Source organism: Colius striatus, chromosome 1, assembly GCF_028858725.1.
Source record: "Colius striatus isolate bColStr4 chromosome 1, bColStr4.1.hap1, whole genome shotgun sequence".
Classification (NCBI taxonomy): domain Eukaryota; kingdom Metazoa; phylum Chordata; class Aves; order Coliiformes; family Coliidae; genus Colius; species Colius striatus.
In genome coordinates this window covers 108,332,128-108,476,306 of record NC_084759.1, presented here as the reverse complement: position 1 = coordinate 108,476,306, position 144,179 = coordinate 108,332,128, and the positions used below count along the sequence as shown (strand labels likewise).

The 144,179-nt window shown below is 37.8% G+C and overlaps 2 protein-coding genes and 1 long non-coding RNA gene across 4 annotated transcripts; 2 read left to right on the top strand and 1 right to left on the bottom strand.

Moving 5' to 3' along the window:
• The first annotated feature begins 53,098 nt into the window (after positions 1-53,098).
• LOC133624685 (uncharacterized) lies at positions 53,099-71,350 on the top strand. The gene is made up of 4 exons (XR_009818047.1): positions 53,099-53,224; positions 65,148-65,267; positions 69,807-69,958; positions 71,256-71,350. It is a non-coding gene; the product is annotated as an uncharacterized LOC133624685 (long non-coding RNA).
• A 16,639-nt stretch (positions 71,351-87,989) lies between these two features.
• Positions 87,990-100,860, top strand: POU1F1 (POU class 1 homeobox 1). Of its 2 annotated transcripts, none has more exons than XM_061988673.1 (7): positions 87,990-88,131; positions 90,857-90,922; positions 91,800-91,917; positions 92,831-93,072; positions 94,888-95,052; positions 96,480-96,540; positions 100,647-100,860. In XM_061988673.1, exons 1-7 carry the CDS (start codon positions 87,990-87,992, stop codon positions 100,858-100,860), a joined length of 1,008 nt encoding a protein of 335 aa, XP_061844657.1. The 2 variants fall into 2 exon arrangements, with proteins under 2 accessions (XP_061844657.1, XP_010199385.1); XM_010201083.2 differs by lacking the exon at positions 91,800-91,917 and adding an exon at positions 90,400-90,402 and having other exon boundaries at positions 90,854-90,922; positions 92,827-93,072.
• Positions 100,861-105,128: 4,268 nt separating this feature from the next.
• Positions 105,129-117,014, bottom strand: CHMP2B (charged multivesicular body protein 2B). The gene is made up of 6 exons (XM_061988672.1): positions 116,872-117,014; positions 113,534-113,625; positions 110,468-110,662; positions 107,953-108,055; positions 107,128-107,234; positions 105,129-106,978 (listed from the first exon to the last, which is right to left on the bottom strand). The coding sequence occupies exons 1-6, from the start codon at positions 116,903-116,905 to the stop codon at positions 106,865-106,867; spliced, it is 645 nt and encodes a 214-aa protein (XP_061844656.1). The 5' UTR covers positions 116,906-117,014; the 3' UTR covers positions 105,129-106,864.
• Positions 117,015-144,179: the final 27,165 nt, after the last annotated feature.

Genomic DNA, 144,179 nt, shown 5'->3' with positions numbered 1-144,179 from the left:
GGAAAATACATTAACTTCAGATAAAAAATTACAACACTACAGAAGTGCTGTGCATGAAGAAAGATCATTAAAAGTAAGTTGTGCAGTTATAAGACCAGAGATGGTATGGAGCTCCATGAGATAAACATAGCACACACGTGAAAGTTTATTAAATTGTTAACTGTACTGACAAAGTTTTTAGAAGGGGGTAATGAAGGTTAGTTTTGTGGGATATTTTTGCTTCCTAAATAACAGGTAAGATGAATAACCTTCAGGAAAAATGCTGAACACTCAGTGACTACCACTGTGCAACTTTGTCACTTTGATCACTGAGAGCAGAAGCCTGTACTTGAAGTAACCCACTGTGTTTTCAGGGGGCCACATTCCCAGTGTGAAGTTCAAGTATCAATACTGGCAGTTTTTCATTCTCCTCTTAATGGAGAGAGAGTAACAAATTCAGCTTCTCTGTGCAAGGAAGCTAGCATCTGCCCTGCCTTGGAATGATTCTATAGCTTTCTATTTAAAGGACTTTGTCATGAGTTTAACCTGGTATTTAATTATTAAAATAAGAGGTTGTTTCCTACTGTTGCACAGATAAATTGAGACATAGATTATCTGCTGGGTAGAAATATCAGACCAATGTTTACACGTAGTAAAAACTGATGTCACTGGCCTAAATCTGGAGATGTCCTGACAATTTCCTACGTTCAGGGTGCTAGGTATGGATTCTCATAAGTGTGATTTTTGGACTGCCTTTAAGTCTTCTTATTCCCTGTTCTTATTTTAAAATGGTGGAGGATTGTGCCTGGTAAACTTATGTAGGTACTACATTGTTATCATTATTATCATTAGCATCCCTTTTAATGTGAATGTTTGCAGACAGATAAGAGTTAGCCTGTCTGCTGACGTCATTTTATAAAGATGTCTTAAAGTACTTGGAGGCAAAGATGTAACCAGCCCAGCCCTAAATGTGTGATGACATGCTGTAAGAAAGAAACTTGCAGTATAATGCTTGGCTGCTTCTCACTTCTCATCAGTCAGATCAAAAAAGGTTCCATTTAAATGACTTTCATGTGTGATGATGCAATTACAAAGACTGGTTTGATGCAGGTGGAATATATCTGTATAACATATATAGAGATTGAAGTGTGATGATATACATCCAGTACCTAGTGCTTCTCATCCAAGTGTCTTTCCTGTGCCTGTCCTCGGATGATTGCTTGTAAAGTATGGATGTATTTTCCTAGGATATTTCCATAGGCCATGTGGAGCTGTGCTTTCTTCCTCTCTGCAGGATGTTGAGATTTGCAATATAAGGTCGAAAGGTGAATGAAGGGAAAGGGAAGATGGGGTAGAGGAAGGTGAGACTGAGAGTTAACAAGGCTAAGGGATCCAGGCAGCACGGTGACCAGTCAATAAACTCCTGCAATGGAAGGAGATTCAGAGGAGATGGACAAGAGTAATGTGCTCAAGGACAAAACTAAAGAGTGATTGATCATAGCTGTTGGCAAAAAAACCCTGTCAACCAAACCCTAAACCACTCTCTCCCCCAAAACAGAAAACAAAAACACCACCACCACCCCCAACCTCACACTGAATTTATTTCAAAACAAAGGACAGAGGGTGGTCTTTGTTTTAGAATAACAAGTTTTATTATTTAAGTGGATAGTCTGATTGAAATTAATTGAAAGAGCATGAGTGTCCTCCTAAACCATCCAGACCAGCATGGAGACAGTCTGTGCTTGGCTCAGTTCAATAGTGTGTAAAACCTGAGTAACTAACAAAGTAAGTCCAGTGCCATGATGGTTAGCATATAGAGGCTGGTAATAAGAATCACACTTGTGTCATGATTTCAGTATGCTGCTGTATCACTCTGCTAAATCAAAATTCCATGTAACATCAAACATCTGCAAATAAGTACATTTGGTGTTAAACATTAAACTGTCCTCGTGGAATATTTAAAATAACCTAGCCAAACTGCATTGGAGTGAAGCAGGCATAGAGACTGTTTTATACACAAAGGAAGATAACTTCTGTTCAGTTTTGCTGTAACCAGATATTTCCACAAATCACTTTTGTACTTTTGAGGATTATCAGCTCATCAGTCACATTTGCTCCATTTACTCTTACTTTCCCTTAAATTATATTGCTTTTTACTTATTTTCATTCTAGATCAAATGCAAAAGATTTTATGTTTACAGAGAGTTGTTCTGAAATCTCATGTTGAGCTAGGTTAGGTTGCAGGGTAATCCTCCTCTGAAACACGCTGATCACTAGTTAAATATCAGTGGAAAAAAAATCAGACTTGCCATGCCTGATCAATATTTAGGAATTCCTGAAACCTTTTATAAGTAAACTGATGTTTCTTTTAAAATCCACTAAATAGAGCAAATAAATGCTCCATTTATTTTAGATTTTCCCTGGACTGAGTTAGCTTCTCGCTTTCTCTGTAAGCTTCCTGTATTCTTTCCTTTCTTTGTGGTCCAGGAAGCACTAAATCAATTTTGACTAATGACAAAATCATGAAACTAATGTTTATACAAACTAATCTGTTTTCAGAGAGATGGAAGCTGAAGTGTATTCAATAGCTTCAGATGATGAGCCCCCTCCACTGGAAATAATTGCTGTTTCACTGCAAGATGAAAGAGAAATTGCATTGAAGTACTGGGTAGTTGTTTGAAAAACAGCATATGCTCTGTTATTTATATCTTAAGTGATTATGCAAGATGTTTTTCTGTCATTAAAACAAGGCAAGCCCAATAGAAGTGTATACTGCGGTTTTGTTTAAATGTACTCTAAATGTGCTCTTAGAGTGAAGTATGTGTTTACATGTGTTCAGGAGTGGTTATTTTCTGAAGTTATTTTCACTACAGTTTACACTGAAGAGTAATGTATGTAAACCATTGAGAGTTGGCCACCTCTCTTGCTACCAGGCATGAGTTTAACAACTCTTTAGTCATTGTCTCATGTTCTTATGACAAATTTTGCCACGTTATTTCAATGGGAGGTTTTGTTGGAGTCTTTACAAAAGTTTTTTGGGGAAAAAAATGAGGACATTCTTGGCATGTAAGTAGCCATTAACAGTGGTTATTAGTGGTATTAGTTTCCTTTAGATACCATTGCCTGTGAACCAGAGCCCCTAGGTTATACTCAAAGTTTTTTACATTTGGAATGGTTTTTTTCTTCTGTCATCCTGAGACATATGGGGGGAAACTTTGACAACATGCATGTTGTCATTTCTGTTCTTGCAAAAAAATCAATGGCAGCATAGGATGAACTTCAATAGATTAAATTTCTAATTTTAGATACATGAGCTACAGTTCTTTTGCATCAGACGTACTTTTTCTCTCCTTTTTAAGAGACTTCATTTCCTTTTGTGGCATTCCTTATAGCAGCTAATATGTCAATGAGTTATTCTTTTTATGTATTTCCTTCACGAGAATAATAGTGGTTATTGTCTGAGAACAATTTTGAATAGAATAGTGCTGAACTGTAAAATCTTCTCTTCTTCCCTGGTACAACAATTTAATTTTCTATCAGACTCCTGTAATAATGAATGTATGCCATTAAAGTCCTGAGGTGCTGCTTCTAAATGTGAAGGGGTAATTGAAGCTCAGCAAGATCTCTCTAGTCTCAGAGCACTATCTTTTCTCTACCAGCAGCAGTGATAATTAATGAGACTCCTAATAGTTCATGTTTGATGTATGGATGCCAGTCTTCTTGGATAGTCAGAATCCAGATTTCATGTTTGCAGAAGAGACAGGAAATTACATGGAATTCAATTGCTTCCCAGCCATTTTCAAGTGGCAAAACACTATGTTTTGTCATATATTATTTTAACCACTGGTGTCTAATGAGTAGTCTTATTTTGGTGAGATGTTTACTTAAGTTCATTTCAGCATGTTTCTGGGACTCTGGTTTTACTGATTAACTGGTAAGGGAGAAGTTTAGAAAGTGAAAAACTCTTTATAATGTGTTTGAACTAATGTTATGCCTGCTTTTTTCCAAGTGAGTACAAGAATATGACAGCACAGCAGTTTTTCTTTGCATGCTGGTGGTATAATAGAAAGAAAAAACTCCTCTTAATTTCTGAATAATTCAGACTGTGGATGTAAACTAAATCTGTGAAGGATGTAATTTTACTTGTGTTGTCTAATGCCTTCTGACTGTGGAACAAGTCATAAAATAAATTTTTATGGGTTATTTTGTATTCTTTGAGTGATGTAGCACTCCAAATGCATAACTTTCAAGACTCTCTCTGTGCTGCTTCACATGATCAGTCAACTGCTTTCAAATTACAGCAGTAAATTATTGCTACGTTTTTGTGATATACTCTAAAGGGGTGTATTATGGAAAGGGACAGAATAAAGAACAGGTTGTTAGAAACATGAGGGCGCTTCCTTATTGACAAAATTGATGAAACCATTACTCCAGCCTTTGGAAACTGCCATTTATAGTATTTGAAATGTGAGCTGAAATAGAACAAAAGTTTTTTCTCCAGAATCAAGTTGAACTGTCTTACTGATGTATGGGGAGAATTTCATAACCTGAGCTGGGAATTGGGTTAAAGACAGTTCGTGCAGTTCATATTCAGCCTGAGAATGGTTGCTCGTCTATGACTAAAATACTGTCTAGAGCCTGTCTATGAAGGTCTCTAGAAGTCGTATGGCAAATCCCTATCAGGACTGTTTCCTACTGTTTGTCATGACAAATAGTTAATACTCAGTGACTAATTCCTTTTACTTGCAGTGCTTTGAAGTGACCTCTTATTGATTCTTGAAGGACTATATAAAAACGTTAGTGTAAATCAGTAACATAATAGAGTTACAGCATCACAAATTGTACTTAACTGAGAGCAGATCCAAGACTTTTATTCTGGGAGACTAGAATAATGATGTGAACAATTAGAAGGCCCTGTGTTGTAAAACTAATAGAGTACACATTGTGCAGATGGCTGTTTCTCATCATTAAATGACCTCTTTGATTGGCTTACAGTTATTGTCTATTTTTAAACTGAGATAACATTCACCAGATGTTGCTCCAGATGAATAGGAAGGAAAGGAAGATTATGCCTGAATACCAAATGTTACCGAAGTTCCCTTACCAGCCCATGACTAATTTAATAAGAACTAGGCTAAGAGTAAAAATGCTGATTCTGAACTTTCTCAAGGTGCTACATCTATTCTTTTCCTATTTTGACCTCCGTTGTCCACTTTGTGTTTAACAGAGCAGTATGTGTCATAATGGTGCAACAGAGGAGTTTTGTGATGAGCCAAGCTGCATGCATTGTAACCTTGCTCTCTTTAGAGAACGGCCATATAGCTGAAGTTACTGGGACAAGAAGGTAACGCATCTAAATCTCTTTCAAAAAGGCTTAACATGATGAAATTAAGCCTGCTGGATACTCTCTGAGCACTTACTCTCACTGGTAGAACAGAAAGATTTTTTCCATAGAGTTTTTGGAGTAAAGTTACTTTGGGTTTTGATTTTCAAAATCTAATATGCAGAGTACTATCTCAGAATTCTGTGACATTTTACCGAGTAAAGATGTGTTGCTGTGAGATTTCATGAAAAATTGTAGTTTTGCTGCTTAAGTATGATTAGATTGGGAGATTAGATCATCGATTGTTTTTTTTTGCCTTGGACGCCATTGTCTATGTGTTTAATGTACTCTCTGAAGAAGTGTAAGATAAAAGCTTTCTATTATCTATAACTATTTAAATTAGAACATAACATGAGTCATGGAATAAATGAACAGTGAGAGAAAAAGATTTATTCAAAGCTAAGAGGAGATTGGAAACTTTCTGTGGCACTATGTACCCACTGTCAGCATAATATGAGATTGCAGTTTTGCTGCACAAATTGTGCAAACAAATTGTGACAAGGAAAAAAAGAAGAGTCAAATAGCTCAAGTGCTGGGACATGAGATGATATAGATCTGTGCTCCATCGCCAATTTGATCACTAATCTTCAAGAGCATGCTTAACTTCGTGATACTTTGATACCTTTCCAACCTTGATGATTAATAATCATCAATAAATTGTATGGACTAGTATGGACCAGACATACGCTTAAATCACTGAATGCAACTTAGCTTGTACTAGTTTGTTCTGGAATTGTTTATGTTAGAAATAACTTCTTTTTTTTCTAGTCTTCTATGGTCATCTTATGCCATATTGAGGATATGTATAGATACAAGGCAAGAACCTTGAAGCAGTGGATGCTATTGTGACCCTGAGCTGTCAAGACACATATTTGGTTTTGAGAGAAGATCAGGAGCAATAAGGAGCCAAGAGGGCTTTGAAAAGCTTCCATTTGGGGAAGACAATTTCTGGATCTAATCTAGGGGAAATACTGTAATTTTCTGCCAATCCTCAACACATGAGCAGCTTGGGAAAGGGAATAGTACTTGGACTGGTGCTTCTACTGACACAGGCCATCTTCTGTTCACAGCCTTTCACTGTCGATGTTTTTGCCCTATTTCGTAGTGTCTGAAGTCCTAAAATATAAAAATTATGCTATGCCCCTTTCCTCAGCACATAGAGAGGATATTTAATGCCATGTTTGACCATGTCATCTGACAGCAACACACAAGAACTGACTGTTCTAAATTTGGTCTATTTGCACTGAGAACAAAATAATGGTTACGTTTAACTGGATGATAATAATTATGTGATATTTTAAAGCAAATCAAAATTACAGTGCTTTCTCAAATTTTTTTGTGAGACATTAGAAAGTGAGACTTTATATCCAGTATTATTGCTTAGCTGAGTTTCATATATTGTGTGAAATATTCTACACTGCCAGCATTAGGATTTTAATTAAGTTAAATTAATTTAATTAAATGTGAGTGTCCTTAAAGTTAACAGGTACATACTCCAATCTCTGAAGGCAAAATCCTTTCATCTATGTTGTGATGCTTTGGCTTGCTCAACCTTTGAAAATGTGTAAGTATAAAATTTATATTTTTTATGGATTTTAGCTTAAGGCCACAAACAAGTAAGCAAGTCACATCCATATTTTCAAGATAGAATTATCTGGCTAAGACCAGTTTTGCCTGGTCTTAGCCAACAAGCAAGAAGCATGTTACTGAGACTCTGGAGAAGCTTTACAGGATGTTGTCAATTAACAGGCACCTAGTTTGTTCTGAGTCATTTTAGGCTGAATGAAGTGTCTTGTTTGTCTGTGTTATGCTTACAGAGGTGCTATTTTTCAAAGGGGCTATAAAATTGCAGTCTTCAGTACCTGTGATTTATCAAAGCTATCTTAACACTATCAAGAGAAGTAAGACTTGACTGTATTAAAACATCTTTGTGGTTTGCACAGCTGCTTTCTACCTTTCTGTTTCTTGTTTTGAAACATTTTACATATTTTTATTTTCTGGGCTAAAATTTGGTTGTAGTAATGTTGATATGTGTTTTACAATAACCTCATTATGACATTAATTATTAGTACTTCATAGCAATCATGTTTCTCAGAATAGAAGTTTAATTCTTGTTTTTTTCTTCCTCCCAACCTAAATGACAAATTGTGTGTAAGATAAGAACAAGGAACAAAAACTGCAATGAAAATAAATAATTTTTAAATAACTGATGTTAGACTCCAGAATTAATTTGATGTATAGTGTATTTTTCTTTGTAATAATTGCCCTGTGTATTAAATTGACATTTGTTTCTATTGCTTTGTCCAATTTTTATGTATAAATTCCAGTAGGGGCTTTTTTTTTTTTTTTACAGAAAGGCTTACTCCTTTAAAAAATTCTGAAACTAAAGTTCTGAGTTTTTAGAGTATACTCTAATAGAAGAGTGTCATGATGTCTCTGAAGTCAATAGAAATAAACGGGGCTTTGTGTTAACTCTGGTGCTTCTTGGGTAATGCAAGAACAATTGCATTGTGAGAACAATTATGTACTTAGTACAATATGTTGTTTGGTCTCACACCGACAAAGTGCAGTGGAACTTCTGGCTCCTAGTTCAATACAATCTTTGGAAACAACTTCTGATGAGGCTCAATAGCTTTCTGTGTAACCCAACAAATACAAGATTTCTGCAATAATGATCTTTTTAAGGACAGAAAGAAATAAGAGCACTGAAAAGTCAACCTTGAGAAAAGTACAACAGAACAAAGTATTAGCGAGAAAATCTCAGAAGTATGAATAGATTCTGTAGAATAAAGATTTGGTTGGATTTTTCTCTTCCAAAACTTTAATAATAAACATTATTTCCTAAAGCTTCATTTTCATTTGGTATCTGAAGAAGTCTCCCTTTGCATTTATCTTTTGATTATTTGATTGCCATCTTAACCACTACTCTGTGGGAACAGTCCCAACAAGATAATATAATTGTGGTCTGGTTTGCACTGTTGCTGCCGAACGGCAGAGTCTATTTTTGTAATCGATTTCATGAAGTTGCATTTCTATAGGGAATTCTTAACCCAAAACCAAAATTTTTCTTGTGTTCGAGTCTCATTAACTTCAAGGCTACCACCTGATTTCTGTTGTTAGAAATATAATTGCAGGTAATTTCTTTACTAGGAGGAGAGAATAGAGGGTGACTTACAGTGTTACTACACTGTTGCTACAATGGGGAGGATAGAGGTGAGCATTGGGAAATTCCAGTCATTAGTGTTCAGACAGTGTGTTGATATGCTGTGTTGGAACTCTGTCTCTTATCAAGTAAAAGTCTGAGCACAAGAAATGAGGAAATAGGTAATTGCAGACTTGAAATGATAGACTTTGGGGAGGTATCTCTTTCACTGGGATTTGCTGGTCATTTTTAACATATTAGCTCACATGAGAGTGTTTTCTTGCAGCAGGGGAACCTGTATAGGGTCTTCAGACACTATGTGACTAATCACTTTCCTGAAACTTGAATTATGCTTGCTACCCCTGCATTTCTTTTGGGATGAACAGAGATAAACCTAGTAAGAATAAAAAGTGAATATAAGGGTGAAAAGACATAAATATTTGAAGGAAACAGAGATCAAACATAACCCTTATACACAAGGAAACTGCCTGTAAACAGAACACTTAATAATACGTTCTTGGCACTGATTCCTTTGTGTTATTTCCTCTCACCTATTGTGCTGCCCTATTTACCGCAGGGAGATATAGGCTTGTGCTTTGGAAGTTCAGGTAAATATCAGTTGGAATGAGCCATCTCTGCTGTCTTGTGTGCTCCTGCTGTTGTCAAGTAAGCAGCAAGGCAACACAGCAGAATGTGTTCACACATCTCAGTGGTGTATTGTGTACTTGCTTCTGGACAGATTGTGTACTTGCACCTAGGCAGCAGCAGCTCAAAGGAAAGTAGGAATGTAGGGCTCATCTTGGCTTCTCTCTGAGGCAACAAGCCAATAAAATCCTTTGTTGTCTAGTAGGCTGGATTTGCACTGATTCTGTTACCCAGACTAGTCCTAGAGGAAATCTGTGCTTCTTGGGATGAAGTGTTTAAAAAATGCTGAAAAGTTTCTGCAAGCCACCCAGTGCAAGGCAAACTGTGCCCTGGGATATATTTCATTCTGATACAATAGGAATTAGTCTCTGATTTTATTATTATTTTTTTAATCGGGGTTACACTATTAATCCTTTGGTGAATATTTTTTATTCATGACAATGACACTTTAAAATTAGGACTTAATGACTGTAAATTATGCTGGAAGCAGTTGTTTTTTTGAAAGTTTCACTATTTCTTTCCCCTACATTATGTATGTTTTAGTTTATAATAAAATATGTAGGTAGCCATGTTCTTTCCTTTGCTAATGTGCAAAGATAAGCTTTTGAATGGTAAGCCATCTTGTAAAGTTTTTACTACAAACAGTATTGAATTAAAAAGATGGAAAGATAATCCTTCCAAAAATACCTTTGCACACTTGCTACTCTTTGCACTTTTCTGGTGTTCTCTGTAATATTTTCATGCTGTGCCACTGTCCCCCATTGGTAATGATGCTGAGGTTTGACTTTCACATGGCTCAAACAGCTTGATTCTCCTCATACCAGAAGGAAGTAATTTTGTTACACAGAGTTTGTTTTTGAAGACATTAAAAATGGTATATTGTTCAGAAGTGCTTGCTGGGCAGGCTAATTAGCTGCTGCCTTCTCTTTAGGTCAAAATCGACCATTCAAGACATTCTTCTGGCCCAGAATACAGTCTTTCCAAAGCAAAATGCAGTTCTAGGGGTCAGGTTAGAAAAGCTGTGTCCATCCCTTGTATATTTATTTTGTTCTGCAAGATAGACTACTATAGCACTATTTCATGCCAATGCTAGCTGTGTGAAATTATATGGTATATCAAGGTCATTTGTTGTGCAGTCTGATCTTGTGGACTCCCTTTCCTCTGCCACCTGACTATAACTTCTGGAACCCGCAAATTTTAAGTGGATTTATGCTTCAGCTATTTTCCTTGAGTCTGGCTGTTTTTCCAATACTTTTCTGGTGCTCCTATATGAGACTGTTCCTCATGCCTTTTAATCAGTATCTCTGTTATGCATGCCATCTCTATTTTTGGAAAGTGACATGGTAAAAAAAGAAGTCCTGTATATACAACGAGACTTAAATTCCACTGTTTCATGAAGGAATGTAACTTACTGGATAGTAAGCCTAACCATAGCATTCATTTTAACGCATTCAAAAATCCCCTATTGCATTTCTTCAAGCTTTCTGAAAAAGCGTAAGTAGCATCACTAGTTGTTACCAAATGATATAGTATTTCAGGAAAGCTCTGGAAAATTATTCCTTCTCCCTCTCCTTCCAGAAAAGAATGATCACTCTTTCACTTATTCATTGAAGTTTTTATTATTGACAAGGAAAAAATGCCTTAGATTTTGTTGCTTCTGTTGGTGTCTTACTAATGTGTGACCTCAGTAACCCTATATGTTTCCTTTGTTTGTTAGTCTCTGCTCTGCCTTAAAATTCTGTCCTAATTGGGTGTCCTCTTTTTACTGACATTTCCCTCTGTAAAATTATCTATAGGTATGTCTTGAGGGGAAAATAAACTGTGACAGACTGCCTGTTATTTGACAAATGGACAGTTAGGAATGTGTCTTCAGTAGTACATTATCGTACTCTGATCACTGAGATGAAAGGCTTGTGCACAAGGTTATACAAATATCCTAATGATATAGGACATCTATTATGCTCCCAGAGAAGACAAATGAAGTTGTTAAAAAATCAGTACTTATCCACCAATAGCCTGCAATGTATTTTTTTTGTGTGTATAATGTCCATGTTCAGGTACTTGCATAAATATTCATTTGTATTTCTGCTTGTACTTTGTTATGAACTGTCTGAAATGTACTTATGTCATTAAAATACAGTATTGCCAGACATAACAATTATAGATTTTAAGCTTTCAAAATCTTTCTTTTAAGGAAAGAAGTCTAAAATGAAATGAAATATGAAATGGGGACTACAGACCATATTAAAATCTATAGATTTTTTTTGTTCCAACTTTGTAGGAACGTTTCTTTATGTTCCTTAATATCAAGTAAGACAGTAATTTTATTTTCTTTAATAGCATCAGAGGTCTTAAAGATGTAAGAGGAAAAAAGGCAAGTTGAAATACAGTCATACTTCAAACACTACCTGCAAACGTTTTATTCTTCAGAGATGTATTCGAAATCTATGAAGTTAAAACAGGGCTGACCTTAGCTTTCTCTGTCTTGTCCAATTTATACTTGCCATCCTGGCATTTAAAGTTTGTTATCTTGTGAATTATGTTTGTAGTATGTTACCTGGATCCCATTCTTAATTACTTATGCAATGTCTGACTACCCTGTAGAATATTAGGACTTCAATTTGGTGGAAGTAGGGAAAATAGTTTGCTTTCTTGGAGTCATAGGCTCTTTCTATTAAGGCAACTGAGTTTTGTTTTGCTGAGATAGTAATTGAGCTTTGTCCTGTTTAAAATAGCTGAGTGGTCTATTATTAGCTGTGTATTTCTTGATGTTGCAAATTATTCTGTTACCAGACAGCTTGGGCTATAGCCCAAAAGCATCTCTTCATTTATGAGTAGTTAATATGGCAAAGTAGGATAAAGTATGTATTTTATAACAAAGATTCTTGCCTGTACTTGAAAGCAATCAGTGCTTTATATGTGTCTGCAAAGAGATTCACTCTGATTTTTTCAAACTTCCCTCTGCCTCTCTTCCATATCTGTTCCTGCAGCTCCTGGTATTGGAGTGCCAAGACCAATATGCTTACACTGAATGCATGGAAAATTGGAATTCAACAGTTTCCAGTTTTTAACAAAAAAGGAGATTTCCCTCATTTGTTGAGTTTCAATTAATGGAATTACTCAAAAAAGCCCTTGAGCTTTCATTATAAAAACTGTATGCATTCTATAAAGATTTATACACAAAATATTTTTACACTTGTCTAGAAAAGAACCCCTTTAACAATCAGACTCAGAGAACTACTCAAGGTCTTCACTCTATCTAGGGCTTCTACATGGAGGATTTACCATTTTGGAATGAAAATGTCTCTAAGCTACTCTAAGCAAGTCTAAAATTGTAAGATGAAACCAAAATGTGCAGCATGTTCTCAGAGGGTGAACTTCCAACAAGTTTCGACTTCAATTGAAAAAAAAAAACCCACAAGTGAAGCTTCAGAGTTAGGTTGTTGCCTGTGGTGTACATGATGGTTATTTCATGACGTTATTTGTGATTACAGACAAGAGTCTACACCAAAACATGCTGTGCAATAGAAAATAGAGAGGAAGATTGCAGATGGGAGAGTGAAACTTTGAAGCATGGATTGAGTCAGATCTTGGCTTAGTTCTCTACTTCAAACATTCTGTGTAGCGCAGAAGCAATCTGTTAGTGTTTGACATTACAACTAGAACCGTTTCCCTGGAACCTTGTGGGAACAGCTGATAAATACAATTTATTTCCTCCTATTATTAAAAACAACAACAAACAAACCCTTCCCAACCCATTTTTCCTAGTGTAAGACTGATTTGTATGAATATCTTAAAAGTTCCTTTCAAGTTGTGTGCATGTGTGTTCATAATCCGTTTACTCTCAAAATGTTAATAATTTTTATTGGCTCTCTTAGGCCAGTAGTACTTGGTGAAGGACTGACTGCCTGAGGCAGGTCGGGTCACAGTTTCCAAGCAGATGTATCTGCAGCTGATTGTGGTTTATTTCTATAAAGGTATCTGCCAGCCAAATTAACTCACCCTGCATGATTTGAAGTGGGATTCTACATTTTGACAGAGATCTTTATCAGCCTAGTAGAGTTTGCAACTTTAAATTCAGATGGTTTGCAGGGGATGTTCATGTACATCACCTAGGTAATCATCAAGGTAAGTACGTGTGATAGGTGCTATCAAGTCCGAGAGCTGCAGCATCAGGTAAATGAGCTGCAAGAAACCATTAGTAGACTCCAAAGTATTAGAGGAGCAGAACTAGAGATTGACAGATGGTTCCAAACCAGGCACCATCCACCACTAAAAATGAAATGCCTTGTTCTCTGGTGACACAAAAAAGCAGAGCTCTGTTTTGCAACCCTCCCTCCAGTGTTCCAATCAAAAACAAATTTGAAGCATTAACAATGGAGGACACCGATGAGCAAGGTCCAGATGGGGAAACCTTGACAACCAGTCTACCACCAACTGCTGCATTGGCAACAGAAAGCAGGTACCATAAAAAGAAGCAATGGGTGCTTATTGTGGGTGACTCACTGCTAAAAGGCACCAAGAGACCCATCTGTTGATTGGACAAGGAGTCACATGAAGTGTACTGCGTGCCGGGAGGCAAGATCTGAGATGTGATTGAGAGGATGCCACATCTCATCAGGGATGTGGGCTACTATCCCGTGCTCCTTTTCCATGTGGATATGAACAATGAGGCATGACATTACCACAATCAAGGAGGATTATAAAACCTTGAGGAAGTAAGAGAAGGGTAGGAGGGCACAAGTTATATTCTCGTCCGTCCTGCCTGACAGAGGAAAGGGAGAAGTCAATAACAGAAAAATTTTACAAGTTAACTCCTGGCCTAGAGGTTGGTGCAGACAAGAGGGTTTCATTTTTTATGACAATGGGACCTTCTTTGCTGACTGTGATTTGATAGGGCAGAATGGAATACATCTATCTTACAAGGACACTGGTATCTTTGGGAACAAGCTGGCCAACTTGATTAAGAGGGCTCTTAACTGAAGAACTTTGGGGGGTAGGGTGTGAAATGGCAAAATATGTGCCATCCTATCCAACAGGGAAATGAGTCAGAGCAGGAAATGCAATGATGAGAGCTCCTCAGCCCCACATCAAGTTGAGAAGCAGAAGGATGACTGCCCTGAGAGCGTGTCAAATGAAGGAGGATCTTCTTACATCTATTCAGGGAAATCTATCTGCTCAAGTAAGCCCCTATGCTGCCTGTACACCAATGCATGCAGCTTGGGGAATAAGGAGGAGGAGCTGGAGATGTGAGTGTGGATACAAGGCCATGACCTCATTGCAGTTACAGAGACATGATGGGACAGTTCACATGACTGGAGCACAGCCATGAGTAGCTATGTGCCATATAGGAAAGGCAGGCAAATAAAGTGAGAGGTGGAGTTGCTTTCTATGTGAGAGAGCAATTAGAGTGTATTGAGCTCTGCCTAGGTGGAGATGAGGGATGTGTTGAATGCCTGTGGGCTAGAATTAAGGGGCAGGGTAATGGGGGTGAAAGAGGAAATGGATGAGGCCTTCTACAAACAAGTGAGAGCTGCCTGACGATCACAATCCCTGGTCCTCATGGGGGACTTCAGCCACTCTGGTCCTCATGGGGGACTTCAGCCACTCTGGTATCTGCTGTCAAAGCCACTCAGCCAAGTGCACAAAGTCCAGGATTTCCTACAGATTCTTGATGACAATTTCAAGTGGTTGAGGAACCAAGGAGAGGTGTGCTGCTGGACTTTGTGCTAACAAATAAAGAAGATCTGGTTGGGGACGTGAAGGTTGGAGGCAACCTTGACTTCAGTGACCATGAGATGGTGGAATTCAAGGTCCTCCATGGAAGCAACAGGAAACCAAGCTGGTTTGCAACCCTGGGCTTCAGGGAAACTGACTTTGGACTCTTCAAAGAACTGCATGGAAGAATCTCATGGGATAGGATTCTAGATGGTAGAAGTGCCCAAGAGAGCTGGTTGATGTGGCTTCAAACACCACTTCCTCTGAGCCCAAGATCAGTGTGTCCCCACAGTACAAAATCAGGAAAAGGAGGCAGGAGGCCTACATGGAACTATTGGAAGTACTCAAGGAGAAGAAAGAAATCTATGTAAGGTAGAAAAAGGGCCTAGTTGCTTGGGAAGAGTATAAGAACATTACCAGAGTATACAGGGACAAAACCACCAAGGCCAGAGCCCTTTTGAAATGAAACCTGGCAAAGAAAGTAAGGGAAAACAAGAAGGGCTTTTGAAATACATCATCAGCAAAACGAAGATTAGGAAGAATGTGAACCTGATGAACAAGGATGGTGACCTGGTGACAGAGGACGCAGAGAAGGTAGAACTACTGAATGCCTTCTTTGCCACTGTCTTCTCTGCCAAGGCCAGTCCTTGGGAAGGCCAGTCCCTGGAGGATAGTAGAATAGTCTGGGGAAGGGGAGACTTTCCCTTGGTGGACAAGGATAAGATCAGAGACCTGTTGGGCAAGTTTGACACTCATAAATCTATGGGACCTGATGGGATGCATCCACGAGTGCTGAGGGAACTGGCTGATGTTATTGCTAGGCCACTCTCCATCATTTTTTTAATTATTGTGGACTGTCGATGTGCTTGAGGACTGGAGGAAGGCCAATGTCACTCCAGTCTTCAAAAAGGGCAAGGAGGACAACCTGGGAAACTTCAGGCTGGTCACCTCCATCCCTGGTAAGGTGAGGGAACAACTCATCCAGGATGCCATCTCAAAATGCATGAAGGAAAAGATGGTTATTCGGGGACCCCACACAGATTCACGAAAGGGGAAATCCAGCTTGACCAACCTGAGAGCTTTCTATGATGGCATGACTGGCTGGCTAGATGAGTGGAAAGCTGTGGATGTCATCTACTTTGACTTCAGCAAGGCTTTTGACATCGTCTCCCATTACATCCTCATTGAGAACCTCAGGCAGTGTAAGCTGGATGAGTGGACAGTGAGGTGGCTTGAGAAGTGGCTGAATGAAAGAGCCCAGAGGGCGGTCATCAATGGAGACGAGTCAAGTTGGAGGCCTGTGGCCAGTGGAGTTCCACAGGGATTGGTTCTGGGGCCAGTCTTGTTCAACATCTTCATCAATGACCTGGATGAGCGGACAGCGTGTACCCTCAGCAAGTTCACTGATGACACCAAATTGGGAGGACTGGCTGATTCCCCAGAAGGCTGTACTGCTCTTCAGCAAGATCTCAGATGGTTTGAGTGGCAGGCAGAGAGGAACCTCATGAAGTTCAATAAAGGCAAGTGCAGAGTCCTGCATCTTGAAAGGAACAACCCCATGCACCAGTTCAGGCTGGTGGTGACTTGCTAGAGAATAGCTCTACAGAGAGAGACCAGGGACTCCCAGTTGACAATAAACTGAATTTGAGCCAGCGATGTGCCCTCATGGCCAAGAAGGCCAATGGCATCCTGGGATGCATCAACAAGAGTGTAACCAGCAGGTAAAGGTAGGTTCTTCTCCCCCTCTGCTCTGCCCTGATGAGGCCTCATCTGTAGTCCTGCGTCCAGTTCTGGGCTCCTCAGCTCAAGAGGGACAAAGAACTTCTGTAGAGAGTCCAGTGCAGGGCCAGCAAGATGATAAGAGGACTGGAGCATCTTCCTTATGAGGAAAAGCTGTGGTATCTGGAACTGTTTAGTCTGGAGAAGAGGAGACTGAGAGAGTAATTAATACTTCATTAATACTTAAGTAAGTATTAATACCTCATTAATACAAGTGTTTAAAAGGAGTATGTCAAGAGGATGGGGAAGCGCTTTTTTTCTGTAGTGTCCAGTTATAGGACCAAGGGCAATGGAGAAAAGCTGGAACACAAAAAGTTCCACTTAAACTTAGGGAAAAACTTCTTTACTATAAGAGTGATGGAACTCTGGCACAGACTGCCCAAGGAGGGTGTGGAGTCTTCTTCTCTGGAGGTTTTTGAACCCACCTGGATGTGTTCCTGAGTGATCTGATCTAGGTGGACCATCTTTAGCAGAGGGGTTGGACTAGGTCATCTGTAGAGGTTCCTTCCAACCTCTACCATTTTGTGATTTTCTTCAAGAAATCCATTTAGATGAGGATTAAAAGAAACCCTGGCTCCTTTTTCAGTGTAGTAATAGCAAGCAAATAGGAAGACTGGATTGTAGTTAAATGAATGACATTTTTTTCTTTAAATTCACTGTCAGAGGTTTCATTATTTGAGACCTTACACTTTAAATCCATTTTAGAGCATCAAACTCCTCTGAGGCAAAAAGTCTCTGAGCACTGTTACAATGTGGAACAGATGACCTTCTAATTTTCATTGTTCATAGCCTATGGAAGGATTGGTCTCTATATCTGACACTGGAATAGTAAATTATACTGCTGCTATTTACCTTGTATTCATCTATCTCTTTGGACACAGCACTGTGAAGGAGCTTTACCCTGTGACTCCAGTGGAACGGGTCTGCCCTGAGCTCCTCCATCTCTAGGTGTGTCCTGAGCCTCCATGGATAAGTGCTCATGGTGGGGACATATGTGCCTTTATACCTAGGAAGGACAAGTTGATGTTGACTTAATCAGATGATTGGGAGTGAGCACTTCAATAAATATAGTTTCTGTGACTTTACACCCCATTACACTGTGATGTGGCATTATGCAGTATTACTGTCTTGGGATTTGACTGAACTAATGGAACTTGCTTTAACATTAAAGACCTGTGAGATCACTGTATAAATAACCGATGCCATTAGACCCTGCTTATGTCAGCCTCTTGCTCTAAGCAAGAAAAGAAAAAAAAAGAATAGGTATTTGAAGCCAAGATTTAAAAATATCTGAGAAAGGCACTTTCTCAAACTGATACTGTGGGTATACTGGGAGGGACTTGTCCTGGTAGTTGTTACTTAAACAGTAGAATTTCACAATGTTTATAAAGGGTGAGGCTGAGTACCTGGAAAGATGTAATAGTAATGATACTCTGTTTGCTCCTTCTTAAATGCAGTTTAGATTGCAACCTTATATGGAACAACATAAATCTTCAGCTGTAGCAATAATGATCTTGTTGCTTCAGGGTCATTAACCAGCAGACCCAGAGACTATCCTTCAGTGTTGGAGAGTTTCACTGTATTCCAGTTGATTTTCCTTTTGATTGACTGTATTTCCAGAAGCACAAAACTTATAAGCCCTACACAAGTATTTGAAGAAGTTTGTCCTTATGAAAAAATGTACGCCAGTGTTTTGCACCTGTGAGTTGGCAGCTTGACACTGGGAAGCTCATGAGCTCCAAAGATTATAGGGGCACAAATATGGAAACTTTTTTTTTGTGGTGAGGAAAATGGCAGACCGCAGTGGCAGATAACGTGGTTTATAATGAAAAGAGAGGAATAAGATTAGATGTATTTGAACTTAGATCAACATATGAAGTAGAAAAAAAACCATAGTGGATAATAAATATCAGTGAAGAGCTTGTTTTTCCAGAGAAAAAGTTAGAAACTTTTCAGTATTCTGGAACTTTGAAAATTGAGTAGCCCCACTCTACACACAGTAGCATGAATGAAGAGTAGACCTTACTACCACTTGAAATGTCTCATTGTTGCTGGTTTGACAGTCTCAATGTTAAAAATGACAGTCTCTCTTTAAAAAAAGCAGGGTTTTTTTTTTTAAGTCCTCTTAGAGGTGAATTGCAGCAAACCTGCTCCTCAATCATGTCTGTTCTGAAAACAGCACAAGTGATAGTGGGACTGACAAGAGATTTTTTGTTTTCTTTTTTACCTTGTCAGTATTTATTCAAATCATTCTGAATAAATCCCATGACAATACTGACTTGGACTTGTAATTTACAGTCACCTCTAGGCTTTATTGGAGGTGAGGCATCGTACATAATGACTTTAGGTGCCATGAGACAAACTCAAGTGAAAAACTAAGGTTGCATGAATCAAGCTTCTTACAATCAATGTAAGGAAAAAGATACATGAGCATGTGGAAAGTTGATGTATCTTCTCCACTCCACTTTTTTATGACTTTGTGATATTTATTTTTGTTTTATGCGAAAGAGCTTTGTGTTAAACCTGTGAGAAGCTTTGTCAGGGGCTTCTACCTTTAGCTTGAGGGTCCTGGGAGTGGCTGGCCCAATGTTGGTCACTGTGATCAGCCTGTTTGTCCTTGTTGGGGGTCTCTTGAGACAGGGCTAGTCGAAGAGTAAGGCCACCGCATGACCCTTGTGGTCTCACAACCTGGACCTGAGGGTTAAGAGTCATTGCAAAGGAAAGGCTAAAAAAAAAAAGATATCCTGGTAAGATGTGTTTCACTGATGTAGGGAGACAAGAAGAGCTGAGGAAGGTCCTTGGCTGAGGTGGAAATATAGGGAGTTTGACACTTGGAAAGTGATGGGAAGGTGGAAGAGAAGGTGACTAAAACACAGGGAAGCAAAAGTCGCTTTTGTGAAATAGAAAATGCAGTGGATGGAATTAAATATAGTACATCTTCTAGAGGTAAAATATTAAAATAAAGGAAGAGCAACAGGTGAATTTAGATGCTAAAGTTAAAGCACAGAAAGCTCTTACTATGCCCTTCCTGTGGGGAAAGAGAGAAAGGAGATAAATAGTGGTGAAGGTAACACTGAGTGAAAAAAATTCTAATCTCTCTCCATACACTGCTAAGCCACTATTAATTGTAAGTAAATCTTTAATTTGAAGATTTTACCTTTTAGAAGATTGGAAGTTTTCTATAATTTGGTGCTACATCATTTCAAAAGTAAAAAAAAGAAGAAAAATATTTAGATATCAGCGATCTCCCACAAGATATTGTGCTTGGACACCATTTGACTTAAAAATTTGACTTGTGAGTAATAGTTTAGATATCAGATAAAATCTTGGGATTATAGCTTTTTCCATTAGGGAGAAATGTTCTATTACTTTAACATTTACACTGATTTAGTCAGATGTAGAGACTCCTGTAATCTAAAGTATTCCTCAGATAGAGAACATGTGGATGAACTGTGTTACTCAGGATACAACCCATCACTGTGTTTTCAAACTGAAAAATTCCCAGCACTAAAGCTATGTATTTCTTGACATTAGACAGACTAGGTATCTCAGAGCAAATTTCCTTGCTAGGGCTGATCCTAGGATTAAAGCTTAATGCCTTTGTTGCCTTGTTTGTCTTTATTTTTTTTTTTTTTAACTCACAGGGCTAGTTCTGCTCTCACACTGAAATTGTTAAAGTTGCAGGCAGAAATCAAGATGTATGATGATATTCTTTCTTATTAAAAGTTAAGCTTAGAAATATGAAGACAAAGAAAAGATCCCGAATGTGTGTTACTTTGCTTGATAAAATGACTTTACTACGGTAAATATAACTTTTTGTGTATGTTATTTATTTCGGTTCACTTTCCATTATTAAACTAAGTAGTTCATCTATCATATTGACAACATCACAGGTCCCTCATCCTGTGTTAAAAAACTCTATTAGTTGCAATGACTTTATTCATGTTTCATGAAAGTCTGTCATGTCAAAACAGCCTGCCCTTATGATCCTTTTTTTGGCTTTGTCTGTTTGCTTAGTAAGCAAAAATTCATATTTGTTCAGATCATGCCAAGCCACAAAGTTTTAAGCAGATTAGCTTTGCAAGAACCCAGTTCCTTCCTGCTTAAGTCATTACTGGAATTACCTTATGGATAAAGCTGATATTTTAAATAAATGCTTAAAAACAAATGTCTTCAAATCTTAAATTTATAAAGAACTTTGAAGATTCTTTAACTCTTTGGATGTCCTACCACTTTATTTGATCAAATTATCAATATAAATAGTTGCCTCTATAAGTATGCTTCTTAGTGTTCAAATGTATTATTATCCTCTTGTAGTTTTCATTATTTGTTGAATATCTTTGAAGAAGAAATGCCATCATCCTTAAAATTATGCTTGTAAGTTTGAAAATAAAATATTGACTTGATAAAGTAGTTTTATTGCAGATCTCTCTTAACCTTTCAATGCTTCTCACTATTTTTATTTTCCTTGATAGTTGCAAACATCTAAATGGAACTTTATTTCAACTAAGATATCAACAGAACATTAGTAGCACTTTTGTCCCAGAACTTCAGAAAGAAAAAGCTATCAAAACACTTTGTATACTATTGTACTTTTAGTGTATTTGATGGTTTCTCTTGTAGGTCTAGTTCAAGGCAGAACTATGTGTGACTATGCAGTAAAAAAGTATAGCATTAGGATTCATCTTAAGTTTTGTGCTCTCTTGGTCTGAAGTAAACATAAATACCATGTAAAAATAACACTCTGCAAGAATTACAGATTGTTCAAAGCTTTGACACTTAAGTGGATTAGATGCTAGAATTTGAGGAGAAAGTCACTCTTTCTATGGTGACCCTGGTAATTGTATTTCACAGATGTGACAGCTAAAAACAAAAGCCCTTTTTGTTAGAGGAGTTGTTACCTGTAAGACTTGAGTATCTTCTAAATCAGGTCAGTGGTTATTTAGACTTACCTGTTTAAATGATAGAGATCATAAAATAAAATAAGGCTTGAGGTTTTTTTAGAAGAAATAATGTTACTTTAGGGAGCAAAATGCTCTATTAACAACTTTGAATGCTCAAGTGGGGAAAAAAAAAAAGTATAGGAAATATGTTGGTATGCCATCTGTCTGTACCCTTCCCTCTCACACCTCCCCTAAGCAGAAATATGGGTATCTATTTTGGTCAAACTTTGGACTGCTCTTTCTCTTAGGAAAACTCTTTTTTTTTTTCTTTTTTCCCTGAAATCAATATGAGAAGTAACTAGTAGTTAACTAGCACACATGTTGTATTAAAGTTTACACACAAACTTTTTTTTTTAAAAGATGTTTAATTCTTTATCTTCTGGACTACATACACACCTCTTCTAATACTAGCAGGAATATTGTAGCATGTCCAAGGTAGGAGGGCTACTCTCTTCTTTGTTCAGTTTTATATCTCCATGGAGATTGTTTACACCCTGAAGATTTCCAAAATGCTGTGTGAGTTTTCAGTCATTCAAAGGGTAAGGAAATGGATATGACTGATTCTTCTACATGTCCTTGATCTGCAGTTTGCACAAGTATATTGCAGAGACATAAGCAAGGTAAAAAGTGACTGTTAGTGCTTATCAGAAGACCTTGATTGATAAAGGTAAATCATGTGAGGATGCATTGCAAGAATAAAAAATGTTCAGATATTGTTAATGTCTGCTGTAAAAGAGCTAACATCTGATTCCTGAATAAAATGTATGCTTCTAACTAGATGGTACTCTTTGTCCCATCTTTCGTGGCCTAGAAGAAATCATTCTGTAGTCATTGTATTAACGCTTGATTTATTTCAGCTTTTGCTGGGATGTGTTACTTGTATACAATTTCTATGTAATGTCAAGGTCTGGGGCACTTCATGTTTTTACCCATATTTTCCATTTAGTTACAGTTGGTATAATGGTACAGCCAAATATGAAGTGTAATTATTTGACATAGCATTCTTCTGACCATATGAGGACCTACACAGCATAGGCTCCCTTTGTTGCTGGAGGAGGGAAATTGGTACTTCTGCAAAACAGCTCATTTCTTCCTAAAATAAATGGCAAAAACAGGTAAGATGAAACATGTTGAAAGTGCCTATATCTACTCGTACACAATCTTTATACTTTAAGCACAGAAAGAGAGGGGAAGTAAACCTCTTTTTTTCTCTCTCCTGAGAATTCTTGAACAGTCAAAACTTTCACAATGCAGAAGATCCAACTATGGCTCCACTAGCTTAAGATGGCTAAGACAATTTTTAAAGAACATTCAAGTGTGATGTTGTTAGCTAGAAGGCTGCATCTACAAAGGGACTTCTGGAGTACATACAACATAAACTATGAATGTGTGAGAAGTACTTACATGAATAATTCATGTTTGATAGTGAAGCATAGTTTCAGACCATGGCTCAGCTGGCAATCTGTTTCACTGGGCATTGCCCAAACCTTTCTAATATTCTCTATCTATTTCAGTAAAAGCGAAAGAAGAAGTATAGAAGAAAATAAATAAGTTATTTCCTTTTCATGAAGTTTGATCCAATTTTGCAAGAAAATCTTAGTGTGGACCAAACATTTGTACATAGGGCTCTTGCACATGTCAAACCCCAATGCAGGCAACATCAGTGCATGATGCAGTAAATATTTGCACTTGGGTCTATTTGCTAGTAAAAGACCAGACTGAACAGAAAAAGATGTTTCTTTTGTTATTTAATTTCAAACTAGTAATTTGAAACTTTAATTTCTTGAGCAATTGTGCCTGTGCTAAATTCTACTTGTTTTCTACTCATGTGATTTGAAGATTTTCTCATTTTGGTCTCTAAGTATTTAATTACTTGAACACAGAAAGCAAGGGAAACTATCTTGCTGCCTCTGTAGGAAGGATGTTTTGCAATGTGATTACAGATTCAGCTTCCTATTTCTGCTGTCAGGCATAAATGTAACCCCTAGGCAGCTATGCTTTTGAGAGGAAATCTCTAAAATAGCTTAACCAGCTTCTCCTCCATTTCATTTGCTTTGTTAATCTCTCTAACAAATATCTTCATTTAAATTGCTTCACCTGTAGAACCAGAAAGACGATTTTATCTTTTCTTACTTTCTCCTCAGTTTCCCTGGAAAAAAAAAAGGAAAAGAGAATATTGAAAACAACTAAGACAGTTACCTCCATCATTCTACTTCACAAAACACAGGTGCCAGAACAACAGCAATAGCAATATTGGAAAAATACTACAATGAGATATCTGGGAGTAGAATCAGCTTTAATTTTTCAGGCTTGTGCTCAGAAAATTTTTATGTTCATTTTAATTCTCTGCAATTCTTGAGGCATTTGACTTGTGTTCTGAAATTGCATTTTTCTTCATATTCTTTTTGTTATGCTTTCTCATAAATTCTTCAGTGGCCAGAAAAATTTGGATGCATAGCGGAATAGTTTGTACTTGTTAAATTCAGTGCATAATTGGTATGACCCTTTCTGTATGCTTTTTATTGTAACTTAAACATAGTGTTTTGTGAGCAAATCCTAATACCTGAACTTCCTGGGAGTGTAAAATCTGCATTCTTCTCTAGATCGTATCTTAGCTCCAGTATCATAGAAACAAAGGAATTTATTATATAAGCTTTGGTGATGCAAACATCTGCTCTGTTAAACTTCCACTGTAGAAAATGGATCTCTGCTAGGTCGAGTTGCTTTGGAATAGTTTACAGGTCCAAGGAACAGATAGCAGCACATGCATATGGTATGCTGTGACTTGCTTCTCTGTACTTAACTTAAAACTGAGCACAGTTAAAAATAAATTAAGTTGTTCATCTGAAGGGAAAGGGAAACAAGTCAAATTCAGTTCAGGTTTACTACATGGTTACATTGGTGTGAGAAGTGAATTTATTTGAATGTCAGCTAATGTTTATGCTGCCTTTTGCAAGGTCTGCAGAGTGAACATTACCACCTAGTGGTTAACAGTAGTGAATGGGAGAAGAGAGTTGCATGCTACTGCATGTAGGACAGTTATTTGCTTTTAAAAGTGTGCCCACCATGTGCAGAGGCTTAAATATCTGAAAGCAGAGACTTCTTGGGTATCTGTTTGGTTTAATCCCCAAGTATTGCATCATTCTCAGTAAATATCTTCAAGAAAACACACAACAAAGGAAAAGTAGACTCTCAGTTATCAGAAATCCATTCACCTCAGATTAAGTGCAATAGCAAAACTAATACCATGCAACAGATGTGTAGGGCTGCTAAGTAGGCTGCACTAAAGGTTAAAGGGATGCAACAGTGCTTTGCCTGGTGAGACCAGACACCACCTCTGCTGAGGGGCTGGCTGAGCTTAACTTGACTAATAGAAGCACCGGAACTGAATTTTTCATTTGTTCTATGCCAAAATGTTGGTTAAAACCAGCAATTACCTTTTAGCTTGTTAGAGTGAAACCATTTATTCACGTTTTTAAGCAGGTATTTATTTTTTAAAAAAGTCTTTAAGAAGTTTAATTTCTCTTATTCTGATGATAAGAGTATCATCATATTACCAAATCACAGAATTATATGATATATCAGCTCATTCAAATGGCAAAGAACTAAGTGAGTTTTGAATCTCTGATATAGATCATGTATTTGTGGTCAAATTTAAGTTTTCCATGTATGCCTAAGGTCCTGGGGGAAAAGAAAATAGTAACTTGTTTGCACTTCATTTGAAAACTTAGTGATGCAAATGCATTGGTATTTCTCTTAGTATTGTTCATGTTCCTTGTCATCAATCCAAGTTCTGAAAGAGGGAAAAGCAGTGTATGAAGAAAATTTTTAAAGGGGACATTTTTTTCTTTGTTTTATTTGTGTATGAGGAAACTTTTGGTATTAAGTTATTTGAAAAAATGTTCAAGAATTAATCCAGAAAGTTAGATGAAAACTTTCAGTTCTGGGACAGGAGTTTCTCTAAGTTCTTATATACACAGAATCACAGAATCTCAAGGATTGGAAAGGACCTGGAAAGATCATCTAGTCCAACCCCCCTGCCAGAGCAGGACTTCCTAGAGTAGGTCACACAGGAACTCATCCAGGTGGATTTTGAGTGTCTCCAGAGGAGACTCAACAACCCATCTGGGCAGCCCATTCCAGTGCTCCAACATCCTTGCAGTGAAAAAATTCTTCCTTATATTTCTTTGGAATCTCTTATATTCCAGCTAGTACCCATTGCCCTTTGCCCTGTCTTTGGCCATCATTGAGAATAGCCTGGCTTCATCCTTCTGACACCCATCTTTTATGCATTCACTGCACATACTACTGTTAATGTGACAATTTTTGGAGATATGTGATTTTCAGGGATCACTGAAACTTTGACTAAGGCTGACTTGAGCAGGCAGAAGCCTGAAGAGTAGATTGTATGCTTCTTTGTCTTAGAAGACAAGGATCACCCAATGTTAACTTATCTTCCTGTTGCTGCCACTGGATTTTGTTTACATCCCAAAAGTCTGGAGTCACCGGGAGCCCCAGTAAGTAACTTAGTAAGTACAGGCAGGCAAGAGGACCAAGCTAGAAGCTGAAGTGGAAAAGCTTTCTGTTATCAAATGTGAACAGTGGATCAGAAACTGAGATAAAAATACCTGTATTTTATGTCTGTGTGTGTGTGTGCTTAAACCAGGAAGAGTAAGACTTTAGATTGTCATTGATTCAAGACCAGAAAATGAAGCAAAATATTCACTATGAATATTGAAAAAAAGTCCTACTTATGAAGTTATGTATTTCCATGTTAGTTAGTGTAGTCTTCAGAACATCTTATTCTCTGCTCATGGGCTTTATTTTCTCATGGACCAATTTTAAACCTTTTGCATACTACAAATGCTCTAAACAGTAAATGAGACTTTTCTACAATACAAATATAACCATTTCCTCTTAAAGATCTTAGATCTACACAAACATTTTTCCAGATATGCATTAGGATAATACAAAAGACAAATATCTTGAGTTTTGACAATGAGATCTGAAGCAATTGTTTTTCTGTGGTAAAACAAAACTTAGAGTGACTACAAGTACCCAAGGGAGTTGGTAAGTATATAAAAGGATTATAAAGTTGCTTTATTAGAAGAGCTGATACAACATCTTGTCTTGTTAGATAGTTAAATCACTTAGAACTAATCTCAAATGTGCTTTGTAGTGAATAGAACTGAACAAATGAAATCCAGTAGCTTGCCAATGAGGCTCTGTAGCAACTGATGTCAAGTTTTCCTTTGCAGATGGTGTTAGTTGTACAAAGTTCCACTTCTAAAGAAAGCATTGGATTACAAACTTGAGATCACTGTCTGTTCTGTGTGAAACAGGGGAGATGAAGTTGCTTCTTGAGGGCAGTGTCATGGTGGAGGTAGATAGATGGGAAAAAAGCAATGGGACAAAGTTAATAATTTATTTTATTTTTAGTCAAACTATATAGTGTTTAAATACTCATTTTCTTCATGTGCTGTCAACCCCTTTGTGTTGTTCATGCTCCCTGCTCCCAAAGGGAGGAGACCCGCGAGAGTAGTTTAGAAACAAGGTAATTTTCCTTCTGCATTCATCTGAATGTCTGAAGTCAAAAGGCTGGCTACATGTTGCGGCAAGCTAAGGGTCTTTGGAAAACTTCAGTATTTTTCAAACTCACTTATTTGTAGAGATAAAAAACATAAAAGTAAGTATATGACAGCATATTGATTGCTACATAAACTGTGTTAAGGGAGTCCAGAAGCTAAGTTTTTATCTATAGGAGAGAAGGATGAGAAAAACCTGTTTAAAGAGCAAATTATTTTAGGCGAAGATTAAATGAAACTCTGATGAACCCACCATTTACTCAGGCATTGACAATATAGTTCTGACTAGCCATTTAATACAAACCTCTCTTCAAAAAATTGCCAAAGCTTTATTACTTTAACATTTCTCAGTGAGCGAGGAAAGTATTGCTGTAACTGCTGAAGAGATAACTAGAAGCCTATGAATAACCTCATTACTGAAGAAAAGACTTCTTGAATGTATGAGCCATAAACCATTAATCAGAGGACACTTTTGTTTTTCCTGATAGCAAATGTTTTTATATAAATGGCTACAGCAAGGGCAAATAGGTAGCAGCAGCTGTAGAAAAATCCAATGTTTAAGGTGATGGAGTGCATAGTACAAGGCTTCTTGTATTGAGATGGGCAATGTATTTTAAGTATTTTCTTGTTATTAGGTGAATAATTAAGTACCTGTAGAAATGCTTTCTTCAGCAGTGACTAAGAATATGATGTTCTATACACGAGAAAATAATGAAACTGTTTCTGATATAGACACACCTTGTCTTTAGATGCAGATGCATCTTAACTTCAAGGGTTACACATCAAGGCTGGCATTTCCTAAAATTTCCTAAAATACTTCAGGATCTTCACATTGATTTCCTTGTTATTCAGTGCTTTCTTTCCCTATCCTTCATTAACAGTTCTTGGCCTAGGCAATTACAAATTCTGTCATCTTAGGAAATACTATTTCATACTTATATTCAACAGTTTGAAATTAAACAGGTTTTTTTTTACTAATTTGGTTTTAAAACGGTTCAGGGTTCTGGAGGTAGGGATGAATTTATAGAAGAAGATATAGGAAAAAAAATAGTCACTAGATGCAGTGAACTTTGTAGGCCTCAACTTTAATAATAATCTTTGAGTGGAAGTTTATCATGGGCCAGTCATTAAGGGAAATCTCTATGGAGATGTCCATTTACATGAATATAGGAGTCACTAATAACCTTATTAATTGGAATGGAAAAAGACATATTAGCAGGGAGTGTTTATTAGGACATTGCCTTCCTTCTGTAATACCTTTTATGGTCTTCTACTTCAAAGAGATTATTTGAGTGAATAATCAAAGATTTTTCTTGATTTGTTTTCAAAAATACTATGGACTATGTGCCAGTAAGTGCAACTCAGGGTTACATCATTAACAAAAAAATCCCTTTAATCAACTGTTACGATAACCTAAGTGTTACACAAATCTTCAAGGGGAAAATATTTGATTTATTTTTATCTGTTCAGCATGTAAAAATCTAATCTTGGTACCTCAGAGTATTTTCCTTAAGTCAAATCAGATTTTACCTATGCAAAAACACACACTTGCATGCATGCACACACACAGAGAATCTTTACTGAAAGGAAGTAAGATATAAGCATGGAAACAGGAAGTGTATGAATTTACTTATAGAGTAAAAATTCAGCAAAGTAAATCTTGTCTTAGTCATCTGAAAGTCCTTTTCTAAATTGTCCTTTGCAATGCAAGATTACTTCTTTTGCAAAATTGAAGTTGGTTTTGCAAAAGAAGAACACATCACATTTTTTAGGATGCAAAACTATGATTATAGTACCATTTGATTGAAATTCCTTGCAAAATCTTTTATACTTTTTTTTCTTTTGTATGACTTCTGTCTGAAGACGGCTGTATTTTATAATGGGACTCTGACCAAATACTTTAACCAATCAATTATGATGCCTGCTGTGGCCTTCATTGATGCAATAAATGTATTGTTGTTATCAGTAACATGACTAAAAACTGAGGCAGTGGCATGTCTTCCCTATAGCTGATTAAAAGTCACTGTTCTTGGTTGAGTAACCCCATGAATTCCATTAGGTAGTAGCTTCTGGAGAGTAAAGCAAGCAGGATCTAGCTCTCAGAGATCTGTGGATGTGCAGCTTGGGCTCTTTCCAATGTTATCTCTGTCTTCCTTTCAATTAAATAAAATTACAGCCTTTTGAACGCCAATGTGTGCTTGCAGCTTTGTTAACCCACTTTCTTGAATCTCAGTGAAGCATTCTTGCATAAATAAAACAGTATTATAAAATAAATGCCGCACAAGATGTATTTTATGAAACTAAATATGGGATAACAAATTGCACTGGATCATTGGCCATATATAGCTTTTTCTCAAGTACCAATAAAAGAGAATAATATATCTGAGATTTTTTGCTAATAGCCTTGCCAGAAACAGCATGATGAGAAAGGTAAGATTGCATACAAAACAGAAAAACTTAGAGAAATTTGGGGCATAGGTTTCATTCTTCCTGCCATTAGTTTTCAGGCCGACTTCATTTTCTGAGGACAGGGGCTGTCAGATCCATTTGATACTACTGGAATTGATAGTATCAATTTTTGCAGATTTAGTGTAGCCATTAAAGAAATCCACCACCTGATATGAATCCCACCTTCTGCTGAGCTGTGTTAAGGGACTATGAGTATGCAAAACCATGACAGCTCAAGGTCAGTGGGATAGTTGAGGTCATAATTATCTGGATGAACCCACTGGATTATGAATGAAGTGACGTAGAGTTGTTTTGTAATCACGTGGCACAGATTAGCCAATGTAGTGTCAAAAAAGAACTGAGCAGTAACTTTTAAAATTGTTGTAATTGCTTCCAAAATAGTCTTTTCCAGAGCTTTAAGCATGCCCTTAGAGCATAGTTTTAGCTTCCACACCTCTTTTTTTTTTTTTTTTTAAGCCTTTGTCATTATAGGAGTCAATCTGTGTTTATAAAAATGGTATTTCCTTGTACAATCACATGGCCTGGTACAGCACTTGCCTGGTGCCAACCTATTATATTGTCACCAAGACACAGTATGCATCCATGCTTGTGAAGATGAACTTTCTAGCCTGAATGCCTTGCTTAATTGAATTAAATGTGCATCATATATTTGCTGTATCTACAACAAGAAGAGAACAATAAGGCCTTATTATATAGATATAGGTTAAGAACCTTTGCACATGGTAGCATAAACTGTTTAAAGAAATATTTAAATATTGGCAAAACTGAAATTACCGTATATGCTGCATTTTCCAGTCTATCATTGTGATTTATGTCAATACATTAAAAAGCCTCCATGCTTGAAACTCTCAGCTGCTTGAATGAAAGAAAAATAAAAGTATGTGACAGACAAAATTAATGAAGATATTTTTATAGTAGAATAGATCAAAGATTGTAGGCCAGGGGTTTTACAAACTCCAGTGAAGGTTTTTGTCATACACATGGTAATTCCAAAAAATTATGTTGTGTGGAAGCAAATAGAACTTGGACAATGTTAAAGAAAATACATATTTAGACCTCGGGTAGAAGGAAAATAATCTGCCTTTAAGTAGATACAATAGATTTTGTTCTTAATGATATTTATCATGTGTTCTTCCGTGATCCTCATGAGTATTGGCAGTTAGTCAAGTTACCTAGAAATGTACAGTTGGTTTATGTCCTAATTACATCCCATAGATTAAAGAAATAGTGCAGAATGAGTTGCTTAGTTGTGCTATTTGATAATTTCAGCACACTGGATAACGTGGTTGAAATTCATGTCTCTGAGAACAGTGTATTTAGCTATATAAAGCCAGTTTATGTTCATGAAGGTTAAAGAATACTTGAAGAAGCAGATCTACAAGGTGTAGAGTAATTGCTTAATGGAGAGTGTAGTGTACTTTGATAGAGACTTGCATTAGTGAAGGGAGAAATGAGTTTTTTATGGAAGTAAATAGTATCTTCTTGTATTGTACAAGTTAGGCATTTCATGGTGTGTGAATTATTTGAACCTTCAGGAGAAGGGCAGCAACATCAAGTCTAGGAAACTTCATATGGAATACAGTTTTAGGTAGCTCTGGGTTTTGGGGGTTTTTTTGAGAATCCAAATATGTTGACTTTTTCACACTTAAAACTGATTTTTAGGTTCTGAACTTGATTAAGACTTTCTTGTTTGTATGTAATATGACTCATTCTTGGGACTGATGTTTGTGTTTGATACCAACATCTCAAAAGATATATTTCTTCTGTACAAAACCAATCAAATATAACTACTAGCATTCATAAATAGTTTACTACTTATTCTTCTTTTGACTAAATATAAGTCCACAGATATGAAGGTAAATTACTGAATTATTCTCACCGACTTAATTTTGTAATACTTGGGGCATTTAGGAAACAGTTAGGTTAGTCCTTTCCATGTAAGTGGAGACTGGGAACTAAGAGAACCGAATACCTTCACTGATTGAGTGTGTAGGTGGAGTTAAACACTGAGCTGGAGGGTATTTGGCATTTATTTCACACCAACTTGTTTTGTTGAGTTGAAGAAAGCAACTAGAGATATGCAGGTGTTTAAATCAACATAGTTTTAGGTGAAGGGCAAATAACTACATCTTGACAGAGTTATCTGGAGTGTACTGCTGATGATACCAACTGAGGTCCTTTCGCTTCTTTTAAAGTGACTTCTGTGCAATTCTAATCTAAAGATCAGAAATGCTTTTTGTCTCTTTACTCTTGTCACTCTTCAAAGCTCATTGGCAATTCTGATGATGAGGTCTCTGGGAGAACTTATAACATATTAGGAGTATCCACTTTAAGTATGTGGAGGAAAAGGCCTCTAAAGCCTTGATCATTAACTTGATTTTATTTGTAACTTAAATAGGACTCCAATAACTTATTCTCTGAACAAGAAATCCTCAAGCACTGTGTTTCTTATTCAGTAACAGGTACCTCTTCTCCACACACCTCCCTCTGACCTCCAAAAGTTTGTAAAAGTAGTTTAAACACCTAATAGAGGTATGCAGTATTGCAGGTATGATTGAAAGGAAAATCAGATTAATTTATTGAACATACACTTTTTATCAACAATAATATAAATTTAGGAACAAAATACTCAACATCAAGGAGATTTGGAAAGATGGAATCCTACTTAATCCAACGGGCTATCAATAAAGTGCTCTTATCTGTATTCTTGTTTAGCTGACTCTTCTTTCTTATTAGAGTTTTATGAAACTTCTTTTAGATAGTAAATTTATTGAAGATGAATTCTGTTAACACTGAGCTTGTTAAGATTTTCAGTGAAGAATTCAGGCCCCAAAAAAGGGAGAGGAAGAGAGAAGTACTGAAAATCTGTTACAAAAGGGTCATAGTAAGCCTCATCAATATGATTGTTTACTACATTTTTCCCCACTGGGATATTTTCTTATTCACTGTTCACACTGGAGAGCATTTATTTAATGATGACTCCTACTATTTGAAAAACTAGCCCAGTGCCATATTTATCACAGCCTATTCAAACTCTGTTTTGGAAACTTCCCCTGAAATTTACTGGCCACAAACGTGGACAGAGCAGCTCCACCTTCCTGCAGGGTGAAACGAAGTACTGCTTCAATGTAAAGATAAGGGCCTGAAATGAACAAGTTTACATCAAAAGTGCTGCTGAATTTGAGTGTCTGCTTGAGGATGCCTTTTTGAGTTTTATTACCACAAAATAACACATGTCATGTTCACAATATAGCTGTTATTGACTTTCAGTACCCTAAATAAGAATTTTATTTCAGACTGAGAAAAAAACAAAAAAAAAGAAATCCCCTCAAACAAACCTGTTCTTCCTGCCTTAAACTCCTTGTCTTTTGGTGAGTAAGAATCCTAATTTTAGTTCTTAACTCTCTGCCCAGTCTCTTCAAAAGGCTAAAGAAGGACTATATAACTAAATGTAGGCATTTTCAATGTGAAAGCTTACATCCAACTAGTACCACTGAGCTCTTTTGTGTGGTCAAAAGAAATAAACAAACAACTAGGATGCAACTGTGATCTCCCACAGATGGTATCTAAAATATAGCAATAGAATTGTGTTTAACTCCTGCCTCTGAAATAAGGGTGAGTCATCCACAGATGGACGTCTAAAGCTAGGTGAAATTAATCCCTCCTTCTGTATCTCACCCAACTGGCTCCTTACTCAGCCACCTGTGCCATGCTTTGTCTCCTTGGCTAGCCAGAGCTGGCTTTGACATCAACATGTCTTCAATTCTTTTTCTCCATCTGTCTGCTTTGTCATCTCTCATGCCCTTTAATAAAGACATTCTCTTTTCGATGCCTTGAGGGTTCAGAAGTGGCAGACTAGTCAAGAACATAAAATAGTATTTATCTTCCAAATCTGTGACAATCATAGGGAAAATCCAGCTCATCTCTTGTGTTCTGCTCACTGTGCTACAAGATAGTGATGGGTGTAAAAAGGTCAGCCTACAGCTTCCTCAGAGAGCTGGAGCTTGTCTATTTCTGCAGTAAGGGATAGTGAGGAATACTGAAGTTCAGTGCACTCTTCTATAATTGGATTTAACTACTAGTCGCTTTCACGTAAGATGCTATGCTATTAGATGTTCCGATATTTCTGACTCAAACCACATATGTATATGTATATGTATATGTATATGTATATGTATATGTATATGTATATGTATATTTACTTTATATTTTTGCTTTATTTTGTTTTGGGTGGCTGAAAAAGAAATACTTTGATTCACCTCAGGAAAAATATATGTTTTTTAAAAGTCTTGACATTTGAAGTCGTCTATCATAGAATCACAGAATGGCAGGGTTGGAAGGGGCCTTTAGAGATCATCTAGTCCAATTCCCCTGCAGAAGCAGGTCAACCTAGATCAGGTCGCTATTAGGTAATATAAAGATAATGGAAATGCATCTTCTATTAATGCTTTAGAAGGTTTGAATGATAAATATCCTGCAAACTTGTATGCTGGAAAGTCTCCTTTTATCTTAAGAACATGATAATTTTTTTGTAATCCTAAATACAGATACAGCTCTAATTAAATGGAACTGTGATAAACATCTAATTATCATCTTTTGATGTAACAACCTTTGTGAAGACTTCCCTTAATACGATGCATTTGCAAAACAATTATCTGTATTAAAAACTTTTCTTAAATCTTTTAATTCCAACTGCTCCCCACAAATTTCTATTTGCATTAAAATCCTAGAACATAATTTATTCAAAGAATATTAATAAATCCTGTTGTTTAATATGAAGTTAAAATTCAGCCTAGATTAATCTTTTGTGTTTCTCATGCCAACTTTTTAAAGTTTCATTTCTGCAATTTATTTGCCAAGATTAGAATGATGTTTGCTTTTTCCATGCACACGGTTTTTCCCTAATTCAAGACATTAACAGAAGAACGTAATTTTCCTAACTACAGAATGCTTTAAATTGCTTCAATAGGATTTCAGTACAAATGTATATGTTTGGGAATGGCTTTTCTGAACATTCATTCCCTCTTTAAAGGGTAGGTGTTCCAAGGCTTGACCTAATCACTTGCAAAGTGAGAATCATTCTTTGCCTGTATATTATTAGCTTTATACACAAATACATTTATATAAATGACATTATTTACCTGATGACATATGCCAGCTCTGCATAATTATTTGGAAACATCTTACTTTACAGTCACTAATTAAGTGTTTCTTATAACTAGCTTATACATCAGTTGCCTATAAGAAAAGACTAAAGAATTAATTTGCAATTATTCCACCTCTTTTAGGATATTCTTTCTTAATTACATACCATCCTCCATATATTTGTATTGTTCAGTTGTCATACCTCTGGGATAAAAGACAATTTATCTTTGTTTGTAGACAAGTAAAGAATAAAACAACAAAAATGTTTAATCAATCAGAAACTTCAAGATAAAGAGTGCCTCTGCAGATTGCACATTAAAGATACAGCATGTTGTGAAATAGGAGGTTGAACAGTTCCTAACAAACCATTCAGCAGAAAATGAAGGTATCCAAGCAGGGTGAGGCAATGATTCCTAAGTCTGAGTGGAAAGCCTTTTACCACAGCTACATGCCTGGAAAATAGTAGCTCTCTGTCAGTTCCGCAGACCTAAAGTCATTACTTGTAAATTTGAGCTCTGTCCTCAGGCCTCAGGATACACTTTATAGGGTCGACTAGAACTGGCTGCAGATGATCCTGTATAAGCACAATCTTACATTGAAGCATATGTTTACATCACTCTAATATAATATAAGCAGAAAGTATACATTTTGTTTCCTGAAGCCTGTATCTCTTTCTTTCAGAGCACAGCATGCTACTGACAGGTCTTGACTACTATTAATGACTGTACTTTTTTCTGGATAACACACATTTTGCAGTAATTTTCTTAAGATGACATCTCTTTTTTTCATATAGTATGAAAACAATCCACAAGGAGGATAGTTATCTTGAAGTATTTCTTAAATTATTGCTTAGGTCAATAAAATATCTTAGGCTGTTACCCATCAGCAATTGCTTCTGTGAATTTAATGGAAATTCTCTTGTTTTAGCAATGGAGTAACAATAAATAAGTTCAACTTTGTTCTCAAGTGAAGGTGAAGTAGATCTTTTTGTTCATATGGGGTTTTTTTCTAATCTGAAAATGTCAATATGGTGGAAGAAAGTATGTGAATTTAGTGTTTTGTTGAAAACAACTTGGAAAAGCTTTGCAAGATTAGACTATGCATGTATGTGAGATGCACTTTTCCCTTAACATCCATCAGCTAGTTCTAGTTGTTGTGATTGTAGCTTTCTATAGGGATGGGGAAGACCATAGAGTAAAGCATGTACTCTACCTGATTCAAGGGCTACGTCCATGTATACAAATGTATATATTGAGGATTTTGTTTAAAGCTAAGGGATCCAGGAAGCAGAAAGACCTCCTGCACTGTGAGGGGCCATGCAGAGAGTCAAGGTTATGCCAATACTAGTTGTAGTGCCTCACTGATTGGCATCACAGGGCCTGAGAGGAATAGGCAAAGCTGAGTGCTGGTAATGGGATCCATTGACAACTCAGGCATGGTGAGGAGATAAACCAGGGTCAGGGTCACCCAGAGAGGAAAATAGTAGAAAGTGGAGTCAGATCTAAGGATAGAGCTGGAGACAAAGCTACACTGTGTATCTGAGGTAAGGCTGGACATCATATGAGGACTAATGGCTGCTGGTAGAACTGAAATGGGGTCTTTTGGCACATCAGAAGGATCAGAGAAGGTTGGGGCAGGACCAGTGATGCCCATCAGTACCCTTGGGGGGCCTGATGCTGGATTTCTTTGACAGTGGAGTTCAGGATCTTGTGTGGTAGGAACAGAATACTAAGCAGGATCACAATCCTGGACTTTAACAGGGACACCTTTGCCCTTTTTAGGCCATTGCTAGGGGACAGAGTACTGGAGGATAAAGGGACCCAGAATGGTTGGTCTCTGTATTCAAGGATCACTTTTTCAAAGCTCAGGATCAGAGTATCCCAGAGGGTAGGAAATCAAGAAAGGGAGCCAGGAGACCCACAGGGTTAAACAGGGAACTGTTGGGCAAACTCAAGTGGAAGAAGAGTCTATAGATCATGGAAGGAAGGAATGGCCGCTTAGGATGAATATAAGGCTGTTATCACAGGATGTAGGGAGGCAACGAGGAAACCTAAAGCGTCATTGGAGTTGTACTTTGCAACGGAGGTCAAGGACAAGAAGAACAGCTTCTTCAAATACATTGCAGATAAAACTAATATTAGAGGCAATGTAGGCCCACTGTTGAATGAGGTGAGTGCCCTGGTGACAAAGAATACAGAGAAGGCAAAGTTACTGAATGTCTTCTTTGCCTCTGTCTATACTGTTGAAGACTGTCCTCAAAAGCCCCAGACTCCAGAGGAAGTCAGGTTAAAGGAGGAGTTTTGTTTAGTTGATGAGGTCTGGGTTAAGGATCAGTTGAGCAGTCTGGATGTTCATAAATCCATCGGCCCTGTTAGGATGTACCCACAGGTGCTGAAGGAGCTGGCGGAAGTAATTTCTAAGCCACTCCCCATCATCTTGAGTAAGTTGTGGAGAACAGGAGAGGTGCCTGAGGTCTGGAGGAAAGCAAATGTCACTCAAGTCTTCAAAAAGGGTAGGAAGGAGGACCCGGGTAACTACAGACTGGTCAGCCTCACCTCCATCTCTGGAAAGGTGATGGAACAACTTTTCCTGGGTGCTGTCACCAGACATTTAAAGGACAAGAAGATCACTAGGAACAATCAACATGGCTTTACCAAAGGGAAGTCATGTTTGACCAACCTGATAGCCTTTTATGAACATGTCACCAGGTGGATAGATGGTGGTAGTACAGTGGATGTGGTTTATCTTGGTTTCAGTAAAGCATTTAACACTATCTCGCACAGAAACCTTTGCAGCAAAACTGAGAAAGTGTGGGCTGGATTATCAGGTAGTGAGGTGATTTGTTAACTGATTGAAGGGAAGAAGCCAAACAGTTGTGATCAATGGAGCAGGGTCTAGTTGGAGGCCTGTGTTTAGCGGAGTCCCTCAGAGATTGGTGCTGTGACTGGTATTGTTCAATATATTCATTAACGATCTTGATGAGAAAACAGAGGGCACTGTCAGTAAGTTTGCTGATGATACTAAACTGGGAGGAGTGGCTGACACACCAGAAGGCTGTGCTGCCATTCATCGAGACCTGGACAGACTGGAGGGTTGGAGAGGGAAGAAATCTAATGAAGTTCAACAAGGGCAAGTGCAGAGTCTTGCATCTGGGAAAGAATAACATCATGTACCAGTACAGGCTGGAGGATGACCTGTTAGAGAGTAATATAGGGGAAAGGGACCTGGGGGTCCTGGTGATGAGCCAGCAATATGCCCTCATGGCCAAGAAGGTCAATGACATCCTAGGATGTATTAGAAGGGCTGTGGTCAGTAGGTCGAGAAAGGTTCTCTTCCCCCTCTACTCTGCCTTTGTGAGACCACATCTGGCATATTATGTCCAGTTCTGGGCCGATCAGTTCAAGAAGGACAGGGAGGTGCTGAAGAGAGTTCAACACAGGGCCATCAAGATGATTAAGGGAGTGGAGCATCTCCCTTATGGTGAAAGGCTGAGGCAGCTGGGGCTCTTCAGCTTGAAGAAGACTGAGGGCTGATCTCATTAATGTTTACAAATAGATAAAGAGTGAGTGTCAGGAGGATAGAGGTAGACTATTCTCAGTGATGTCCAATGATAGGACAAGGGGCAAGGGGTCCAAGCTGGAACATAAAAGGTTCCAAAGAAATATAAGGAAAAAAATCTTCACTATGAGGGTGATGAAGCACTGGAACAGGCTGCCTAGATGAAGCTCTAGGCAGCGTGGTATGACTTTGAAACTAACCCTGCTTTGAGCAGAAGGTTGGGCTGAATGATCTCCAGAGACCTTTCCCTCTGATTGATCTGTAGTTCTAAAATGGGATAACTCTCATCTCAATTATCTGGACATGCAGGTTAGATTCCCTGGCATGGGAGTAGGCAGTATATAAATCAGTGTGTTTTTTCTTTAAAAATTTAAGAGAGGAAAGAAAAAATAGAAAAGTTAAAGGTCAGATTTACTCCTGATGGGAAGTAGAAGCGTACTCGAAACAGACATATAGATTCAGAAAACTGTTTCCTACTATACTTTATTAGCAAAAGGAACTAGTGTAGTTTCAACTTGCTATGGTCTACTAAAGGCAAGCAGACTTCTGCCTCACCTATTCAGTAATTGGTGACATTCAGTATAGTAGTATGACCACAGAACTTGCTTAGGTCTTCAGTTTTAATTCAGTTTTCAATGTCGCTATTCAGCCATCATCTTCAGTACTGGTTATTCTATTCTCAAATCTTTTAGCAAAACTCAAAGCAAATAATCCATCTTGGTATGGCTTATTGTAACCTATCATTATCCCTAGGATTAATAGCATTTGTTATAACTACAAAAAATTGCATCATTTCATGTTACCATGGCAGCCAAATTGAAAGCAGCAACTTTTTTTTTCCTAGGTTGGCTGCAGATACTGTTGCAGGTAGAAGACAAAAACTACTGTTGGCTTATAATTTTCATGTGTTATACCAAATATCTTTTTCCTAAATTTCTCATTCTCTGTGATAAGTATCTATGGTGTAGGAGTTTGTTATTAAAGAATAGTTGGAGACAGAACTTACTTTTTGAGTGTATTGGTGATTAAATGAATCTGACATTTTGTCTTGAATACTACAGTGAAGAACTCTTATAAAGCATGTAATTGGAGATTACCAAAGAAAACTTCTTTCTTTATACTGCTGTTAACCCAAAAATTGGGTTATGCTCTAATTAAAAAAAAACAAAACCCAAAACATAGAATTTGAAACTAAAAGAAATCTATATTTCTTGTTCTCTGTGGACATCAGAATTCTGAAAGATTTTAAATAAATCCTGTAGAATCTTGTAGAGAGAGATACAATCTGCCTGCTGTATGCAGTCTCTAGCTCTCTGTTACAGTTTCCACTGAAGTTTCATACTAATAGTTCATGCTATTAGTAACCTTGTTCAAATATTCAGAAACTGTAAGAGTCTGCCCTTTATGCAGCTGAACATGTTAAATACTTTGTCTATTCAACCAAATTAAAAAAAATTATCTTCTTACAAAGAGGTATTTGTAAGGTAGTCTGTTGGAATTATAACAAAAAAAGAGGTAAAAATTAACAAAACATTTGTAATAAAATGATTATTTGGTTCTTTCTGACTCTTTAATAACCTAGGTAAACAGTCTGATCCCAAGTTTGGAAACACTTAGAATCTAAATAGTCATATGATTTTACTGAAATGTGTTACCAATGTAACAGATTTGGTAGTTGTATGTACTAAAGAAATAACTACAGCAGCAGGAAGGCAATGGTTTAATGTGCCTGTGGGGAAATAAGATTGTGAATTACAGCACAGCTTGTCTGCAGCTCTGGGTTCCTTTCTTTTGTGTAAGCAGTGTGTCTGCTGGGGAACTCTGGCAGTAGGTACAACAGGCAGATACAGTGCTCAAACAGAGATGAAACAGAAACCTCAAGCTGTGGCGCTTGTGTATGTTCCAAACATCCTATTCTATAATAGCTGCTGTTCTTCACATTAGTTCCTAAACATCTGTGGTTCAATAGAAATGGCTCAATGTTTTACAGACTTTTGACACTAGTAAAGCAAAAACTCTTGAAGTTGGAGGTATTTTGTACTTCAAAATCCAATCATTTCTACGGGGAATATAAACCTTAGATAAATCCTCATGGTCATTGGGTGCATTCCTGCCAACTTCTCAGTATGAAGCAGCACTTTTGATGTGGGTCTTCTGATCTTTCTTATCCTGCTGCACTTTGATTCACACTGAATTACATACTTTTTGGATAAAGTAGAATTGGAAGATCTACTCCTGAACTATATCTAATGCACTGCAAACACTAATACATACAAAAATATCTAATCAAAATAGCAATCCTCACCCCTTTTCCACCCCCAGCACATACTGAGATGGTAGGCACGGATAGAAAGCTCTTGGGATTATCGAGGTCTTGTGCAGTGCTAACTCATGCTTTACAGCATATAAAGAGTCAGGTAGGATCTAAACTTTTTCTGTTTGCTTCTCAGAGCCTTTCTGGCCTCTACAGAAGTTTTTGGCTCCCTCAGGAATGTAGTGGGTTTTCCCTTTGTGCTGTTTTGCTGACCTGTTTCTGTTTGACTGTGGGGATTCCTTTCTTACACTGATTTTTGGCCTAAGTCTAAAACTGCATGTCTTCTCAGCGTATATGTTCTCTGAAGTAGATGGTTAATAGCTTGGACTGCAAGGTGTTTGTTGGTGTCCTGTCCTGAGGATGTCCCACTCTGAAGATTTGCCTTTAAAAAAGAATCAACTGATTGTTGTTTATTATGTGGTATTTGCCACAATGCAAGAGATGTAAATGTAAAAACATGTTCTCTTGTTCAATAATCTCTGCTGCTGACATTTTGCATTTTTGTAGCCTACAATAACAACATGGTTATCAATTGGCCTGGATATATGTGTCTGGTTGTGTGTCTAAGTCCATACATATGTATATTAAGCTCTATCTTGGTATGTATATATACTGTTTTGCTCCCTTTTTCCTACGCAAAAACTTGTTTCAAAGTCTAACTACGCACATTAATGGGAAATGTGCTTTAATTTCTGATTTAAACTTAATGTCACCAATTCTATGCTGCTACCTCTAGTCCTCTGCCATGGACAATACTACTTTTTCTTTTGTTGAATTTGTTGGCTGTGAGCTACCCACTCTGACCTAATCAGAGAATTATTGCAGTGTAAAGACATCTCTGGACACCATCTGGCTCCATTCTGCTCAGAGCAGAGTCAACTAGCACAAGCTACTCAGATTATAAATATTCTCTTTCAGAGATCCTCCACTTGAGTGACTCAGCCTGTTTGACAAACTAATAGACTTGGATCATTTTCTTAAATTGTTTTCAGATAGTAAAATCCCATTTTAGGTTAGTAATTTTCATCAGTCCCTGGGTATATATATCTGAGAATCTCTAGTACTTGGTTTCATCATGTTTTTCTTCCTTAATCCAGCATTAATAGAGTTCCTCCTAACATAGAATTCTTCTTCTTGAAGAAAAATCAAGATGATTTTGTTTCTTGGATGAGAACAAGGAATAAGTGTGATGATGGGAGTGAATGGAGGGGAAACTGGGAAATGAGTGTGGAAGATGCAGGAGAGGAGGCGCCTGTGGTTAAAGTGGATATTAAATGTGGCTTGTCTTTCATTAATTATGTAACTCTGATCAGATCTTTGATGTATGATGACGGGTCTCTGGTGTTAGCAGTTCTGCCTAGGTCTGTATGTAACCCTAAACACATTTCTAATCTGTGTCAGTTAGTGATGTAACAAGTGAAGTCCTGCAGCTGGCTGGCTGTCTCTGGATGAACTGCATTAGTGGACCTCCTCATACCTGGTAGCTTATCTTTCAGTGCCACTTTAATCACAAAACAGTGATGTAAGGGGATCCTCATGCTTTCCATGAGCTTTGCTATACTCATTACAGTGATATTTTCCATTGTCATAACTGTTTCTAAAAATTATCACAAAATCTTTTTCTTGTTATTCAGTTCGTTCCACCTGACTACATTTGTACATGATGACTATATATTCTTCTTTCAGCGAATGTGCCTTACTATTATATTACCGGAGCTCAGAATGTTTAGGTTGTTTTAAACAGAAAACAAACAAAAATACAAAAACTGACTGATAGAGTAAAAAAAAATATCTTCTTCTCTCATGCCTCCCCCATATTACTATGTAAAAAACTTTGGTTGTTCTTGTCATCTCCTTGGTCTTGAATTAATAATTTTACCCTCTATCTTTTTTCGTCAATGTTCTTGGAGTTTATTTCCCCTTCCTCCTTTAGTATTGCTTTTGAAAATATTTCTCTTTGTGTGGAGATGCAAGGAAACACTTGCATAATTTAAGATTGCCAGGGAACTTCTTCCAAGGCTTAGCTGAAACCTTCCTGTTTATCCTGCATCTTCTTCACATAGCTGTAATTTTTTCCAAGAATGTCTGGCAGATACTGACCAGTAAATATATGATCTGTTGCTTGCTGTGATGCACATTTATTTTTTTGCTGATGTTACCAATATTTCCTACGAGAGAGCTTCATTTGTTAGGGTAGAGAGAGATTGTTGTATTTTGAATGGATTTTCTGTTAAGTGTCCTAATAGGTTTGGTGTTCCTTTGTTTAAGTCAAAGAAATGCCTTTGCACAGGGTTTGGATGTCAAATCTTGCTTGGAAACTGTTGCTAAGTAAAACTTGCTTTTGTTATTGAATGATTTTGGTTGGAGCAGCTACCAGCAAGAAAATGTGAAACAGAATCATAGGTGTGGAGGCAAGCAAGCTGGGGAACAGCAAACTGTGAGTAGTATAGACTTGTGTGAAAAACTACTTTATAGAATCAGAGAATGGTAGGAACTGGAATGGACCTTTAAAGATCATCTAGTCAAACCTGCCTGCTAAGAAGGTCCACCTTGAGCAGGTCACACAGGAACGCATCCAGGCGAGTCTTGAAGACCTCCAGAGAAGGAGACTCCACATCCTCCCTGGCCAGCCTGTGCCAGTGCTCCCTCACTCTTACAGTGTAATAGTTTTTCCTTATGTTTAAATAGAACTTTTTGTGTTCCAGCTTCATACCGTTACCCCTAGTCCTGTTGCTAGGTACAATAGAAAAAAGGGATGTCCCAGCCTTCTGACATCCACCTTTTCTATACTTATATGTATGGAGCAAGCTCAAGGCTAACTTCATCATAAAACTACCTCTTTCCCTTGCCTTTCACTCTCCTCTCCTCTCCTCTCCTCTCCTCTCCTCTCCTCTCCTCTCCTCTCCTCTCCTCTCCTCTCCTCTCCTCTCCTCTCCTCTCCTCTCCTCTCCTCTCCTCTCCTCTCCTCTCCTCTCCTCTCCTCTCCTCTCCCAGATTAAAATTCCATTGGCTACTTGCAGCTCTTGATCTTTAGCTGGTGTTGTGGAAAGTGGTGGCTCATTCTTGGTTTTCAGTAAAGCTCCCCTACCAACTATCTTAGTCTTAAGTTTCTTTTGTCTTTCAAAAAAAGCATCCTGATTATTTATGAAGAAAGTGGCAGACGCAGGTGTCTTTGGATATGTGAATAAAGGTACAACGTTACACATTAAGCATAAATAACTGTCATAACAGGGCAGAAGAATAATAGGCACATCTGGCATAAAGGCGTAATGCGAAGATATATCATCTGCAGGTGATTCTGTCAGCTAACAAGAGGAAGACAGCCTGGAGTGAATACAGAAGCCTTTGTTAAAAGGCCAGCACTGAAAAAAAAAGACTTTGACTGCCAAGGACAGAAAATCACATGAATAGCTCAAAGTAGAAGTGAACAAGTGCACTATAGGTGACTATCTCCAGAGGGTCAGCTTTAAGGAGTTTCTGAGGTGACTGTCATGACAACACTCCATACTGGATCTTTCTCATCTGTGAACATTTTTTATGTGGAAACTGAATCTCTTTAGCTTTCCTGTCCAGTGCATGTCAGCTCTGATGGCCTTACTCCTAACTGATCCTGAAGACTGCAGGAGAGAAGGTATGTAACTGCCCTTCCTCAAGAGGTAGCATCTGCTTTGGTGTAAAGAATTCACAGGCCTCCACCTGCTTTAGCATGGGATCCTCCATTGGCTGCAACTGAACCTCTACTCCCTCATGGACCTCCATGGATTGCAGGGGCAGGGCCTGCCTCACCATGGTCTGCATCACTTTCACAGTGGAATTTTTCTTGCAATGCCTGGGCATCTCCTCCCCCTCCTTCTCCACTGACCTTGCTGTCTGCAGAGATGTTTTTCTCACATTCTTATTACCTGTGCCTGCTGCCATTTGGCATCTGTGCAGTAGCTTCTTCCCCTTCTCAAATACAGCAACGTTACCTCCTTGCTAATTGGCTCGGCCTTGGTCAGTGGCAGGTCCATCTTAGAACAGACTGGCATTGGCCTTGTCAGATAGAGGGGAAGCTTCTGACAGATCTTTGTTTAGTTATATTTCTTCCTAGTAGCTGCTACAGGGATACGTTTGCACTTTACGCCTTGTAGAAATGAAATGAAAAAAGTTCTCCCTGTTGAAGTCTATTGCCCTGGTGCTCTGCAAGGCTTTTGAATGACAAGAAAAAGATTTGTTTGCACGTCAGAAATAGTTATTTTCCTGTACACTAACATCAGCAGGAGAAGTTGCCTTCTTGTTCCAATAATTTCTTAAACACAGATGACTCCTTCTTGTGCTGTCTGTATGTATCTCTTGGCCTTTAAAGATCTTTTGGAAATTGTCTTGTAAACATTTTAGTATAGCTCACCTTATCCATTTCCAACCTTAGGACATTCATATATCTCCCGTCTCAGGTTTAAGTTGTATTGCTTATATGTGATAGAAAAAGAAAGCTTGTTATGGTAGTATTTGTAGATGCAGGCTGAGCAGACCGATGTAGTCACATTTCTAGCATAAGAATGAAATACTCAACCGATAGATTTGTATATTAAGATGTTGATAGGAACAGACAGAACGCAGTCTATTGTTTAGGGGGTTTTTCCTAGTGAAACTACAGCTTCAAATGCAGAATCCTCTGTATATGTGTGTAACTCCTGTGTGAATCTTTGAAATGGGCTACAATTTCTTGATATTTTAGGGATGCAAGACAGTATTAGCTAGTCCATCCTTTTTTGTTCTGCAGACCATTCCTAATCTTCTCTAATAGTGCTCCAGACACATTGTCCTTTCTCTTTCCTAGCTTTCTGGTATGTCAAATGATCTTACTGAATTACAAAAGAAACAGGTTTTTCAATGCAGACAGTTCTATCCTTGCTTATTAGCATGTGTCACATGGAGATAGAAGGGCAGTCCCTCAGATCTAGGAGTAGTAGATGACCATGCAGCAACAAAAGGCACAGAAATACAGCATATATCTCAAAATTATCTATGAGTACAAGGCTCAGCAATTTTTCTTTGGAGACAAAAAAATCCTTAGCTATAGCAAGTAGCAGACTTCCAAACTGCACAGCATAATTATTTTCCTCCTTCTCAGTCTTCCCCTTCCCCATTCAAGCACATGATATGTTGTATTTGACATCTCTGAAGGACAAAATCCTCAGCAAAGTCTCACATTTTTTCTATTTAGAGTATTTAAGTCCTGAGCGATGTTCTTTAGATTATTCTTATTAAAATAGAATATTATTTAAGTCTAGAGAAGTATGCAACATCTCTAATTTAACATATTAGCCAGAATAAATGTTTTAAAACTTGTGTGTAGGGAAAAAGAAGAAAAGGTAAAACTGAAAAGGCAACAGAGCTGTTATAATCTACAGTACAAAGCAGTAAGAATAACACTTGTGTACAAGAAAACAATGTTTAGATGTAATTCAGTCTAATTATTTGACATGTTCTTTGAAGCAAAAGCCCATCCCTAGCTAAACAAATAGTAATTTCATAATCTGTATTATAAAGAGCCTACTGTTAACATCAGATTGGAATGAGACTTTTTATTTTTTTCAGAAGTAGCAACTCTTAATTCAAGAGATCCTAAAGTGCTTAAGAAGCTAAGGGTATGATACTAGAAAACACTTTCTTATTTGGACAATTTTACAGTAAATAAGATGATGGAAGTAATGAAAAGATTAAAATTTGTAGTAGTTGCTTTGTGCACAACTAATTTATGTCCTGTGAGCTGCCAAGAGGAGAGATCTTGTGGAAAAACAGGAAAAAAAGTGTTTAAATGAAAGTAACACCCAGAGTTAAGCTTGTGTGATCTTTTCTTACGTTTTAGCATTTCACGACCTATGTTTCTGATTTTATGGCCTTAACATTCTTTTAACATTGCATTTATTTTCCTCCCCACAATGGAGGTGGAGTGGTCTGGAAAGTACCAACTCTATTTTACCTAGGAATGAGCAGAATATGGGTCTTGACCAGTCATGCAACTATTGCTGATGCAAATGAGTAGCTACTGTGTAAAGCCTGGCTCCTGCTGAATATGGATTCCTTTGCTCCATGCATCACCTCTAACAGAACTAAATAGCATGCCAAAGAGTCCAGATCAGCATGATGGAGCAGCAAATTAGCCTTTTCACTTGTTCATGCTTAAGTAATGTTACTACAAAAGTGTGTGATGATATTAAAAATAAAAAGAAAAACTAATTTGGTGGATATCCACTTAAGATCTTGACTAATTACTAGATGATCTACAGTTTTCTTATAGTGCTGACAATAGAAGCATATTTCAGCAGCAGGGTATTAGTGTAATTGTTAACTGATCTTTTCATTTAATAAACTCATAAATAGTAGTGCATTAAAGGATAAATACGCATTGGAGATGGCTTTGTATAATATTATGTCATAAACTTTCAATATGGTATTGCCTTTTATTCTTGAGAAAACCCAGTCCAAAAAGAAATGCTATCAATCTAACAAAATTGTTTGCATAATGCCTGTTTCAACTGCTGCTGTGTAGTGAACGGAACATGGAACACAGGAATGATTTGCAATCATTTCAGAATTCAAGGTAGAAGGTACTTTGTTTGTACCTTTTTTTACTAGTCTGAAGACACAAATGGTTAGCTTATATCCTTGGATTTGAGCCAAAACCAAATTAGCCTGAGCAGATGCCAATTCTGAATTTTATGATTAAAAATTTGTAGTTCATAATTTTCACTGTTGGTGGTTTCCAGCCATAAATAGAATAATTAATTAAATCAAAATAGAAGTAATTAGAATGTTGTGCAACTTATGAAGGGGGACAGATGAAAAGTTTGAGTTTTTTACTACAAAATAGGAATTTGAAGTGTTTCTGAAAACAATTATTTTGAAAGGTTTGTCTTTCCCTAGTAACTGAACAAAAGTAAAAAAAATACTCTAAGAAAAATTGTCTGTATTCTTTTGATTGTGCTTTGTTTTCTTAGGTATGCTGTAATTTTGTAGATCAAGGTATGTTAAGAGAGGGGGAGATTTTCCTGACAATTTCAGACAGATGTTCTATAAGAGCATTTTCATACCATGCTATGAAATGACCCCCACTAATCACCTGTTAATAGAATGTATATTTTTATGCAGAATGTGAGCCTGCATTCCAAGAAGGACAATTCATCTTTATGCAATATCTGCCTATTGATAAATGAGTAGATCTGATTTATTTGCCTGTGCTATGTGGGAACTATAACACGGGTAGCCTGGGGGCATGAACTTCCATTTGGCCCAGTGTAGGCAAACTTCCTTTCCCATACTCAATGAGATAGAACTCTGAATCTCATGTCTACTAAAAAAAAACCCCAAACCCAAAAACATGTACGTTTGTTAACGTTCATTTGGGTTTCCCGCAGAAAAGATAGGTAACTGTTCATAGTTCTGCACCAGTACGAATTGATTGGTCAGCCTTCTGTGTTTTGTTACATTGCATTTACTGCTCAGAACTAAAAGAAAACTATCACATTTTAAGATCAATGCATTTCTACTAATGATTTCAAGAAGTGTGGAAAGAGGATTCAAGTAAGAAATATGCATTTCCCATAGTTTATATACTCAGCAAAGTATGGGTTAGCTGGCTAATAATTTTTAAGAATTTGGGTAATTTAAAGCAATGTGTTAATCCTTTACAAAGGATTTTATTAGGAGCTTCATTTGGGATTGTATCTAATATTCCCACCTTTGATTTAGCTAAATAGTGAATAGCTGAGTACAATTGCACCATGAGAGCTGGGCAGGAAGCAGTATCATGGATGACCTTGCTAATGTAATAAACAGAACTATTATGAGACAGTTCCTGCATGCTGATGATATTGTTTACAGTAACATCTGGAGAGACAGAAGCTATGATTTATGCCTTCTCTTATGGAGCATTTTACAGACCTAGAATCTAGGTGTATGTTTAAGGAAAGTGTTAGCATACTAAAATCAGCATGTTCAGTTTTCTACTTCTCTGAAGCCACTGCTGCCTAACTAATTTCAAAGTCTTAAGCCAACTTCATTTTTCATTTCCAAATCTAAAGGTGCCTTTAATTTAATGTGTTTCCTCTAAAGAAATAACCTGCTTACTTAAGGACAAAGTTATTATTTTACCAGTCAAATAGGAATCTATAGGTGATCTTGCATTCTGGCCTTGGTCATTATACCTGATCTTTACTTGGTAAAATCTCAGTGAGTTAGTGAATGGTATGGTTTCCTGCTTCCTACAGTAATAAATTTCCAGTCGCAGCTTCTGACAATCTCTAATTCATCTGTAGAGTTGGTAGGTGTCCCACTGACTGTAGGAGGAGTTAAGATAATGATATGCTTTTTGACCTATCTGTCTTTTTTTTTGCATCTATTTATCCTAACATGAGTTTAAAAGTAGTACTTCCTGGTTGGTTTTGCTGTCTGTTTCAGTGTAACCCAAAAAACAGTAGCTGTTTGTCTTTAGAGCTCTGATGTGTAAAGTCCACAATGATTCTATCCTGACACTGCTGCAACAATCACAAAGAGCTCCCAAGTGAAATACTTTGTCCAACCTTGTTAAAAAACGCTTGAGAGGGCTAGGAAGGTGGGTGTGTGAATTCCTTCTTTTGATGACTTGATAGAGGAGAACGTATGCTGCCATTTCAAGGACAGCAAAGCTGCTTCAAGTGCAGGTTCTGATACCCCAGGCTGTTAAAGTCAGATCAAAGAAAAACTTCTGTTTCGATGTGTCTCCATCCTGAGCATTTGTCATTCACTTTCATGCTATACAATGAACAGAGCATAACCTCAGCTTATCTAGACATAAAAAGCTTGTTGTATAGGAGGTGTTTTCTACAAAGCATAGTAGTCACAATCTGGACAAAGTTGTTTCCAAGCACCTCGACATGAAAAGCTAGGAAAGCAGCTATCACTCAGTATATATTGACTAATGCAATTTCAACATATTTACTGCATTTTGGATTCCAGATTTCAGTAGGTTATGATGGTATCTTTTATGTGTCATCTATAGCGTTATGTCTCATAAAAATGAGAAACAAGAAGCTATGACAAGTGTATTTGCAAAAGACAGGATGCAACATTTTTGGACTCGAGAAAGAAAGAGGTTAGGTATATTTTGACTGAAGCAGTTGAAATTTATGAGGGTTATTCAAATTCTGTTGCTTTCCTGTTGCATAGCATGAACAGAAGACTTTCATGGTAATCTTTGGTACAAAAGATTAAATACCCCTTGATAAAGCCTGTAGTTATCTCATACTGTTCAATACTTCAGGACAAACTGAAATAGAATCATAGAATGGTAGGGTTGGAAGGGACCTTTAGAGATCATCTAGTCCAAATAAGATTTTGGCAGTAAGGTACCACAATAAGACAGCATTGATCAACAATATAGGTACCTGAATTGTATGCTACCACATATAAAAACTGTTCTTCTCAAAAAGAGACTTCTCTTTCCTACATGAATATACTGTGTTTCATCGTTAACCATACTGCTTATACTTAGAATTAAGTTCCTTGTCTGAGTGCAGGATGCCAAACAAAAAAAAAAATAACTAGTGCAATAGCAATTAGAGGCCAATGGGCATTTTCTCCATCATCTCAGAAACCTTTCAGAAATCGTTATCTGAAAAGTGCTTTGACAAATAAATCTCTTGAAAGGCTGGTTAACAGTGTGGAAGGAAAAACAACTATGCATCTGGTGGAGACATTTGATATTTTTAGTAAAGAACTGTTCACAGATAAGAAAACTTCATTGGTACTTCATGTACTTTTGAATTCAGCATTACTTTATGATTCAATATAGTTGGCTTCATAAAAAAGCACAGTATTGTTATAAAGTACAAGTAGAAGAATGTTCTATTATATTTTTGGTTTGCATTTTGAGCTCCTTTTTTAAAAAAAAACCAATCACGTGTGAGTTCTGATCCATTACCAAGAAGGAGCCTGCACTACTAAACTAAAGACTATGATTAAGAGCAGATATTTTTCCTCTTGAGTGACAGACACACCTAGGCATCAGGGAAACACAGTTTTCATCTTGGGGAATAGCACCTGTATTTGTAATGCGGCATTTCTGCTCAAAAATGGACATGTCTAGAAAAGAAGATGTTCCAATTCAAAGATGTCTTTACCATGAGACAAAACTGTAGAAGCAAAATATGACACACAATTCCTATTTATTCACTTGAAATGCACAGCAATGTGATGAGAATGAAATTCTCTCTTCTTTAGAAGAAAATCAGGTCCTCAGTGGTGCCACTGCTCCTCCTTCATCAAGCTTATGTGACAAAAATAGTTGATGTATGGGTTCTCTACCTGAAATGTTAGTTTAAAATAAACAACCATCCTGGGCTGCTGGAGTCACTTCTCTGATGGAAAGCCATGTCCTGACCTCTGCTTCTTGAAAATTGGGAGAACAATAAAGATACAGAGCCAAGGACTTGGGGCTGTCCATGACCCTAATGATCTGTAGTGATCTATTGACCAGAATCCCTCAAAAAGAGGGAAGACAGCAACCATAATCTTCTCATCAAAAGAGCAGTGAAAGGTGAAGTCTTGCTGTCTTCCCCTAAGAAGATGAAAAACTGTATTTTTGTAACCTACAGTTCTAAAACTCCCAAATTGAGACAGTCATTGCATTTATGACATTTTTTTACTTACATCCCACACAGAAGATTGGAGGCAGATACCTGTTGCTGAAGCTGGTCATAATTTCAGTTGCTGAAATTACATCAGGATTAATTCTAAGGCTGTATAGTATATTTTTCTTTAAATAAAGAAAATGGCAATTTATTTTCAAGTTTGTTTTCTGACATCAGTTGTTACAAATTTCTCTGAATGGTTATTTCTGCATATAGAGGATGTCTTGCTAGGACATCACCTGACAAAAGAAGGCAACTAATGTAATTATAAATAAACTTATCAGTCAGCATATGAAGCCTGGCACACTGAAAGCTACTTTAATATTACATTGTTTTCTGTTGTAATATATTAATTTTTCATGAGACAAAGGAAAAAAAAACAACAATTCCCCATTTTTTTCTTTTATGAAGATGATGAATTTTGGAAAATAAAGAAAATATATCAGGTATAAATAACCCTGGAGAAAAAAACACATAGAAGAATTATTTACCTAACATTTTCTATGTGTCCTTAAGTATATACAGTTGAATGACATTTATTCAAAAGGAAATAATTGCTGAAGTACTGAAGTTTAATATTTAGGAAAATGAATTGCACAACAGCCAAGGTAGTCAAGCTGTTTAATGTTTTGCTGCTTTTGCCATTATTGTCCATATTCCAAGGTACAAAGAACAGCATTTTGTCTGTAGAAAACAGAAAATGTAAGCAGACTTGAAAACCTGTAGCAGGGCACTGTCCCTAGTGAAAAGACACAAGCTGAAGGTCATGCTGTCTTTTAATGACAAAGGCCATTACAGATCAGCCTGACGTGACTATCTCCAAGAATGAGTTGGGAGGATGATAAAATTCCTGAGACCTGGGAGTTAATGGTGATAGAGGAGCCCGTGCCAGACCAGGTTTGCTGTCAGGGCTTGTGATCTTGCAAGGTACCCATGTTGCAGCAGTTTGTTCTTGAGGGACTATTCTCCCCATTGATGACCCATATTGGGGCAGTATGTGAAGAATTGTGGCCCATAGGAAGGACCCCATGGTCCTGTGGAGAAGTTCATGAGGAACTATCTCGCATGGGGAGGGACCCCACACTCTAGCAGTGGGAAGTGTGAGGGGCCTCCCCTGAGAAGAAGCAGTGGCAAAGTCCATCTGTAATGAACTGACCACAACCCCCATCCCGCATCCCCTGCGCTGCTGGGGCAGGGAAGGAAGGAGAGTCCTGGGAAGAGGGAGGGGTAGGGGAAGATGTTTTAAGATTCATCTTTGTTTCTCATTTTCCCTGCTTTGTTCTGATTGTTCATTTATAAATCAAACCATTTCTCCTCAATTTGAGTCTGTTTTGCCTGTGATGCTAATTGTTGAGTAATCTCTCTGACCTTATCTTGACTTATGAACCTCTCATTTTATTTCTCTCTTCTCCTGTCTAGTTTAGGACGTGGAGTAATAGAATAACTTGATAGGCACCTGGCACCCAGCCAGGGCTGAAACCAGCACACCTGGGAAGTGATGTAGTATACTTTTAATTGCTTACCACAAGGATACAAACATTGACCTACAGTTACACGTAATGCCTTATCCAAACTGCTCCAACAAGTAAAAATTCCAGGAGTGCAAATACAAAATTGAATACTATATCCACCCCTACTAACAGAAAAGAACTTCAACAAATGATGAATGCTTTGGAATATTATGCATTCATGTCCCTGTGCTAGCTCTACAGAGATGTAAATTCAACAAGATGATTGACAATCAATCACTTTCTTTTTTAAAAGCCTAGTCCCATTTCTGTGGGGTGTGAGAGGATTTCTGCATGCTCTTCTTTGGAATGCGTCTGAAAATCTTTCCACTTGAGTGGGGATGCCTGTCAAGGTCACTCTCCGGAGCTGAGAGAAAGAGAATCGTCCACTGTCATTGATATGGGTGAGTAACATTGTTATCTATGAAATACATATTCTCTGTAAAAAAGGTAGCTTTAAACTGTTAATTCAATTAATAATAAGTAGCTACAGTACTAATATTAAGTAGTAAGTAGTAAGTGTTCCTCTTACCCATTGCCTACTAAAACAGAAAACCCATATTCTTATCCTGATTGAAACTATTTATGAAATATAGTTCCAATTCCAATATTAATATTGTTCTGAAAAAATAGATTTCTGTTTTGCTGTACCCTCTAATTTTGCCATCATCATCCTGTGGGCATGGGGAACAGCTTGTAGAAAGGCAAATTGACAAATTGAAGTTAATAGCTCTCTTGAAAAGAGGTTAACATGTGAAGTGCTAGAACAGTACTTTCATGAAAATAATGAACAAAGAAAAGTACCATTGGTACTCTGAGCACGATGTGGTCAATTTTTCAGAGACAGGCCGTTGTGTCTAAGTCAGCTACTCCACTGTGTTCCCTTGAGGAAGGGCATGGACAGGGTACAATTGAGAAAAACACAAACTTCTGTTGACTTATAATGGTGTGAAACTATAGCAACTTTAATTACAGTGCCCAGTGTGGGTTGTCTTCATCTCTTCTATGTGCTGCCTTCTTGCTGTGGCAATGAACAGAGGCTTTGAAAGGAAAACAGTATCAACTAAGCTCCCAAAAGGCACATGGAGATGCACTTTGAAGGCCTTCTCTTACAGGGGACCAACTTCTCAGCTTGTAGCTTCCACTTCTTCATATAGACCTAGAGGATTTGCAGCATTTCGAAGTCCAGTCTTATGCTGCCCAGAGAAAACCCTGGGCATAGAGGTTTCTGAAATTACCATTTCAAAATTTCTGATGTTTTTTGAATATATAACCTGAAATATATACCTCATGATTTAATTACATAGTTCAAGATAAAGCTTATTCGGTGTTTTCACTACCTTCTGCTATTTTGTAATTAAAGGGGAGGAAAAGAAAACAAAAAAAGACAGTAAAAGTATTCTTAACTTTTTCTGTAGCAGATTTCAGTTTCCAGACTGTAAAAAACAGATGTTCCTGTTTACTTGGACTTTGAGTTGTGTGTGTCAGGGAAGAGGAGGAGGGAGGAAAATGCTTTCAGAATTCATCCTGTGTCAGTTTTCCTGGTTCCTGCAGATTTCAATACTATTGATGGGTCCCATCCACGAATTACCAAGTTGGATTTTTGGTTTGTCATATGTTGTTGGTTTATTAACAGTAACTAAACATAGATGATGAAAATAAGCTAGGAATAGGCAAGTGTCCTACCAGAAATCAATGAAGAAATTAGGCTTATTTTTTTTTCTTTCATTAAAACAGTAATATTTTGCTTTCAAATTGCTCTTCATCCAGAGATCTGAAAGCTCATCGAGTAGAAATGTTGATGTCTTGAAGAAGCCAGTCAGGACTCAATAGCCAATGTGACTATTAAGCAGATGTTCTTTATTGCAGCGATGGGGAACATGGGGGATTTCTCCACCAAACATGCACACCTCAGACTTTGGATTTTCAATTTATGTTTACAGCAAACATGCATATTCATTACATTTCCAGGAAAGGACCCACCCATAGTCCCATCTTGGTTCACTCAAGTTACGCCTCTGTCACGTTTCCTTTGATGTCCTCTTGCTTCCTTCAGTGGTCATTAGAGATCACTATTGGATTAAGATCCAAACTTTCCTTGAGATGTATCTTTACCCCTGGGCCTTGGACAGGATTAAAACCAGCCTAAAAGCTCTGTCATCCCAGATAACAGTTGTGTTTAGGGCTAGGTAGGCCTTGTAATTATCAGTAGTACACAATGTTCAAATGTCCAAGTGTAGAACTCATGTAACAGCTTTGCCATCTTTAGAGAGTAATTTTGTTTAGGAATATACCAACCTTGAAACTATCAGTGCTAAGTAATAGTTATGTTACAAGAAATAGCTGTGTCATTCTAATGGCTCTGTTTGTGGGCTTACAAAGCTAGTAATTTCATAAAACTATATGTGTGATTTTCTAACTAATATTGTAAGTTATAATAAGTAAGCTTCCATAACCTGAACTTATTTATCTACCTATGAATCAATGTCTCTCTTCAGAGACAGATCAAGTGAAGGACAGACATATGGCCAAAATTCCTTCACAGAGTACAAGAAAAGTTCTAAAAAACAGTAGATGCTAATTAATATGCCTTCCAAATCAAAGACACTGAATGGTGTTTAGGAACCCAAAACTTTTGGAGGTGTATGGAACATGCAAGCCGTTGATTGTAAATCTTCTGAATTTTCCCTTGGATAATCTCCTTCCTTATTTCTGGAAGTAGCTCTGATAGCCTTTGGGATGGCCTACAAACTTGTTTTACTCTTGTGGATCTCTGCTGAGATTCTCAGTGAGAATGCCAGCACTAATTGTTATGAGGTTTTGTTTGTGACCGGGATAACTGTCTGTTGGGCAATTAATTGGAACAACTTGGTCCTTTAGGGATTAAGCTGAGGGAGAAAAAATAATGTATCAGTTTCAGTCAATGTTTAATTCATATTTATGCAGTGCACAGGAATTATTTTTCTGAAATCCATGTTCTGAATTCACTGAGAATAACCTGTGGATTTTTAATGGCAGTTTTGGAAGAGCAAAGACTGTATTTCCTCATATCACAAACAAGGAAATTTGAATACAGGGTAATGCAAAGTTTAAAATTAATTCTAGGTTTCCCTTTTTGTTTTCTTGGAGAGAAAACAGTTTGTACAAGTCTTGACAAACTTGAAGTTGGAGGGCCTATACAAGATACCCTTTCAGGGCAACATTATGTCTTGTAATTTATGCTTGGCTTTGTACTGGGGTTTTGTTTTGGTTTTCTTTTTCTAATCAAGAGACTAATCTACCTTCAGGAAAACACTTGTTTTCACAGTTTTACCACAATATTTGCTTTTAACTGAGAAGTTGTTAGGCAGAAGTTTGAATATTCTCTTATCTTTATTTGTCCCTGCTTTTGTGTTTTTCTTTGCTTCAATATATGAGAGTGTGCATTTGGAGCAGCAGTTGTTTTAGCAAGCACTTCACAGATTGACTTCTGTTGTTTTATGAGCCATCAGCAGTCCGTGAACAAATGGCTGAAAAACAATTTAAGGTACTGGATTGGAGCCCTCTCTCTGTTTTGCCATGCAGAGCAGCAGGACAAAATTTTGGCCTGATGATCAAAACTGGAGAGAAATTGAGGGAGAGATTTGGCTGACCGTATCTCCCTAGTGTGCCGTAAATCCTGATTTCTTGGCTGGTGGTTAATGGACTGTTCATTCCCTGCACAAGCAGAGGATTTGCTGCAGTAGCTGAGGTGTCCAGTTGCATAGGCTGAGGGACATATCAGTAGATACACACACTGTTGCATATGTCCTCATAGCCGTTGCCCTACGTTTTAGGCAGCCTTTGATTCATAAGTAGCGATCATGGATTTAAAATTAAGTTCCAAATTCACAGACCTGGTGATTTCTTGATAAGTATTTTTCCTTCTTTCTTTAAAGCATTCTAGATACTAGTGCAGCTCACCACACTTTTAATTAATGAGCTGGTTACTTTTTCAAATCACTAAGACTTCAGTAAATGTTCTTAGGATTTGAGATACTCAGAGTCACAGAATCATAGAATGGTAGGTGTTGGAAGGGACCTTTAGAGATCATCTAGTCCAACCCCCCTGAAGAAGCAGGTTCACCTAGATCAGGTCACATAGGAACATGTCCAGGAGGGTCTTGAAGACTTCCAAGGAAATAGACTCCACAACCCCTCTGGGCAGACTGTGCCACTGCTCCCTCACCCTCACAGTGAAATAGTTTTTGTGTTCCAGCTTCATCCCGTTACCCCTTGTCCTGTTGCTAGCTACAGAAAAAAGGGATGTCTCAACCTCATGACACCTACCATTTAGATATTTGTAAATGTTAATAAGTTCTTGGTATTGCTACCACACCATGCACATTTATTGTACTATTTTTCAAACTATAAGCACTTCAGTGAATTTCCAGGAGAATTATTTCTGTTGAAATTATTTCAGTGCTCAAAAGGGATTATGGTTTCTCACTGTGGAATGGGCAGATCAGACAGGAAGGAGATCACAATGTTAATGACAGCAAAAGTAGAACAGATCCCTTAGGGAAAAGGTCACGGAAAAAAAAAAATCCAAGGTTCATGAGCTTTCAAGTCTAGGGAAATCCTCAGCAGGGGAAATCTGAGGATCTGAATGATAAAAGTAAGACAGATGGTCTTGGTAAAACCCTGGGAAGCTGTGAACTTCCTAGCATCTATGCTCTAGCGATTATTCTCTCCTGTGCCTAGCAGTGTGTAATGTGTCCCTGCTCCATAGCTGGAAATCAGCATCCATCTTAGATGTAGTAATCCTCCAGTAGAAAGAAAACCAACCAACCCTGGTTGAAAAAAAACCAGCTTTTTCAGCTAGTAATGTCCCTTATAACCATAAAGATAGCCATCTGGATGAACAGTCCTAGGAACAGACTGTGTCATCTCTTCTGATTATGAGGTTCAACAAGGACAAGTGCAAAGTCCTGCATCTGGGAAGGAACAACCCCACGCACCAGTACAGGCTGGAGGTCGAGCTGCTGAAGAGCAGCTCTGCAGAGAGGGACTTGGGAGTCCTGATTGATAATAAACTAAATATGAGCCAGCAATGTGCCCTTGTGGCCAAGAATGCCAATGGCATCCTGGGATGCATCAAGAAGAGTGTGGCCAGCAGGTAAATGAAGGTTCTTCTCCCTCTCTACTCTGCCCTGGTGAGGCCTCATCTGGAGTCCTGTGTCCAGTTCTGGGCTCCTCAGCTCAAGAGGGACAGGGAAGTGCTGGAGAGAGTCGAGTGCAGGGCCACCAAGATGATCAAGGGAATGCAGGGGGGTTGGACAAGATGATCTCTAAAGGACCCTTCCAACCCCTACCATTCTATGATTCTATGTGGAGTGAACCCTTGCTATTCCTGTGGTTTATATTCTGGAAGTGCATCAAGAAGTTATGAGTTACTTTAAATCTCTATGTAACTTCTTTCATTGTCATCATCTTGTCAAGATGAAATCAAATATATTTATTGAATCAAAACGTATTTAGACTACAAATATTGGCTTATTGAACCTTAGATTAGTTAGGTCATTAAGAATAGCTACTTCAAGTATAGTAGTGGCTCTCTTTTTTATGTTTTTCTAGATGGACAAATATTTAAATCAATAACTGAATAACAGATAAATTATCAGTCGCAGGAAGATAAGTTATATTAATATGGATGCAGTCATGCATGAGAAAAAATATTACAGAATCATGAAGGTAAATGCAAAAACAATTGGGATGTTCACATGTTTATTATCTCTTACTTATGTTTCATTTATAGTACATAAACTCTGTTTTCACTTCTGCCTGGTAAGGTATTATAGAAGGACTAATAGTTTTCTTATGACTATCAGATCCTTTCAGCAAGTATCTATAACTTAAATATAAATTGATGAGTTTTAGACATATTAACAGTTAACATGACCCAGAAACTGATTTCATCTGATGGCCTGAAAAATAATTTCAATGAAATACTATATTTAAGAATTGATAGAGGGAAAGTTCAATGTTAAGTTCTGTGTAAATCTGTCCTTTTTCTACAGGAAACTCTTTCATTACTATAGGTAATATTTCCTGCCATCCCCATCCTGACAACTCTCTGTTCAGATATTTACTGCAAATCTGATTCTTTGATTATCCTTGTCTTTGGAAAGATTCTCTGCTCTCTAACATGCTGGTTTTTTATCTCTGGATTACATGTCTGGACCCCATTGACTTCTCAAGTTCTGGATTAGGCCTTGAGTATCTTTGCTTGCTTCTGGACAACTTGCATGGAGATTAAAGTCTTCACTATATTATTTCTCCATCTATATCTAGACTTAAGAGCACTTAAAAGTTCAGTTTATTTTTATGCAGAGGAGGCATTCAGTCACTGAATGCCCTTTCTTTCAGCCCTCTACCTTGAGAATCTGCAGAGGAGTGGGGAGGCCAGAAGTCAGCATCCTCAAGTAGTCCTGCACCAGGGCCAGTCCTTGCCTGTTAACACAGTGACTTTAGCCACCCTCTACTGGGTTGGTAGAAGTCCTTAGTTAAGATTAATCTTCCCTATGTCATTCCTACTCCAATTTTTTCTTTCTGTTGATAATCTGGGACACTCAAAGAGGCTCTTACTTGAATATCACAGTAGATACAGGCAGACCTGTACTACACTCCCCGTTTCCCCACCACTTAGATGAAAACAAAGCCTGTTTTGTCTTCCCATTCTGTTTACAAAGGAGGACTGGCCACAAGAGAATAGTTAGCAATGGATAACTGCCTCTCTGGCAATTCATCTGTGGTTGCAGTATAATTTTGGAAGTTGAATGTTTTCTTCTACTTCTAAAAACGCCCTCTACTTGTATAGCTCACAAAATTACAATTTTTTTCCAGAGCCATATTCTTCTTAAAATTCTAGGTTTTGATGTTATTTTATTGACACTAAACTCTAGTCAACACCTTGAATTTTAGGTTTTCATTTTTCTAGTAACAAAGAAAGTATCTAGAATTTTCTGCGTAAGAGATCCACTTCAGAATAAGTTATTATGTTTTTAAAAAGTCACAGCATAAAACAATAGTCCAGCTCTAGCAGTTAATGAATGTTGCAGCACCTGTAAAATATTATCTCAGACCAGTGATTTTTGCTATGGCTTATTATTTATATTACAGGTGCAACAAAATGAATGCAAAATATTCTGTATTTTTATTGATGCAAGCATTATTTATAAAGGTAGAAAAGTTACTACCTTGTAAAGTCTACAAATCTACTGGACAAGAAAGAAATGAAGGATTATTAATTTTGATGAAGGAAAATCAAAGAGCTACCTGTAGGTTGTGTTAAGAAGCTATTGACTGAATTGCAATCTGTCAGGATAATCCAGACTTGAACAGTCTTGGGTCTCAGTCACATCCAATATTATGTCAGAAAAGAAAGAATGCTTTTAAAAGTATGGCTACTGTGGCTAGGTAACTGAGTTTCCTAAAGAAATGAGGATTTGCAGTCTTACTATTTTAGCAGTTTTTGAGCGCATTGGCCAATTTCAGTTCATATTGATAGGAAGCTGGGAGTCTTAGAAAGCATAAGTTTTTGTGAAAATATTAATTTAGTTGAGTAAAATGAAGCCGCAGAATGAGTTTATTTGGTGTTAGATAATGAAGAATCAAGGGAGAAGAAAATCACTGAATTAGTATTGCTGGAAAAGCTTCACACATGAGCAGATAATCCTTAGGAAGCCAGACTTCATTTTTCTTGTTGTATAACAAAATTACTTGTTTTTCTGGAGAAACTGCAGTTATTTGAACTCAACTTTTCACTTTATTAAACTTGTATTTGAAAACACTTGAGGATGCATTACTTGATCGTGATAGATGAGAAGGAAACTCCGGTCAGACATGACACACGCCCCATGTTCTGCTCCCCGATGTTTACTCCATGATACTGGGTTAGGGTTACCACAGTTAAGCAGCTCCTTCCCAAGGACACTGGCAAAGTGAGAGGAGAGCACAGAGGAGGTCCTTGCTCAGCCTCAAGCAGGGAGTTTCAGCATGCACTATGTTATTCAATGTAGCCGCAAGGGTTTTATTTTAAGAAACATCTAGGGTAATGTATTTTCTAAACCCCAATAGGCAGCATGCAGTGTTAAGATAAAGACACTGAGAAGTATTGGTGACAAAATCTGAGTGGTTGTGATACCTTAAATTATATCTTCAAAGTTGTCTTTTTAAGGAGGGGAAAAGTAGGGCTGTCAGAGAACAAAAAACTGTATTTCTAGAATCTCCAAAACTGGTGGGAGTCAACTGTCTCTGTAGGTTTCATGGTTTGATGACATCTTCTTAAAATAACTGTTATTCTCTCCAAAAAGATTGACTGTCTTCTCATTGAATATGAAAACCTTTTTTTTCCCCCACAATCAATTTCTAACATATAACAGTGGGGATTTACTGGGTTCCAGCCACTGTGATAAGAATCAAGCAGTAAAATTGCTGCTCACTGCTTAGAAACTGTGTTTTATGTATTCTATTATGCCAGAGTCAGATCTGTGCTCAGATACTCTGTTGCTATCACCCACATCTCTGCCATGGACAGTCAAACACAGAGACGTATCAAACTGGAAAACAGATCTGTTAACAGTACAGAGATTTCCATTTATTTGTCAAGTCCTTCTTTATTTCTTACCAAGAAAGTCATGATTGACCCCAACAGCTCTTTTTTTTTCATGTGAAAGATAACAGGGTATTTGCAATCTAACCTGGTGTGGTGGATTAGACAGGTGTCCACCAAGTCATAAAATCACTCCCCCCCCCCCCCCCCCCCAAAACTGGACAGGAGAGAGAGAGAAATGTAACAAACGGCTTGTGAGTTGAGATAAGGACAGAGAGATCACTCAGCAATTAGCATCACAGGCAAAACAGACTCAACTTAGAGAGAAAAAGGTTTGATTTATTAAAGGAACAATAAGAAGAGGGAAATGAGAAATAAAACTGAATCTTAAAACATCTCCCCCCACCCCTCCCTCTTCCCAGGACTCTCCTTCCTTCACCCCCAGCAGTGCAGGGGATGGGGGCTAGGGGTTGCGGTCAGTTCATTACAGATGGACTTTGCTGCTGCTTCTTCTTGGGGTGGAGGCCTCATCACACTTCCCACTGCTGCACTGTGGGATCCCTCCTACAGCAGACAGTCCTTCACAAACTTCTCCAGCGTGGGTCCTTCCCATGGGCTACAGTTCCTCACGAACTGCTCCAGCATGGGGCCTCCCATGGGGGCAGCTCCTCAAACTCTACCCCAACAAGGGTCATCCACCAGGAGAACAGTCCTTCAGGGACAGACTGCTCCAGCCTGGGTCCCTCACAGGATCACAAGTCCTGACAGCAAACCTGCTCTGGCGTGGGCTCCTCCCCCCACAGGTTCCCAGATCCTGCCAGGAACTTGCTCTAGGGTGAGCTTCCCACGGAGTCACAGCTTCCTTCAGGCATCCACTTGCTCCAGCAGGGGGTCCTCCATGGGCTGTGAGTAGATCTCTGCTTCCCAGAGGCCTCCATGGACTGCAAGGGGACAGTGGCCTCACCATGGTCTTCACCACAGCTTACAGGGGAGCCTTTCTTCCAGGGCCTAAGCTCCCTCCTCCCCCTCCTTCTCCACTGACCTTGGTATCTGAAGAGTTGCCTCTTCTTCTTCTCAAATACTTTATTCTCAGAGGCATTACCTCCATCACTAATTGGCTAGGTGTGGGTCAGCTGTGGGGTCCATTTTAGAATTGACCATTATTAACCCTAAGGGGTAAGCTTATGGCAGCTCATTGTTTAAACAAGCCACCCCTGGAGCTCCTTCCTTCCTTCCCCTCCCCCATCCCCACCGCGGCTACCAAAAACCTGGCCCAGGCAAAACCACTACACCTGCTAAACTGTGTGGAAGTAATTCTGAGACCATCCTTGTAGTCAGAGGATGAGTCCGAACTGATTGTGAGAGTGTGATGGTTTCTTTAAAGAGAGGGTCAGAAAGGAAATTCTTGGACTTTTTCTCCTCAAGTGGTCACACATTAGTCTTTGTTCCCTTTCAGTGCAGGAGATTTACAAAGTGGGGGAAATGGGGGTGTGGAGGGCTTAGTCTGGTATCTAGCTCTTGAACATTAGTAATGACCCTTAATTTAAGATATTATTTCAGTGTGAATCAAGGCGGCACTGCAAATGTTGAAGCTTGAGTAGAACACATGCATGGATACTCTCTCTTATGTGACACCTGGGTTGGGGTTGCTTTTTCCTACAGGATGTTTGTACAGTCTATAAATTTAGAAGCACTGCTATAGTGGTATAGTGACCACTATAGTAATATAATGCCTTTTAGTTTTTGGCCATAGTTTTATTCAGTATTTAGAGTTCTCTTTCTGCCATGAGTCTGCAGAACAAATAATCACTGTCAAGCAGTGTCTGTTCATTTTCATAACAGCTATCCTACTGATGAAGAATTCTACATCATGCAAAATACCACTCTCTCCTTGCCCTTGACTCTTCAATATGAGAAGTCTTTTCAACAGTTCACTAACACTTCAATGACTTGACTGGTTCTAAAGCATTTGATTCCTTAAGTGCTCTCCTTGCAAAATGAGTATTCACAGCAGCAGCACATGAAATGACAGTGTGTGCAGAAACCCAGTGGGAAGGCAAAACCATATCTTCCAACAGGTGTTTGGGAAGTGTCACTTGTTATGGATAAAAATCTTGCTAAAGTTATCTAAGGGAGAAGGTAAAAATTTACACCTCCCCAGCAGAAGCATCTTATATTGCCCTCTCCGCCATACCTTTCTAGGCAAAAAATGTGGAAGAAACTACAATGAAACAACTTCTGTTCACCAATTGAACCTAGATGGACTTATGGACACATGCCACTTAGGAAGGCATAAGCACATGTACAAATTGTTCTCAGGAACTCCTACCTTGAAGTGATAAACTTATCATAATGGACAAGAATTTCAGCAACAATAACTGAATGTCCCTGACTGCATTAGAGCTGGAACTGACTTTGATGAAGTGTTTACTGAGTGCTTAGCTCATCTTAAAATGATGTTGCTAGATGCTACTATGATTAAAATAAATACTGTATTGAAAACTGGATGGACAAAGAGTTGCAACTGTGATGTGATTAATTGAGATGGATTAAACTATTCCCACAGGTTTATCAGCTTATACTCAGTGAGATAGAAATGAATGTAATTAGCTTAACATCATGAATGAAGAAGCCTTTCTTCTCAGTGAGTAATATGCTCTTTTGAGAGCAATTATGTCTTAAGTCTGCAAGATTCCAAATAAATATAGCTTTGAGACCACTGATGATAAGATTTTGGAGGATTGAACCCTTGTATTCAGAACATCACCAAAGACTTAGAGTTTAGCCCATGAGAAAAATCAGTTTGTTCTGTTGATCTTTCCTTACTTTTGCCATAGATAAGTACATAAGACACTTTTATCAAGGGATTAAATCAAATACTTACAAGCTAATTCTCTCAGCTTTATTGATATAGTCAATTTCTTTTCTTTTTATACAGACAGCAGGTCTCATGAGAGTAAACTTATTGTCTCAACAGGTGGTCACATAATTAAACTGGATTTTTATTATAATTAGGTGTACCATATAATACAACAATCATTTCCTGTTTGTCAGCAATCATTCAAATTTGAAACCACTGTATGAGAGCAGTAAAAATATTTGGGGGTGTAAAATGACTTAAGAGAGGTGGAGAGAAGTTTTGTTCCTCAGAGAATCTGACCTCTGTGCTTGGGCAATCCCAATTCTTTGGCAGTCTGTTACACTGAAGTCTAAAAGTTCCCTTGATGCCTCATTCTCATTTTTCTTCTTCTGAGTTGTTACTTCTATGAAGTGGATAAAATCATGTTGTGCTACATGTTCCCTTGTATTATTATCCCTTTAAAAGTTGTGGCAATGAGTGACTGTTTGCACTTATAGTATCCATGAGAGAAGTTAATAGAGAAAGGATCAGTGCCTATTGTGCTATGCACTGTGTATTTGTATAAATAACCTCTTAGTTTTCTATGAATATTTTATGGAAAAGCTCTCAAGAAAAGTCGGGTAATGTGGGGAAAGGAAGGAAACCTATACCTGCAAGAAGTGGCTCTGAATGAAATTATAGAAAACAGGCCTAGGTTGCTTTAGCCTGAGACAGTTGACCTACAGCACACTGGTATACCTTGAGTGGATTCTGAAATGCTATGTTCATGTCCCCAGAAACAGTGCCAGGTACATGATGTTTTGCGTTCAAAATACAAATGATGTTTTCATATGCCCCTCTTTCCAATGCTACACCTCTTAAAACCTTATCTGAAGATGTTTGTTTTTCTGTACAGATGGAAAAATGCTTTATAGGCATGTGACTGGATTGCTTCTGAATTGATGATGATAATGGTGCAGAGAAGTGTTAATGTCTCTTCAGAGGTCCAGGGGAGAGAAGATTTCACTGAGAAATTGTGAGTATAGGCCTATTATGTCTGACTTGGTTGTCCTGGATCTTCTTTATGGCCAATGGAGAGAAACATAGGGGAGAGACATTACTTGTTGCAATTCATCTCATCTGGGAAAAAAAAAAAAAGTAGTCTAAAATGTGTCAGATAATTGGGACCTGAAGTATTTATTTCTCACTTGATTATGAAGAGAGTCCAAGGTGACAGGCTTAGCTGCTAACGTCTGTGCTGTAAATTTCTGAAGTTAAGTGAAATAACTCAGCCTTGGAAATAAATAGAAAATGAATCTTACTTTTACCATAAACACAATTGTGTTCCTGTTCTTGTTTCTCTGGACTTGAAAAAGTCTCTCCCTCCACCCTGAAGTATCCACCTAACACTAGCCAGAAGATTAAAACTGATTAAGCTCTTATAACAGAGAGTCTTTCCCCTGAGTTCTCTGGCTTTGTGTTTTTCTTATAGTCTTTTGTATTTGTCATGTTTTAAGCCTAGCCAGCAATAAAGCACCATGTAGCTTTTCTTTCCTCTTCAGCAGACATTCCTCACATCCTTCCCCTACTCCAGTATGGCTCCCTGCCATGGAAGACAGTCATCTGCAAATCTCTGACGTGAGTCCTTCCCACTGCTCTCACATGAGTCCCTTCAGTAGGGTGCAGTCTTTCAGACACTGGCTGTTCCACTGGTGGCTTTCCACAGACTCACAGCCTTCTTCAGGCAGCACTACCTGCTCTGGTGTGGAGTCTTTTGTGGGCTGCAGGTGGATGTCAGCTCTACTGTTGGCCTCCACGGGTTGCAGCAGAATAGGTTTTGCCATGGTCTGCGAGGGATTATCTGCTCCAGTACACCTCCTCTCCTTCTTTCTCTGACCTTAGTGTCAGCATGGTTTTTTCTGTCATTGCATTTCCTCTTTTCACTGCAGATTTTTCTTTCTTAATAACGTGCAATCACAATGATCACAGAGGTTTGACTTGACCTTGGGCAGTGATGGGTCCAACTTGGAGTCAGGGAAGTTTTTAGATCCACTGCAGATCCACTGCAGATCCTCTCCTGCTACCAAAAACCCTTGCCACATAAACAGAATACAATATTGTAGGGTGTTTTTCGGTTGTTAATTTGTTTAAGAAAATTTATTCTCCTAAGTCATGGAAAAGTTTTAGAATTTACCTCTGTGGTCAGTGGGTGTTAGCATAACCCTCACCTGTCCTGGAGTCTGAGGAACAGCATACATCAAACAGTCCAGGGAACAGATGAAACTGTGTGCTGAAGTGTATGAATCTTTGTCTGACATTCAAGATTCCAAGACCGGAATGAACCTGTCACAGTTCTGTGGGTTATCAGGTCTCTAATGGACTGAACTCACACTGCATCTTCTTCCCTGCTGAGCTCTGTGCTCAGCTGCTTTTATTTTGTAGTCAAAGCTGGAAGAATACGTGTCACTAAGAAAGAACTTTTGATATGTAAACAAATGTACGAATGTACACATACATGTGTATAAAATGTGTATAGAAGCCTTGTCTGACTGAGAAACCAAGGTAGCTTGCTAGCTCTTGTCATTTTGGGGGGTTGGGGTTGGTTTTTTTATTGGGATTTTAAATTATTTTTTTCTAGAGGGAAAACGAGTAAAGAGAAATAAAAAAAAAAGCAAAACTAGCAGTGCAATCAATATTATCACGAGGGAGATGTGCTGTGCCTATTTTCTGAATGTGACCCTGTGAAGAAACGCTGTGCATCCCTGAAGCATTCTGCAGTTTGGCTATCTGTCTGTTTGGCGTTGCCACCTGCTGGTAAAAATGCTGTATAGCTTACTTTTTGGTCTTCCTTGAAGTAAACAAAAGTACAAATGAACTGCATTTTTTTTATGATTAAATATTTCCTTTTTCTTTTCTTGTTCTTTTTTTATGAGTTTGGCTGCAGTTACTATTTTTCTCAACTATAATTCGTGCTTTAACTGCTCTGTTTTTTTGCTATTATGCAAATTAACAGATATTCAAAGAGCAATGCTTAAACTGTGTAAATTGCCAAGGCCTAGTTCTCATCTATTTTAACTACTGTAGCACTTTTTTTTTCAAAGAGACCTAAAGGACATGAATTTAGCAATCCTGTTAAAACTTAAGGATTTCAAATTACGATATAGCAGCTTCAGAGACCTTATGCTGAAATGCATTTCAAAAGGCTAGTCAAGTCAGAAAAAGATTTTTTTTCCCAATTTGTTATGTAAAGACATGGTTTATTTCATAGTCTTTCTTTTTTTTTCCTTTTTTTTCCTCTTTTTTTTTTCCTTTTTTTTTTGTCCAGGAAAGTGCCTTTCTTGTACATTTTCCAGTGTAAAATCTTCCAGAGAGTGGCTGAGATGACACAAGGAGATAGGTGCTTTGGATTTTCTTTTGGGATTAAGTGTGACTCCTTAAGAGCCCACATCATTTTTTGTCTCAAGCTCAAATATACTACTTGTGGTGATCTGCAAATTGTCATATCAACAGCACTGCTGTAGTAATTGTTCGGGCACATATTCCTACTCCATCAGCTCCCTCTGCATACATGATCTCTGATAGCCTGAAGATTTTATGCACTACATAGCATTTAAAGCTTATTTCTTTACTCTTTGGATTCAGAGATGTGTAGCAGACATTCTGAAGGGGTGAGGAGCTGTTTTCTGCTCAGAAACATGTAAGGACCTGATGAGAAATGCTGCTTGTGTATGCTACAGCTCTGTGCTGACTGCTGCCCATCAACATGGACCTACTGGTTGAAGCATATCAGCTTCTACAAACAGGTGACTGGGAGCCCTGACAAACAGGCAGTGGTGGTGGTGGAGTTTGATGGCACTTTGCTAGCCCCCAGGAAGGGAGTGTGTATGGGAGGGGGACCTTGAGGATTTAATTCTAAGTGATTACTCCTAAGTTCCAGTTTAGTGTTAGCAGTCTATTTCAGGAACTTATCTCATTGTCTCCTGCCCTGACATACAGTACAATAATTACCATGTATCTCCTGGAAATTAATAATTTAAAACACAGAATGTGTGCTATTTGTTGCTTGAGCAAGGATTAGATGACTTGTGAGTCAAAAGCCTGGTATGGGCCAGGTCTGAGACCCCATGTGGGAAATGGAGGGAAGACACTTCTTTTTTGTTCCTTTCTTGAATCATTTTGGTTGGAAAAGACTTCTAAACTAGTACTGCTCAGCCTATCACTAAACCTTGTTCCTCAGCACCTCATCTATGCATCTTTTAAGTATCTTCAGGGACAGTCACTCAATTCATTTCACCAAATCTGTGACTCAAACAACACATGTAAGGATCTGTCTGGCACATAGCATTGATTTTGGATAAATACTGAATATGCTATTGGGTTGAGGAGGAGGGAAATTTACAGGAAGGAGTAAGGATGACCTTGCTACTGGCTAGAGTGACAAATATGACCTTCACAGTAATGCCTTCACATCTGGATTTAAAGGGTCCATGAGGATGCAAATCTCTCCTTCATTGCATACAGATGAGGTAGATTTGAAAGCTGTCTAAATAGCTACCACTGAAAGCCTAAAGCTTTCAGAGATTATACCTTGGTGCTTGCTAAGAACTGTAGCTCACCAGTGAAATACAGTCATCCTCAAACTCCAGTTGCAGGCTACTAAGCTCTGAATATAAACAGCCCAATATTAAAGGCTACAGTGCAGTGAGATGGCTGAGATGACAAAGATTATTCTCTCAGCAGCTAACTTGTGGCTCTGGGGCTGTCCTTGGAGTGTGGTGGAACATCTACCAATTTCTCAGCTTTTAAAATGAATCAAATGCTCCAGGCATGGGCATTACATACATTCCTGGCTTGATAGATGGGAGAAAAGGCATACGTGTTTTATCTTAAATAACAACTCACTTGAATTCACAATCAGAGCTTTTCAACCCAAGATCAAAAAAATGAACAGAGACCATTTTAGGATGGCAAAGTCCATGTGATGGTTTAGCCCTGGCTCAGTGCCAGATGCCCATCAAGTCATTCTGTCGCTCTCCCTCCTAAACTGGACAGGGGAAAGAGATATACAAGAGGTTTGTGAGTGAAGATAAGGACAGGGAGGTCACTCAGCAACTACCATCATGGGCAAAACAGACTCACCTTTGGGAGAAATGTGTTTATTTATTAATTAGCAATCAAAACAGAGCAGGGAAATGAGAAATAAACCCAATCTTAAAACACCTTCCCCTCAACTCTCCTTCTTCTCAGGACTCTCCTGAGCAGTGCAGGGGATGGGGCTGGGGGTTGCAGTCAGTTCATTACAGATGGACTTTGCTGCTGCTGCTTCTTCTCAGGGGGAGGCCTCATCACACTTCCCACTGCGACACTGTGGGGTCCCTCCCACAGGAGACAGTCCCTCACAAACTGCTCCAGCATGGGGCCTGTCACAGGAGCAACTCCTCACACTACCCCAAACTTGGGTCATCCATGGGGAGAACAGTACTTCAAGAAAAGGCTTCTCCAACATGGGTCCCTCACAGGATCACAAGTCCTGACAAGTGAATCTGCTCTGGCATGGGCTCTTCTCTCCCCACAGGTTCCCAGGTCCTGCCCGGAATTTGCTCCAGTGTGGCCTTCCCAATGAGTCATAGCCTCCTTTGGGCATCCATCCACTCCAGCAAAAGGTCCTCCATGGGCTGTGAGTGGACCTGTGTTCCCTGATGGACCTCCATGGGCTACAGTGGCAAGGTATGTCTCAACATGGTCTGCACCACAGTTCACAGTGGCATCTCTCCTCCAGTGTCTGGTCACTTCCTTCCCCTCCTTCTCCACTGACCTTGGTGTCTGCAGAGATATTGCTCACATCCTCACTCTCTTCTGTTGCTGCTGCAGTTTAACATCTGCACAGCATCTTCTTCCTCTTCTCCAGTATGTTGTTCACAGAGGCATTACGTCCATCGCTAATTGGCCAGGCCTTGGTCAGCAGCAGATCCATCTTAGAGCCAACTGGCATTGGCCCTATCAACTACAGGGAAAGCTTTTAGCAGCTCTTTGTTTAAAGAAGACACTCTGTAGCCCCTGCTACCAAAACCTGGCCCAGGCAAAACCACTGCGGCCCAGTGTGGTGAGTAGCACCACACAAAGCAGAAGTCTGGCATGGTTTAGTCTTACTCACTAGTCAGTGTAGTGTAACTAGACGTGTAACTTAACACATCTCTGCTGTCAGTGGGAAGTTCCCCATCAGAAGCTGCCTCTGGTGATACAGGTGAACTTGAGCTGGTCTATCTGAATAACTTTCATAATATGCAGATCCACTTCTTAGAAAGTAGAGCTATAAACTACTGACACAAGTGAAGAGGCTTGTTGACATAGCTCAAGTCTGTGTGATGTTGAGAGAGAAAAGGTGTGAGACACTTGCTTAAGCAAGAGTTAAGAGATCTGAGTTTCCATTTCTGGCTATCACTTATTACTTTGTGAATCCTGATCTAAATTCTGTAGAGAAGCTTTCAAGAACTCTTGGTTACCAGTTCCTCAGATCATGGGGATGGTAGGTACTGTCACAGCACAAAGAATTTGTTGCTTCTGCCTGAAGTATCATGATGATAGAAAATGAAAAGAGAAGCAGAGAACAACCTGTAATTAAGTTTTATGGTACTGAGTACTTACTGAAACATTGCCAAATGACTTTATTCTCTGTTTTTCTAAACCGAAAAGAGTGCAAAAATAGACCTAAAATCTCTGAGGCAATTTTTCCGTCTCTCTATAGAAAATCCAGATGAAGCCTACATAGAATTGAACATTGGATTGACTATGAGTGGGTTAATTTACCCACTATGCTATAGTTTGAATAAAGATATAAAATGCTTGCCCAAATAAGGAAACCTTACTTTTGATTTCTGATGTGCAAAAAATTCAAGGCAGTGCTGTAGAATGTTTACAATGTAGAGATTACTGTGTGTGCGTACACATGTGTATGAACACATGACTTTTCATAATTAATGTCTTTGTAACATCCAATTCATTTTTATGTTTATTTTTTCTGCAGAAAAGATTCAACGCGTTGTAAAATCCGACTCTCAAGTATAATGAATACTGCCAGCTACTTCTTTTTATGAATGATGAATCTCAAATCAGTTGTATTGCTCCTTTATTTTTCAATTACTAAGAAGAAAAAATACAAGAAATTCCTTTTAATTTACATTTCCATTTACTTTATTTAATCCTAATTCTCAAGTCTTTTCTTAGGTATTTGATATGGAAGTTCAGCTGTTACATGTTTCTGTCCACATGTCCATACTCTCTTTAGAGATGATCTTGATACTGCTGTATCTGAGCTGTATTTTATTGACCACTGTGGCTGACCAATGGTATTAATGGGGAACATGTTTAGCTAATTCATTAAAAAACACAAAAAATCTTGACATTAGAAAACTGAAAGCAGAGGGTACTAAGTAAACTTAGTGATATTTGTGATCATTCTGTGTTGAGCTGTTTAGTTCTAAGGAGATTGTTAAATCGTTAAGGAAAGTCTGTATGCTGTACAAATAACCTTTTTTTCCTCAGTGAATTTCTGTCAAAGGCTATTCTTAGAGATCCCATTGAACCTCAACTGGTGGTGGTTTTTTTTAAAGTACGTTTTGAGGTATTGTATCTAAAGTATGCAATAGTTCTCACTGCCAGACAACACAAAGATATTGTCTCCAATTCCAGAGTCATGCATATATGCTCTTAGGCATATCCAATAAAAACAAAAACATGTTAAAAAATATGTATGATGCTTTTCAAAAGTTTTACCTATATGCACATTTTTTTTCTATCTGCTGGAATTCAGATTGGCAGCAGAGGAAAATGGAACTACCTCTTATGTTTTGACAGACCTACAGTTCAGCTTTCACATGATTCACTTTCTTCCAGCTAAGGAAAAATAGGGTAATTTTTTCCTTGTTCTTATACAGGTTTCACTGTTAACTTTCCAAAAGTAACCTGCATGCAGGATGGTGTTTGAGTGCACTGAAATTTGGAATGGAAACATTAAAATTTGCAAACCAACTTGCTAAAAGGTGTCAAACTTTCAAAATAGAAGTTTTTAGCAGTATTTTCTTTGAAAACCATGGTGAAAAAACATTATTTCAAATAGTATTCCAGATCTACTTTGCATCAATGTAAGAACAATTAAAAAAAACTTGCATGACAATTAAGTACAAACAGATATTTACTCTGTATTAATTATTGTACTGTCCTCACATGCCCTGTTATTTCAGTGTTGTCAATACTTTTCAATTTTGTGCTTAATGATATGACCAAAATGTATCAAAGCATTTTATTTTTAATTTTTATTTTCTTTCTGTGCTATTTTTTCCAATATTTTGTTGTCTTCAACTGTTCTCAAAATAGCTAATATTCATGAAAATTATGAAATTACCAGAATGTCCTTTCAAGGATTTAACAAATATCTTAATTTTGAATGAAACTGTATGGGGATGTTAAACAGCTTCTTTATTTCATTTTTATTTGTTACATAAGTACATAATCAGTTCTATCTCTTTGTCAAAAGCAAAACTGTGAAATATGGGTCTGTATTTCTGTATAACTAAAGATATGATATAAGCTTACACTATTTTTTCCCATGTATTTCCTATGCTTACAAGGTGATTCTTGATCATGGAAAAATTCTGGTCTGCAGAAGTTACTTTCTGAGAGTTGACAGGCCCACAATAAGAGCTAAACATGCTACCAAAACTACTGCTCTTTTTTCACATACATTGTAAGAACACAGACAATCTTAATGGATTATTTATGTGTTTAAATCTAAACTCAGAATAAAATGATTTCTTGCCTACCTCTTTTATGGCAGAGTTTTGTGCAAACATATACCTCCTTTATAATATCCCTATAGTATCTTCCACTGTAAAGGTAATACTTTTGAAACAGACAACAGCTAATGTCTTTTTTTACTGGCTTATATAAGTTTTAATCATGGAGCAAATAGTGAAAATTAAATAAGCAATCTTTACCTAAGAATGATTATTTAAAGCTAAGCTATTAATAAAATCCTCTAACAGGTGGAGGCACTTAGTAATATCAATTAGTTCTCTCTTTAGATATGAAGTATTCATTTTATAAATTTATTTATTCTCTATATAAAGTTTGTTGCCTCTTGAAAAATGACTTGCTATTCGGAATACATCCAGCTATTCATTTAGAAGAATATTCTGTAGATGATATGGACGTGTTTTCAACGGTTTGGGGGAAAAAGAACAAGTGGTTATGTTTTGCAAACATGAAGATGAGTCTGAGTGTTGGATTTAGAGAAAGATTAAGAGATGGCTTTGTGGAAATCTTCCGCTCAGGTACTGTGTTTGTTATGTGGAGACAATAGGTTATCATAGGCATTAGTAGCAACCTATGCTTTTCTATCATGTCATATTTTGTAGTTAGATTTCTCTGTTAAAGCTTTTGTGAACTCAAAGGTAATTTGTTTCAGGCTAGTATAAAACAATCACCGAGAGTGGTAAAATTTATTGTTAGGACTTGATTCATCATTCAGATTGCTCAACCAATGATCTGCATGAAAGCTGTATAGCAGAATAACAATAGCTGTAAATCACATCAGCAGAGGGTGTTAAAAAAGTCAAATGTTATTTTTCTTAGGCATTTGGAAAAGTCATCACATCTCCGTGTGCTGAAATAGAGACAAGTGATCTGATTTTGTGTTCCTTTCTCTCTGTGTTGGGGTACAAGGTGCAAATAGGGGCAGGCACCTGCCTACTCTCTGGCAAAGAGCAGTCAGGTAGTTTGCCAGCTTTTTGAAACAGTTCCAACAAGAATGAAAATCAAAAGATGACGTTTATTCAGATCTAATGAAGCCTCTTTCCTAGGATAAAGGCAGCTATTTAGTCAATCTGAGACAATCCAAAGGGAAGTTCTGGAAGATATCAACTTATTGTTTATAAAATTAATGTTAAAATAATTGAAATACTATGGTATTACTATGATATGAAAAGGTTAAATTGTACCTAATCTCTGAACATATTGTGATAAAACTGGCTTTCTTCCAGACATGCCAGCCTTTTTTAAAATATATTTTTGTTCAACTTGTAGTTTTAAGTTTTACTCGACAACAAGAAAAAGGTGGCATCCTCCAATGGAAGTGATTTTGCACCATGTGATTGAGTTTACTGAGTAGTTGGAGGGAGTTTAGAAAAGGAAATTGTGCCTGGTTCCAGGCAGCTGGGGGAAGCAGTCTGAAAAGAGGAAACAAAGACAAGTAACATTGTGCTGGGAAAGGGAAAAAATTCCTTACCTGTTTGGTCAACCAAAGGGTGTTGGTAAGATGTACTCAGCTAGACTAAGTTTTGTAGGATAATATAGCTTTTTCTTTTTTACCCTGTCTTTGTTTTCCTTTTTTCTTATTCTTCACTTGAACTGTTGAGGTCCACAAATGTAAATATATTTTAAAATATGGTGGTGGAGATATGGCACCATTATCAGCATAGAACTCAAGGACACACCAAACTCAAAAGATATTGTTTCCAAACTGTATCCCTTGCTTTCCCTTTGCTCCTGAAAGTACTCATTTGTGCTGATATGAATGGCGATGGGGCTGGGGTGAGGAGAGGAGGGGGAGGAATTCTGCTAGTGCTCTTCCTAGGCTATGTTATGTAGATAAGGAATTTCTTTGATGTCTGTATATTCACACCCTTTCTCCAGGCCCATGGAGTACTTCCTTGTGTATAGCCTTATTGTAGAGTCTAGTCTGCACAGAATTCTCTGTATTACTTACTTATCATTCAGCATCACACATGGATAATAATTACTCTTGTAAAGGAAACCTGAAAGTATGGCAGTGATTTATGAAGAATATTATTTGTATTTCTTCTTGTTAAGTTGTTGCAAGAGTTGTATGTCTTCCTTACAATAACTTCCTCATTTCCCCTCATCCGCTGCAGTACTGTAGTAAATGGTGTAAAAGCTGCAGAGAATTGTGGTTAGCTTGTGTACCCTGTTCCTCCCCTACCCTATCCTTGCTATATAAGGAAGGCAGCAGTGGTGAATAGTGGAATTTTGCAATGGTAAACTCTTTCCCCTCATAGGAAGGGATGCACAGAGAAAATTATGTTTAAAATCCCTAGGTTTTGTGTATTGTGCTCCATATCATGGGATTACCTGACAACGAATCTTATGCAAAAATGCCTTAACAGAGACTTCTTTAAAAGCCCAGCTCCTGAGACACTATGCAGGCCCAAGATGAGCATGGCCTCACAGGTTAAGGAAAAGGGTGTTACCTGAGAGGATTCTTTAGGGTCCTTGTGGGGCTTCTGCAAGCACTGGGGAATAACAAACTGGGGAGTGTTTGGCTGCCCTGAAGGGGAAGAAGTCTCCTTCTAAGAGGAGATTCCTACAAAGTTATCTGCACCTTGCATGTGAAATATTAGAATTCCAGGGTGGCCGTGTCTTACGCTGATGCCCTTCTAATGCCTGCTGGCCCCACAGGCTGGCTGATGGCCTCAGGGGGAGCTGAAGACTGACCAACTAATTCTTCCTGACGGTAGCGGAGCAAGAGGAAGGTCACCACATTGCACAGCATCTTCAGGTATAGTACGAAACAGAGGATGTCACCCATAATTGAGCCATGTTGAGAATCACACTCCCTACCCACAGCCTACTGCTGCTTTCCCTATAGGGCTTCCTTGCATGGGAAGAAAGAGGAGATTTCAAAGGTCCAAAATCTGTTTAGCTAAACTTAGGATTTCACTTGCTTCCTGTAATTCTCTGTAAGGAAGCAGAAGGACTTCCTTCTTCTGCTTCTGCCTTTTCACATACATGTTTGGGTTGTGCTTGTTTGGAAAATGACATAGTATTGTATTTAAATATTTGCTCCTTCAAGCCAGAACAGCTGGTGGTATGGTGAGAAGCTTCTTGTCATGTGTTACATGTGTATGCTGTCAAATTAAAATGCAATGCTGTGATTTAAAAGGAAATTTCAAAGCAGTGTTGTGCCTACCTCCTAACATGGTTTCTGAAAGCACAGTTCCTGTGTGGTAGGGTGCTTTAGAAAGAGAATGAAGTCCTAGTTAGCAGAACAGTGATGTTATGAAAGTTCTGTAGATACAATTCTGATGAGAAGCATTAAAATACTTGCCTTGAGGAGAAAGGAACACATCTGAAGGCTTTCAAAAAATAAGTAATTATTCTGGTCCCATGCAAATTGTTTATGATACTTACTGTTGTTGTTATGATACTTGCTGTTATAATACACTGTTGTTGTTTGAATTTACCTTTATTTTGCTTTGGGAAGGTTCCCACTTTCTAACTTTTACCTAATATTTTAAGAGAATGTATATGAATGAGACAATTTTGCTTCTCACCCTAAAAAAAATCAGAAAATGTCCTCTTCCTAACCCTCAGTCATGTCTTTATTTGACATGAGATGATGATTTCTTAGCTGTCAACTTGTATTGAGACTGAATCAGCTCAGACCTTGGACAGTGGCTTCTGAATTTGGAAGATGGACAAGTATGGCCCTTTGCACTTGGATGCACTCATGAAAGTGCAAGTGGAATTTCTGAGTCCTTATGTCTGTCTGGTGAGATGTTTCAGGCTTTCCCTCATGGCTCAGGAGTACACTTAAAAGCAGTACAGTTTTATACGTGAAGCATTAATCAAAATGTCATTGATAGATCAGGCTGTTGTCCCTAGGTTCACTGCTTTCGTATTCCCTTGGGTGAGCACTTAATACATTAGTTTCCTCACCCATAAAATGGAGACAATACCTTCGTGGATGATGACAATATGTTTAGATGAAAAGAGATACTGAAAGGTGAAGTAGTGCTCTACCATGATGATTATTCTTTGACTGAAAGGGGGCACTTTTCGGGTTTAACACTGCTTGACAATGATTAATTGAGTCATATGGATTAAATTTTTAGTGAGTTATGAAATACTTTCCTAAAGAATCATGCATTTTAAATGTTATGTGAGATTGAAAAACTATAATTTTGTCTCAGATTTCAAAGAAATTTAAATGACCTTCAGATTGAGCCAGTCAGTGGTTTGAATATGCTAATGAAATCAATTTGCTTGCAAGATGTTTTGTTCAGTAATGAAACTCAAAACTACTGACCGTGTTGAGCTGCTGATGTTTGTCTGCCTAATATACTAATATTCATCAATGCAATGTGTGCAGGCAAAGTTCAGGTATGAATATAGATGAATAGGATTTTCTGGGAGCTCATATAATAGTCTCCTTTAGGTCTTGATCTTCATAACCAGCTGATGACCTTTATTTTACACTGATAATGAAAGAAAGCAGCATTATTTTATCACTTAGCTCCATAAATACAGAAACAATTGAGTTCTCATCACTAGTCATTTCAGCAAATTAGAAAGTCCTATTTAGCCCATGTCTTGCCAGCTATACTTGTACTAGGTGATGTTTGTGAAGTATTTTGAGACTGTTTACAGCATAACATACTACTCACTGATGATACCAAAGTCTGGCCCTAATATTTTGAATACATTTCAAAGTCTGGCTTTGGTTTTGTTTTTTTTTACTTGATTGTTGCTGTAATTTTAATTAAACTGAACCTAGATTAATACAGATAATTTTTCAGGATGAATGTTACAGTTATATTGGTAAGAAAGAGTATAATGTATCTGTGTAAGCTGAGATCTGAATTATTAGAGTTGTTTAAAAACACAAAAGGCAGCCACCTCAGAAGTTTCAAAATGGATTTAGAAAAACCCACAGATTTCTTTCTTATTTATCCCAAATAAATTTGCAGTTTGTCTGGAAAGTTTTTCCTCTCACAATTTATTATATGTGTTATCTCTACTATCTGCACTAAACAACACTATTAACACTGCAGATCAAAAATCTTGGAATATTTTATCTAAAACAACCACAGATAACTAAACACAGATAATGTAATTTAATTTATGAAAGCTAATCAGAGAGGCTCAGAGCACTAGATGTGGCCTTTGATATAGTTTGAGACATTCTGATTGACTTTTTATTCAAATACATTTATTTCATTTATTTTATGCCAAAATTACTGAAACTAAAGTTTTTGCTTTTAGTTTTGGAACTATTTTATAGCTTAAAAGTGTTCATCAGTTCTGCTGATCAGATATCCAAATATAATTTGGAACATATCAGTCTGTTCCTCTTACCTGTGACACATAATAAGAGAGGAGTAGGGACTGGGGACAATAGTCAGAAAGCAGAAGAGCACATGAAAGGGTGATTGCTGAGCCAGAGAGGAAAGAAGTGGGGGGAAAGGAGAATCCTCATTATTGAGTACATTTCCACATTTCCCATGAGTTTTAACTTGTTCTTGTCCCAAGTTTCCCATAAAGTTGAACAATGGAGAAAAGTATTAATAAGTCTCTAAGAATGTGATTTCAGTTACCTATTATATGCCTCTTCCACATCCTTAGAGAAGTTTGGACATATGAGTCACACATTTGCCTCTGGCTACAAGTCATGTGAAATTGCTGGCACCTTATATTAAGTGTCTATACTGCTAAAGTTTCTTTAATATTCATTCTAATTAAGTTAATTATAAAGAGCTGGAGATAGAGTCACATAAAGAGCATATGCTAAAACACATTATAGAGTCATAGAATAATTTTGATTAGAAAAGACTTTTAAGATAATCAAGTCCAACCACTAAGCTAACACTGCCAAGCCCACTGCTAACCCATGTTCCTAAGCACTTCACCTACACGTCCTTTAAATATTTCCAGGGATAGTGATTCTGCCTCCTCCCTGGGCAGCCTGTTCCAGTGTTTAACAACGTTTTGCGTAAAGCAGTGCTTACCAATGTCCAACCTCCACTGGTACAACCTGAGACCATTTCCTCTTGTCTTGTTATTTGGGAGAGGAGACCAGCCACCACCTTGCTACACCCTCCTTTATGGTAGTTGTAGAGAATGATCATATCTCCCCTCAGCCTCCTTTTCTCCAGGCTAAACGTCCCCAGCTCCCTTAGCAGGTCCTCATAAATTTTGTTCTCCAGACCCTTTGCCAGCTTCTGTACCCATCTTTGGACATGATCCAGCACTTCAATGTCCTTCTTGTAGTGAGGGCCCAAAACTGAACACAGAATTTGAGGTACGGCTTCACCAGCACCAAGAACAAGACTTCAATCACTTCCTTGGTCCACGTTATTTCTGATACAAGCCAGGATGCCATTGGCCTTCTTGGCTGCCTGGGCACACTGCTGACTCATGTTCAGCCAGCTGTTGACCAACACCTGCCGATGCTTTTCCTCCAAACAGCTCTCTGGTCACTCTGCCCCAAACGTGTAGTGTTGTATCAAGTTGTGGCCCAAGTGCAGCACCCAGCGCTTAGCCTTGTTGAACCTTGTTGAACCATGTTGTACAACTGGCCGCAGCCCATCAATTGTCTGTCCAGGTCCCTCTGAAGACCCTTCCTGACCTCAAGCAAGTCTACACACCCGCCCAGCTTGATGTCATCTGCAAACTGACTGAGTATGCACTTGATCCCCTCCTCCAGATCATTGATAAACAGAACAGGCCCCAAGACTGAGCCCTGCGAACACCATAGGTGACCAGCTACCATCTGGGATTTAAGTCCATTCACCACCACTCTTCTGGCCGTCCAGCCAGTTTTCCACCCAACAAAGAATGTGTGTGTCCAAGCCTTGGGAAGCCAGTTTCTCCAGAAGGATGTTTTGGGAAATGGTGTTGAAGGCTTTATTAAATCCAGGTAGATTGCATCCCTGGCCTTTCACCATGTGGTGTGAAGATGCTTGTGAAGATTGTCGTCCTATAGCAGAGACTTTGCAGTGACCCACCAAAAGCTGGAGATGGGCCTAAGCCTAGATGATGAAATTCATCTTCCCAAGAAAATACAGAGGGTATATGCTGTTCAAAGAAGGCACAGGCTATAATGCTGAAGGCATCTTGTGATAAACAGCCATGGAAGGACATTTTAAGCCTTTAAATGTACTATGATTCTTTTACGATGTTTGATCTCTAAAAGGAAATTTCTAAAGTCCTTCCAAAAGATAATGAGACTATTATTCCATGCTCTCTCTTGGAATTAAAAAGAATTTTTTCTTTTGGAAATAAGTGAAGTGAAAGATATTTTCAAGAAAAATATTTAGGGGATTGTTCATTGTGATTGCTTAATCCAAATGCTTAATTGTCTAAGTTTGGTTCTGGAGGAAAAGTTATGTTTGGTAGATTTTTGCACTTTGGATAGGGGAAAGCTTGTACTGCCAGTTAGATTCTGTCTCTTCTGACAGATCTTGTAATCTTTAATAGTATGGTTGGTTTGGGTGGTTCTGAGCGATTTTCTGAGGTGAGTTTTATAATTTGAGAGATCTGGGCTAACAGCTTTAACCTGGTAAACTGTCTCTCCTAGTTCTGATTCATTTGCTGTACTTTCTTTGTGCTGGGTTGCTCACACTCATTCTTTCACATTTTGTTTCCTTCCATCTTTGTGTCACTTCAGAGTATAAAGAGGCACTTCTGTAACATTTCAGACACGAAGTTGGTCAGTTCCCCTTCTTTTCACACTTGTTTTATTTTTTAAATAAATATGACTTTATTATTAACAGCATTTAGGGTGAAACTGTTTTGGTAATGGAAATATAAACTAAGAAACTAATATAAACTAAGGAATGTATATGTTTACACCATTTTGGGAAGTCTGAAGGGACTTTTAAAGTACAAGTGAATTTAACTCATTTCTATGCTGTAGTAACTTCTAAACATTTGAGTTTTCTAAATATTCAGTGTTATGATCTAGCAGGCAAAAAATTCCCCATACCTAACCTTTCTTTGTTTGTCTAGGTATCATACTGAGAGCTTTTCTCTTTTAAGAAAGTAGTGTGAAATCAAAGTCTTATCAGGTGATATTGTTTTACAATATTTGACCTTTTTTGATTTTCTTATTTTTCTAACAAAGTTTTGGTAAGCAAGTATTAAATGATACGGAGGAATGATCTGATCTTTTGAAAGTAGTTTTTGTAGTTGGACACACTTGAATATGAAAATATCAAGAAATTACTTCTGCAAAAGTTTGATTAATAAGTGACAACTCAGACATAGCTTGATAGTGAAATACTTTGAAGGTGCAAAGCAATGTTGAATTTGCAAGATTCACAGTACCATTTCCACTGTTTTCAGTGTACATGAATATTTACAAAAGTTTTGTGAAGCAATGTTTGTCTTGTAGTATGAAAGAGAAAACTAGGAAAGAATTAATAGTCTGACTACTGTAGCAAAAGCCTGTCTTTGCATGATAAAAGCTTCCTGGTGTTACAGTTACCTTTTCCAAAATGACATAAGAAAAATGTAAAGAAATCACTTGGACGGGAATAAGAATTCTCACTGAAAAGTTAGATTGTTAGAAATAGCACTGGGTGGATGTAAATTCATAACCAGGTATATGAAAATATTTTTCTGTGCAGAAAAGTTCCAATTTTCCAAATGAAAAAATTACATGGAAAGGAAATTTTTATCACTGCAAAGGATGTTAGGTGGTCTTGAATTAACTAAAAGCAAGTCAGTCATAACACATCTGAGTTTTAAACCTAGCCTTTAACAATTGTGGAATTGTTATTATTTGTAGTATTTCATAAATGTTTTAAAGATGTTAACTGTAACTTTTTTTTTTCCACATACTTGACTAAATTCAAGCCTGTTATAGGTCTACTGGCTGGGCCTAGTCATAACTATTTGTAGCCTGCTGCAAACTGTTTACGCTTGAGTTACACTGGACTTACATTGCAGTGAGCTCGAACCACCACCACGAAGCATCAGGGTCTCATCAGTACTCGTTGTATGTGTACTGCATAATATTTTGAGAAACACCAGTCTGACTGGGAGCATGAAGCAAACCAGTAGAACTTGTATATCTATGTTATTTAAGTTAGCAGATCTTATCTATAAGTTTGAAGATATTTTATGATGCTCCCTGTATGGGGAGCTTCTGACAACAAGGCTCAATTTGTTCTTTGAGAGCCGTGGGAACAACACCTTTCCCTGCAGATAACAGATCATGTCTGTGCTGTATGTTCAGAGGTTTTTTCCGAGGAGATGATCTAACGTTAAGGACAGGTGGCTCGGAGAAACAAATAATATTACATTCGTTTTGGTCTTTATCGAGTAGTCCCGCTTGGACTAAATCAGACTTTAAGGCTATTGTTTGCTCTAATGCAATTACATGTGTTTTTTATTCGAACTTCAGCAAACCAGACTTTGGCAGCAAGACTGGATAAGCCTTCTATAGATTTTTTAAAGTGAATTGCATTGTGCTGGTCCCTGGGAAAGTGTCTTCCTTCAGAATGTTTAATTTGCCCATCATTTGTGAATTAAACTATCCATGACATACACTGACAGTTAATTTATGTCTTACCTAATAAAAGATTTTTTTTCCTGTGCATGGTATAATATACTTAGAGATGTCTTTTTCATTTGCAGTGTATGAAGTAAACTATAAATCTATGATACCTCTCCATCTTTTTAGTATTTCAATAACAACGGCATAGTAATTTCAGTTAAAGATCTTTCCAGATAGTAAAGATGGGCGAAATATTGTGCAAACATGTTGATCTTTAGAGCAGTTGTAAACTACTGAAAATATTAAAATGTTGCCAAAAAATGACACAGCATCTACAATTGTACCATTAGTGCTTGTTTTCATCCAGGGCACTGGTTTTGTGTGATAATATTGGCATATTTGTAGAATCATAGGATCATTTTAGTTGAAAAAGACCCTCAAGGTCATCAAGTCCAATCACTAACCTAGCACTGTCACCAGTAAACCATGTCCCTCAGCACCTCATCTGCACAGCTTTTAAATATCTCCAAGGATGGTGATATTTATGCACCTTTCTGGGCAGCCTGTTCCAGTGCTTAACAACTCTCTCTGTGAAGACTTTGTTCCTAATGTCCAACCTAAACCTCTTGCACAACTTGAGGCTTCTTCCTCTTCTTCTGTCATTTACCTGAGAGAGGAGATCATCTTGCTTCAACCTCCTTTCAGGTTGTAGAGTGTGATCATATCTTTCCTCAGCTTTCTCTACTGCAGACTACAAAAAGTCCAGCTCTCCCAACTGCTTCTCATAACACTTGCTCTCCAGACCATTTGCCAGATTCATTACCCATCTCTGGACACACTCCAGCACCTCAATGTCCTTCTTGTAATGAGGGGCTCAAAACTGAACACAGTATTTGAGATGCAGCCTCATCAGTGCTGAGTACAGGAGCATAAGCACTTCCCTGGTCCTGCTGGCTTTTTTTCTAAGACGTGCTGAAACCTCTCTTGTCTTTTGCAGTGCACAGTACTTCCAGCTTTTATTGATACCACCTACCATTGGGACCATTCACTCTGTGAAGACAAGTCCTTGAAAAATGAAGTGCACTTGTGTTACTGAGGAGCAGTCCAAGCATCTGTATTTAAGGTGGTACTCTTGATGTTACTTTGAGCCCCACAGATCAGCTTTCTGATATACTCTGTGCAGCCACAATAGAATATATCTGCCTGAGAGCTAAGTCTCATGTATGCTACTGGATTGACGTGAGGCGACAAAGAACTATGCGTTTGCTGTTCCAATAAGGATCTTTTTGAGTCTGTGTACAAGTAAAATGGTCTCCACTATGTTTTGCAGATACTCATTACACAGCATTGAGCAGGCAGAGCTTGGATGTTTCACATGGAACGGTTAGAACATACTCCTCACCTTTGTGTGGTTGCTAAAGGGTGCAGAGTGTGTCAGGAGTACAACGAATTAAGAAAAGACTCTACACATAAGAATGATACAACTGAAAGCCTCGGTAGAGCTAGGAGATCTATTTTAGCATTAGGAGTTTCATAGTAATTAGACTTGTACAGACTTCCATCTTGCAGAGATGGAAGTCTGTACAAGTCTAATCACTATGAAACTCCTAATGCTAAAATTGTAGACCTTGTAAAGTTCTTATTTGAACAAGTCTTATATTTGCAACTTATCTAAAAAATGTCTTGGTGACCCAGGAAAAAGAAAAAATGAATGATGCTGTCAAGACCTGCATTGTACCTGGTTTTGTCTGCAATTGTGTAGTGCTTGGTAAAGGTAAAGATGAAAATCCATATTGTTGATCATCATGGGATTGTGTCTTGGGAACAAGAATGTTGTGTTCTGTGAGTAAAATGATAGAGCTTTCCCTACAGTCCCTGAGCTGAGAAAGCCATGTGAAGGGATCTTTCTGCCATGAAAACAAATAGCTTAATTCTGTCTAAACAAAAATCAAAGGGTTTTTTTTTTTTTGAAGGCTGTTTTAAGGGGAAAAGAATCAATCTCCTTACATAAGGATAACTTTAGGGAAGAAGTTAAAGTGAGCTCAGGATTATCTCTTAACAGACAGCATAAAAAGGTGTTCAGTCATTAAAAACCTAATTGTCTGTCATTCTCCTTAAGAAAATTATAGCAACTCAAAAGCCAGTTTCAACTGAGGGTTTCAGAGGGGAACAGGTAGGCTTTACTGTGACATGTACCAGCATGACACCACCATTCAAGTGGAGAATGGAGTCTGTGTTCAGGGCAGAAAATCCCTACTGAACTTTTGGGAGTGTAGGAAAGGCACAATATCTTTCAGTCAGTGCCTGCAGGTCTGAAATTGCTGGCAGAAACCCTCAGCTGAACTGTTGCTCTTTCATCTTTAACTGTTAGAAGATAATTCACAAATAAAGACAAGGCTCTCTGGGTGATGATAATTTCCATATATATTTCTTGGTCCACTTAAATATGTCCAATGAAGCCTTTCAAATTCATAAGGCACTCTCTGACCATAAAGGGACACATCTGTCAGATTTCTCTAAGCCCCAAGTCTCTTATTTGTGGTCCATCAGCCTGGAACAATTTAGATCTTCTGTGAGTGTAGCCAGAGGGAGAAATTGCTGTTAGTTCAACCTGACTTCTCCAGTCTCAAGGTCTGATTGCTTCTTGACAAGCAAAGAAAGGAGCACTGTATCATCCTTTTTGCTTATAATTAGTATGTTCTGAAGGCCAGAATGGAGTGTCCTTGGATAAAGACCTGGCACAAGTTTTGGATGTGTCAGCATGCCAATAAGCAGGCTCTTGTTGGGTCCACATGGCCTCAAGACCTCCATAAATAAGCAGAAGAGTATCTATTACTGCAGAGCTAGGCAAAATCCTTGGCAAAATCCTTGTAAGGCAGAGTTTAAATTTGACCATGAAATCATTATCTACAGAGTCATGGAGTAACTGTGAAAGATATAGTATGAAGCCCAGCCAAATACATGAGAGTGGCTGCTATGCCAGGGCATGCCATCCCACCACCAAGGAACTCTTGGTACAACAGATCAGCACAGCATCCACAAAAGGTTATTAAAAAGCTTTAGGAGAGATGCTTTTCTATCTAGAAATGAGCTCCATTATTCTATCTGATGAATGTGAAATATGTCGAATACCTAGAACTGGTAAGATTCCAGATACTCAAAAATGCAGCCAAATAACTTTATTCTGAAGCAAATGCAACTAATAACTCAGTCATAATCAAAATGAAAAGGAAAATAGTGAAGGGGTTACCTGTAGTGAGTATGAAATGTGGCACAAACACTTAAAGACAAAAATCCAAGTAATTCATCAATATGAAACACAACACTAAATAGCAGTGGCCTGAAAAAATATCATTTGAAGTGATGTCTGACATAATGTCACAGAACAGCTCTTTACCCTACTCTGAGGAAAAGTCTGATGCCTTATGACTGCTGGCTGTACGTACGTTCCCAGTCTTTCTCAGTCCTATATTGTGCAGGTGAGCACCCTTTGTGAACCCACTACAGCCTCCTCTAATGGACTGTATCGATCTGGAAAGTTTGAGCACCTGGATAAATTTAGGTAAGTTCTCTGACCTCAGGAAGAAATGAAAATCTGGAAGTGATCTGCATCTTGTTCTTGAAGACAGGCTACAATCTCTTTGCATCTAGCTATGAGTTTGCAGTAGAAATATTAGCTGTTGGGATTTGACAAAAAAAGAATTGTCAAGGGCAAGGTTGTAAAGTTAGTGTTTATGTTTCTCCCATGGTTGCAAGGTCCCAGTAAATAAGTGGAGTGAAGCTCTTCATCGACATATCATGCTCCTTGCTGAGAGAGAAAAGGTGACCAGAGGTGAAAATGGTTGAAATAATTGTTGAATTTCCAATTGAGTAATAGTTTATGCACTTTTTGTTATATATAGCACTCTGGCCAAGTGTCCTACATGCCTGCCATGGTTGATGGCAGTTTATTTGATGACAGAATCTTCCATAATATTCAAACATTAAAGCTTTTCTATATTTTGCAATATGGAAGTGCATCTCTAGGTAGCAGTTAACGAGCATACAGCCTTGCAACTGTAAGAGCACATTGGTCATCATCCTTAGAAGCAGCTGTCCTTAAATACATTTAAAGATACTATCAAGAATTCTACAGAATGGCTTGATGAAATGCCACATTTCTGCAGTAATCCATGAAAACCAACAGAATGACATGTACTATTACACCCCTATCACATATCTGAAGTCTATGCTGTCAAAATCCTAATTCAGACATTTGAAACAATTTGGGATACCAGCCACACAGAAGGTAACCTCATCTTTAGGAAAAAATAAATAGAAAATATGACTCAAATATCTTCAGTCACAAAATAAACAAGCAAAAGCAACCTCACTCCTCAAAAAACCTGAAAAAGTCAAGCCACAAAGAAACCCAACTCTTCACATAAATACATTTTATTTACTAAGAAGTAAAAATAAATTAAATACACAAGTTATGTCATTTTTCAGTTTGTATGATATATAAATAGAATACACGATTGTGGTGTACTGCAGTATTTTTCATCATTTTTAAGGTAACTATATGTTCTTTACTGCTCCAAAATAATTCCAATCTTATGACTGACAAATCACTAAATTATTAGAGAAAATATTCTGCTTTTACTTGGTGTACTGCACAATAAAGACCAGGAACTGTAGATGCTGCAGTAGTATAAATTAATAGTAGGAACCATAAGTGAGTTTTTCGTGATGTTGTGGTGTCTTTCAAGAGTTTATCTTAGATAAACATTTAGCATATCATGTTTCTGGAAAGTTAACTGTTCAGAAACTTCTGAATACATCTGCCCTAAATTGCACATCTCTAATTTATACTAGTATATGTTAAGACAAATGATCACTGTACAACTGCTGGGAATTAGGTTATTTTAAAATTATTTCACTGTAGATGCTAACTTTTACAGACTTGATTGAGCGCTCAGACAGATTGCCTTCCAGACAATTGCCCATATGAGATTTTTGGGGCAGGTGTTAACTGTGGAAACCTACTTAGTATTAAACGTACCTGTCTCATTGCAACCGTCTTTGGAGACAATGCTTTTTTTCTTTTTTTGCTTTTTTTTTCCTCTGGTCATTATTGTTCACAAAAGACCTAATTAAAAATATCTGTCAAATCATGTATCTGGTTTCCCTATTCTTCCCCCCCTGCCCCGCCCCCACCATTAATCGGACACGTATTGTGTTTGTGTGGGAAGGAAGGAGGCTCTGTAGCAGTACAGCAATATTGCTGGGAAAAGAACATTAAAATGGATAAAGGGATTTCCTAACCATATAAATACCTGCACACGACCTCTCTGTACTCTGGAGGCCTCCTGTATATGTATATGCAAGTAAAAAGCCTGGAATAGAGTTTGAGCTGCTGATAATTGCACTGGACCTGTTCTGTTAGAAGACAGGGGCTAGTGGCTCTTTTGCCTGTTGGAGGGTATGACTTGTCAAGTGTTTGCTTCATCTGACACCTTTGTACCCTTGAATTCTGACTCTTCTCCCTCCCTGCCTCTGATAATGCATCACAGTGCCGCTGAGTGCCTGCCGGTTTCTAACCATGCCACCAATGTTGTGTCTACAGGTACTTTTTTAATATAATATTGCTCTCAGTAACTCTCATTTGTAATGCTTTCGGATGATAATTATTCATCAAGTTCTACAATGTTTAAAGTTTTTGGTATCAATGCTGTGTGTGATTAGGGCACAAATTGTTGCTCATGTGAAAGCATTTTCACAAAATTCTGCATGATGAGTAAATCACGAAAACCCAAAATACTTGAGTTTTAGCTAAATTTGTAGCTTGCTTTGTTTGTTTCAAGAGTAAGTATGCTACTAATGCATTAACTTAGAACAGGCTCAAACACTGCCACTGTTGTAATGACTATGTAATCTTCAATGATGAGTGTAATGTAAATTAATTGAAAGTTTGTCTATTATATAACCACAATTTAATATAAATTACTTTAAGTAAGAAATGTCTTAAATCAGATTAGGCTTAAATATCATTTGGGAAAGCTTTCAAGAAGGAAAAACATTGCTTATACAAAGTATATTGCATATTGAATGAAGACTAAGATTTAAGTGGAATGCTCAAAATTGGTTACAAAAGCCTCATCTATATTTTTAAATTTTTTGTTTGTTTATATAATCTGATTAATTGCATTTAGGTACCAGGACTATGTAATCATTGAACAGATTGAAAAAGATAATATTCTTGCAGACTTAAACCTGAAGAAGTGAGATTCCGAAATATAGGAACTGTTGATGGAAAGCATTCAGTAACAAAAAATAAATAGTTTTGATTTATTTGAAATTGCATTAAGGTAAAAATTTTATCTGGAGTCTTAACAAGAAAATGATTTTTTGAAATATGTAGGTAATAAAACATTTTAATAACAAGAAATAACATGTAGATAATAAAAACTGAGCATTGGTGATAGATAACATGTTCTTACACATTAAGCAGGGGTCTTAAAATAGCCTATTATGGCTGCTGGTTAGCAGTGATAGTGGGGAATAGGGGAATCTAAATTTTGTATGAGGCTGAATTTATGTATCTGTATCACAGTAGTATTTTCTAGATTTACCTGCTTCATAATAAAAAGTATATGGTATCAGCCAGCCAAACCCATTTGCTCTTCACCTTCAGATTTGGATTTTGACATTTTATAGTTACCACCTAAGGACAAATACCACGGTTGCCGGTGGGAATTTTGTCTGTGAGAATGGAAGCAGTGATAGCCAGAGGATGCAAACTATGAGTAAAGGTTTATAAATTTCTAACATAGATTCAGAAATTGTGATAAATATTGCTATTTTGATGAATGCAACAACTTAGGTTAAATATCAAGTTTCTTTTAAAATATATGTAAAATTTCTGCATCACAAAATAGAGATGAATGTATTTCTGTTCAAATACTATACCATATCATACAGCTGATGTTCTATGGTATCCCCAACACTTTAATTTTTATTATTTAATTTGGTAGCCCTCACTATTTAATGTTAAATCCTTATTAGCAGGTAAAAAAATGTCATTTTTATACATCAAAAATTATAACCATGGATTAAGAAATAATAGGAAAAACCCCTACACCATTAAACACTTAACAAAAGAGTTGAATTGTTCTAAATGCATTAGTATTATTAATGCAATCTTTGTTTTGGGTGCATTTATACTAGTAAAAGTGTGTGTGTTTTACTAGATTTTATATCTTTATAATTGTACCTAAACACAACAGTTTACTGTTATGATTACAGTTTGAAAAAACTCAGAGATTCTAATCCCTAATTAATGATATTGCTTTGAACAAGCGGAATCTGTGCTCTAAAGTGTGGTTGTTACATATCTGAATGCTCTCAAACATTAATTTTTAATATTATATTTTATAGCAGTTGTTAGAGGGGACAGTATATGCCTTTCCATGCCTACTTATTCATGAGAAACGGCCGCATCTCTAATTTTGCATTCAGTAATAAATTATCTGGTTCTCTGACACTGCTGATTACTGAGCAGAGGTCTGAAACACCTGTGCAAACATTACAAATAAATTAATAGTGTACTTGTTGATGCTGATGATGGCAAATATTGATTTATGACTAACTTTTTAGAGTAGCCCAGAGTATATCATTCTGTTTCTCTACTCCACTGCCAAGGCACTCTGAAATGTTTTTTGGTAGCTTGATACTTGAGAAAACATGAATTCTGGATGCGTCAAAGCAACAAGTGTCCCGAACTGCTGCTCTTGGAAACCCAGATCTTAAACATGCATAAAATACTGTCTTCCTTGATGCGCTTTTTTGCTGTGGGGTTTGCATGGCAGTGAAACAATTTTCTGGGAACACACAGCAAGTTTTTGTGGAAGATTAAATGAAAGGGTGTGTGCAAGTTGAGTGGGAATAGGAACTGGTCTTCTCCTGGAGAGTTCAATGCTTCCCTTGCTCAGCAGTATTATGTAAACTGAGTTATACCCATAGATTATCCGAAAATAATTTATCAAGACTACAGCATGACACTCTCTGTGCCAAGACCACTATTTATACCAGCAGTCTTGTCCGGCATGACCTGGCCAAGTGTCTGGGATTCCAGCAGTGTTAACCAGAAGATGATCATGACCCAGAGTTAAATGCTTCCTGAAGGCACATGAAAACAGCATACAAGCATACTGTCTGCCTCTGAACATAAAGGCTGTGTCTTGAATACTCATACATTTTCTTACCAATCCCATTTGTTTTGTCTTTGATCTAAACTCCTATATGCTCTCATATCTGCTTCACCTTGACAACTTTGGGAAACACTTCAGCAGGTCTTCATTACTCTGTGCCTTCTTGTCACTATGGAAACCAACCATCTACCTATGGTGTGATGGCAGGTAAGAGACATACCTTCAACCAGGTGAGCTTTTAGCATGTTGATTTTGATCAGTTTTCCTTTACAGGGACTGATTCCAGACAATTACTGGAAGAAGATAGGATTGAGATTAAGATACTAGAAAAAGGGGTAAGGAAATTAAGGGTCAGTACCAATAGTTTCCCCAAACCTCTTCAGCTCTCAGGAATCACTCTGTATCTTATTTCTCCATACAAGACTTGGACAACGCTGCTCTTTTTGCTCTCCTGTGTCCACTTCCTCTGATGATCACTACTTGCTGAGGAATCAGTAGTGATATACCTGATGTCCCTGTGTATTACCAGTACTTAGGGTGCCAAAACACTGACTGGAGCCATAAAATAAAATGGCGGCATCATGGAAGGATAGCCAAATTCAGCAGGAATATTATACAGATGATGGTAGATTTTCACACTCATGAATGTGGCATCCTGTTTAGTTTTCCATGTCCCAGGCTGAGGAAGAAAGGACTGTTATTCCATCCAAGTTCAAGCAGTAATCAATGAGATAATGTCACAAACCAAATTAACACAATTCCCAGGAAATAATCATTGACTCAGAGATAATTCAAAAACAAACCCAGCATTTTATTTCACTTAAGAATGAAGGGAATATTAAAGTAAGTCAGAATAGATTAATATAGAGACACTTTAGGGACAGAGTGTAGACTTCCCAGTGTGCAAATGCACAAATATGTCTGCTGCAAACATTCCTGGTATTGTTCAGATCCTTGGGAAAGATTAATAGGTATTAAACAAAAAGTATTGCTCAGAAGTTTAGTTTCTTTCACTCCAAAATAAATACATCTTCATTTTTCTTCTTTATTTTTTTACTCTATTTGGTACCTCTTTTTTTTCAAGGCATCAAGCCCGCAACTCCAGAGATGATATCAGCAAGTCTCTCCCAGAGTCGCATCTTACAGACATGCAGCATGGCACATCCCAATGTGGTAAACGGTGTCAGCACCTTGCAAAGCAAGTCTCTTTATTCTTTGAGAAAATAACCCTGTTTTCATTTGGGTTCTTTTGTTTGCATATTTTTTTGTGGCTGTCCTGTGTAAAGTGTGTAAAATATTCCTATGGGGTTAGAACCTTGGGAAAGAAAAGGTGGGAGGTTAATGAAGTTGTGAGTTCTGCTACAAACTTTTATGTGATTCAGAAAATTGGGAAGGATGTCCCGAGAACGTGGAATTTACTGATTGCTCCAGATATACTGAAGAGTATTAATATTCCTCCTCCTTTGAGGTCATAGGCTATTTAGCTCTATATACAATATCTAGGAAAAATATCCAGCCTTCACTCTCAACTGAATCTCTTTGTTAGGTCTGATAATTGTGGAAAAAAATAATTAAAACAAAGGTAACATGAGATAGTTTTGGCTTGGAGCAGTTTATCTTTAAGCCACAATGATCATTCTCAATGTACATTTTTTTTCTTTGAACTCTGATCTGTGCACTTTCCTCAAATAAATTTTATGTTAAAGCTGAACTGAGATGGTATCATGTCTGATCATCAAATGATATTTACATGGAAATGGAGACTGGTACATTTCAGTTGACTCAAAATGACTTAAATCTATCAATCTTGCTGTGCCACTTAATTCCAGATGAGATTTTTGGATGGTTATTTTTTTAAGTTTTGACCATTTGCCATCTAATTTAAGCACACCACTTTATGGTAAGAGATAAGGTGGCTGTGACCTGTGAAAGTGTCATGTAGTGGGACAAGAGAGAGATAGTATTTCCAAAGAGATTCTCACTCTTGGAAACTTTTGTATATATTATGTAGTAAATATTTCAGATGTAGATTATGAGATGTTAAAGGCGTGTTTTTATTGTGTAGCAATAGAGAATGACCTTACTCAATCTTCTTTTTTTGAATCTCTCAGGTAGCCTTACCCCTTGCCTTTATAAATTCCCGGAGCATGCCCTGGGTGCCAGCTCCTGTGCCTTGGGCCACAGCTTCACTCCCATGCACCAGTCCCTCCTCACAGATGATCCCACCGCTTCAGACTTCAAGCAGGAGTTCCGCAGAAAAAGCAAGTCTGTTGAAGAGCCTGTCGACATGGACTCTCCTGAAATCAGGGAACTGGAGAAATTTGCTAATGAGTTTAAACTGAGGAGAATTAAGCTGGGTATGTGCTTTATATCCACTAACAAAAGGCTGAAAAATTCCAGTGAAAGCTCAATTATTTCCAAAAATGTTATGGTCTAGCCTCTGCAGTTGTCTAAGCATAACTTTAATCTTGCCTTGCACTGCCAAGTTTTCTCCATTCCTAGAAGACTTGCACAGAATTAATGAACTTTTTGCAACTTACTATGCAGAAAGTGACTTAAACTTTCCTCCCTTTAAATTATTTGTCTTAAGTGCAAAGAAAATGATTACTGTTCACTAAATTACATTCAGCAGCAGGTGCATTATTCTGCACAGCCTCAAATTTTCTGCAGCTTAGGGCAGCACATGCTCTAAACTCTCATACTCATCCTTTTCCCCATGAAGTGCTTGATCTAATGGTGCAATGTCATTTCAGCATACAAGGTGGGTGACATCCATGACAAATCTTTCATATCAGTAGGAAGCTTCTCTTTCAGGTTTTTTTTTTTTGTTCCAAGACACAAGTACAACAACAATTGATATCCTTGTTGACGCCTGATAACTACTTGGGTTGATGAGAGATGGATTTCATTAGAGAGTCTCTAGGGCTTCTGGAGGGTGAGGTGTTTCTCTTTCATTGTACTATCTTAGCTGATGACAAAGATGGACTGAGCCCTGTGTTGCTCACATGTAGGATGTAGAGGTAAGTTGCAAAGCAAAAACCCATCTCACCTGTATTTGAACTGTACTGGAAAAACCCCAATATCCAGTGTTGTAGATTCAGCCCGCTTATGAGTATTGGGTACTTAGAACGAAGAATTGCAACTTTGACGTTACCATTTATGACATCAGATTGTATCTTTATAAAGTAGGGCATCCTTTTAGCATTATAAATGTGAAAAAATATAAGGTTGTTATGGGTATCAATGCATAATCTCAACAGATAGAAAACTGGTATGTTCTGTTTACAGTGCAAAGATAAGGATTGGAACAAAAATTTAGTATTCGCAACTTGGTCAGTTTTACTACATATCACATATTTAATGTCAGCCACAGCAATAGAAGGTTTACAAGGTCCCACACTGTCTATCACTGTAATTATTACTGCATCTGCATCCCGCATTTGTGAGGGAACAAAACTTCCTCTGATGAAAACAAATGACACCAGGTCTGTAAGACTGGGCTTAATGCTCTGATGGGCAAAATGCAATTTGCACAGGAAAATTAATTTGACATTGAGCTTTACAAGAGAACACAGAGTTAATATGGGCTATGGATCTGAGACTGAGACACACAGAGTTAGTGCAATCAAAATAGAAGTAAAAAGCTGCCTCATGAGACATTCAGCATCCAAAGAGATCCTGCCTGTTTTGGTGCAGAGACAGAAAGGAGAGGATAATGAGCCAGACCACTAAATGTGGCATATACACATTCAGAGCACAGAGGGGGGAGCTGCCATTACAGAGTCGGTGAACACATTGAAACTGCAGCATTTCTCTGATTGCTTCAGCTTGGTTGCCACAACAAATAACAAGAGACCAGCAGCGCTGCTAATTGCCATTCCACCATCTATAGAAAGAAAGATATGGGGTATCTGGATCCTTCTCTAATCCCTAATCCTGGAGTGTAATGCTCCATGAAATCCGTATAAAAGTCCACTGAAGCCAACAAAAAAACGAACACGTCTCTAAGGTGAGCTCAGAGTCAGCCACAAAGACCTCTGAAGAAAGCCCATCTTGAAGACACTGCAGGTACATGCTGTTCATGAGACAGTAGTGAAGGGCTACATGTCCCAGGGAAAGTACACCTTTCTAGAAAGCTCCATAGTGACTTCTTTTCTATTATTTTTTGACAGGTTATACACAAACCAACGTTGGAGAAGCACTGGCTGCTGTGCATGGCTCTGAATTCAGCCAAACTACTATTTGCCGGTTTGAAAACTTGCAGCTGAGTTTCAAGAATGCATGTAAACTGAAATCAATACTGTCCAAATGGCTGGAAGAAGCAGAACAAGTAGGAGGTAGAGAATAGAAATCCTCTAAATATTGATTCACACTTAAAACCAGAATCCTATACATGTGTTGAAGGGCTAGTACATATCTTCCATAGATTAGTTTTTTGTTTACCAGATTGAAATGCTAAGATGTACTTATGTTAAATGTTGGTTATCTCTTCTGGGTGAGCAAGGAAAGATGAACTGAATACATGGAGGGTACAGAATAGCAGAAACATTGCTTGGCCTGTTTTAAGTAGCTTGCTTCTGTAAACTAGCTTCACTTCTGTAGTACAGGTCAGTGTTGTTATTAGGATCTGCAGGGCAGCCCATTTGGCAGCACACAGTGATTCTTCACTAGCAAATTCTTCCTTCCAACTTCTGGTATATGAAATGTGGACATGGGGGAAAGAATCTGAGTTCAGCTGAGGCAGGAGTCTTCAAACTCTGAAGAAGAATAGGATGATGTAGAGGTTTTTGATGCAACCTATTGCTAGAGGAGTCTCTTTTTCCCAGTTACTTTACAGATGTGGGAGGAGTTATGGGGTCCACTGGCCAAAGTGTACTTTATAACAGGTTGATTGACTTAAAAGAAATTAGTCACCTTAATGAACAGCCTTTTCAGCTGAATGAATAATAATGCTGAGACACAGTATGCCTGGAAGTGACGAGAGCCAGAACTATCACTGTGTAGCACTCAGTATGGGAAGAAAGAGAAGACGATCTTAATGCTACTTTTTGGATTTGCTATTGTATTCAACAGTAGAAAATGTGTTGCTTCTGCCACATACTTACAGTTTCCTTTAAATCAAATGTAGAAAGTTTCCTTCCTTATGACTGCAGTAGAAACCAGAGACTCTCCTAATGTGGCTGGCATGTTGCAAGACTTGCTTGTGAGATGGTTGTGATGGGTAGTAGCTGCTGGCTGCCTGAACAGCATCACAGGCTTGAGATGCAGTGTAGATCATGTGTGCAGACAGAGACCTCTGAGAGGTGAGCAGGATTTGTCCATCAGAAGGTGGAGTGGAAGAGGCAGATGAATAAATGAGGTGTGGAGACAAGGCATATTATTTCTGAAGAAAGAAGTTGAGGTAGCCAAAGAGCATGGAAATGGACTTAATCTCCCTAGACTGAATAATGCAAGACAGAAGAAAGATGGTATGTCAAAGGAGGAGGCTGAAGTGGTACATGGATATAGAGGTAGCACTGCTTGCAGCTTTGTTGGTGGCACACTGTTTTTGCTTGTAACCATTTATAGCTGGAGGTGAAACAATGACCAGCCATCTTAAAGAAAGGAGGGCTTCTATGTGTGGTCCTGCTCTTAATTTGACAGCATTATCTGTCATACTTTCTTCTGTCACCAAAGAAAGGGACTTCTTTTCTCTAAGTAATTGTGTATGTTCTCCATTCCCTGTGGAATGTAACTGACAGTTTTTGTTTTGTTTTTAATATAGCTTTATACAATGAAAAGGTTGGAGTGAATGAGCGGAAGAGGAAGCGCAGAACCACAATAAGGTATCGAATATTTGGGACATTAATTGTTAGACATCACTTTGGCTAAGATGCTTCTTTTTCATGGGTTTAAAATCAAAAGTACTATGTTCTATTAATGAATCTCTATAGCTAGTGTCTCAAAATGTTTCCCTGTTTTGAAAAATTCCAGTGAAAAACAACAGCATTACTCTCCAAAACTCCAATTTCATAGAATGGTAGAATCATAGAATGGCAGGGGTTGAAAGGGACCAAATATGCTCCTTTTCCCAATTAAGATTTCTTTTTCAGCATACAACAACACACTTTATTCCAATTCTGCCAAATTTTTATGATATTTATATAGAAACTAAGATATCAAAGCACTCTTGTTTTCATTTTGGGAAGTTCTACCTTATACCAAAATTAATTGCATTATTTCATCAAGAAATTGAGGTCTGGAAAGTTTGATGGCAAGCTTTTACGTGTAATATTTTATTCCTGTCTCCATCCTCTGACACTGAATTCTTTGAGTTTCCAAAGCAACGCTTCAATGAGATAAAGGGAAAAAAAGGGAGTTGAGTTGGGAATCTACTTCTGTTTTTCACACCTCTGGTGTCCAACATCTACCACTTATCTAGCCTCAATTCCATATGGAAATCAAGTAGACTGGTAAATCATATTACAAAACAATTACTAAATAGGCAAAATGAGAACATGGAATATTTCCTTCTCCTTTAGACTTCCCAAACTCTCATAACCTTTGGTGAAGAATTTGCTCAGGGGGTCTCCAAGAAGCTGTAGTACTCTTCTAGAGGAAAAGAATATGGCTGCCTCTGGACACAACTCTGGTGCTGTCAGACATCATCAGTTACAATGAAGTGCCTGTTCTTTGAACAGGGGTCATTCTGATGTGCAGTGTCACTTTCCAGAGCCATAGGCTGCTCAATCATCCCACAGCCACAGCGTGTACCTTCTCCTCTGATATTCAACTTAGGACTTGTTTTTTGAGTCATAGAATTGTAGAATAGTTTGGGTTGGAAGTGGCCTTTAAAGGTAATCTAGTCCACCCTCCCTGCAGTGAGCAGGGACATCTTGAACTATAAATCAGTTTGCTCAGAACCTCATCCAACTTGACCTTGAATATTTCCAGGAATGGAATATCTACCACCAATCTGGACAACCTGTTCCAGTGTTTCACCACACTAATCATAAAAATTTTATTCCTTATATCTTGTAGAAATCCACTGTCTTTTAGTTTAAAACCATTACCACAACAGGCCCTACTAAAAGGTTTGTCCCCATCTTTCTTGTAAGACCCCTTGAAGTATTGAAAAGCTGTTATAAGGTCTCCACAGAGCCTCCTTGTCTCTAGGCTGAAGAACATCAACTTTCTCAGCCTTTCCTCACAGGAGAAGTGGTGCATTCTTCTGATCATTTTTGTTGGCCCTCCTTTTTGACCCTCTCCAACAAGCCTGTGCCTTTCCTGTCCTGAGAGCTCCAGAGCTGAATGTAATATTGCAGGTGGGGTCTCATAAGAGCAGAGCAGAGGGACAGGGCTGTGAGTGCACATTGCTGCATCATGGCCAGCTTTTCATCTACTAGTACCCCCCAGTCCTTCTCTGCAGGGCTAGTCTCCATCTTGTATTGATACTATGGATTGGCTGTAGGACTTTACACTTGGTCTTGCTGAACCTCATAAGGTTCACACAGACCCACTTCTCAAGCTGAATGACATCTCATCCCTTAGACACGTCAACTGCACCACTCAGCTTGGTAGTGTCTGGAAACTTGCTAAGGGTGCACTTCATCCCACTATACACACCACTGATGAAGATACTAAACAGTACTGATCCCAATACAGCCCTCTGAAGGGCACCCCTCACCACCAATCCTCATCTAGACATCGAGCCACTGACTACTACCCTCTCTATGCAACCATCCAACTAACTCCTCATGCACCCAACAGTCATCCATCAAATCTATCTCTCTCCAATTTAGAGAGAAGGGTGTTGTGGGGGACCATATCAAAGGCCTTGCAGTAGTCCAGATAGGTGACATCCAAAGCTCTTCCCTTGTCCCACATATGTAGTCACTGCAGCATAGAAGGCCACTAGGTTGGTCAGGCAGGACTTGCTCTTGGCGAAGCCATGCTGGCTTTCTTGAATCATCTCCTTGTCCTCCATGTGCCTTAGCATAGCTTCTAGGAGGATCTGTTCCATCATCTTCCCAAGCACAGAGGTGAGGCTGACAGGTCAGTAGTGTCCAGGGTCCTCCTTTTCAAGGACAGATGCAATGTTTCCCTTTTTCCAATCATCGGGGACTTCACCTGACTGCCATAACTTTTCAAATATCATAGAGAGTGGCTTGGTGACTACATCAGCCAGTTTCCTCAGGACTCTGGGATGCATTTCATCAGCCATATTGCCTTTAATATAATAGATAAAATGAAGATGTGATGTTTTTCTGCCTTTTAATTTAACTATTGATCTGATGGGCTGCCTCTCAGTTAGGAGTAAATTTGAGATAAGAGATGCTTTATACAGCACCTCACAAGGTATGAAGCTTTACTCTTAGGAGGTCTGTTTTAACTCTGAGCATCTCAAGCCAGTAAGAACTTGAGTGTCAGTGCCAAGATCCTGCCCACTTTATGCAGTATGGCCTGAATGAGAGCTGAGTTGAGAGCATCTCTATCCTAGATATTTTCCTCTGGAGAGGAACCCAACGAAGACTGTTCGTCTCAAATTGTGAAGTTTGATGTTGTTTTTTAAAAGCGCTGGAGAAAATTAGTCCTCATGTTTAGCATTTTTTCATTATTCCTGCTTTTACATGTAACCCCACTGCACTGAGAGTATCAAATAAGGCAGGTTGTCAAGGGCACAGATAATAGAGGGGAAGTTCAGGATCAAATCCTATACAGTAAGAAAATATTAATTGCTCTTTTGAAGGCATATAGGACCTCAGTTTGAAGACGTGAAATTAATCAGGGAGATGGTATTTAACTGTAGCATTACTTTTAGCAATTCTTAATGGATCTTTGAAGGCCAAATAGAAGTAAAACAAAAGTTCACAAACTAAACTAAGTTGGTCATACTGCAAGTGAAAACTTTTTAATTTTCATTTGTGGTAATTCTTTTATTTTATGCTTTGAAGCATAAAGCCTAAGAAAAGCTGTTGGTCAAAAATAATGACGTTTCTATACTCCTGTGTGTGCAGAACACTGTGTTTTTAATTAGGTAGTTCTGGTAACATTAGCAAATATTGAGAAATTGAACTGTAAATGAAAGACTAACAATATATTACAGATACGAAGTAACTAGACTCCAGCAAGTACTTTCTGTATTCCTGTAACAGAAATAGCTGCACCTCATTTCCAGGATAAAGCATGAAGTGCCCTCTTGTGTCCAAAAAAAATACAGCTACTTGCTGAAGCTAATTCTGGATGCCTTCTGGTGGTACACAAGCATGTGGCAGACACATATTCTCGGAAAACATGGAGTAACAGAAATGTGAAGCAAATTCTGTCTGATAAAAAAGCAAAGATGGTAGCTTTAATTTGTTTACTTCTTTGAACCACTCAACTTTGGTCAGACTAAGGCAGACTTTTAGAAAATGTAATGATTGCTAAAACAGCTTGTCATAATCTCTATGATCTCTAGTGCCATCTTTATAAAAAATGAGGTACAGAACTTGATACAACATACATTTTCCAAATTGTAAGTAATGGAGAGCTCTTCCCTTCTGGCCACTCAAGTGATTTGATTCAAGCAGATAGCCTCACTGATGTGCATTTGCTGAACCCCTACAACACTGCTATGACTGGAGCAGAATGGATAGACAGGCTTATTCCAATTCCTGTGATCCCATATATGTCTAATTAGCAGCTGTATCTCCTAGAGAACATCAAGAAACATAAATATTTCATGATTAGCACTGAAATTGCACAAAACTTGATGCTAGTTTCTGCCCTTAAATTATTGTGTGCCAAAATTCTACATGATCATGTTGTTCAGATCTGTGGGTAGAAAAAGAGCAAACAAACTGAAAGACTACTGTGAGTATTGTTACTTGGCCCTTCTCTCTAACAAGTGGTGAAAGCCTGAATGTGTCATAAAAAATGTTTAAAAGTGAAATTTTATCCCTTTATCCAGTATCGCAGCCAAAGAAGCCCTAGAGAGGCACTTTGGAGAACAAAGTAAGCCTTCTTCTCAGGAAATTATGAGGATGGCTGAGGGGCTCAATCTTGAGAAAGAAGTTGTGAGAGTGTGGTTTTGCAATAGAAGACAAAGGGAAAAAAGAGTGAAGACCAGTTTACATCAGAATGCCTTTAGTTCTATTATCAAGGAGCATCATGACTGCCGGTAAAGCTTTTCTGTGTACGGATGTGGATTTCTGTTTTGGTTCTTTTTTTGTAAATATTGTAAATGCTATGTTGTTCTGGTTTTGGTTTTGTTGTTTTGTTTTTTTTTAAAGTGGGAAATCAGGAAATCACTTGTTTCTTTTACAAGGTAGCCAGCTTCAGATGTAGTGTGTTGTGGAAGACCTGATTTTAAGGTTGGAAACAAAAACCAAATTAAACACTGCTGTGTATATTTCAAGAATTGGAGGTCTCTGCTTAACTGCAAGGGATCTATCATGCATTATTCAACTAGAAATGCTTTCCAACTTGCACATGTAGTTGCACAGTTTCCTTATGCTGTGCCCTTCTCACATCTACCGTACACTTAATGATCAGTGGAGAGCCCATGTAGGTACTGCCCTAAGAGTCGGGAAACAAAGACTTCGCATTGTACGTAAAGAAAGGCTACAGAGCTTGATATCAGCAGCCATATTGAAAGCTTTTTGCCTCTGCAAGTCTATGCATGTGCTATCTCCCCACCTCATGCTAACTAGATAACCGTACTAACCTTTGCAAGATTGTAAGCCATTAGAGATGTGGCACAGTGCCACCTGAACGCAGAGCACCAGTGAACTTCTAAGAGAAGGTGAATAAATGATCTTAAACAAGTGTTGGTGACATGGCTGAATACCTATTTATGGCCAAGGATGATATAGCTGTGGGATTTCGTGGGATTGCCACTAGATCTGAGACACAGGAACACTATCTGTAGACCTGCCTCTCTGAAGAATGGCTCAAACTCAGCTACACACAACAGTTGTACACATATATGAGTAAATAATTTCAGGTAAATTCCTTGTGTAAGTTCAAGCTGAAGCCATTAGAAACGTGCCATAATTGCTGTCATTATTTATGGTAGAGTGAGCTTACCAGTATGGAGCTGTCAACACTCTTCCAACTGTGTGCATGTCTCAGCATACCATTTGACTGCCTTAAATGAGTGCCCAGTAGAGGTGATTTTTTTAATGTTTGTTATCAAAGGTAATTCTTGCTAATTTATGTGCCTTAAAGTTTGATTTGGATAGATTTAGCTCCAAAAATTGGGATACAATTTACCTTACGTCGAGACTTTGTGACCTGAGGGCAAAAAAATAAATAGTAGGAGGGTTTATTACTTTGGGTTTTATCCACATTGTCTTTTTTTCTTTCTTTTTTCTGATTAAATCCATGTGTGGATATACTTACACCAGATATAGTATGTTAAGCTAAAATAAGAAGGCACTAGCACCCTGAAATAGTTATCCACACAAACCATTTATTGTATTGCATATTCCCACTCTTTTACATCCCACTAATTGAAAATAATCTCTTGTTTGTCATCCTTTAGCCTAGAGATATAATCAAGTGGGATAAAAACCCACCAGTGACAGAACTCTGCCTATCAGAAAGACAGGGACCGAGAAACTCAATTAATGACCCTAGTACTCACCAGGGATAGATTATCCAGCCATCTAATCAGCCCTGCTCATTGTTATTGGGCTAGCCTATTACCATATATGTATTTTTGACTGTTTTCTCATGACTGAAATTAAGTGAGTACAGGCAACTAGTAATGGCTAGATACATTTTCTTTCTCCATAAAACAGACCTGATGATTTAGAAAATGTCTAGATAATAGGCCCCCAGAAAGCAAAAGGAGTTTAATGTTCAAGATCACTTAGAAGCAGTGTGTACAAGTTAAGTGCTCTCTCTCTAGTGTACATTAAATTATCTCTGATAGCTATTACAGTGACCATAGTCATGCTCAGCTATGGAAATCAGGCTCCTGCATTTTAAAATATGCATTTTTATGGATGAATGCATTGCTATAAGCTCTTTATTAGCAGAAAACTGAAAAGGGAGAAATTAAGCTATGTTTTCACTTCAGGCTGTTCTCATGTCTAGGATAGCTCACCCACTACAGCAGAGAAAGACTAAGCTTTAGCCTTTATCCACAACATGTGTATCAACAGATCATGTTCCAAAAGCATGAAAGATAAATAAAGCTGAGAAGTGCACTCAGTGAAGGTGGTGGCATGCATCTGTGTACCTTTCGTGTGATCTAATGTTATGTATGTTGGAACTATTGTCAGATACATTTAACTTTTATTTATATTCTGAATTATTTTCATAATTATTAAAGGCTTCCTATAAATGCTACAAGTCTCTATTTATCACATCCTCCATCCAATAAATTATTCTCATACATCTGGTATTCCAGGTAAAAGTTTGTAGTTCTGTTTTGGTCATCTACTTTTTTTAGTTGTGTATCTTACTGGTGTGCTTATTTGTTTTAGCAGGTTGGCATAGTTAATTCAAGAGCAGACCTACTGTAACATTGTGACGTCTGGTCTTAAAAAGTCTCACAAGTGAAGGCTAATTGCAGAGGAATAGCAACATAAAATGAAAGGTGACATAGCCATATTCTTGCAAAAGAATGACAAAGGGCTAAGAGAAGGATGCACCCACCATTTAAACACATCTAGTTGTTGCCACAGAAATACAAACAAATTAAGAGTGGAATTGTTTAAAGAAAAAAAAAACCAAAAAGCTGGATGAAATTCATTTAATATGCTGCAGCTGCAGCCATTAGACTTAGAGAAGTGGCAATTCATTTTTTATCCTGTAGGAACAACTTACTTGATAATTGACATCAATCACTTTTGATTGGGGAAAAGCCCCTAGAAAACTTCTGAGGGATAGCTTTATAAACGTGCCAGTAAAAGGTTAGTTGGCCTCTTGACTGACAAGGGCTGTGCTATTTTTTTCTTTGAGATGGTTGTGGGGTTTTTCTTGCTCTTACTTGTCCCCTGGTAAATTGAGGCAGGATGTTAAAACTAGAATAGACAGCAAAACAAGACATTATGACAACGTACAAATCTGTGGTTCACCTGTCTCTGAAGTACCATTTGCTGTTTTGGCCCCCTCACCAAAAGGATACAACAGACCTAGAAAATGCCCCTATGCAGGCAAAGCTGATGAGCAAAGCTGATAGGAAAAACTATTTAAGCTGCTGTCTCTCTTCTAGATTTGATGCGTGCACACTGAGTGTTAGAGAGGTCTACTGAATTATGAGCTGTATTGAAAGCCTGGATAGAGGCATGCTGTTCACTGTCTCGTCTAATGTAAGAACAAGTAAACATGGGAAGTTGGAAAGAAGCTTCAGAAAAAAATAAAAGTGGTGGTTCTTAACGCAGTGGGGAAAAAAAAAAATCTGTGTAACTCCTCTACTAAAAAAACATGGGTCCTGGAAGTTTATTTATATAGATAAGTTCACAGGCAAGAAAGCCACTCAAAGCTGTTGTGTGCACAGGAACTTACATATGGCTCTGAAAACATAAGTTGGAAGAGTATTAGAGGGGGAAGTGTCATCTACATTCATCTTATTCTCGTGTCTTCCTGGGCATTGCTTATGGGCATTTGTGGACTAGGATTCTGAGTGAGATGGAACTCTCATCAGTATCAGCAGAGTGACTCTTAGATGTGTGCACTACTGCATTGTTGTTCTTGAATGGAGTACTTTCTGATTCAGTTTCTATTAAGATGTCAGCAAGGATGAAAGAGTTTAAGGATTGAGTGGGGTAGTTTTTTTAGTCTGCTAAGAGTGACTTAAAAGGAATTTGTTCCTAAGTAGGGAATGCTATTTTGTTATAGGCAGCTGCAATATACTAATTATAATTGAGATAAACATGAACAAACCTACAACACTTTTCAGTCTGCTACTGAAAGATTTCTATATAGATTAGAACGGCAGGATTTAGAAGGTAACTGTTAACAGAAATGCCACATGGATGTTGATTGTAGCTCTGGTTCATCAGTCTTACTAACACCAAAAAGCAATGCCTTTATTTCTGTTTGTCAAAGACCCCGCAGATAAAGAACTCACAATGGCATTATGGCCATTTTTGATAATCATTAAAAGGATAAAGCACCTACTTCATCCAGAAAGGACATAAGCCTTGATGCTCAATTAAAATACAATCAATCAGTAACATTTTATACCCAACTAATTTCACATTATGCTTTCTCTTTCAACGCTTAAGAGCAGTACTTGGACATTCAGTTACTGACAGAAGGGAATGCAAATTTCATTGAGTCTTTACTAAATGCTAAGTTTAAGTCAAAGGCCTACAAGCAACTACAACAAATGCTATGTTTCTTTATAGCTCACATCAAAGGAAAATTTATCAGGGAGTCCAAAGAAATCCCACTAAGAGACAGATGTCTGAGACTAACCCTACAGAGGACAAAGCCATTGTGGAATAAAAAGCCTTTTATTAGATTCTTACAAAATAACTTGTAAAAAAAAAATTCACTTCATAGCAGATATATGCAATATATAAACTTACACATTCCTACCCACTACCTCACTGATTCATAGTTTGTCCATCACTTCCTTCAAAGAGGAAGAACACCTGCATTTCTATGGCAAAAAATAGATGAAGGATCACCTATGATTATTCTTTCTCTGCTGACTTCAATCCCAAAGAGCAGATGGTGCAACAACAGTAGACTCATAGAGGTTACAGTTTCCTTTCTCTAGCAGCAAAGCCTCTGTACGAAATTTGTGGCCTCCACAGTTAATCCTGGTTTAACTTCAGGGAGTTATTTTGCTTGTCTCTCTTTAAAGCCAATATGATTTTCTTGTTTCTGTTCAATGAACAGCTCTACTACATCAGCACAACTCGAGGGGCAAACCATCTCCTGCCGGTAAGGGCTATGGGACTTCACACCACCAGTCAAAACTTGGAACTGCTTTCTCAGACTTTGTAATCTATTTAAAATATCAACAGTTCTTATTTCATTAGCCCAATGCCTTCTACTTAAAGCTGAAATCACGCTGATGCAGTTCAGAGACCATAGAAAAACCTTCACAGAATCAGAATCCTTTTACTATAGTGTTTAGACAAGTAATTACCAGGTATCATTCAAAATTGTTCTCAAAACTAAAACTTAGATTTAGCTTATCAATGTGATCAATTCCATCTTAGTAAATAATACAATTAAGCACAGTTATTTCCCATTAAGAGATACTGCAAAATATATACAAATGTTTTTTTGGGCAAATGGCCTTTTTGCAAGTAGGCAAGTGCATTCCTCAACAAGTGCATTTCTAACTTCTGCACTGAGTCCCATCAAGTGTACACAGGTCTCACCCTAGTGTTTGGTGAAACCATTTTAATTAAAAGTTTCAAAGACTCAATCTGGAAAAAGCAAAAAAAAAAAATCACAAAGGTCCAAGATTTATATACATAAAGGCACAGCAATTCTGTTAATGCCAGCTATGTTACAGTACAATAGCGTTCAATCAGTGCCTTTCATGCAAAGTTCACTAACAAATTTAGATCTTCTTCCAGTAAAATTAACTGCACAAGGAGTGTATCCTTTCCTTTCAGTAAAAAGAATGACCAGCTATAATTTAATCAACTCAAAGTTACTACAGGAACTTGAAAGAAATACATAAAATGCTTCTTTCTGCCAACATTTGCTAGACTTTTAAGTCTCCTATCAAAAGAAAATAGTTCCCAACTAAGAGCAAAGGTGAAGTTTCACCTGTGCTAAGATAACAGACTTTTTCTACAGCAATATTTTAATTAAAATTATATATATTGTATAGATGCTGTCCTAGGAGGCATCACCACCAGCCACAGAATAGCTAATTCAAAATATATATCAGGAACTGAGTTAGAAGAAAACTTCGAATTCAGAGGACAGGTTCAGATCGAGTATAATTGAATTCATCAATAGAATTACATCTCTGGTTGGTCCAGTGCTCAAAAAGACTCCAGGCAACGGGCACATCAAGTGTACTTCTCCCTGTAAACTGATTCACAGTATTCTCCCCTTCTTCTTCCCCAGTACCAACTTCAAGTTGTCATTTCTGAAGCTTCAGAGTTTTCCTAGACATCAGTAGCATTGAAGGAGTATTTGCACTTTTTACATCTGTCTGCAGCTGAGTAATTAGAAGGCAGACTGTATATTGCTACCAAGCTAATCAACTCCCAAAGCTTTGAGCTGTCGTTCAATCTCTTCATCTGATATGGTAGTGGATTTTGATGTTGATGCAGATGGTAAGCCTCTGGCAGCTGATGGAGCTTTGGCCATCTAAAAGACAACAAAACTTTTTTCAGTCAAAATAACACAGGTTATATCAAGCTAACATCTAGCATAAAATTGTAAAATAAAGGAATAAACTAACTGAAAATAGGGAATGAAGGGGAAGAAGTACATGAACTGGATAAAAATACCCATACCTTTCCAGAGATTTCAATTCCTATCTCATCAAGGACTTGGTTAACAATATCTTGGCTTTCTTCTTCTTCATCAGAAGCATCAAAAATATCATCCAGAGTATCATTAACTAAAAAGAAAAAAAACAAAAAAACAAAAAAATCCACAATACATTAAGCAAGAAAATTTACTAACATAACCTAGTACCATCTTTCTACCCTCCCAGCGTGTCATAGCAATGCCACTGTACAAGATACCAACAGAAGTCACCTGTATATTCTTACCTCTGCCTTGTAAAGCATATGAGCACAGCTAGACATGGTAAAGCATGACTACTTTTATAAAAATGTTTAGTTTCACCAATATGGTTCCCATTGCTCCATCTCCATCCCTACTAGATTTTAACACTTCTTAAAAATATCTTCTATAGTTCCATAAAAATCCCTTTCCTCTCCTTTCTCCAACTAAGTTGCAAAATTGTTACTATTCAGCTATTTTATAAATTGCAACAATACAGTTCTGTGCAGCTGAGATGTTCACACCTTGCTCAACGACATTGCTTTGACTCCACGATACTTACTACAGCCAACACAATGGCAGGGATCAGGATAAGGGGGAGCCTGAGCTAGCAACACCAGAAAGTTTGGTATTATTTAGTTGACAGTAAACATGTGCAAAAAGATTTAAAAGGCTCAGCCTCCCTGCTCAGACATGCATTGTTTAGTTTGCTCTTCATTTTTGCTGATAGCAGAAAAAAAACCACATCAAGCATCAATATTTCTAGACTGGTTCTACTCTTCCAAGAGGAGTGAGCTGCAGCTAGCTGTTCCCTGCAGTGCAGAACTTACTCATTTCTTCAGTCATTTCCATCTTCATGTTTTCCTTCTGGAAGTTCTGCATAGTTTGTAAAGTCTTTTGTGGATCCATTTTCTTATTAACTGCTTGCATTGTCTATTAATACAATGAGATGTTAATAAATACCAACAAATACATTAAGAAGGAAGAAGTATTTTCTATTAAAAAATCCCTTAATTCTAAGTTTCTTTTCCTTATCTTTTTACATCCTGTGAGGACTGTAGATACCCAAAAGATCTGCCCTAATTAAGAAATATCACTACCTACTACCCTAATAGATATGCTTTTAAATTGCATATCTTTCTTGCACCATGACCCTTTTCCTGCCCTCATTTGCTTGATTCAAATGAAAAGAATGGGACAATATCTCCTAACTTGCAAGCTACGCACTTTGAAGAGATAAATGGCTGCAGTTTTTTTATTCAGTAAGGAACATTTATTTGAACTGCCACTAGAGGACAGACATTAAATGAAATTGTTTCTTTGTTATAATTTGATTGAAAACTTACTTTTTTCTCAAAGGCAAATAAGAAAGCATTCAGTAAGTAGATACTAGCTTTGGGTGAACCTCTATAGAGATCTTTCTGTGACAATGTAATAAACTTCACCTGCTTTACTACAAGCATGCAGCACTGCCTTCTCAGGCACTGACATTTAATACTTTCTTCCCTCCCAAGATGCAAGCTACTGTACGTCTCTCATGAGACATCAAAACCTAAATATAGATATGAGCAATTCAAACAAAGTTTAACCATCTGAGTAGATGAAAGAGTTGGTTAATTAAAAAGGATGCTATCAAGCTACTACAGCTGCTGCTGGCTCCATAGAAGCTCTTTTGCCTTCATGTCTGACTTTATTTAAAGTGATAGTGCATTATGCTTCTAAAGTTACTTGAATTTCAAAGACTGTGTTCACAGTGACTTCATTTGAATTCAAAGAGTTGTTCTGGACTTAGAAGGAGTTAGTTCTTCATAATTCCTTTACAAGAGTTATACATGGACATCAAAAATATTTGCACTGAACTGATACAGAGTTTATAAATCTTCAGAAAATAAGGATCAGATACATAATTAAAAGAAACAGGTAATTATTAACTGGACTTTACTATGTCCAAAATTAGTGCCATACATACCAAAAAGTATATAAGAAATACTTTGAAAGGTTCACATCCATGCATTCGTCTTGCTTGAGTCAACTGATTCCATATATTTTTTCACTAATGGTTATATGAGATTTAAGAATTCTTAATACTACTACTGAATACTTTTCTTTTTTAAGCTTCCTGTATTGACAATGTGAAATAGTCACTTTAAATGTGACCAAAAGAATTCAACACCTTCCTCTCCAATAATGTTACAAAAACTGTGCTGTGTTTCCAAAAAAATAACTTTTCTGGATGCTGGTTAATTTGAGTTTTAATATTTTGGGTTTTTTTCTACCGACTTCACCTTCACAATTAAGTCTAGCGACACTCTGGTTTTCAGAAATTTGATCCAAGACGTCTCATAGATAAAAACAAGTCAACCATGTAATAATTAAAAACCAAAAAAACTTGCTCACATGCAACACTCTTGCAGGAATACTGAGTAAGCCGTTTGACCTCAATCAGTTGTGCAGTCAGACAAACTCGCCTACCTTTGCGGATTTGTCATGGAGGATGGAAAGTCCGCTACAGAGACACAAACTATCACTGAACGGCTGATGCCTGTCAACGGACTCTTAAAAGATACCTGACAGCAAAGCTGTAGCAATAACTACTTTCTGCATTAAGTTGCATTGCTTTACTGTGTTTAACTGGTGTGAAACTGGATTTAACTTGGACTGTGATAAAAGCACAACTTCACTACTATCACGCATGCTACTTGTTTCCTACACCTCAAGTGAGCAATTCTCCCCGTCAAAAGCAAACTCCCTATTTATCAATTCAGGGAAATCAGGGAAAGTTCAGAATTAATTCAGATAACTGAGTTTCTTCAGTCTCTTATGAGATGAGATCTGTGAAAAAACTTTACACGATAGTGTTTCCTTAGAGCAGGAAGAGAAAGAATGACAGGGAACTCTGGATTAGATTTCCTTAGGAAGCTAAGATCTGAAGCAATAATCTACTTTTTACACAAGCCACAAAGCTACTGTGACACATTGCCTTGATTTCTTAGATGAAGCATGCCTTACTTTTTCCCGATAAAAACTACTTGTGACTGTTTAGGGTTTTTTTGCTCTACTAAGAGTTCTTCCATTGGCATTAGAGTTTCTTTTTTATCATGTAAACTTTTGATACAAGTCTAGCCCAAGAACATATGCTTGGTTAGCTGTTAACTGGCTAGGCTGAGTAGACAAAAATTTCATAATGATTGATCAAATGGCCTTTCCCAACTTTCCCTACCCTCAACACTTTTTGGGGTATTAAGCAAATGAGTTTTATGCCTTCAATTATCATATGACAAATAAAACATCTTTCGTGACCGTAAGCTGCATTTTAATGTAAAAGAAGATTTAGTAATGCCTTACTTTTGCTGTAGTTGACATAGCTCCCGCCATCTTCATCTGAGAGTTCATGACCTTTGTTTGAGTCGACATGGATGTGACTTTAGAGCTAACAGCGTACGTTCGATTTTTTTGCTTCCGCAGTTGCACAAGCTGTTTTGCCAGCACTTTGCAGGCTTCTTTGTTACCAGTCTTGGCCATTTTCTTTATTTCCAGTTCCTGTTAAAAGAAGTATAAGATTAATGCTGCAGCATTTTCATTTGAACAAAGGCCATAACTAAGCCTTAACACTAATCACTAAATTCCAATTTCTCTTGATTCAAGACATTTAAAATGATACAGTCTTCCTTGCTTTTCTACCAAGGCTACTTAGCAAAATAAATGCAATGATGTTACGATTTGACCAGAAGGAAAAAAAAAAGCCACAACACATTTGAATTATAGTATGGTAGCACACAGTTCCCAAAAAAGTACAACTTCTGCATTCACTTCACTTATATATGCATTCACTTATATGTGCACATTCAATTCCATATCTGGATAGAGAGTAATACTTAAACCCCAAACATAAGTAGTAAAGAAATTACTATGGCCAGTCAACTATTAGTGCCATAACTCTATGAATCTTTGTTTTCTTGTATTAATGGGCAATCAAGTCACATTGACAACGGAAGAAAGGAGGACTTCATAGATTCTTCTTAACACTTTTTCAACCTCAAGAAAAGCAGATAAAATTAGATGAACAATAATTATAGGCTGTTTGCCCACATAATGAAAGTGGTATAATTTGTCTACAAAACCATGTGCTTAAACTTTAAGACAGACAATTCTATCTTACAAAAAAAAAAAACCTAAACCAAGCACACTCCAGTCCATCAATTCAAGGAGAAACAGCAAGCTATTTATTCCAGAGGCATCATGAAAAATTTAGGCGCAAATAATCCTGTCGACTGGGATTTTTCAAAGTATGCCTTTTAACTTCTGACTTGGTAACACACTTTTCAATTAATTTCTCATTTGCAGTCTGTTTAAGGAGGGCTTGCCACAGTATCTCAGTTCTTTGTGTCCAATTGTACACTTTGATCTTTACCACTAGCAAAAGCAGCCTTTAAAGACCAACTTTCTCCTGTGATTCTTCAGGAGAATATACTTGCTACAGGAATACACTACTTATGTGCACTGAGAGTCCAGAATATTGCACTTATAAGAAGATATGTTGCATTGAAAAGGTAAATTCTGGTCACCAGGATATGCAAAATAGTCATGTTGAAAGGCAAGTGTAAACTGCCTCACCGCATTGGTTTTACTCCTAGGAAAGATCATGGTGAAGTTTACTACAGGGATCTCTGTAAATCTATAATTTGTGAAAGGCTGTGTCATATGCACTATTTTTAATCCAAGAGGGTACAGATCAGCAAATAAGGAGCATGAGACTGCTCAAAATTATAGGCCTGAAATAGATGTAACACTGTCTTCTTTGCAAGTAGCTCACAGAGGTCAGAAAACCAAATTTTTATGGCATGCCCAAAATATTGCCTACTTTTTTCATACCTCAAGCATTGTGAAGGAAAGGAGGGAGTATTTTGCATCCTAGTTGTAACAGCAAATGTTTGAAAATAGGGATTTTCTCACTGAGATTAAATACCTAACTACCATTCATAACCTGATTTTCAAAGCATAATGCAAACCTATACCAAACCTTGCCAAATCACAGCACATAATCTAGCTGCTAAAATCAAACCAAAGATGTAGATGATTTTACTCTTAATTAAGAACAGTTTGGATAAAGAGCTGCAATATTAGTTTTTGAGATGTTTGGGACAAGTTCATTAAAGTCAGTTACGTCCTTCTGAAAAAAAAAAAATCATCAAAATTCAGACAGTCATATGAGGTTACTGAACTGAAACAGACCTGTCTGGTATTTCAGGTATTTTTGTACATGGAATTAACATAACTAGGTTTTCTTGAAGTGGTACCTCATAGTTAAGGAAAAAAGTCTTTCTGAATAAAGTACATAACAAAATGTTCTGAGGTTGATTGACAAGCCCTTGGTCCTTTTTCACCTGATCGAACTCTGAAAATTAGTATTTACTGTCCACTGATTCTACCAACCTAACAGCAAATTTAACTTCTTCAATGACACATTTCACCTCTCCATTCTTCTCTTCAAATAGTCAACATTTCTGAAACAATTTCCTCTAAGTAATCAAAATTTCAACATAAGTATTCACAAAAATTAAGGCTTTTCCCGAATTAGAATATTTCACACTGCAAAATGCTTGATCTGTGAGTAACCTATTACATCTTACATATTCAAGGCTTCTAGAAACCATTTTTCTGACCTCTTTTAGTTTGTTATTCCCAGTTCTTGGTATTTATGAGACCTGCTGCCATGAAACAACACCTCAATAGCTACTGAAACAGTGTTTGGATTTGCGCAGCTTTTCCCACAGTCTGAGCATGCCTTCATGCATCAAACCCCACCATCTGTCACATCCATTTATCCAATTATACTGCCACACAGGTGCAGCATCCATTCACTGAATACTTGATAGCTCACACATTAAGTTCTAAATAGATCTTACTTTAGGCCAATAGTTTTACTATTATTAGCTAGTTTTAGAGAAATTCTATATGAATGAAAATAACAGCCCTGTATAGTATTCACGATACCCTACAGTTTTTGAAGTATGGTCTCCTTCTGGAGAATCAAGGTAACATACGATAGTACCAACACTTCTTTTAGTTTTTTTTAAACACAAGACCACTGATTTACAGGCATATTAGGAAAAAAAACTCTGAAGGATAGAGACTGCTAAGAACAGAAGGGAAAAATGAATGTGGTTATTTGAGCTAAACATATTATTTTCAGGCTTTTCCTACATTAAAGACTGAAATTAACTTTTAGATAGTATTTTTTTTTTCTCCAACATTTTTAATAACTGAAAAGTCAAAAAGGGGAAGATAATATTTTTCAGCGTTCAATTATTATATATTGAGTTGTATCTTTAGCACTTTGCAAATTTTCTGTTATATTGGAGGTATGTGTTTGTTTTTGAAGACTAAAATAAAGTTTCTTGTTCTACTTACCAGTTGCTTTTCCTGTTTTTCAAGTGCTGCTCTATCTCTAGTTATAGTCCTCTGTGTACCTCTTAACTCTCGATTTTGCTCCTTTATTATATCTGGAAAGAAAATATTTATAGCTGGGAAAAGTTTTCAATACTACATAAACATTTTATCTGATAAGCATTCTGATGACACGCAGTATGTTTGGCAGCCTCCCTCTGTTCAGAAGGAACTGTCAGCTACATGGAATTGTCAGCATTTCAAAAATATTAAATATAAGCAAAGTACAATTTTAGGTATATGACATTTTTCAGCAGCAGAGGCCATATCCTGTAACAAAAAGGCTATTTTACCTAGTACATTTCTTTGCACCACAACCATAGGAAAAGCCTTAACTAGGCAGCAAGAGCTAGGTACACAGTTCTGAGTCCAACACTAACTCAGCACTGTGAGCCCACTACTCCTCAGTCAGGCCCAACTGCCACAGGTAGATTGCTGAAGAAACTTCATATATGAAATCTCTGAGGAATTAAGGAGTTCACAAGTCCGTTAAAACAGTGAAGATACTCGTTCATGCAAGTCAGGGATTCTGCTCTTCTCTGTCCTTACTTGGGTTCAATGGAGATTACTCTAGTTCACAAATGTACCACATCTAAGCAGCCCAACTTCAAATCAGACTATAAAGCAAATGTTCAAACTTTTTGATTTAGTAGATGCTTAAAAAGATTAAGATATGAAAGTGGGGGCATTTATAACAAATTTATGTTTCCTGACAACTGATGAAGACAGCAGAAGCTAGAACACTGTCTTGTCAGGTGAAACATGTCATCCTTTATCGGAGTTTCATCCACTGTACTATTTAAAAGTTATTTACCTGTAACAGACACTTATTAAAGCAAGTCTTATTTATAATCTAGGCATCCATCAATCATGTTAGTTGCAATTAACTTCTGTTAAAATTTACAGTGTGTGCTTAGGTGTGATTCACCTGGACAAAGGTAGAGAGGTTTGCATCTGACTCAGCATCATCTGACATTTATAGATATATTATATAGATATATATGACATATATATATTTATATAGATGAAAGAAATTAGTACTTTTAGGAAAATATCCATCTACTCCTAATGTATGTGTCTATACATCATTAGATAAACTTTAAGTGGGAGTCTAAAAAGAGCAGATTGTCATGTAAACTTTGTTTAGAGCTCTTTCTTCTAACCCACAGAAGTAACATAATGGCAGGCCACTGCTATTGTACTTAAAAAGTTTGAACTGCATAAAAATCCATATAAATAGGCAGAGTTATCAACAGAAATAAAGGCACAAAAGCTAAAGTCTAGAAAGTATCCTTTTCATTATTTTTAAGGCTTGGGACAATTTCTCAATAAACAGAAAGCAGCATTGACATTCTTCATTCCCACAATAAGAAACACTGTAAAACATCCACTGCTGAAATTATTTCAACTACAATGGGTTTGGACTAAAAAAAACCCAAACCTTCAGTGCTGTTTTAAAGAGGACATACATACCAAACTCTCTCACCAAATAAATACATATTCCAAACAAACTCTGTGAAGAAGAGATTTGTTTTTTACAGTGTAACTGTTGCTCTAAGAACTACACAAAAAGCATCTTCAGGAGATATAAACTTTTCAACAGACAACGATGAAGAGCTGAAAGATGACAGGGAATATAAGACTGCATTCTTCACAGCAGCAAAGCAGCAGTGAAAATTATCCTCAAAACAATGCTATGGGCAAGTAATTTTGAAGGTAGACAAACATATATATTACTTGCACAGCTGCACTTGCAAAAATGAAAGAAAGAGTTTAACAGTTACATATAAGACTGTCGTTTCCAACTACAATAACTATTAAAAACCAAAAAGCTTTAGTGTAGAAATCTTGAGAAGCAGGGACTTCAAAATAAGAAAAAACAAGTGTACTAAAAGAGACAAATATGGGTGAGCACAATGCTTATTTCTGTTGTTTCTGATCTTACAGCTGAAACTAAGGATAGCAATAAACTGACAGTAATAATTATCTGCAGTTACAGGCCCTTTCATTTGTTTTTGCAAGCGAAGGCCAAGGTGAAAACTTGGTTGTTGTTTCTCTGTGATAACAGATACAAATTTCTAGCTTTACTCCAGCTTGACAGAAGATGACAGGGTATTCCTGAGACAGCCTTTGCAGATAGATAATCCTATGTGTCACACCATCGCCTTGCATGCCAGGGTAAGCAGGAAACACCTCCATTCCTTAAAACAGGTTGGACAAGAGAGACACAGCAGAGCTTGACCTGGCTCCTACAATCTGCCTTGGTCAGGGAAGCTTAGCATCATCTCCCCCTTCTTCCTCTCTCATGTGTTGCACCAAAAATGGGAAAGAACAAGTGGGAAACATACGTATTCTCCCATGGTGATATACAATTGGTTGATGCACAGCGTCATTTTTGGAGAGCCATTTTTGAGTGAGCACCCACCTGATTCGACACAAGGCACTCGAGATGCCAGACAGGCAGCTTTGAGGCTCGCCAACCTCACCTGTGCAGCCTCTGCCCCACAGCCGTGCATGGGGTACTTCCATTTGGAGAGCTACCCCTAGCTCACAAGACTACTGCCAGGTAAGTGATCTTTTTTGTCTTTATTTCAGAGATCATCACTTCTGCGTAAGTTTGAGCGTTTTGTTGACAGACTGGCTAACAAAAACATCAAGCCCAACTTGTCTTAAGACCCGCGTACACCACCCAGGGCCCAAGCGGTGGCGGCTCAGCGGCAGCTCCAGCGGCTCTGGGCCCTGGAGCGGCTGCCCGGCTGACATCTCGCCGCAGAGTGCTGGCTCCCGCAGACCCGCAAGGCTCGCCTCCCTGTTCCTTCCCGGCTCCAGCAACTCTTCGCGAGCCTGTTTTGTTCGCTCGCTGCCAAGGAGAGGCGTTTCTTCTCGTCCCTCACCCATAGACCAGGATCATCAGGGCCCGGCTACCGTACTCCGCCCCGGCAGAGATGCCCCATGGGGCCTGATGTCCCGGGGACTCCCCGCCCCCTGATTCACTGTCCCAGGGAGCCGACCCTGCCCAGGAACTCTCCCGCTGCGCCGCCTGGCCCAAGGGCCGTCGGTGAGTCACCCCGGCCGGGCTGTGGCCTTCTCCTCTCCCTACGAGTTCCTGCTCCGCCGGGACACAGGGCCCGAGGCCACCCCACAAGCGTCGCCGCCAACCCCCGGCTGCCGCTGCCTACGAGCCCAGGCTGGGGCCACCTCCGCGCCCGGGACCCTATAGAGGCTGGAGTCAGCCACCCCCGAGCTGCCAGACGGGTGGCGGAGCCCTTCCTCGGGCGCCAGCGGCCTCACACCCCACTCACCGTCCACAGTCTTCTTCTTGAAGAGCGAGGCCATGGCGGCAGCCAAAACCGGAGCCACCAAACACCCCACCACCCCCTCACTAAGCTCCTGCCTCCTCTTCAGGTGACCAGGAAGCGGCCGGGCCACGCAGCCCCGCCTGGCTCCGCCTCTCCGCCGGAGAGGGGCGGGCCGGGGCCGGGCCGGGCTGCCTCGCTGACCCCGCCTACCCCGCGGCAGCCGTGGATCGGGGCGGTAGCCGTGGATCTAGCCGCGGTGTCCGCCGGGGCTGCTGCAGCACGGAGGCTGAGAGGTCGCTTCCCCCTCCGAGCCAGGCACTGTCTGGGACGTGACGGGGCAGCGGTAGCCCTTCTCTGCGGATTTCTCTCCGCGCATAGGCTCAGTCACCCCAAGCCTTGGGACAGATGCTCCGAGGCTCTCCCGGGCGCCGGGAGGACAGTGCGGCCCGGTGGCAGGGAGCCCGGGACCCAGAATTAGGGGAGCTCGAGAAGCCGCTCGCTCCATAGGAAGGTTTTTAATTATTAAAATTTAGTTATATTCGTAATCATAGCGCTTTCCGGGCTCGCTGCCTCCCCCCGCGCAACCTGGCAGCCGGGCAGCTGTAGGGATCTGGGCGCAATGAGCTACGCGTGGAGTTTCTTTCTGTCTGTGATGCGTGGAAGGCCGGGCTGTAACGCGAGGGTTGCTGAACAGAGTGTGTGTTAAGTACAGCCCTTCAGCAACCTTTGCGAGTACACCTTGGGGGTTGGGCTTGAGTTTGGTTTTTTTTTTTGAAGGACCCTCCCAGCTTCGGACCCTCGTCCTGAGCCACTGTTGTTTCTAGGGAACAGATGACACGTTAATTTTCTCAGATAAGCCTTTGTCCAAGGGTCACAGCTATTGTGGTGCACAAGATGTAAGACTATGGGAAGAAGAATAATAATTTTCATGGTTTTCAGTGTCTAATTGCAATCCTTAATTTTTAATAAGGTATTTTATAAGGTAGCTATGGTTTCATCATTGGCAATTACCTCCTCACACAGTATGACCTTAGGAAATAAAAAAGGAGCTATAGTAGAAATTACAGAGCTATTGGAATACTAGCTAGATATACCTTCAGTTACTTTGAGAAGTGTGGGGGTTTATGTTAATTTGCAAGGAAAAACAAGTTACTGGAATGTAGTAATGCATTTTGATAGCTAGATATAAATTTAACCAGAGGAAGAACTGTAGGTTTATGGTAGCAGCACCCTAATAAACCACACTTTTATAACCTTGCATGGAAAACCAATTTTTACAATAGCAGGGCAAAGATATATGTGGACATAATAAGGTGCAGCCCCTGTATTTGGTATCAATATTACTTGTTTTTCTGAAAATACTCATTTTATTGCAAATAGCAAGTTTTCATTGTTTTTCACATGGCCATTTAGTTATTTTTCACCGATTGTGCTACACTGAAATCCAGATCATGTGTGATGACATAAATACTATGGAAGTTTAGTGATTCACTGTAAGTTAAATAAAAGACCCTTTGCCAGTTCATTCCTGGATGTCTGTGCTGTCTTTTAGGTCAAATCAGTTAGAGATGAGTTAGTAAGCAACACTAAAATCCTGGCTCTGAAAACGCACAGATGAAGGGGAGGAGAGCATTTATAATTTAGATTCAGTTCCCCACTTTCCTTGAGAGAGACATCAGGCAGCTCAACTATGGGGTACTCTTAAATTGTGCTAATTAGCTATGAGATCAGAAAAGCATTTTTCCACAATTTTTCTTCATGAATGTTCACTTGTGATGATATAAACAAAGATACCCATAACAGTCTTCATGACTGAAATAAATAACAATCAGGAACAAACAAAAGCTGGGACTGTGTATTTTCTGTTTGTTGATTAAGTGGAACTCAAAAATGTTTCATAAGGATTATACAATATCCTGAATTATTTTGGAATTAAGCACCTTCTAATCAAAGTATGAGAAATAAATTTGGATAATGAAAGCAGATTAACAGCAGGAAAGTTGGTCTGTGTTCCGGAGTTGAACTTAGGAAAAGGTGGTTGTTGGTTACCTTGCTTATATATATGTATGTGTATATATGGAGATATATATATATATGTATATGTAAAAGCTATGCTAGCTTTTTTTTTTTTGGTCCATTGGAGTATTTAAGCATATTGTTAATCTAAACCAGGTGACTAGATTTAGTCTGCTAAAAACTAAAGGTGTTCAGGTGCTCAGATGGAATGGCTTCTATCAAGGGATCCTTTCAAATTGGTGGTTTTTGCTACTGTTCTTTAAGGTAACAGATAAAATTTGATTTGCCAAAATACTTTTTGGACACTCACAGGAGAAAAAGCAGAGGTGAGTCTTCAGGTATGAGTCTTGAAGAAACTCTCAAGGCTATGCTTTAAGTATTTTCAAGCTTTCTAGCTATGTCAGCTGGTCTAAAGGAAGGTTTTAGTCTTCCATACCTCCCTTCCTAGGGGGAGGGAAAAATTGCAAGTGAACTTTTCCTGATAAGCTACGGCAGACTGTCTTGGGATGCTTTGTGGATAATGACCTAAATTCAGTGCTCTGTTTGATCTGTTCTGGGCCTCTCTAATTTCTCATCTGCAAATATAAAGAAATTACATGAGGACACCTGAAATAAAGAATGAAGAGTACAGTAAGTTGAAAATTACAGGTGCCTGAAAGAGATAAATGATCAAAGATTGGTGTAATTGTAATGTTATATGAAATGCATAGCACTTAAAGTGTAAAATTAGGTTATGAGGAGAAATGTCTTTGGGGCCTCAGCAACTGGTTATCTTCTAAATCCTGGAAGGACTTACTAGTGCTTTACTTTGTCCTGGAAGAGCTCCACTGAAATCAAATGACGTGACACTTACACATGTAGAGTTTGTGAGATTGTGCTTTAAAGGCTGTGTGGCCTTATACCTTGTCATAGGAAAATAGGCTGAGTTGTGAGAGGGACAGAAAGAAAAAGGCAGGGAGAGATATGTAGACCCTGTGTTGAAGATAAGGCTGCAGTTCAACTCAACACTTGAATTTCTTTCCCAAAAAAGAATCTGCTGGCACAGATGGAACGTTATGCCTGTGTTTAAACGTATAACTTTGCTGAAGTCTGTGTGTGTGTGATGATGTTATTTGTAATTGCATTCATTAGTTATCGTACTTGGAAATGGGGGTGCACTCTCCAGGGTGGAGGGGTGATGGCAATGCACTCCGAGGACACAAAATGTGAGACACTGGGAAGGAGATGAAGCAGAAAGGGGCAGGGGAGGATTGGTGGCTGCCACAAAAGGGATGTGTGGAATTTTTTAAAGAAGAATAAAGAGTTAGAAACAATAGAATTATAAATGAAGAAGGTCCCAGAGTCTCCTCTGGGATCAATCAAATGAAGAGCAGTGGAAATGGTGCAGCTGTAAGATGCTGGAGGTTCTTGCTGCTACCATGGTTCTGAAATTCATTTTCTCTGCTTTGTTCAAAATGAAATAACTTATTTATGTGTAAAAGTATAACAAAGCATTTTATACAGTGCATCTTACTCTCTCCTTGCAGATTAGACAACTTTACAGCAACTTTCATGGAAAGCTTATGAAAACTGAAAAATACTCACAGGATGAAAGGAGTTGCATCTAGCAAATTCACAGGTATGAAATAACCCTTCGAAATGCTGAAAGTAAAACTATGAAAGAGATTTCATAAGGGAAAATCTATTTAACTTTCTACAAATAATGGCAGTAGTGAATTGCTGTCAAATACAAATAATGCCAAAATAAATGAGATTGCAATGGGAATCAAGGCAGAACACTGCAGAACAACCAATAGATTATCTGTTTGGTAAAAGTTTATAATTCCAAATATTTATTTTTTTAAAAAGTATCTTTTGCATTGAGAAAATGTTAAAGAATGTGGTAAATCTGAAATATGAGTGAATGTCCTGCTTCTCATCTGTTCACAATTTAAGTTGAATTGTGTATGTATGTGAAGCAGAGCGAGTGTATTCTTGGTCTTATGCATAACTTGTTTCTTGCTTTCACTCTGTGAAAGTATCAATTGCCAATAGACTGCTACAGGATACAAGGTGTATAGGATAGAAAGAGATACGTATTTAGGTGTGGAAGCATGGTTTGATTTAATTTGTTCATGTGAGGACTGTGTGACATCTATGGAGATTGAAAGTGCCTGTGTGAGAGGGGCTTCAGGATGTGCGTGTTTTACCTGATAATCCACTGCACTCACTTGACAGAATTCTGAGTAAATAAAAACCAGCAAGGATGAGTTAAAGAAAAAATAGTTTCTTAATTGTGAAATGTTACAATAGAGTTTGCTAAAGAGCTTTTAGTAAACTGGAACTCTGAACATTTAAGGGATGTTGTCTTCATCTTATTTTTTACTCTTGAGTATATTTGTGAACAGTTCTGGAAAACAAACACAAACAACAAAAACCTCTCCCCTCTAACTGTCCTTAATATATCTGAGAGACCAAGCAAGTAAGGCTTTTTCTGTTACATGGAAACAGCATCCCAAAGTATGATATGTATGCAAGATTACACCTTAATTTCAGTCACTTTCAGCATCATCTTCATGAAGTACTTTGCACCACTTAGTATGTGCATGAAGTTCAGTATTTTGTGAAATGCTCCAAATGCCTAACCCCTCCTTACAATCTGATTTTAGTTATTACCTTGATTGGTGATAATAAGAGACACTTGAGTTGCAGACCACATCTTTTATATCCTTCACAACTGATTGCAAAGTTCTTTCTTGGTGAAGTAGTAAACTCTAAATTGTAAAATCATGCTATTACTTTGCACAAGCAGATTTAGTTTTGTTTCAGTAATCAAGTATAGTAGGACATCATATTTCTGTAGGGCATTCATGAAATGAAGACTTACACCTTTAAAAGCATTTACTTGCAAATATCGTATCTTTAAATGACTTTGCCCAAGGAGAAAAAGGAATCCAGGTTAGTGACAAAATAGGTAAATACTGTTAGCATTTTATCACAAGCTTCAAGAACTCCTCAAGGCATCAAGTTTTGAAAAAAGAGCAAGAGATTATGGGGAGGATATTTATTATTATAAACCACAAAGTCAACAGGGACTGCTAAATGTTCTTACAGTCATAATAGCCTATCTCATGTTAATTCTAGCCTGAAGCTCTGTGACTCTTCATGTGCAGAGATAATGGGGGGTACAACTGTATTTTTAGTTTAGCAGCCAATTCCTCCCAACCAAGGAAAATAAATTAGAGAGCTTTGCAAACTAAAAATGATTTGGGCTTTGAAGGAATTCCCAGCAATAATATACAAGACTTATTACCCTGGGTAGTTAGATGGTCCTGTATGTTTATGGCTGATAGTAGTCATTTTGATTGAAGATTGCCTCAGTAACTTGTTTTCAAATAATTTGCCTTTAACTCAAATCTGTTAATCTTAAAGAAAAGACGTTTTTGGTTATGTTCTTATTGTTTGTCCTTCTTACATGTATCTTAGATAAAATTTAATGTCTATTGACCAGGCAAAATTCTGCATAAATGGTAGAGTGGTTAAGTGTAACTTAGCTGGCATTCATTACACATTAAGATTTAACACATCAGGACATGTGTTAAATAGGTTAAGATTTGAGAGTGTGTGTAGATGGTTTTTTGGTGGTTTTTTTTCAAGTAAAAGACACTACAAGCAGTTGTTCTAAAAGAATGTGTTACAAACCTAGGAAATTCAGTTCAAGGTTATTATTGTTTATCATTTGTTTTATGTTAGAGGAACATGACTGCTTTGGGTTATGAATGCTATAAATCTGTTTGGGGAAAAAAAAAAAAAAAGCACTTCATTGCCCAGAGAACATATTGTCTCAGTATAATAAGAAATAATATGTAAACATGACAAGACTGAACAGTGCAAAGAAATCAGAAGTTTTCTTATGTAGCCTCACATACTGTCTGTGCGGAGATGTACAAGGTAAAAAGATATTACACATTTGAAAAAAGAACCTTTGTGCTACTTTGTGTGAAGTCCCTCTAACAGTAATGAGTATGTAAAGAGAAGACAAAAGGTGGTTGTCTGAAGCAAAATTAACAAGTTGCTAAAAGTTAATGAGAACTGAAGGAAGGAATCATTGTGGATGGTGTATGTGTGATGGAACAGAGACTGGGATAATCCAGGGAAGACCTTGAATAGAGATGCAGTATTTGTAAGTGAATAATCAAAGGAACCACTTGGAAAGAGGTGATAAACATGGCAATGTAATGAAAAAAAATGGTCTAGAAAGGTAGCCTTTTGCAAAACATTTTGATAGAGATGGGTTGGATTTAACAGGGACATGAAGAAAGACTCATCATGTACCACAGTAATGAGTATGTGAACTGAAACTTCAGCTTTGTGCCTTGATAGGAATGAATGGTCTAGCAGAGCTGTTCCGCAAAAGAAAGTGGTAAGACTTTTATACAGCTAATATGATGTGGATCTGGAGATGATGCTCAACTGACTCCCTTCCATAATTGAGGTGAAAGTGGTGATTACCATGTTGAATAGGAAAGGGAGAATGTTAGAAGCACTAAGGAGATGAAAGATTGGAAACATTGCCCAGTGGAGCTGAATACCTTAAGCTAATGGTCGACAAAGAGACCAAAATTTTAATTCAAATTCTTCAAAAAGAATTCTGGAGTAGAGAAGCAGAGCTATAAGTTATTTTAATAACTGTAATTTTACTTAATGAGCCTATTTAGAAACAGAATATGGAATAAAGAATCTAAGCCTTAGAAAAATGAAAGGGTGCACCCTTAATGTATGCAAATATTTTATGGGGGTATTTTAGTACTTTAAAAATTCTTTTTTATGGAGTGGATTTTTTTTTTTAAAGTTTGATAAAGTGGAAGTACTTTATTTAGAATAAAATTTAATATTGAAGTGCATGATGTTCTTCATCCCTTAAGAAGGTAAGAATTTAGTTTAGTTTTTATGAATTTGCAATGCTTTATCATGGAAACTTTTGATAGCTGTAAAGAAGCAAACAATTAGTAAAGTTGTAATAGAATACTTGCATTGACATGAAGGCAAAATAATTTTATTATTTTTAGAAAAGTAAATGCTTGTATAGAGTATAAAAGGAGTACAAAAATCTCTTAATACTGGAAATGTCAGATCGAGGATTTCTTATCTTTGTCTTTTTGTTAATGATTTATATTTTCACTGGGGTTCATGATGCTTGTCTCTTAACGCTGTCCTTTGAGACTAGCTATAGCTATCTAATGGTCCAATCCAACAAAATATATGTTCAGTTTCTGTATCACAGAAGTGTATATAGAACTCAAAGTCACTAGAATCTGCTCCCAACGCATATGCTGACAGGAAGCCACATATATTTTATATTGCATTGGACCCTGAAGTGTTATAAAAAATGGCATATCTCTTCTTTTTTTTTTACTCTTGTAGCTTTATGACCGGCAAGACAGCATCACGCAGTTTATTGCAGGCCATGTTTATGCCTTGCAAGAGTGCAATGTAGTAGACCCTTGTGCATGCTTTGTTTTCAGCACCAACTCTGGAAGCAATTTTGAATCTCATTTGATTTTAGTTGAATCTATGTTCTCTTTGTTGTCTGTATGTGACTCAATATTGAAAAAAGCAACATTGATCTATTTTTTTTTTACCATTTAAAAAGGCATTCAGCCATTCAATTTGGTTCAGATTAGTACAAACTCTAGTTTTACATCATTCTTAACAGTTCCTTTCTTAACCATTGGCACTTTTTGCAGCTAGGGTGAAAAGTGTGCCATTTCTGGGGATGGGGAGGGGGGAGTTCAGCCACATGTAAATGAGGATTCAGTTCTACAAAGCCAGGAAAGACATTTGGCCACATTAGTTTCAGTGAGAATTCATATGGATAATCCCTTCATAAGTTAATTGGATTGTTTCATTGGTAAACGAGATAGCCAGGATCCATATGCAAGTATCTGTAGCCTTCTGGGAGACTCAGCTGTCGCTGACAGAAAATATGTTGAACAGCCTCTCCTTCGCTGGTGCAATTCTCTGGCACTAAGCCTTTGGATCTAATTAGATCCCTATTCAGGGAATTTGTCTGGCTTAACCTTTAAATTGTATCTGAAAAAAATATTTCCATGGTGGCTCTTTCTTTTTTCCTTAATGTATATTGAGTTGAAGTGACTAAATAGTATCAGTAACTTACTCCTTGAATCTGTTATGACTGTAGCTGCCAAAATTATGCATGTGACAATTATGATTCTTGGTCCAGCGTTAGAATAAGAGTGTGAAACACAATGTGTTTGATGTGCCAGCTCAGCAAAGTTCTTCTGAGCCTGCGTCCAAGACTGCTTGCGAGTGAGACTTCTTTCAGGAGAAAAGCCCTTTTATCAGGACTTGCTCCAGTTTTGGAAATGAATCAAAGAGATGGCTATTCTGCTGAGAAAGAAGACTTGGTGTCTGCCTCTACTTTTGCTGTTTTGAACAGTGCACAGCAAATTGTAGGCTGCTGAAGTCTTACTCTATGGGACACAGAGGAAAGAAACTCAACTGCATTTTTCTCTACTGCCTAGGAGACCTAAGTCCTTTCACGTGGGAGGGAATCCTGTGGTTGGAGGAAATACAACTGTGGGAAGTCTAGGAAGAACAGCTCTTTGTGTTGTATCTTTTTTGCAATAGTGGTTTCTGATTGTAACTGCTCCTACAAGTTACAGATATTTTGGTTTTAGGACAGGTATTGAAACAGATATTTTACATGATGGTGCAGAATTCTGGGACGGGCTGTTTTGTTTGAAGGTCTACCAACCACGTCACTTAATGAATGAGATATTTTGTTACTGTGACTGATTAGAACTACTGAAATTCATGATGTTAGCCAAATCCACCAATTTGCATTTTAGCTCTCAGTGCAATATCAATTACAGCAGATTCTTGTGTTTGTTGCTGCCATTCATGTTCATGGAATGCCTTAATAAAAAGAATAGAAAGGATTATCACGTGCTTTCCTCTTGTACAGAAATAGATTATACAAGCACACCAATTTTGTCTCACTTATAAATAGCTTCTGGAAATAGTGGTCTGTGAGGGGATAAGGCTGATTGACTCATTTGTTGTGAATAATTTAAGCTGAAAAATTAGCATTTTTGTACATGTATTATCCATGGAGAACTGAATTTACATTCATCTATTTGTTATTCATAATCTTTCTTTTAACAGCTTATGAATTGCTGTCTGAAATTTGTTGACATGTGCTTAGTTCACTGCTTTGTTACATGTGATGTGTGATGGTCCTTAGAGTCATCTTGACAGTTTCTGGATCCTCAATGGGGGTCTGAAATTTTAGCTAGAGAGAAATTACAGCCTTCCAATGTTCTTTGTGTTTACAGGAGAAGATGACTCTCCTCTATGAAGAGGACAGCAGTTTTTAGGAAGTGGACATGGTCAAGGGGGGCAGTTGTTCAGACTTGCAGTGGTTGTGAAGTCTGTGTCATAGTGGGGTTCTTTTGTTTGTTTGTTTTGTTTTGTTTGTTTGGGGTTTTTTTTAATCAAGTTTGTGCAAGACCTTGTAATCTGCCTTCCAATCAGAGGAAATCCCCCTTTCTTTTGTGAGAAGGCAGGATAGTGAAGAGTGTGTACCTAAGAAATGTAATATCCGTAGCTACAGCTCCCAAGCATGAAGCAGTACATATAGAAATCATGGAGAGCTGTTGGATAAAGTAGTGCAAGTGCCAGAAACAGAGTATGTGTGTTAGCATGGTATTTTACTTTTTAAAAATTAATAAATAATTGTATGTCATGCTTCTAGTTCAAGAATTCCTTGGGTATCTCTACTGCATTGTTTTGTGTGTGTATGTTCATCGTGTTTATACACACCTATGATTTATACAAGCCTGTTTCACTATCTTACTAATTTCTGCTTTGTGTGCCAGAGGCCTTGCAAGGGTCTGTTTGCCATCAGTGAATACCTGTCATTTCCCACCTCCTTCTCAGAATTGTTGTATTTTAGTCCATATTTTTAAGATGCTATATGCTGACCACTTGTATAGAAAACTCAGTGGTGCTGGGTTACCAGGGTACATTAATGAGTGCCAAAAGGAATTAATGTTATAATCACACAAGCAAATATACAAAGTCACTGAATGCTAGTTTTATGCATGGTTACAATCGATGTCAAAACTATAGGATGTTGTATAATCAAATAACTTATTAGGCACAGCTGGTTAACTGCTTACAGCAAAACAACCTGCAGCTTAATTGCTCGTTCTACTGCACTAGCTTTATACATGATCTTTCTGGCCGCAATACTCAAAGTAGAAAACCCTGCCTTGGGCTTCTTGAGAGTTGTGGAAGAAACAGTGGGTCATAACTCATCCATGTCAAATTAATGTTGTTGTCATGGGACATCGATGGCATAATGAAGGGAAAATAAGGGCATTAAGGAGAGTTAGTCCTTCAGTAGGACTTCCCTCTTTATTTCATTGATATGCTAAATAGGATCATATCTCTTTTTTCCCCATAAGAAATAATGATAATATCTTTAAATAATTACTTAGAGTGAGAAATATGAACCTTGTTGGTTTTAAGTATTAGTAATTCTGTTTGTTTCCCTTCAAAATGGAATTGGTTTATACATTTAGGAATATGATAAAGGAAGTTACTATATGCTGTAGTTTTAGAGTATTTCAACTACGTTACTCTATAAAATACAAAGTTAAATGCCCTACTCTGACCCATATCCTAGAATGGCAATTTACTATTGTCATTGTAAGTTCGGGACACATAGCCAGGTAGGTGAAAGGTACTGATTCTTAGTTATATGCATGCTTCAGGGTCAGTTTGAAGAAAACCAAGAAAGTTTTCGTGTGTCATTGATGTATATGAGAGAATTTGAGAAATAATGTTTCATTTAATCATTGAATCGCAGTACATGAAGTGATGGATTTTCAAAATAATTTAGGTGCAGGAGTTTACTGAAGGGACAGGTGATGTCCAATCACACAAGATTTGTCCATGTTCAATTGTTCATTTACTATAGCAACACAACTGTTCAATCCTATGGTGTAATGATGCATACTTGCATATTCCTATTTTGAAGAGAAAACCTGCACTTTTTGCTGCTTTAGTTACATCCATGTTAGAAGGTTATATCAGTTTAACTTTAGCCTTCTCTATTAAGTATTTCAGATTTTGTTAATGGTTCTGGTGCTAGATACTATTGTGTCTTCATAGTTTCCATCTTCGTGTTTAGAAGCATTGATTTCTTGAATAAGTAATTATATGAGGATAGGAATAAAAATTATCAAGTTATAGTGTATCAGGTGAAATTCCACTTTTTGTCTCTGTTTTGTTTTGTATTTATGCTGTGCTCAAACCAATAAATCCATACTACTTCAATGGGATTGCAAGGTCATACTGCTCTACAAATAAATAAATACACAAATCGGCATCACAATGTCTTCTCCTGTTGAGCATTTGAACTGGGCAAGAGTAATTCTCCACTTTCCTTGCCAGTGTATTTCCTACTGTTACCTTCAAAAGACATGCAGGGATCTTAACTGTATAGAAGTTCACTTTCTGAGTGGACTATTTAGCACCTTATTCTTGTTTGTCCTTCAGCTAGTAAGAATGTCATGGCAGGTGCTTCAGCGTTATTTTTAAGTCACATCAGTTATCACTATTTCCTTGTGTCTGTAGATCTGGAGATGAGAAGCCATGAACTCTACTGTATTGCAGTGCTTGTGCAAAAAAACCCCAAACCCCTGAAATTATATTTCATATCTACTCCTCTGGCCATCTACCTTGTCAGAACTTGACTGTCTCCTTGAATATCTGGAAAAGAAGGAAAAATAAGTTGGAAATTCATTTTTCCATTTGTGTTTCTGGCCATTGGATCTTGCTTAAACTACTGAATGTGGCTAATGCGCTTTATCATATATTTCTCTATGCTTTTTTTCTTCCAAAATAAGTAACTAAATTCACTACTTTTATTCCTGGCAGGATTGTTTGTTTATTTTAATCAAAGGCAATGGGAAGCTGGAAAAAAAAAATATTTCCGCTCATTTGCATGGTGAGCTGTCACAGGAATAATTTTTGTCAGAAAAAAAAAAATATAGATATTCTTATGTAACAGTTTCCAATTTGTTCTACAGAACCTTCCACAAACTTAAGGCTTGTTAAGGCTTAAATTGATTTTGCAGGTATTCAACACTTACATGATAAAATTCTTAAGGTATCTTCCAAACAAAAAAACTGTTGTAAGCCAGTGCTGTAGTGTGGGGATGCACACAGAAGGCTTGTATGTAAATTATTATATATATTTGTGTATTTTCTGCAGCTAACTGAATGGCAACGTCGAACAGGATTATTTTTCCTTCATACCTGTCCTGCTTTTGTCTGTGCTAAAGTTAATTTTCTTCCTAGTAGCTGATGCAGTGCTGTCTTTTGGATTTGTATTTAAAATGACATTGATAATGCAGGGATGTTCTGGTTACTGCTGAGCAGTTCTTACACAGCATCAAGACGTTTTCTGCTTCCCACGTTGCGCTGCCATCAAATAAGCTGGCGCTGCCCAAGAAGCTGGAAAGGAGCATGGCCAGGACACCTGACCCAAACTAACCAGGGCTATTCCATCCCATAGGAGGTCATGCCCGGTACAGAAACTGGGGGTAGGTGGCCAGGAAGGACAGATCACTGCTGGGGCATGACTCAGTGGGCTGGGAGCAACTGCATAGGGCAGCACTTGTGTTTTCATGGATTTTGTTTATTTGTCTTTTTGTTATATTACTATTATTATTATTGTTGCTATTTTTACTATAGTTTATCTTAGTTATTGCACTGCTGTCATCTAAGCCCACAAGTACTGTTTTTTTCTGATTCTCCTCGTCCCACTGGGAGGAGTGGGGGAATGAGTAAGGGTGAGGCTATATGGTGCTTAGTTGCTAACTGGAGTTAAAGCATGACAATACCATTCTTTAACCTTGAACCTTTCTCAGTTGGAGATTCAGTTTGCTGTTTTTTTTCTAAGTACTTTACCAAATGTGCAGATTTCAAGCAAATTAAGCCATGAAATTCTCAAGCCACTTGGCCATTATTCCTGTTTTTATTTTTCTAAAATGTTTGGTTGTTTATGGAGTGCTAAACTCAGAGTGCCACCAATACACCTCAACAAAACACCATTAAAGATCACGTGAAAGGAGAACTGAGCCTATTCACTGTATACATCCATCTGGTATATGCTAGGAAGCAGACACAAGGCTAACGAATACTATAACCAGTCCTGAGCAACAGTATCTGTACTTAATGACATTTAAAGCTAGATTAGAGAAAACACAAGAAAGTAAACAAGAGCTAAAGGAAGTAATTGGCTGCAGAGGGAGGATGGGGCCAAGTGATTCTTCCTCTCCCGAATATGAAGGAGTGTAGGAACAGTGCTATATATTCAGTTCACTAACATTTGCATCACAAATGCTTGTACTGGGTTTAGAGTAGAGCTAACAGATTGTCATTGCCCAGAGCACTGGCATTACAATGATGGCTCCGATATAATATGGCTGTTAAACTTTTTCTTAACCCTTATGCTGCCTTCACACAGCTTGAGTGTTATTTGCCTAGAGTTAGCCTTCCTAGACAAATGTACAATTTAATGCCCACAGAGATGCTGACAAAAGTTATGTTTTAATCACTAACATCTGAGATATTGCATGTTTCAATATGTATGGCTTTTTTAAAGCACTGAAGTAATAGATGATGCATAGCTCACTCCTCAGAGCACTGCAGAAATTGCACCCTTGGCTGGTGGGAAGATGAAATATTATGCAAAGCTTTTCACACATTCTGTTTTTCTTGTACTTTCTTACAGTTTTCTGAAAGCTGTAGGCAGTAAAATTAACACCCTTTTGTCATTTATGCCATTATTACAATGCTATCATTCAGATTAATTTCAGTTGTCTTAATTTACATCAGTGGAAATTGGAAGAGAATCTTGTCCTCTGGTTGTTCAGTGAATCCTCTATAAATGAGGACATCTGGAAACCTGTTAGGGTTTATTTTGTGGACATTTTGTTTTAAAAAATTCTTTTGCAAATGAAAATAAAAATCCTAGATTTAATTTGTCTTGAAGTTCCACAGCTAATTGAAAAACACTGAAACGCACAGATTTTTGAACTTGCTTTTTTACATCTAGGTTTTCATCTCAAGGTTACCTGTATACCTAAAAAGATGTTAACATTGGGACAGGAATAACAAGAAAAAATAGAGGATGCTTGGCAGTCTTTGCTAAATTTAGTCACCAAAACTCTTCGTATAATTTTATTTTATTATTGTCTACTTATTCTTAGTTGCTTACAGTCATGTGTTTTCATCCAATCATTAATATAAAACATTTCACTGCATAATTCATACTGCTTTCCATCCACTAAAGAGAAGAAAATCTATGTAAACATCTATCAGCCCCAAGTGTGGCTATAAAAGTTGTTGACCATCTCAGGAAGGCATAGCTGACAAATGCTAAAATGTTTCTGTTTATATTAGTGCAAAAAAGTGTGTATCTAAGGGAATGTTCTCACTAAATTAAGAACAAGCTGTGTTCTGCTCTGTAGGAGTATATTAAGGGTAACTTAAGAGTTGGCAGAGAATTTCTATTTGAGAGTTAGTGAAATTCACTTCCATCGGTAATAGAGTGCATCAATGGGAAAAGGCAGTGATCTTAATTATAGCCTGCAAACCTAACAAAAGTGTTGAAAATTTATTGGTTAAAAACAGTTCCTGATAGTCTCATACTGAAGCAACTAACACACTTGCATTAAAATTCAATTCCACTATATATTTTTACCTTTTAACAAGATCAATTCATATTTCTCGTTGAGGAAACATAGTCTGAACAATCTGATCTGTGCCAGGACAATGTGATAGCAATTTGAATTCAATTTGCTTAAAATAAATAACTGCTGATAAATAAATCTCTTGTGCTTTTACAAACTTCATCTCACAATTTTTCCTAAATTATTAGTGATATTACAGATTAATATATATTATTCTAATTCAAGATATGGGAGTAGAAGACTATTTGTTTCAATCTTGCTTCATTTCAACTGCCACTGGCATCTTCTGTTTGCCTCAATGGTGTCTCAAAATGTTTTTAATGGTGGCTGCAGCTCAAGAATGTGTAGGAAAGTCACCACTCTCCAACATTCTACCTCCTTTGCTTTTATCTTAGTCAGGAAGATGTAGGAACATCTCTGGAGTTTTACCTCACCTGAGACATTAACTCATCTCCAAAAAAATTTGGAATTGATGAAAAAAAAATCAAACTCCAAATCAAACCTGTCTCCTCTTTTATTGTATTAATTCAATAAAATTAAACAAAACAAGCATTTTATATTTAAACAAATATTAGTCTTTAAACTTAAATAGTTCTAAATTCAGCCAGTTAATCAGTGTTTTGTATTGTCACATCATCTTCAGTTTACAACTGACTGTATTAAAATCTCCCTTTTCATTAACATACAAAATATGCTTTCTGTTGATATAAGTTGCATCAAGCAGTTTTTGTATGACAGCTTGCAACTAGATGTAAATTTTCTTACACTATTATCTTGAAAGAATAATATACCATTTTAGCATTTAGTAGACAACAAAAAATATGTACTTTGAAATAGAGACATAGAAGTAGACAATAATATCTAGAAAATATTGCCCATATAGAAGGGAACTGTATAGCATTTGAAGAATGAGAACTTCAGAAAATTTGTAAAAGAAAATCATTTTAATGCAGATATATGAATCTGAAGAAAGGTTTCTCCTTGCCATAAAGAGAGGCATGAAGTCCAGTTTTATTACTGGGTAGCATGTCCAAATTACGTATTTTATTCAGCTACCCCATAGCAAGTATATTGTTGCATTGAGGAAGCAGAATGTATAAAAAACTCTCATAAGTCTTCTAAGCAATCTTTTTCAGGATAAAAAGGTTATCTCTGCTAGACTGATGTCTTGTATATAAAGGGATGTCATTGACTTCTTTGAGAAGATAGTCTGTTGGGGCTGGTTTTTTGAGTCTTGATGTTACAGTCTACCATTTTTAATTAATTTATGACTTGCAGTTAACATCTTCCATAAATATTCTATGTAGAGCAGAAGAATGTCTAACATGCGCAGGTTTCAGAACACTATGTGAAAGAGAATATAATGACATGGTCAAAAAAATAGCATCATAAAGCTGTATACCATAACTTGTGCAAATGTCCTAAGAAATAAGATACTGAATTTTGTGGTAGAGGGTTGGTCATTGTGTTTTGGGTTTTTTTTGTTTGTTTGTTTTTGGGGTTTTTTTAATCTGTGAGATATTTCTGTAATTATGTTGACTATTTAATCAACCAAAACCTTTTGTTCTACATTTCAAGAATGGGTTTTGGCTGAAAGAAAAGGGCAGATTTGTGATTATCTAAATAGTGAAGAGACATTGCATTTTATTAGCAATCTTGGCAGCTGTACTCACATATGCATGCTGTAGCACATATACGGTATTTGTTACAGTAAAATCTAATTAAAATTTAAACTAAGCTGATGGCATTCAAACTGCCATTACAGAGGATCACATTCTGTGGATCTCTTCATATATATGTGTTCATTTGTAGCCAAGCAGCTTCTGTCTGAGCTCAAAACTGTGTTAGTCTGCAGTTGTTTTGTGTGCTGTTGCCAGAAAGTAAATACATAGTCTGTTATGTGACACGGTTTGTGTAATCCTTGGTAAGTTCTGTGATCCTTGATAATTTCTCTGCCCAGACATTTTTCAGCTATCATACACTGTAGCACTCTTTTGGTTTGAAATTTTATTCAGCACCCTTGTAATGAAGACATGCAAAATGAATTTTGGTTTAGTTGATAATGGCTAAGTCAGTATTTAGCCACCCACTGTTGTAATTGCTCTTCTAGTTATCCAAGGATGACAATAGTAAATCTTATGTTTCATTTTTTGTGTGAAGAATGACAGCTCAGTATGATGTTTTGCTGTACAACATGTCAGTTTGGCATATAAATGTGCTCCTCTTGATGTGCACGAAAGGCTTGAGACTGGATTACAGAGGCTGAATATACAACAGTATGTACCATGGCTAGCTTTTACTGATGAATGTGCCTTGGACTAACTGTCAGTAGGGCTTAGAGAAAGCTATCTTTTAAGTTGGGAGTATACTTCATACCTAGCGAGCCACTGGCTCCTCTGAAAATTAAGTCATTCTTTGCAAGTTTTTACGTTGCCATTTTACTGGATTCAACTCCTACTGTTTAAGCTGGATGCAATCCACAAATTATCCATTTCCTTTCCTGTTTTCTATAATATTTGTTTTAAAAAACATAACAGTAATGGTGGAAGATCTGCTTCTCTGTGATGTTTATCCCTTCTCTTTGGTACTTAGCCAAAGAGCACTAATCCAAATATATCAATTAGTGAATTCCAAATAGTAAATGGCAAATGCAGTGAATCTGTAAAAGATTGATTACTCAATCATTCTATGTAGATGCATAACAGACCTTTTTTTTTTTAATTCAGAGAGGTTTTGTGTGCATGAAGTTTAAAAAGAGAAAAAAAAAAGCGCCTCTTAAAATTTCCAGGATTCTTAGCTGATAGAAAATACTGCAATAATATCTGTAACGTCTATTGATTCCTATATCCTTGGCTTTGGTGTAAGAAGAGATGCAAGAAACAATAGAGTGTTTCTGTAGTTGGTGACAGAGTCCTATAGACACTGGAAAAGTGACTACTGAACAAAGACTTGAAACAGTCTTAACACCACAGATCTGAGACAAAATTTCTAAAGAAATAATGAAGTAGCACAAGCATTTCTTTTACTACTGATTTTTTGTTTACTGTTGTGGTTGTTTTTCTCCACCTCAGGGAAGTTTTCACATTGCAAATTTCTTCTGTAGTAATTAGCAGATATAGTAGAATGACTGGGAGCAGGCATCAAGTCTAATAGAGTTTAATGAAATTATGGTTTAGACTGGAATTTCTTTTCAATGGAAACTTCTCCTCAAATATAGTGAAGCACTCTCCTGGTGTCCCTCAGGAGCATCTCCATCTCTCTGGAAATATATGACATTTTTGCATCTATTAAGGTGATTGGCAGCATTTTCAATACATTTTCCAATTACCTCTGCAAACACTTTGGAAAAGTCAATTGCCTAAAGCTCCTTCCCCCCGCCCCCACTCCTATTTAAAGAATTTCAAAAAGAAAAAAAATGTTTAGTAACTGAGCATGCTTTTGCTTATGGCAAACATAAAAGGTCAGATTCTTATGGAGAGCGAACTGAATTCAGTGAAACTGGGCATGTGTTTTTACAGCCATGTATGTCCTTTGATCTGACCAATGGCTGTTATGGTGTGTAACATGCTGCTGTACTCTCTTGTACTGTCTGGAAAAAAAAAAAGCCACAATAGAGTATGTTGACAGTTTCACATGCAAGAGACCATATGTATATGGAATAAATAATCCTGAGATATAATCCTGAGATATGACAGTATTGTTCATTCCTAATTCAAAATATATGCAGTAAAGAGAAAGTTTTATATTGTGGTTTCCTCCCCCTCTGCCTGCAAGGACTTCTATTATATATTGACAAACCTGCTAATAGTCACTGAAACATTATTATTGTTATGCAGAAATCTGTTTTTTTTGTGAGTGGATGTGCAATTCATAATCTGTCTGTTTTGTTTCCTTGCTACTCCCATCCCCTCCCCAGTCAATAGCTTAGGTACAAAAATTAACTGTGCACTGAAAAAGAGTGAAGAGACCAAAGGTAAATCTAAATATGTAAATGTATTTCAAAAGTGAAGTCCTTGACATGAAATTTTTAAAAGAGTCTCAGTCTGTCTTCATATCATGCTGTTGCCCAGCATCCTGTCTAAGCCTATTACTGCTCCTACTTGCTGCCAGCATATTCATTAGCTATTTAATCTTTTAATTCCTGTGTGAGGATTCATAGAGAAATGATGTTTGCTTGTGAGCATATATTTACAGGAGGGTTTGTATACCCATGCAAAACCAAGTTTTATTTCTGTTTCTTCTTGTATTCTTGCTGTATTCCTATCCCTGCATCTTTACGAATGGCACCATGGTGCCTACTACTCAACCACCTTCTGATGATGAGTCTTTTCACTGGGCAAATAGACATGCTGTCTAGAGAAGAGTTTCTTCCTTGTTTATTCCTTCTGAGACTTTGACAGCTATTCTGGGAACTCTTCTCTCCCCAAGAAATGGTTCTCTCGATCCTAGATTTCTTGTTTGATGGACACTGATAGTCTGGAGGTCCTTATCAAGACCCCTTTGTAACCTTGATTGACAGCAAGCTATGGGCCTGAGCAGTGTACTCAGCCCTGGGGATGTGTGGAAAACAGCAGTGTGTGCAGAACTTCAGGGCAGATACACACAGTCAATTCTGTCTCCTATGAGTTGCTACCAGAGTTGGAGTATCATCAGATGTAATTTCAGGAACCTGGTTCTGTGTTTAAAAGACTGAGCCTATATGGTATTGCAAGCTACCACTCCTAGCAGTCAATAACTAACCAGCTTGTCGTGGGAAAATGTATTGTGGGAGAAGTCTGATCAAAATCTCCAAAGGCATCATAAATCCACTGTGTTCACATGGTGTGTGAGAGAAATGCTGACTAGACCTTTACTCCTTGTGGTTTCCTGAGTTGTGTAGGATTTTCTGAAATTGTCCACAGTTCTGGTTTATGGCTGGCTCAGAGCATTTATGATGACATAAATGTCAAGGGCTACCATGGGAGCTTGTCCTACAGGCCATGAGGTACCAGTAAGGCAAGACCATGGGTATTTCAAGAAGAAATGAAAATTCTCTATTGGCTGCGTTTTAGTCTTTGACTGAAAAGGACCTCCTACGTCTTCATTTCAAGTAACAACTGGGTCACTTGTGTCATTTGGGTGCTTGGAGAGTTGTCAGAAATGCTCCTTTCTGACTGGATTTCAGAGTCTGTGCATAGGCAGTGACATTCTTTATGGCCAATAAAATGTGCTTTCTTTGTATGTCATTGTGAAATGCAATCAGATTGTAATTGCCTGTCTGTGAGATATGATGTCTGTGACAATGTGCCAATAGCCTGTATGGATGACAGGATGTGAATGTTCCTTTACTGGCCAAGTTCTTCACATCTTTTTTCCATGTGAAGATCAAACCCATCTATTTGGAAAGTGAATGTGCCTTGCCAGCCTCATGACTACCCATTCCATCACCTAAAATCCCTGCTACATCACTATAAAGAAAACACCTGTTTGGTATGGGGTAAAGGCCAAAAACCGATAGGGGCAAACTGATAAGCAAAACTGTTCAAAGAAAAAGAAAATTTTATATCCTGCAAGAGCTGACATGATTCATAACATGTGGAAATGAACAGAGATGGGAGGCTAACAGGATGTTGTTGTGGTTTAATCCTAGCCAGTAACAATGCACCGTCCAGCTGCTTGATCATTCCTCCTCCTCGTCCAGTGGGATAGAGAGGAGAATATGAAGAAAAACCCCACAACTGTTCTTAACTCACAAATTTTACCTATTATTATTATTATATGTCAATTATTAAAAGGAAGGTTAAAAAAATAGGAGATAAATAAACCTCAAGAAAGACAAGTGCTGCCCAATGCAATTGCTGACTACCCACTGACACCCCAGCAGCTATTTGTCCTTCCTGGCCAAATGCCCCAAGTTTTGGTACTGGACGTAACCTCCTATGGGATAGAATAGTCCTGTGGCTAGCTTGGGTCAGCTGTCCTGGCATGCTCCTTCCCAGCCTCTTGGGCACCTCCTTGCTGGCAGAGCATAGGAAATGGAAAAATCCTTCTCTTAGGACAAGCACCACTCAGCAACAACTAAAACATTACTAGATTATCAATATTTTTCTCTCACTAAATCCAAATTACAGCACTATATCAGGTACTAGGAAGAAAATTAACTCCATCTCAGCTGAAATCAGGACAGATGTGCGAAGCAAACAGCCAAAACACAAGCATTTCCATATATGCTACCATGACTCATCAGGGGCCAATTGTAGTGACTTAGGTACCATCTGACTTTTTACATAGCATAAGTAGTAGTTTGGGATGTTGTATGAGCTCTCGGCAGTTTGGTAGGAGTCTATTGCATCACCAAATGTGGGAATAGGTTGAAGGACTTCATGGTTGCAGTAGAACTACTCATTAGTTTAGACTTTTCTTTGCCCCATTCACCACTGAAGCATGCCATGTGTTCACCTAGAGGACATCACCACCAGCTATCTAGCTCTTGTGAACCATTTAACTGTCCGAGCCTTTGTGCAGTTGGCAGGGAAGATCATAGGATGTGCTTCAACTCACCTTCTTCTCGCCACTAAAATAATAACCAAGCCTCAGTCTGAAAAACTGTCTTCTAGTATACATGGTACATTGATCAAAAAACAAAGTCTCTTAAGATCATCTGTGTGTGCTTGAGCAGAACTTCAATTCCCCAGCTCTGTGTTGGGATATTGTGGCCTCACTGTTCTCTGCACACACTACTGTGAACTGAGTTCAGCGTGCTTCACTATTGAGATTGTTCAAGTGGTTAATCTTGCTGGTAACCGCAAACCTCCATTAACAGATGTCCATTTTAAATGCACCAACAGATGGCACTATCGGTCTCCTTTTCTCTCATGACTTAGAAACAAATCTTGAGCAAATTGTTGTCTGGATTTCGCTGCTGCTAAACTCAGTAATTTCTTTCTAATTAATGTTTCATTTAAATTCCTAATGTCTTATAATAGTGCTTAAAACTTGTGCGTGTCTACATGTGCAATGAAACAAATTATAAGGATACATATTCATAAATTTAACCTATAATGTTCCTGCTAGTGTATTAAATGACTCTTGATTTTCAAGGGGTTTATCATTCAATCCTGAACTTGAATAATTTAAGCAGAAGAGGCTCTGCATGTGATCCTCTCAGTTTCATTGATGCACGCAATAGTGGAGAAGTAAAAGGCAGTTGAAAATTGATGAAACAAGCTAAATCGCATAAAAATATGCTGCACTAATTTCTAGAAACTAGCTTTCTCTTTTCTCTGATTTATAATAAGGTGTTTTTTGTATTCTCTAGTTTGAAGATTTATCTTTATCCACAGAAAACACTATCAACTGATAAAAATGACAACTTAGAGCAACTATGTTCTCCTGTATTATCTAAATTGCTTATGAGATTTTCAGAATGAGACATTTCTGAGAAAGTGTCAGGAATAAGACTTGTCTGAACAGCAAGAAAAGAAAGATAAAGTCACAAGGAGAGAGCAATGTAGAGTTTGAAGGGACTATTATATAGTTTTGAAAGGGTAAATGCTGTGCAGACATCCAGTTTTGATTAGATACCGTGGAAGAGTGGGACTGATGAGACTACACTGATTGTTGATTGTGCTAACACCCTGCAATAAAGAAAGGTTTTTCCTTATGTTCTCAAGGCTGGATAGTCCCAACTCTCTTGGCCTCTCCTCATCTGAGAGATGCTTCAGTCCTTTAGTTATTTTTGGGACCCTTTGCTCCAGTATGTGGGGAGGACAGAGCTGGATGCAGTGCTCTTGACATGCTTTCACTAGGGCTGAGGGGAAGCATCACCTCCCTGTGTTCACAGCTAGCATACCACTTTTCTTTCACAGTAGCCTCAGATGCCATGAGAAAGTGATATCACTTTAGGAAGATGTAAAGGTTACTTCTGAGTTTTAGAATTTATTATTGTATCCTTAAAGGTGTTACCTGCTCTTGGTATATAGCCTTTTTCCTGATAGGCCAGACACGGTGTAAATAAGTTTATTGGCCTGAATACTTTGGACAAACCTAGACCAGCGTCTCCACAGTTGTTCTCCCTGGATGGTCAGTATGTAACTTGTGCAAGGGATCTCTGAACTACTGCTGCTCAGAATTGCTTGGTTTCACCAATTGTTGACTGATTTTGCACAGATGTATGTAAGTAAGGTTTGGAATTAGGTTTTGTTTTCTAGTAGGAGAATAGCAGTATTATTTGAAATTTGTTGTGATGACTGACTACAAATATATGCTTAACTTGCAGAGCACTAAGACAAACTCTTCTGTGAGGGTGCAAGAAGGCAGACATAGAATCTAGTAGCAAATGTAAAGTGAGATTTCTTGATACCCCAGGCTTTTTTTCCCTAGAGATATTTTTATCACCATAGATATTTCAGTTATGTTTTAATTAAGCTGCATGATTATAGGTGCTTATCAACAGAGGACATATCTGGTGAATTAGAATGATAGTGTAAGGGATAATTATAGAATATAGGAAGTAGCTAAGAATGAGTCTGTTGCAGTGCAGTTAAAACTTACACAGTCACTCTGTTTTCCATGCTTCCGGGTGTTTAAACCACTGACTTAATGTCCACTTGCACTACATCAAACTGTATTAGGGAACTGTTTAATGTGAATAAGATGAAAATCCAGCAAGGCTGTGAACGGAGGAGAGGCTGCCAACACACCATGTAAAGCCTCTTCTATATCATAATACAGTGTTGTCAATGACAGAAATTCAACACAAGCCAGATAACAGTATTGTTCCATAATAAATTTTGTTTAGATTTCCCCAAGGCCCATGTCAGCACACTACTTTAGCGTGTTCAAATCCTGTCAAATTTCATGAAATACTTAAGCTCTAATTGGGCTGGGTTATCTACAATGAAAGGTTATAAAATCACCTGTTAATAAATATCTGCTTTATTAAGCTAGGATTTGTTAGCCCTTTTCCATCACTGCTTTGCTTAGGTAGGGTTTAATTTATAAGTATAGATATTTTTTCTCTTTTAATTGACTTCAATCTGATGGAAATTATCAGTAATATAGGAACAAACTATTATTCTTTTCAGGTCTGATTTCAAAGACACAATGGAAGTTAACAGAATTTTTTCTTCAAGTCAACAAGGAGCAACATCAGGCCTTTGCATTCTTTAAAGTTTTCCAGAAAGTCTTAGATTTCCTTCTGCACATGCATCTTTAGATTTTACAGTCTCTGAAAACACCTATGAAGAAGTCCAAAAGGAATGAAAGTGAATCCAAATTTTTATGTGGAATTTTAAAATCTATTACTTCTTAATTGTGCCACTCATGGAATAAAACCCTAAGAGTTGGCGTGAAAGCTTCAGAAAAAGAAACACCATTTCTAAATTCTAACACTCTCCCCCAAGCTTCCAGCATATTTTGTAGATTTTTTGAAGTGTCCTTGCTTTTTCTGCTGTAGTTACTTTGTTTAACCTGACTTTTTGAAAAGGGAACAAAACAGTAGTTCTCTTGCATGCACTCTTTTGTTATTTGAAAATATGGTAGGAGAAAAAAAATACAGCTGTTCTTTTTCCTCTAAATCTAAAGGAAAGTTTCTGAGTTAAGGACTTGCTTTGTAACCTCAAGAAGGTAGCAATATCTTTCTCTTTAGCTTTATTGGGCCTTGCATGATCTTCATCTTTTGTTGATTTATAGTGAGTGGGGATGATTCTATAAAATACGAAGTACCATACCTTAATTTGCATTCTGGAACTTAACTGTAAATTTGTTGTCCAAGATGTTTCCCTTTCATAATTAAATTGCAGTAGCTAGTTTTATTGCTCTTCCCAGGGATAAATCTTTGATCTAAGATCTTTCATGCTCTATATTTCTTACTCACCTTTTTATTACCAGTAAGAGATTATTTTTTACTATCTTCCTGACGGTCTTGACAGAAACTTAACTTACATTGGTCTGTGCCTTCTAATTTATTCATTGACTGGAGAAACCTTGTATTAATAAGCTTTTTCCATATCGCTCCATACTGTTATATTCTCTTCAGCTTATATGCAGGTACCTTCCAGTTTCCTACAGAATTTTTAACTTTATTGCTTTCTGTTCTTTAGTACATCTATCATGCTGTCCCCAGGCAGCATGCATAACTGATAGTACTATCAAAGGAATTTGTGCAACCATTTTTAACCAAAAATTCTGGAAGCAGAAGATCAAGCTCAGGTTCAGTTATAGCAGCAAACCCAGAAACTCCCCTGTAGAATTACTCTCTACTACACATGGAATTTTCTTGGAAGGCAGAGAGAACAATAATAAACTCATAATTGCTGTTTGGTATAGGGCTTTTCTAGAGAAGATCTTCAACGGCTGAAACATTTGTGACAGTGCAACTGACAGCCTTGTCTGTAAGAATAAAATGAAGCTCCAGATAGGAGAATTACAACAGAAAACTAAAGCAATACACAAGAATTATAAACAGCGTAAAATGTAATTGCAGCATTTAACATTTATGCCATAATGTCATAAACATCAGGCAATTATGCCTTCAGCGGAGATTAAACTGCCTTCCCTCACCAGTGGGATGGGCATGTGTAATAATCATTCCACTTGCTTCTTGGGCACAGCTGTCCCAAGATCTCTCTTGGCAAAGAGGATGCTCTTCACCGCCTTTGTCTGTTGCGTCTCCCCTTTTGAGATTTGTCAGAATTTTACCCAGGATTTATGGTAATTGGGGAGCCAACATGTAGCCACAGCAAGCTTAATCATTTACTTTACAGCATTTTAATATATAAGCACCATTCCTCTTAGCACTGCTTCTAAAAATTTTAAGAGATACGTTAGTAACAGATAAACACACAATAAAATGTACTGCCTTTCTGCTTTTACAAGAAAGAAAAGAAATGAAATCTGATTTCCTCCCTCCTTGCTCTCCACCTTAGATCATGTTATGCAAAGGTCAGGGTGAAACCTGGGTTGCACTTTGAACCTCTGCATTAAAATATGTTAATGTTCAAGTGGACTTCCTTGGTCAGTCTTTCTTGGGTGGGATATTTGTGAAGCTAGAGATGCCCTATCTGGTGCCTAATTTATCACTGAGCATCTCTTACATTTTTAAAATCTAGTCTCTATGTAGTCTGGTGGATAAAATACTGGCAAGCACCAAGTGTTGGCTCAAATGCTGTTGGAGATGTAGCAAGGTTTTTCAATTTACAATCATCCACGAGTCATCAGCACACAATCAGAGGAGTGGTTTGTTGAGCACACACAAACTTGACTGTAAATTTACCTGCCCATCTAAACCATGACCTTTGACTCCTGAAAAATTAGTTTGGCCATCTCTTGAGAGAGATGAAGTTTAGGAGAGCTGTAGAGTATGCTAAATTCAAAGAACATCTTGTTCAACCTGAAGACGTTCTATTTATTATGCACATTTTATCATCTCTTAGCGAAAAGAAAGCACTGTGTTTGTGTTATATTGTAAAAAAAAAAAAAAGGAGAAATGGCTGCATATCTTTTTAATTGGAATATCTTTCATCACATTTTGTGATGAAGAATAAAAATATTGTTTCTAGAAGGAAAAAGAATAGCAATAAGAGGTCTTATCATCTCTAGATTAGAGAGCTTTGCTGCTGGAGTTCTCTGTCAGGCAAGCCATTTTTACAAACTGCCTACAACAGTGACTGGGTATTTCGCAATATATAGAACTTGCAAGGAGATTTTTCAGTCTTTTGAAGTGGCAATAGCGTTTTTCTTTCTGCATTCCAAACACTTTAAAGAGGAAGCATAACAGCTTAGAGAGCTCATATAGGAGGGATATTTTCAAGGATGTTAGAGTTACTTTGAAAGAAGCCTTGTTTCATATGAAAATGCAGGTATTTTGGAAGCTGTTTCAAGTATCAGTTTTCTCTAGTAAGTGATATAAACACAATATCCAATGCTGTCCAGTTTTTGAGATCCATAGCCTTTGTAATCAGTTCAGTATGTCACTGGTGATTTGATTGTGATGCTATTAAAACTTTGATGGTGTTATCTTATATTTGCTCTCTTTGTAGAAGCATTTATAAAACCAAGTATTTAAAAAAAAAAAAAACAAAAAAAGCTGGAAATGGGGATTTTTTTTGCCTTTGATGATAACTTGCTTAAGTTTTGTTATTTGGATATTTTCCCAAAAGGTTCAACTACTGGAATCAATAAATAACTCTGAGAACATTGGCTTTCATTAAAGTTAAATACTGTAAGATAGTCTGCAGTCTGCCTTTGCAGAGGAATACTTCAAATACCGAACTGATTGCAGACTGTTCATTTAAAAGTGAAAAAGCAAAGCTAAATAATCACAAATTTCATGACACTGAAACTTTTCGAAGAGTTTGGAAGCCAGGTTCCTGTTTTTCCTTGAATTTCAAAATAGTAAGATTTGGAACAACTAAACAACATCTGCTGAAAATAAAAATGTGTTATGAATATAGTGACCAAGAAAAGAACTGCTCCAGAAACTTCTCCAACCAATTCAGAAACACTTGTTGACTAAATAATTGATTTCTTTCCTATTTTTTAAGC

Bases quoted from the DNA above. Each gene is read 5' to 3' on its own strand.
- POU1F1 (XM_061988673.1), top strand. From the start codon at position 87,990: ATGACTTGTCAAGTGTTTGCTTCATCTGACACCTTTGTACCCTTGAAT. The intron at 88,132-90,856 runs GTACTTTTTTAA...ACACTTCAGCAG, and splicing joins CACCAATGTTGTGTCTACAG to GTCTTCATTACTCTGTGCCT. The intron at 90,923-91,799 runs GTAAGAGACATA...TTTTTTTTCAAG, and splicing joins TACCTATGGTGTGATGGCAG to GCATCAAGCCCGCAACTCCA.
- CHMP2B (XM_061988672.1), bottom strand. From the start codon at position 116,905: ATGGCCTCGCTCTTCAAGAAGAAGACTGTGGACG. The intron at 110,663-113,533 runs GTAAGTAGAACA...TTCTTTTAACAG, and splicing joins AAAAACAGGAAAAGCAACTG to GAACTGGAAATAAAGAAAAT. The intron at 108,056-110,467 runs GTAAGGCATTAC...TTGTATTAATAG, and splicing joins CTATGTCAACTACAGCAAAA to ACAATGCAAGCAGTTAATAA.